General features: G+C 36.3%; 5 protein-coding genes across 5 annotated transcripts; 4 read left to right on the top strand and 1 right to left on the bottom strand.

Annotated features, from left to right (window-relative positions):
- Positions 1–1,061: 1,061 nt before the first annotated feature.
- On the top strand, positions 1,062–37,103 carry LOC121380023 (guanine nucleotide-binding protein subunit alpha-12-like). The gene is made up of 3 exons (XM_041508740.1): positions 1,062–1,523; positions 32,830–32,880; positions 35,535–37,103. The coding sequence occupies exons 1-3, from the start codon at positions 1,062–1,064 to the stop codon at positions 36,102–36,104; spliced, it is 1,083 nt and encodes a 360-aa protein (XP_041364674.1). The 3' UTR covers positions 36,105–37,103.
- Positions 37,104–48,539: 11,436 nt separating this feature from the next.
- LOC121378880 (histone acetyltransferase KAT2A-like) lies at positions 48,540–67,244 on the bottom strand. The gene is made up of 17 exons (XM_041507236.1): positions 67,066–67,244; positions 66,238–66,361; positions 65,158–65,303; positions 64,554–64,643; positions 64,183–64,364; positions 63,272–63,463; positions 60,343–60,446; positions 56,886–57,023; positions 56,232–56,386; positions 55,640–55,848; positions 54,983–55,109; positions 53,950–54,060; positions 53,281–53,424; positions 52,250–52,404; positions 50,561–50,627; positions 50,170–50,254; positions 48,540–49,362 (listed from the first exon to the last, which is right to left on the bottom strand). The coding sequence occupies exons 1-17, from the start codon at positions 67,228–67,230 to the stop codon at positions 49,169–49,171; spliced, it is 2,388 nt and encodes a 795-aa protein (XP_041363170.1). The 5' UTR covers positions 67,231–67,244; the 3' UTR covers positions 48,540–49,168.
- Positions 67,245–67,651: 407 nt separating this feature from the next.
- LOC121380206 (coiled-coil domain-containing protein 137-like) lies at positions 67,652–74,962 on the top strand. Its single transcript, XM_041509020.1, has 7 exons — positions 67,652–67,817; positions 70,555–70,673; positions 71,302–71,456; positions 71,743–71,810; positions 72,525–72,610; positions 73,649–73,737; positions 74,735–74,962. The coding sequence occupies exons 1-7, from the start codon at positions 67,702–67,704 to the stop codon at positions 74,945–74,947; spliced, it is 846 nt and encodes a 281-aa protein (XP_041364954.1). The 5' UTR covers positions 67,652–67,701; the 3' UTR covers positions 74,948–74,962.
- Positions 74,963–79,844: 4,882 nt separating this feature from the next.
- LOC121379648 lies at positions 79,845–81,722 on the top strand. Its single transcript, XM_041508296.1, has 3 exons — positions 79,845–80,262; positions 80,612–80,863; positions 81,470–81,722. Exons 1-3 carry the CDS (start codon positions 80,252–80,254, stop codon positions 81,720–81,722), a joined length of 516 nt encoding a protein of 171 aa, XP_041364230.1. The 5' UTR covers positions 79,845–80,251.
- Positions 81,723–97,813: 16,091 nt separating this feature from the next.
- Positions 97,814–102,745, top strand: LOC121379647 (fibrinogen-like protein 1). Its single transcript, XM_041508294.1, has 2 exons — positions 97,814–97,817; positions 102,321–102,745. Exons 1-2 carry the CDS (start codon positions 97,814–97,816, stop codon positions 102,743–102,745), a joined length of 429 nt encoding a protein of 142 aa, XP_041364228.1.
- The last annotated feature ends 8,719 nt before the right edge of the window (positions 102,746–111,464 follow it).

Below are 111,464 nucleotides of genomic sequence, written 5' to 3'. Positions count from 1 at the left end.
TTTTATTTAACGACGCACTCAACACATTTTATTTACGGTTATATGGCGTCAGACATATGGTTAAGGACCACACAGATTTTTTTTAGAGGAAACCCGCTGTCGCCACATAGGCTACTCTTTTACGACAGGCAGCAAGGGATCTTTTATTTGCGCTTCCCACAGGCAGGATAGCACAAACCATGGCCTTTGCTGAACCAGTTATGGATCACTGGTCGGTGCAAGTGGTTTACACCTACCCATTGAGCCTTGCGGAGCACTCACTCAGGGTTTGGAGTCGGTATCTGGATTAAAAATTCCATGCCTCGACTGGGATCCGAACCCAGTACCTACCAGCCTGTAGACCGATGGCCTGCCACGACGCCACCGAGGCCGGTCTCATTTTAATAAGTGGTAATAGCGGAATTTCACTGTGATATTGATAAATAAAATAACACCAAAGTTGTAGAGGTCCATTTTTAATTTCGTCACAATTATTTACGGACAGTAAAGTCTGGGGCGAGTTGATTTTGGGGCGAGTTGATCAGCATTCCTCTCCCCAAACCCCAGATCAGCATTCCTCTCCCCAAACCCCAGATCAGCATTCCTCTCCCCAAACCCCAGATCAGACAAAAGTTCAAAACGTCTCACGTTTATGCATACTGTAGTTGTTTATATCCCACCTATTTTGAGAACCATATTGGACTTTAAAAAAACTTAGATCCCATCTGCATGAATGAATATATTCATAATGCGCCCTGAAAGCATTAATAGAATATAAATAAATAGTAAATAAATAAATAAAATATATGGTAGGATTAGGAGAATAAAACGAATTCCGTTTGTAGTTGATTTATAGAATCCATAAATAACCGTACAGATGAACCTCCCAAACGGACATTTACACAAATTACTTGGATCTGAACAGCATAAATATTTAAAACTTTATTTCCCTAAATGGATTCACATCGAATCGCATTAAATTATTATTCAAACCTAAAATTAACTTATGATAAAAAGTAAAATATTTTTGGGGAAACCGGAAGTTTGTCTTGTGACGTCATGGGCGGGGTAAAACACCCAAGATGGCGGAGGTGATCATGTCATGTTGTGTCAGCGATCACGAAAAATCTCAGCGAGCCCATAGTCGGCAAATTGACAAAAAGTTATACAAAGACAAACTGACATTTAGTCGGACGGTTAGATTGTTACTGTTAGGAGCTGGGGAAAGCGGTAAGAGCACTTTTTTGAAACAAATGAGGATTATCCATGGCCAGGAATTCGACGATGAACAGTTGAGAGAGTTTAGAGCGTGTATTTATAGCAATATCGTGAAAGGCATGCGAGTGTTGATAGACGCCAGGAATAAACTCGGCATTCCACTCACTGATGAATCACTTGCTAAATATGAAATATTTGTGTTCAGTTTTGATGGAAATCAAAAATTGGATGAACAACAGTTTTCACTTTATATTGAGCCAATGAGAAAACTGTGGAAGGATGGTGGAATTCGAAGTGCTTTTGATCGCAGAAGAGAGTTTCAGTTGGTAAGTTAGTGATTGATGCTGTTTAAAGGGCAAGACCACTTTTTTTTTTTTTACAAATGTTTTTAAGGATTAGTTAATTTCAGCAAGAAAATAATTTACAGGTACGTAACTTGTCATTTTGCCCTTATTACAAGACTTGAACTTCACATTAAGATATAAATTGTTGGAGGTCGGGAACGTCTCACATTGACAACAATTGCAGACTATATACCTGGTGTATATTACCTGGTGTATATTACCTGCTAGTATTTAACATAAATTTGTACTTTTGAAATATGCAAAATAACCTTTCAGTGAAGAAAACACTGCTGTAGGCAGGCTCAAAATTGCCATCTGTGGGTTGTTTCACCCGTGGCAATGTTTTAAAAAATTGCCATTGGCAACAAATTCTTAACTTAGAGCCCTGTTATTACTAGCCTGAGTACTCTGACTGTAAGAGAGCTAGACGGACATTTGGATATAAATACGCTCTCATTACAGTCAGAGACCAAGCTGTGTATTTTTTTGGCAATTCCTGACAACCAAAACGTTGGCAAAGATTTCTGCTCTAATGTCACAACAATCCTATGTTTGATGTTAAATACTTTTACATCGATCATTTTCGAATTAAATGATTAAAAAAAATCCACATATTAATCACTAATACACACACTACAGAAAGAAACCCGACACCACCCACATTCAGCTAAGCTTTGGCAAACTCCGGACAGCAGAATTCTAAGTTCGCCGACCTATATCGTGACGTTGCATCAGATGATCGCCCACTCAGCCATTCCGTCTACTAAGTGGAATCGCCCAGTGGGTGATCACGTGATCTACGTCACAAAATAGGTCTCCGAGCTTTGTAATTCTTGCGACGGAGTGTCACGAAGCGTAGCTGAATGTGGGTGCTGTCGGGTTTCTTTCTGTAGTGTGTGTATTAGTAGTTTTTATTCTGTTAACATAAATAAGACCTATTCGTTGATTTGTCCTTTGTCCATTGCTTTTTAGAGTTCACTCATTGCCGGCAATAACAAACTCTTCAACCTACATGTGTATCACAGAGGTTGGTGTAATATGTGGAATAAAGGTTTACAATAAATTTGTAAAAACATTGACACCCTTAGAAAGTGTAGATAACTATAATTATCAACAAGCACTTCTGTTCCTGGGAATTTATATTATATATATATGTATGTATACATGTATGTATGCCTCAAATGTCACGATGGTCCCGAGTGTAGTGAAGTTGTGTTCTGTTTTTGACATTTTGCAATACTTCTGTCTCGTATATAAATAATTGAAGTGGATGGATTAATGTTATTTAGTGATAAACCCATATAGGCAACATTTCTGAGCACTGTTAATTTGAACGTACATGTATGTTCAGAATTATGAAGGTATGGTAAATACGTCATCTTATACAAGATTAGCAAACTGTGCGTAACGTGCAGTAATTATCATTTAAACACAGGCAAACTTATGCATTATGCTAATGATGTATTGAGAATATTTATTTTTTTAGTACTAGTCAAACATTTTTGTTTAGTAAATATTTTGAACAGAAAAACTCAACATATAAATTGTAATAAATGGGACTCAATGGCGAATATATTCTGGATGCGAACTGATTTTAGGGTGAAATAAGACAGATTCAATGAAAGCGAAATACATGGACCATAAGTGTCCCTATTAGCAGGGCTAGCTCTGACACTCACCAAATTCACCCATTGCAAATTTCAAAAAGAAATAGCAAATTTTATTTTAATTTTGGGAAATAATTTGACATAATAATTTGTTGAAAAATCACCAAGTTTCTGCAATTTTTTTTAATTTAATAGATAATTTGGCTAAATTTTCTGCTCTCCCAGAGCTAGCCCTACATTAGGTGGTTATGGGTTTGAAATATCTTCAAATTGGACATTGCATGTTATACACTTTGCCAAATATTAAACTGCAGTTCTGTTTCTATCCTCTGTCTAAAAATTAGAAAAAATTATCCCATTACTTTGCAAGATTTTAAGATATGTACATTTTACCCACCGTCACCACTGGCAGAAACCCTGCTTAGCACTGTGTTGTATGTAGTGCTTAAATCAACATTGAGTTAATTACGTTTATTCTAATTTCTATACAATAATTTTATTTCTATGTTTAACTAGCAAACATTGTCTGGTTAAAGCCAGCAGTGTTGAAGTACATAAAAATACTAACGACTAATAATTAACCCATTGTCATGGACAGATAGGATCTAAAAAGTAGTAAATTAATGTGTATCAAATGGACAAATGGCTGTTAAAAAATGCTGGTTAAAATTATGTAACTCTTAATAGCTGACAAATTTTGTCAGTTGCCCCCACCCACCTGCTACCAATTCGATCGGGCTGCTGGTGCTCCCTTGCACCTGCCAGTGCAGGCGGTCCCTCCTTTCCCCTCCCCCCACCTTTCCTGTCATGGACGGAAGAGCCGGCCAAGGCTGGCTCTTGTGCCCACGATGGGCGTGCGCTACAACAGCTTGTTCTGAATGTGCATGTAAAACCCTATGACCTGACCTGACCTGTCAGTTGCGCTTCCGTATATGCTGAGGCTTGCTGCTTGTTTCTTTTGATGTCGAGTATCAAAAAGCCCCATCTGTATAAAGTTATATAATTCTGAATCTTGATAAAAAAATAAATGGATCTTGACCGCATATGTACACAGTAAGAAGGTGTAGACATAAATGAACACAACTTGTGATTGGTTGAATAAATTATGTTACTGTCAGCAGCTTTAAGTTTTGATACCTGTCTCTTTCAATTTCGACAGTGAGCGCATATTCTTAGTTTGGTAAGACATCTCCTTTGAAGGGGAACTAAACTCAGATATGAGCATTATGTGTTGGAAAGATGACACATACTGGCACTTTAAGAAATGAAAAATGCCTAATTTTAGAGTTAATAAAAAAAATTGTAATTATTCCTACTAACTGGGGGCAGCCATTTTCTTTTGTTTTCGTTGTGTCTGGTACCCTAGCTTGGGACAAAGTGACGTCAGCTCATACAAACTCCTGTATGCACAGTATAAACAAATGCAGTAATGTACGACAAGGCGCTTCGCTTTCATCAACCTGACTTGTAAAACAACATAAATGACTTGATAATATAATAAACTATTTAACTAAATATATTTCAATTTGCATTAATAGAATGGATTGGGGTTATAGTATTTTTCTCTCTTAAAAATTCCAAAGAAAAAAAGCATACTATTAGGCCTGTTGGTAGGGTACGTTGGAGAAAACAACCACTTTACGATACCCAAGTGATTATATTCTTTTCATTGGGACTACATAATAGATCAGTTCTGTGATTTTAGATGGGAAAGTCTACTTAACGATAATCAATAGTTTTACAGAATGATTTACAGTAATAAAGCATGATGGCTGATAATGTCCATTACCATTTTAGGGATGGCAGGTATTTCCCAATACCGTATTTTCCCATGTATTATGCGCACCGGTGTATAATGCGCACCCCCACTTTGAACGTTTATTCCAAGAAAAAAAACATAAACCACAATATAATGCGCACCGTTTTTTTAAACCACAAAATCGACAGTGAATGCAAGATGTACCGTTTTCCCCGTCACCAAAATTAACAAAAGGCGAAAGAAGCGGTATATTCAAGAAACAAAACTTAAGTTAGGTATTTGAGTACATAGACCTACATGTTACATTAAATAAAGGCTAGTACTTGCGTACTTACATGTCACAGACTCACACGTGCATAAATCAAAACAGTTATATACCCCATACACTGTAAATTACTAATAAATATATGAAAACAAAAATATAGCATATTACATTTCATTCTCATGGCTAACGTGAATGCGCGAGATTTCTAATTTTATAATAGTGTGGTATATTTCCGGTTTGCCGGAAATGGTCGAATTAAATCTTTTGGAAATTAAAAATATTTACGGTCCAGTTTTGTCATTTTTGTGTACGTTTTGGCGAGGTATGGATACTTTTGTAGATTTATTTTGCATTTATTACAACCATCACAAGTGAAAAGCGATTTTTAAGAGGGTTTTGATGTTTCGTTGTAATGAACACTGTCAATAACCTGTAAAGTACCGTAAACTACCGATTTTTCATGGGTAATCGCTGGACATTTTTAAAAGACATTTTTTCTATTGCTATGTATAGTGCGCACCCCCATTTTTAACCTGTATTTTCTGGGGGAAAAAGTGCGCATAATACACAGGAAAATACGGTATTCTGTAATGTTAATAATACCACCGGTATCACAGATGGAGGCCACTGAAATGTATAGACCAATTAACAAAGAAAGCACTCCGTTTATCATTTCAGTACGTAGGTAAATGCATGGACAAAACATGATACAGTTATTTCAACACTTTGACAATGGTGATTTATTTGGTATTGTAAAATAATGTATACTTATTGCTGGCTTACTGGGATGGATATTATTACAGAACATTGAGCAGAAATCAGATATGTTTGTTTCTTCAGTTCTAAGACTAATTCCTGACTTGACAGGTTAAATATTACGTAACCACTGACTTGCCAAAGGGCGTATTCACTGGGATAGTAGTATTTGTACAAAATGGCTGCGCCCGTCATATGTAATAGCCATCACATTTAACCGATTTATTAATTAAATATAATAATATACTTGTTGATATTAAGCAATAATGTGCATTGTATATCTTTGAATATGCATACCAGTACAAAAGCCTTGCTCGAGCATTCCTTTAATTGTAGTTTTGGAATGTTTCAAGATACACTGTAACTTAGATGCACATTTACATGTAGTTGCCATGGTTGTTACATTCTTGTAAACGAAATGAAGTCAGTGCTACATACTGTACATGTACTATACCATCAAGTGATGCAGTGGTTTTGGTTATCTAAATATGTAAACAATTTTATCTCAGCATTTCTTATGTAATGCATATACATGTAGGTGTACATGTACATATATATATATATATATATCTATATCTATATATATACACATATATACACACACACACACACACACACATATATATATACACATATATATATACACACACACACATATACACACACACACATATATACATACATATACATATACATATACATATACATACACACTGGGTACAAATGAGTGTTATTGCAGTAAATACATGTATGTAAGAACAGGACTCACACGGATATAATTTTGTTTTAACCAGTTATCAAAAATGTAGAAAGTTAAAGTTTGTTTTTGTTTAATGTCAATGACACAGTAGATTATCGGCTATTGGATGTCAAACATTTAATAATTTTGACTTATAGTCTTAGAGAGGAAACCTGCTTGATTTTTCCATTAAATAGCAAGAGATCTTTTATATGCACCATCCCACAGACAGGATCATGGTGCACTGGCTGGAACAAGAAATGGGGCCCACTGCCAGGAATTGATCCTAGACCAAGTGCGCATCAGGCAAGAGTCCTACCTAAAAATGAAGAGTATTTCTTTGAATTTTGTTTAAAACTTACTTACTTGAACAAATTTTTATTAGCCAAATATTAAAATTTGTTGTCACTTTGTATAAAAATTAGCAATTTAACCCTGACTCAAAACTTAAAAAGGAAATGTTTTATTTAACGACACATTCAACACATTTTATTTACGATTATATGGCGTCAAACATATGGTTAAGGACCACACTGATATTGAGAGAGGAAACCTTGTCGCTAATTCATGGGCTACTCTTTTTGATTAGTAGCAAGGGATCTTTTATATGCACCACCCCACAGGATAGTACATACCACAGACTTTGTTAGACCAGTTGTGAAATACTGGCTGGAGCGAGAAATGCCAGTTATTTCTGAACAAAATATTAATTATTAAAGGATGTTATTTTTGAAACTCAGCTGAAAAGTGTGATGAGTGGTAGCTCTAGCCCTGACCTACTTAGCTAAAAGTACCGTAATTCACACCTAAGACTATGTGTTCCTAATGTGCAATGTGGCATAATAAACCATTTGTATACATCAAAATTGTAAGAAATTAGCTCATTATCTGAAAATTGGTCTTCACATCCTTTCCTACCATAAATAAAAAATAAAAAGCAAGAGATTTCTAAAGGCGGGATCTCCTGTTATATCTAGAATAGAGGAGCAATATTATTACCCACTAATGTATCATGGAATTTACACCCTCAAAGTAAAGCAGAGTAAAACATTTTTTGTCTGTAAATGTGAACATTGTGTTTCTTTGGTTTGCTAAAGTCCTAGTGAAAACTAAGATTAATGTTTATTTGTATGATATAAGAAAATGAAATTCAAAAGTTAGACATGGGTGATGAGGATTTTCCATTTATATTAATTCCTACCATCATGCCTTGCTACCTTCAACTACAGAATACAGTAAACGAATTCATTTAAAGGAATGCTAAAGCAAGGCTTTTGGACTGGTGTGCACATTCAATGATACATAATGCACATTATTGCTTAATATCAACAAGTATAATCGTATAGTTAATTAATAAAACGGTTAAAATTGACGGCTATTATATATAACGGGAGCAGCCATTTTGTACCATTCCAGTGAATACGCCCTCTGGCGAGCTGGTGGTTACGTAATACCTAACGTGTCACGTCAGGAATTAGTCTTCGAACTGAAGAAACAATAATATTCATCCCAGTAACACAGCAATGTGTATATGTGGTTTATTTTTCAAGACAAAATAAACCACCATTGTCAAAATGTTGAAATAACTGTATTATATTTTGTATATAAATTAACCCACGTACTGAAATAATAGTCGGAGTGTTTTCATGCTTAATTGGTCTTTTCTTTCCGTGGCCTGTACCTGTGGTTCTTGATTGGCAGGTGTATATTTAGACGGTCCCTAGACACTGTGTCTAGACACACTAAAAAGACGTGCCTCTTTTATGAAGATCACAGGGTATTGTGTGATAACCTCAAATCGTAATGGACTTTACCAGCTTCATTACTGTAAGTAATTCTGTAAAACCCTCGATTAAGTAGACTTTCCCATCTAAAATCACAAAACTGACCAATTACGTAGTCCCAGAGAAAAGAAAATTATTACTTAGGTATCGTGAGTGGTCGTTTTTACTTGAACGTATCCTACCAAAAGGCCTAATAATATGCTTTTTTTTCTTCTTTGGATTTAATTTTTTTTTTTAAATACTATAACTCCATTTCATTATATTGATGCAAATTGAAATATATTTAGTTAAATAGTTTATTATACTATCAAGTCATTTACGTTGTTTTACAAGTCAGGTTGGTGAAAGCGAAGTGCCTTGTCGTAAATTAGAGCATTTGTTTACACTGTGCATAATAGAGAAGCTGGACCTGAGCTGACGTCACTTCGCCCCAAGCTATACCACCGGACATCACAAAAACTAAACAAAATGGCTGCCCCCAGTTAGCAGGAATAATCACGTTGTTTTATTAATTCTAAAATTACGTGTTTTTCATTTGTTAAAATGTCAGTATGTCTTGGTGGTCCGGGTATGCATCTTTCCAACACATAAGGCTCTTGTTGGAGTTTAGTCTACCGTTAATGTTTACCCAGTTATGGTGTATTGCCCAGACTGGTATTTTGTATTATTTTATGTCTAGAGCTACATGTGAGAAACCTGAAAATAGTATCAGTCTAGCTGGAACACACACTACATAGGAAGCTGAGCAAAACTGGGGCACCTACATGTATTTCAAATATTGACTCGGCTAATTCACTGAAGCCTGTAAAGGTCTTTGAGCCCAGATATATGTTTTTATCTAGCTGTCTTTCTGATAAGTTAAGAAATGTAGCAAGGTGGCAGATGTCCAGTGCTGTGTTTTAAGAACATACACATATATCATATCTGTTTATAGCGAAGACCAGGTCTTTAATACTAAGTATCTAACTGTGTACGCACATGTATGTTAATAAATATAATGTGAATGTACACATGCAGATGTAGTGGGAGATAATTAATACATGAACGTCACACCAACATGTACATAACTGCAGTCATGTTGTGATATTTTTTATTTATGATAGTATTCAGGGGTGTGATCTAGCCTGGTTGGTATCTAGAGCACTCATCTGAGATACTTGGGACTAGTTGGGTCATAGGATCAAATTCTCTCTGTGGAACCATTCTCTGGTTGTTTTTTTCCCTATCTAAACCAGTGCCCTACGATTGGTATCTTTTATAAAAAAAAATGTAAAATAGATTATTAACCCCAGAAACATATGGTAGTGTCAGGGTTGGGGGTCCTGATATCACTACCTTACAGTTGTGCTAATATAAACAAAATATGAATATATATGGTTCATTACAACAGTATAATTAAACACGGATACATTATGTAATATATGGGATTAACAGTGAAGTTAGAAGTAAAAAAAGGAAAAGGTTTAGATGGGGGAAAAAAGGAAAGAATGAATGCTAAGCAGGGCTTTTAGATTATGGTTGCCCCACTCCCATGGCTAGTGATATTCAGTGTTGGGCTAGTAAATAATTGCTATAACTAGCTCGACGGCTAGTGGAAAAAAACCTCTTGTCAAATGCTGCATTTACATATTTTGTAAATATGAATATCCTGCCCCCTCTTTTCCACCCCAATCTAAGGATTTTTAAGTTCAATCTTCCTCTTTAGGTGACATATCTGATTATTACTATTAATAAAATTGTATTTATTTAAAGTAGGGCTAGTGAATTTTTAATCATGGCTAGTACATTTTTAAAATCACTGATCCCATGGCTAGTGAATTTTTAATCATGGCTAGTACATTTTTAAAATCACTGATCCCATGGCTAGTGGATTTTTATAAAATTCTAGAAGCCCTGGTTAAGATGCAATTTTGAAATAGAAAATATTAAAGTTTGTATTGTAATAAATACCTCTAGAACAATATTTTGCTATGTCTTGTTTCCAGGAATATTAACCAAGGTGCCCAATATTCTTCATAATCTTTAAACTGACAATTTTTGTAAAATAAACTTTTTTCATTTTGTATTCTATTTGTATAATGTTTAAAAGAGCATATATATGTTAGGTTTCTGTTTCTGCATTTTACTTCTGTATATATATGCCGGCCTCGGTGGCGTCGTGGTTAGGCAATCGATCTACAGGCTGGTAGGTACTGGGTTTGTATCCCAGTCGAGGCATGGTTTTTTTTTAATCCAGATACCGACTGCAGACCCCGAGTAAGTGCTCTGCAAGGCTCAATGGGTAGGTGTAAACCACTTGCACCGACCAGTGATCCATAACTGGTTCAACAAAGGCCATGGTTTGTGCTATCCTGCTTGTGGGAAGCACAAATAAAAGATCCCTTGCTGCCTGTCATAAAAGAGTAGCCTATGTGGCAACAGCAGGTTTCCTCTAAAAACAGTGTCAGAATGACCATATGTTTGACATCCAATGTGCTCTAGTGGCGTTGTTAAATAAAACAACCTTTTTTTTCTTCTGTATATATAATTTGTGTATTAAAGGCTTTTAGTATAATGTATATATGCTGCTATCTCTGTAATGGTTTTCTCTAAGACTATCATGTCAGTCATCTGGTAGCCGATGATTAATAAATCAATGTTCTCTGGTAGTGCCATTAAAGAAACCAAACTTTTTAACAATATTAATTTAAAATAACAATCAACCTCTATGAAGGTCAGTTTTTGATGACTAGGCCAAAGGCCATAATTCATATTTATTTGCCTTTGTAACTGACATAATGATGGAGCCACATGGTAAATCATAAAATTTTGTTAAGAAATTTTCCATTAGCCTGAAGAACTAGCAACTAGTAGATTCATTAGTGCAGGGTCGGGATGTAGCCCAGTGATGCGCGCCGCTGTCAGTCTGGGATCAATCCTCGTCGATGGGCCTAGGCTATTTCTCATTCCAGCTAATGCACCATAACTGGTATATCAAAGGCTGTGGTATGTGCTATCCTGTCAGTGAATTGTGCATGTATAAAAGATCCCTTGCTACTAACTGAAAAATGTAGTGGGTTTCCTCTAAGACTATATGTCAAAATAACCAGATATTTAACATCCAGTGGCCGAAGGTTAATAAATCAATGTGCTCTAGTGGTGTTGAAACAAACTTGATCATTAATGCAAGCATTAAGTTCTTACCCTGTTTTAAAGGTATTAAAGGGCACAAAGATAAATAAAAAAAATATATTATTGACAATTAGTGTGTTATCCCTTTCAAATAACATAAATTTATTGAAATATTATTGCAAAGTGGTGGAAAAGCTAGTGACTGATTGGAAATGCATTTTGGCAGCAAACAAAAATCACTGGCAACATATACTCAAAATTAATTAAGGATCATTAATTGACATTGTCATTAGATATTTTTGGTGTCTTCAAATATGGTAAAGAAAAACCCATCCCAGCTTCTTCCATTGTAAAGTGTCGACATTGTGGAATATTCTGAAACTTTAAGAGAGAACAAAATGACAAATATTGTTATCAACCCTTGTGTAACAAATCCTAGCCAAATGCTTATAATGTTCTGTTTGCCAGATTTGTGCATGTATTGTGGGTCAAATATCACTAAAATAATGATTAGAAGTCATATATCATTATATGTGATCAAAACTTGCTATTTTTGTAATTTGACACTAACAAAAAATTACTAAAAGTCCTTAATTATTTTTGTTGAGTATAGAGTTTTAGCAATTAACTTGGATGTTTTTGTATTGCCTAGCAATTAATACACAATGCGTGGACTTAATAACACTGTCAAGTACACATTCAGTTAATGTACAGCACAACTGTTACTAAAATTTTACATGGGCATTTAAAAAAACCCAACCTCAACAAACAAACAAACAAACAAACAAACAAAAACCTAAAAAGAATCACTGCATGTTAAATGGACAGGGCTTCAAATTGCTGTATGCCCAGTGTAATGAGGTACATTTAGTCTTAACAGCTAATGTATGTGTTACTGTGATTGCTACTGGGAATTCTGACGCCTGCACTTGAGAAATATCTGAAATTATTAATGAAATAACATTGATATGAATCACTACTGTTAGCAATCTTGTTTTTTTCTTGAAAAAGTTTTATGCACGAATACCTTATGTCTCAATAGTAAAGAACATCATAACTTGGCACAGATGCAAGTTAGTAAAGTTTCATGGGGTTTTATTAAAAAAAAATTATTAGTGTTTTTTTTGTTCAATAATAACAATGAACTTTCTTCTTCTTTTTAATTTTTATTTCAGAACTTATTTAATATTCTGACACAGTTTAAATTAAGGGCATTAAATCCAGTGGTATAAAAGTGCTCACCTGATGTGCGGTCAGTCTAGGATCTATCCCCGTCAGTGGACCCATGGGACTATTTCTCATTCCTCGAGTGGTATATCAAAGGCCATGGTATGTAATAACAGTGAGATGGTGCATATAAAAGATCGCAAGCTACTAATAGAAAAATGTAGCATGTTTCCTCTCTAAGACTATATGTCAAAGTTACCAAATGTTTGACATCCAATAGCCGATGATAAAAACAAAATTATATCACAACAGTTGTTTCTAGATCTGAATGTTTCGAGAATAAAGGTGAATTGATGAATGTTATATAATATTAAGTAGAACATTTTGTGTTTCCAATCCAGAGGCATATTTAACTGGGTTGGGGTTTTAACAAACCCTCCCCCACTGATGCTAATACAATTGTTACAGTGCAATATTAGGCTATTTATATAGGTGTCCAGGAAAAATGTAGATAAATGAGTTTGCTAGGTTCATGTTTAAAACCCCACACCTAGTTCCCGACCACACTAGAGCCCTGCAGTCAAATATTAAATCAACTTCTCATCGAGTGAGGTACACAAATTCATTTCTCTTTGCACCAGTATGACTTCTTATGAACTGATAATAGACTTCCGTCAAGATTACATTTAACAGAAAACAGGAAATATCTTCTTGGGCAACCTTTAAAATCATTCTGATTAAGCTTGGCTATTTTATGTTTTTTTAAAATTCTTTAATACACAAGTGGGGAAAAAAAAAGTATACGGTCCCCGAATTAATGTAGATTTTTTTTTTTGGTTTTTTTAAACCAGCTTTTAATCTTAAAAACAAAGTTTGTTTTGTTTCACGACACCACTAGAGCGCATTGATTTATTAATCATCAGCTATTGGATGTCAAACATTTGGCAATTTAGTCTAAGAGAGGAAATCCGCTACATTTTTCCATTAGTAGCAAGGGACCTTTTATATGCACCATCCCACAGACAGGATAGCACATACCACAGCCGTTGATATACCAGTCCTGCACTGGCTGGAATGAGAAATAGCCCACCAATGAGGATCGATCCCAAACCGACTGTGTACCAAGCGAGCGCTTTATCACTGGGCTGCATCCCGTCCCTCTTAAAAAAAAACTTTATTACTAGCTAAAACTTTTCTGTGATAAGAAATCATTTAAACAAGTCTTCGAGTCTTGATGTCTTTAATCTGTTCTGTGTATATATATATATATGAGAGTAGAAAGAAGAGATAAACGGCTGTGTGACTCTGTGCAGGCTTGTATGACCTGAGATGACCTGAGATGACCTGAACCTGGTTACATATGGCAGATTGCAGAGAGCTGACAACTTAATGACTCTGTTCTCTGATAGGGTCATAATCTTTGTGCTGGCCATTCATCATAACTAAATCTAGTCTGTCCTGAACTTGCTTTATTTTCAAAACAGTGTTTATTTGTGCATATATTTTATTATCTGTTCCCTGTAAATTAATACTTGTGTTTAGTATATGTATATTTTTTACATAATATGTTCTAGAGGTTGAAAGTAGTATAGAGTGCAGTAAAAAAAAAGAAAAAAAAAGGAAAAAAGTTTAGCACCCACAAAAAAAGAGTTTAAATAAAATATAAAACCTTCTTTTTTTTTGTAGATCTCTGTACTGCCTATGTACATGTAGGTTACTTCACTAAATATCAGTTTTATTAGAAAATATTAAAGAAATTCTATCTAGGCACTAGCTTATGAGCGTACAATGTGATTTTTTAAGTGGCACATGCTCAATTCATTCAACCTGGTGTGCTGATTATGGAGTGCATGTTATGTCAAGTGTCAAATTTCTGCATAATGAGAAAACTTTTATTTTCATAACACTCGTCAAATTATCAATTTTTTTTACTTATGATATGTTAAATTAAAACTTACATGTTATTAGTGCTCAGACATAACTGTTGCTTCCAAAAATGAGCAGCGTGTTTTCAAATAAAAACATTTGTCAGAATTTTGATACTGGTGGGAATTCTTAAACCCATTTAATGTGTGAATGAAAAGTTAGGATTTGGGGGAAAAAACGTTAAGTTGCAGAATGCTGCCACTTTTTTTACTTGAACAAATTTAAAAGGAAAGATATTATTTCAGTTTTGTCTCAGTAATTTCAATGTTTTATCTCAAATACTTTAATTTTTTTTCTATTTATTTTTCATTTAATTTCTTTTTTTTAAATCTATTTAAAATATAAATTTTATGTTACTTTTATTTTACTAATTTTTTTCCTTATTTTACTTTTTGTCCCCTTCAAATTTCAGTTTTAATTTGTATCTCAATAATTAAATTTTCTTTGCGTGTATACATTTTACGGCAGTCTGATTGGTCCAGAAGTGCTTACTTTTTTTCGTTCATATCTCGATGAACCCCCAAAAATTAAGCCACACCTACTACACTCCCCCCCCCCCCCCATGGACTCGCACTACTTTTGTGCAAAAAGCCGGATTATTCTGGCAATCATATTTAGATATTTTGAAGAAAACACACGTGAAAGCTACAAAAAATGTATACGATAGATTAATGGAAAATGCTATAGCAGAGTAGACGTGGATCTATACACATTGATTAAAAAAAAAAAAAAAAAAACCTCTTCGCTAGTCATGACATGAGACTTGGTCGTTGGCCAAAGAAATCATGTAGGAAACTTCACGCCTGTAACTTACTTGTAAGCGATGTTCAACAGCTGTTGGCGAAAATTAAATGGTTCCACCGACAGCATAAATGTTAGACATGTTCCCTTCATTCACTTTTATAAAATATAAACTAAACACGAATAGGAGAATTCCTTCCAATATAGGCCTAACTAAATGATCCGTAAAAATGCACAGCAGCTAGAGGAAATGACGTCATTTACAAAAAATCACTTGATTCAAATAATAGTGAATGAACATTCGCATTCTTACGCGACATAAGTATCAATGAAGTTTACACGAACAATACTACAGGCATATTTAAAGCTAAACAAAATAAATTCAGTTATGTATTGTTAAAGTATGCATATAAATTTAATTATAAGATTTGACCGCAATTATTTTTTGGTTCATGCAAGTATGAACCGAAAAAACTATGTGTACACTTTCGTATGACACGCTACGCGGGATCATACAGTGTGCAAATCGTTTTTTCGGTTCATACTAGCATGAACCAAAAAATAATTACGGTCAATTCTTAAATATTTCTAAAAAAAATTGATAATATATATATTTTTAATACATTTTTTATTTCATTTATTAATAAATTTTGTGGTTTTGTTATTTCCTTTTTTCAAATATAGAAAGGAAAGGCATACTGTAAATCATGAAATTAATGCGAGCAAAATATTAATGCTAAAATGTGTCTAATGTATCGGTGCAATAATTACTTAATGTATTTTTAAGCTATGACTAGATAAATGAAAAAAAAATCAACCAAACAGATGTGTCTTTTGATATACAATTTGTGGTTATGACAGGAAGTAACAGAGTCCATTGAGGGCAATCGATGCTATGACCTGTCATACCTCAGGCGAGTGCTCAACCACTGAGCTACATGTGACTCCTTTTACAAATACCCCACTCCCCCAGAAATAACAGAGAGAGAGAGAGAGAGAGAGAGAGAGAGAGAGAGAGAGAGAGAGAGAGAGAGAGAGAGAGAGAGAGAGAGAGAGAGAGAGAGAGAGAGAGAGAGAGAGAGAAAAAAAAGAGAGGGAGAAGGGGAGAGAAACTATTTTTAGAACAAGTAAGAAAAATTCAAATGGTGAAAAATATGCTTAGCGTGCTTGATTTTAAAACCACATTTAGTTAAATTGTTGTGAAACGTTTTTGGGTGTTTTTTTCTGCAACAGACGACAAACCAAATTGCCAAAAGCTTGTTTTTGTTTTATGTAAAACTTTTTTCACTCACTGCTGTGTGTGTTCTGCTTTAAAGTGTTGTCTGTCACAAAAATGTGTTGCAGCATTTGTCTTTTATAGAATACAGTGATCTGCCTGTAATTTAGATTTGAAATATTAACACGTAATGTTGTTATTTATGTCATAGTGCAGCCATAAGTATGTGATGGGGAAATGTAGATAAAATTCAGTCTTGACATGTGGGGGATTTACTAGCTTTGTTGGAATTAAGTATTTTCTTTCAATTTGCAAGAGGGTAATTCCAGAGTTTGTGAAGTAAGTTTAAAAAAATACAGTTTCATGTTTCAAAATTCTCCAGCACCGTACACTGAACTTTGTTCTGTGTTAGTCATGGGAACATCGATGTAATGGGTTTATGTCTGTATATGTATAAAGAGATGGAATGAAGGAAGGTTTTATTTTACGATGCACTCAGTACATTATAATTATGGTTATATGGCATTGAACATATCTTTATGGTTCACACAAATAATGAGGGAGGAAATTCCCTGCCACAACATGATGTGCTACTCTTTCCGATTAGCAGCAAAGGATCTTTTATATGCAGCATTCCACAGATGGGATAATACATACCACCACAACCTTTTTTTACACCAGTTGTGGAGCACTGGCAGGAACAAGAAATGGTCCAATGGCAGGGATCGCTCTTAGACCGACTGTGCATCCAGCAAGTGCTATACCACTGGGCTACATTTTGTCCCACCCATATAAAGGAGTAAGTGGGTGGTTCAGTTCAACTTAAAGCTTTATTCACTTTTTTAACTCTGGATTTGGATACCATATACCGTATTGTTCCTATTTGTAGCGCCCCCTCTAATATAAGCGCCCCCTATGATCACGAGAAATGTATCATGAAACGGTACCAGTAAAATAGTCAAACTGGCTTACCTGACTGCCGACGTGCAATGATTATAATCGGTACACAAATAAATCCAAGCAGGTGAAACACTACGACACTAGTATGGGCGAACAGTATGTCACACATGTCGTCTATCAAATGTATGTCGCTGTTATCTCCACGCAGAATGAACGCATGACACTCCGTTAACGCTGTTCAAAACCGGAAGTACAAACATACCGGTAGGTATTTACACCGACACCGTAACACCGTTTAAAAAATGGGTAAATGATAACTTTAACTAAACTGCAAACTGCAAACTGGAGTCAAATGTCAACAATTTAACTTTCAGCAAGAAAACGTCACTGGTGGAGTGACTCGGCGGCAAAGCTTTTGATGTCTCAGCGAGCCAGACGCATTGACATTTTGATGAGGATTTTTCACACGTATTATGAAACGTGTTCTAGTACTCTAATTAATGCGCCCCCTTAGTGTTTTGCATCGCGCCCGGGCGCTACAAATAGGAACAATACGGTAGTCATGTTATTAAGAATAAAACACAGGAACAAAAGGTAAACATAATTAACATACCGTACCGTAAGACATAAGGCCGGTTTAATTTTAGTGATTGATGTAAGACATTTCTGCTGTTTCACTGTGGTGGTTTAAAAGTTGGTGGATCGGAGAATCAAGGAAAGATTTGCTTGCATATGTACATGTATATCATGTACATATAGATGTTTCATGTTTCTAAATTCTCTAACATTGAACGCTAGTTGCTGATGTATTGTTACTTTTACATTAATTAGCAGTGGACAACCATACCATGTGGTTGTGTTTTGAGGTATAAATTTGTTTCTATTTACAGAGCTTTAGATCTCACTAATTTGGACGCAACAGGGTTTTTTTTTATCAGTTCTTAGCACAGTGAGGTCGTTTTAGCCCAGTAATGTTATTAACAGATGCTAAAGAGTTGTGGATATTTAAAAATGCATTTGAAGTAAGTTTAATCTAATTAAGGCTTAACATTTCAGTGGTTTTGAGGTCAGCATGTTTGTACTTATTTTGGGCGTGATTATTTCAGGCACCCGTTTAACAGCTTGTCTTTCCAATCTAAAGCCTTGGTTTCTGATTGGTTGTGTCAAATTCACTACTTGTATCGATGTTTATAGTATTCAGAACACCTTCAGTTTTGAATAGAAATCTACAATTCTACATTCATGAGTGGCTGTTAAATACTATTAATCTTGTATGTTGTTTGAAAACAAATGTAGCAGGTAAAAGTGCGATGGATTTGTTTTTAAACAATGAGTTTAAAAATAAGTAGTAAATAAAGAGTGTTTTAACAAAACTGGGTTAATGGGTTTATAGTTCAAACAATTATAACTCTACCATATTTATCCTATAACTTATCCAAAATACCCATGTCATAAACCCATTTTGATATTTTGGTGTTTTAACCCGTGACATATTGTTTACAAGCCAGTGAGACCTCTATGTGTAACATTTGATAATATTTAGTTAAAGTACATGAAATCAAACAACATTTGTGCTAGTTGTGATAACATCAAATTACCTATGAATGCGACTTTAGAACTGTGATTTACTAAATTAAAATATTCTGTTAGAGATGTTCTGGAATAAATAGAATTAGCTATTTTACTAGTTAATCAGTATTTGACTTGACAGAGCTTCGACAAATACAAAATTTCTGCGATTTCCTCAATTCTGATTGGACGATATCAAAGAAAAACTGAATGTTATCCTTCAATAAACCTCAGAAAATGATGTCATTGTGCCATTTGGATGTCATTACGTAAAACAGGTCATAGAAAGGATGCTAGAAGCTGATATATGTGTATTTTGACTAAATATGGTGTGTCCAGGTACATGTGCATACATTTTAGAAGAGGGTGAAGAGCTAAACTGTGGCTAGCGAAGTTTATGATAATGGCGGGTTAAAACATGCTTCCCTGGAAAAAGTATTTATAAAAAGAGAACATTTGCTTGATCAAGGGGAGGGTTCAATCGCTGAAACCCACTCTCTGCATGCATACACTCCTGAGTTTGTAATTATATAAGAACTGTTTGTCATTTTTCTAATGAATTTATCGATGTACAACTCACAAACTGCATAAAATTGCATAGCGTAGTGACAGATTTAAAAATAAAAACCAAAGAAAATTACGTCAAATGGGACGTCATTACGTAAAACAGATTAGGGGAAGAATGTTAGAAACTGGTTTATGAATTATGTGTAATTTTAACTAAATAAGTTGTGCTGTTTGTAATTATAAGAATTGTATGTCATTTTATTGTGAATTTATCGATGTATAACGGTCACAAATTTAAAAGAAAATTGTGTCACCACTATACAATTTTATACAATTTGTCGATAAATCACAACAAAGTACACACAATTCTTATATAAATCACTTGTGATGAATCCTCTACGTGTATGCAAGGGTGGCTACATTCTCATGGCTTAATTATCACCCACGGAGACAATTGTCACAACCCACTATGTTTTGAAAAGGGAATTTAAATTTAAACATCAGCTTGTGAGTAATAAACTATGTGTACCTGGTATTTTAGTTTTGAAATTATTCAGTTTCATAACCTTTCATCTCCAGGAAGGCAGTGGACTTTGCCAGTTAACTATTTACAGTTGTGTACTAAATTACCAGCTATTCAGTCACACAGCTTGGAACACTGCCACTAATATTTTTAATGATATAAACTGTACTTGGGCACTTCTTTATTCTGCAGTACTACTATGTGTAAACTGTCGCACACTGAAGTGGCTTGGTGAAGATTAGTTTGTACACACACATACAGATGTACATAATATACACTGTGTGTATTTATTTTCTGGCGTTGGGCCAAGTACGGTAGCGACAATTGTCACAACCCAGAAATGAATTCTGTGTAGTAAAGCATCTGAGAGCACTCATACTCGAGTGTCACAGTATATCTGTAGTTTTATATGGACACTTAGTTCAGCCCAGCACCCTGGATGTGGCCCATTACACCAGCCACTGTCCATGTCAACAAGTCAGTGAAGCATTCCCCAGGTGCTGGGTGGTGTTGTTATATCCCACTGGGTCCGCGACTCATTTGCCTGAAAACATTCAATGAGGCAGAGCCATCCGACAGGTTTTGTAAAGTCAACAGCAAAACATATTGGCTATCTGCAGCTACCTGTACATTAGTACAGAGTTTGAGGGCAGATTTATTGGATTACATGTACATATCCGGCATGCCATATATAACTGTAAATAAAAATGTGTTGAGTTGGTCGGTACATAAAAACATTTCTTTCTGTCTTTTCTGAACTACATTTACGTAACGTAAATGCGAAGATAATGGAAAGAAATGGAATATTTGTTAAACAATACTCGTTGAGATTAAAACTGAAATTGGTGTGGATAGGTGGGATCTTGCTGGGATGGATGGGATCTTGCTGGTGTGGATAGGTGGGATCTTGCTGGTGTGGATGGGTGGGATCTTGCTGGTGTGGATGGGTGGGATCTTGCTGGTGGATGGGTGGGATCTTGCTGGTGGATGGATGGGATCTTGCTGGTGTGGATGGGTGGGATCTTGCTGGTGTGGATGGGTGGGATCTTGCTGGTGTGGATGGATGGGATCTTGCTGGTGGATGGATGGGATCTTGCTGGTGTGGATGGGTGGGATCTTGCTGGTGGATGGATGGGATCTTGCTGGTGTGGATGGATGGGATCTTGCTGGTGTGGATGGGTGGGATCTTGCTGGTGTGGATGGGTGGGATCTTGCTGGTGTGGATGGGTGGGATCTTGCTGGTGTGGATGGATGGGATCTTGCTGGTGTGGATGGGTGGGATCTTGCTGGTGGATGGATGGGATCTTGCTGGTGTGGATGGATGGGATCTTGCTGGTGTGGATGGATGGGATCTTGCTGGTGTGGATGGGTGGGATCTTGCTGGTGTGGATGGGTGGGATCTTGCTGGTGGCTGGTGTGGATGGATGGGATCTTGCTGGTGTGGATGGGTGGGATCTTGCTGGTGTGGATGGATGGGATCTAGCTGGTGTGTATGGATGGGATCTTGCTGGTGTGGATGGATGGGATCTTGCTGGTGTGGATGGATGGGATCTTGCTGGTGGATGGATGGGATCTTGCTGGTGCACATTGTGTATTAAGAGAGTGGGATTTTTATTTTTTTGGGCAGGACGTAGCCCAGTGGTAAAGCATTCGCTTGATGCACAGTCGGTCTAGGATCGATCCCCGTCGGTGGGCCCATTGGGCTATTTCTTGTCCTAGCAAGTGCACCACGACTGGTATACAAAAGGCTGTGGTATGTGCTATACTGTCTATGGGATGTTGCATATCAAAGATCCCTTGCTGCTAATCGAAAAGAGTAGACCATGAAGTGGCAACAGCGGGTTTCCTTTCTCAATAACTGTGTGGTCCTTAACCATATGTCCGACACCATATAACCATAAATAAAATGTGTTAAGTCAGGGTTGAAAATTAACATGAAAAACCAAGGTCGACAGCAGGGCCAGTTGAAGAAAAATCTTACTGGCCCTTCTCAAAATCAACTAGCCCTCCAATTATCACATTGGAATTTAAGTGCACAGGTAAAATTAAAACTATAGTGTTTTGGGTTTTTTTGTTGAATAATAACCGTTTGCGTTATAGAAACTGATGAATTGACATTTAAATTCATAATGAATAAAGTAAAAATTGATATAAAAAACATGTTGTTAACAGTTAAGTTTTAAACCCATACCAACTCAAATAAAAAAAAAATGAATTGAAAAAGAAATCCAGTATAAATAAACGTTTCTTTACAAAGTACCATTAAATTAAACATATTAAATCTCATTTTAAATACAGGGTAAAAGATAATGTAGTAGAAACAGACTAAATATAGAACTGTGCATGCTTTAGTAAACTAGTCTGGGAGTGGCAGTCCTCTTTGTGGTGATGCAAGAGGGATGGAATAAACTTTGTGGTGATACAAGAGGGGTAGAATTCCCAGCAAATGATTTCCTCGGGAGTTGCTGTTCTCCTAAATAGAGATTCATGGAATCATCCATTGAATTTTATCTTTATTCATTATGTTGGCGATAGAACATGTTCTGTCTTCTGCTGCCAGATATGTAGTTTGCGCCAACATAGATGCAGTGTCTTTTGTCACATACGATTCAGTAACAGTGTGTTTCTTTTTTTAATTAGTACCATACTCTGTTAGTCAGTCTCTTCTGGGACTTGGCTAAAATTTCTGTAATTGCTTTGTAACTTTGAATCCTTTCAATGGATAAATCAGATGAGTCTTGCAATCCTACAAATCATGTTACCAAACTGAAGATCAAGGTTACTTGTTACCTGGTTAAAAGTTTTTCTGAATTGCATTTAACTTCTTTTCAGACATGGCTTTCATGTAGTTGTTATGAATGTCCAGTAAGCGATAGTCTTTCAGCTGCATACCCTTTAGGCGCATTAATCATTAGGCCAGGGTATAGTCATTTGTAACCTGGTTAATTTTTTTCGCTTCCAAATTGCTATTCTTTACAAGGGTGGCTTTCAATGACAGTATGGCAGAATTTAGCTCAGTCGGTTGAGTGTTTGCTTCAGGTACTTGCGTCCCAGGATCGAACCACCTCGGTGGGTCCATTCAACTGACTGGGTTTTTTCTTGTTTCACCCAATGCACCACAACTGGTCAAAGGCCGTGGTATGTGCTTTCCTGTCTGTGGGAAAGTGCGTATAAAAGATCCCTTGCTGTATTAAGAAGAATGTAGCGGGTTTCCTCTGATGACTACATGTCAGAATTACCAAATGTTTAAACTAGCTTAACTAAATTGGTTTAACTAAACCAGTTTAAAATGTAAGTGTGAACATGATCTTTTTACCATATGTGGTTCAATTAAACAGGTATGGCTAAAACAGTTTAAATATAAGTGTGAATGCAAACTGTTTAGTTAAACTAGTACGGTATAAGCAGTAAGTGCATTAGAACTGGCCTAACAGACTCTCAGTCCATTGCTGTTTTGATGTCTTGTGCAAGTGCGGATAGCTACACTTCCGTTGTATACCAGTATAGCAATTACATGCTCATCAGTTCCATCCAAAAGTGTTTTAGCTAAATCAATATAGTTAAACCAATTTAACCTATGTAATTGTGAACACAGTGAAATGAGTATACAATTTTAGTACATAACCATTTAGTCTTACTATATAGTAATAAAGACTATTCTGACCATGCAGTAAAATATTTTATTTTATTGAACACAACTGTGATAAAAAAATAGTGTATGCGTTGTAGCCTACTATGTGTTTACTTGAATGACGTCATGTCCCTAGCGCACAAAATTTATACCACTTGACCAATATAACATTCTTGCACACTATATATATATTAGTGCAATAAATAACATGGCAAAACAACTGGTATGTGGTTCTGTCTATATATTTTATTTTAGTCATGTGTTGGTGATATATTAGTGTTACAATCACTGGAGACTACTTCAGATGCAGTATCTTGTTTACAGACTGGATTCAGTATAAATGTAGAAATAACGTATATACGTGATTAATCTTACATGTACGCAATCTTACTGATAGCAACGGTGCATATTTACATACTTTTAAAGATAAGATTGAGCATAGCTGACAGAAGAAGAAGAAGAGTTCAAAGAACAGAAAAAAACCCAAATCTGGGGAGGTGGGCTGAAGTTAGTGCAATTGGGTGAAAAAAGCTAATAATATACTGGGACTGAATCCACATGTTTGTCATTCATCAGTTAAGAACATTGACCTGTTGATGATTTGCCAACACTGTACTGAATGGAGACGCTAGATTACCGGTCCATCCGAAAGGGACTTTAAGTTTCATCTCCATCTGTGTGTGTGTTCGTCCATCCATCCATCCCACATATAGTTTTCCGGATGTTTTTTTTCACAATGCTTTGAGATATTGAGCTGGAATTTTGTGTATAGCTTTACCATGTACTGCACGGAAATATGTTTTCCCCGACTTATTTTTTTTTACAGTGCATGTAGATATTGAGATGAAATTTTGTATATATGGTTTTAATCATGTACTGTTACAGATCAAGTGTAACTTTTGTGGTGATTTAACCATTTTTTTTACATTTATCATCCTTGAACTTTGGAAATATGGACATTTGTTGGGCCTGGTAGGGGACATGTATTGCTTTAGCAATACTCTCCAGTAGTATGCACCATGCACAAATTAAAAGTAAAATAAAATTGTTACTGCATTGTGCCAAATTAAAATTGAGTGAATGTGACATTCAATATTAGGCAAAAGTTTAACTGTTATTGGCATGTATTTGTTTTTGTTCTGACAAGGTATACTAAAGTTACTTGGCCATGCCTCTCCCAATCACACCTCTTTCCCCGTCCCCTACCATCTTTTTTATTTTTCTATTGCCCCACATCACTACTCAGGGGTGGAACCTAGCCCGGTGGTAAAGCGATCGCTTGATGCACGGTCTGTCTGGGATCGATCCCCATGGTATGTACTATTCTGTCTGGGATGGTGCACATAAAAGATCCCTTGCTGCTAATCGAAAAGAGTAGCCCATGAAACGAACTAACAACCAATGCAAGTTTATATTACTATAATTACAAACTTTCCGCATTTACTCTATTCTGATTGGTCTAGGATCGATCCCCGTCGGTGCTCATGGGCTGTTTCTCGTTCCAGCCAGTGCTCCACAACTGGTGTAACAAAGGCCATGATATGTACTATCCTGTCTGTGGGATGGTACATATAAAAGATCCCTTGCTGCTAATCAAAAAGAGTAACCCATGAAGTGGTGACAGTGGGTTTCCTCTCTCAATATACCGTAAATAAAATGTGTTCAGTGCATCGTTAAATAAAACATTTCCATATCACTACTCAGTGTGGTTGCCCCCCCCCCCCCAGCCCCCTCCCGCACCCAATATAAATTCCTGGCAATTCCAGTGTTGAGCAGTTGTATCTGAGAAGAAACTGACAAAAGACTAAGAATAGATAAAAATTAAAGTCATGTTATCATAACCGGAGTGCATTTTAACACAAACACATTTATTTCTGTTCTGTCTGTGACTGTTGACATAAGTTATTTGCTTTCAACAAGTCTAGACATTTGTCAGCTGTGCTAAACATTTACACAATTATAAAAACAAACAGCTGTACAGTTGTCTCTACAACAACTGGTGAAAGTGTTTTTTAATAATTTTGAAAACATTAAAAAAAAATTAAATAATTTTTTTTTTTTTAAATGGCTTGTTTAAAAAATAAAAATTTAAATATTCAGGCATTATACAGGATTTCTTTGCCATGGTTCTGTTGAAAATATTAATGTGATTGGGAATTGTTTCAGGTCATTCAATGCAGTTCACCATTAAATGTTTGCTTGGTAATAATACTAATGTACTGGATAATTTATAAATAACATAATTTTTATTATGATGCCTATTGATTGTAGAATTTTCACTGTGATATATAATTTACTTTTAAAATGGTACATGAGACTTAATATGAAAAAATGTTTCATCATTGAGACTATAAACAATATACAACACTGGTTTGATGAAAATTGTTAATATCTGACAGTATCCTTTATATTGATTCCATCCTTGCTTTTTCGGCAAGTGTTTAGCCTACATCCTCAAACCCTGGATGTTACCTCCTGTTAAAGTATATATATATATATATATTGATTCCGGTTTTAGCTTATTTGGTAAGCATGTCCCTTGCTAATCTAACCTACGCAAACATACAAAGGAAATGTTTTTTATTTAAGGACGCACTCAACACATTTTAGTTACGGTTATATGGCGTCAGACATATAGTTAAGGACCACACAGTTATATAGAAAGAGGAAACCAGCTGTTGCCACTTCATGGGCTACTCTTTTTGATTAGCAGCAAGGGATCTTTTGTATGCACCATCCCACAGATGTGATAGTACATACCACAGCCTTTGTAACACCAGTTGTGGAGCACTGGCTGGAACAAGAAATAGCCCAATGGGTCCACCGACGGGGATCGATCCCAGATCGACCACGCATCAAGCGAACACTTTACCACTGGGCTATGTCCCATCCCTCACACCATACAAAGTCATGTATGCTATATGATAATTTCTGTAATAAAATGAATGCAGTTTTTTTTTAAAGTCAATAGCATTTATGATGTCGCATGGTGAGAATCTTAAAGGGACATTCCTGAGTTTGCTGCATTATAAGATGTTTCCAACTAATAAAATATTTCTATGATTAAACTTACATATTAAATATATTTTCTTGTTTAGAATATCAGTGTCTGTATATTCAATGTGTTTCTGGTCGTCTTAATATTTGTAAGAAGCCCAAACTGGATTTTATCTTCAAATAATTTCGTACGTACGAAAAAATCTTTTTTTTAGGAAATAAAATGAAATTTAACCTAGTACAAATATTAGAACGATCAGAAATGTGTTTAATATACAGCCACTAATATTTTATGCAGAAAAATATATTTGATATGTAATTACAGTTGTCAAAAAGTCTCTGTTAGTCGATAACATCTTAAAGATTGCAGCAAACTCGGGAATGTCCCTTTAAACAAAGAAGGTTGGCTTTTTAAATTTTCATTTTGCAATTTCTTGAGAAGCTATACATTTGTATTTAATTCCATTGGAAACTTAATATTTTTGTGAAGGATAAAAGCACTCTAGATTAAACAATGTGTTGTATGTGTTATACACTGTTAGGCAAGATCACAGGTGAAAGATTAGTGGTTACAAATGTACCAATTAGTTATATTTGCACATGTTCATGTACATTATAATGTATATACACCAAGAACACTAAAGATTAGGTTTGACTTGTACCAAATTCCCATTGGTGAAGATGTTGATGTTTCCCAATAAAACTGATAAAAGTCTTATAAAGATAGCAGGACCTTGTAGTTAACCTTCTTCCCCAAAAGTAGGATATCGCTGGCCCTCAATTAGTCTTGTGGCTGCATTATATTATAGAATGTTTGTGCACCTCTGACCCACAAATGCCTGATGTGCCACAGTGCAACATATAAAAAAAAACCCTGTAAGAACTGAATTTATATTTATTTCTGCTTAAAACACATCTGCAACAAACAACTATATAAACATGGAACTAATACATGTGTATAATTTATACAGATGTACCATGCTCCCAAAGTGCAGTGCCTAAAACACTAAAATGCACTGCTATGCTGGACAGATTGAAATTCCTACACGTACATATGTGTATTTGCACAGAAAAAGTGTGATCTATTTTTGAAGATTGCAGATGTGGAACACTAGTTTACTGCACAAATTACTTGAGCAGTGTCAGTGAATTTTTTTAAAGTTTAAATAATTTGTAGCTGTTTAAATATAGTCTCTACTTGCCAAGATCAAGGCATTAGTTTGTTATGTTTTAGTTGGCTGCCATACAGTTTTTTTAATAGAAAAATTTAATGTTTCCCAAAATGTAGATTTATATTTAATTTCTATTGAAGAAACGTGACATTTTACTCTTTAATGCTCAACACTTTAATGCAGAACCTTGATTTATTAATTACTTAAGAGGAGTAGTTTAATTCTTAAGTTCTGTATTCTTGGTTTCCACAGTAAAAAGTAATAATAACAAGACTTTTTTTTAAAACAATTTCTGATTGCTTCTCCTATTTTGATCTGCACTGCTGACATCATCTTTGTACTTATCTGATGCTGCACTTCGCAAGGATCCTTTTGTGCTCAGGTCCAGTTGACTACCATACACATACATTTTTGTATCATTTCATAAATACAACCTCAATGGATGCTGGCATCTTTGTCACTTTGTAGCCCAGTGGTAAAGTGCTTGCTTGGTGTGTGATCAGTTTGGAATCAATCCCCATTGGGCTATTTATCATTCCAGCCAGTGCACCATGACTGGTATATCAAAGGCTGTGATATTTGCTATCCTGTCTGGGATGGTGCATATAAATTATGTTTTTTCTTTTTCTTTTTAATGCTAGATTCAACAGTCCCTCAGTAGGACAGGGAACTTCAACAAGTGGTTCATCTTCTGGCATATTTTACTGTTTAATTTTCTGTTATGTGTATCGATTCATTTATAATTAAGTGGTGGAATTTAGGGAAGAAGGAAGAATGAAATGACATATAAAATTAATACTCGAAACATAAGTTAAAAAGGAGTCAAAAAAAGGAGAAAACCCCCAAGAAAGTGCACCTAGGACACCAAAATATGCTTGAGATAAGCCTCGTAATCAAGATTAGCATGCTCGAGATAACAGTGTTTAATTTCATAACATTGCATAAGAAAATTGCCGAGACCGGCACTGAACCTCGAGATATGTTGGGTACTCGAGTTTACAGAGGTCGAGATAACGAAGCTTGACTGTGTATATGTGTGTGTGTATATATATATATATATATATATATATATTTTGTACCCCCAAAATGGTTTTTAATACAATTTTCATACTGATTATTAGTCCTCTACTGGTTCAACCAGAAACGACTACAGGTTTTGTCTCCAATTTTCTGTCTGTTTATCCATCTGTCCGTCCGTCCGTCCATCTGATCATTCCACAAAGTTATAGGTATATACATGTATTAGTTATATTTGTTATTTATTGATGTATATACATGTACATGTACACATAGCAGAGTATATGCAGATAAAAGAAATTCTTAAATCACCTAAATTTTTATTTGACTAATAAAAAATGGGGGCAGGAGGTGGGGCATAAAAATCTAGGATTTATTTTAGTATGATATTATTGGTTGTAGACTATCATTGAGTAGATTTCTTTTGTGTCCCAATACCTAAGCTTTACCTTGGCCACCCGATGTTGACTTGTGTAATATTATTAATGCTGTTCACACAGCCACAAAGCAATAACAATTTTTAGAGCCTGTTTGACAACTTGGTCTCTGCTTACACACAGCCTGTAGTAGGGTGCTAATGGAGAATTTATCACTTTGATTGGAGGATTCAATGCTACATCATGACGTGACACAGTTTGAACTATAAAGGCCAACTTTACGAGAATATATTGTAGTCACGTGTAACTTTCCTAAACAGCTGTTTCTATTTAAAATTTAGTAATATAAACTTGCATTGATTGTTAGTTCGTTCCAACCAGTGCACCACAACTATTCAAAGGCTGTGGTATGTGCTTTCCTGTCTGTGTGAAAGTGCATATAAAAGATCCCTTGCTGCATTAGGAAAAATGTAGCAGGTTTCCTCTGATGACTACAGGTCAGAAATACCAAATGTTTGACATCCAATAGCTGATGATTAATCAGTCAGTGTGCTCTAGTGGCGTCGTTAAACAAAACAAACTCTTTTTCTTCTTTTTTGGGGGTTGTTAGTACCATTCATAAATTACATCAGTTTTATATATGATTTGTATTAAAAAATATACAGATATACATGCACACACACTCATCCCTGCCCCCACCCAGCCCATATAAAAATACAATTAATACATTAACCTACATCCGTTATGCATCAAACCCAGACTAAACAATTTGCTGTGCGCTGTATTTGTAAACATTTCACTCAGCAGTTTTATAGCTTTGTACACCGTGCATTTAGCAGTTTCCTGGGACCTTCCACATTTTCAACCTGCGTCAGATGATTAATGCATTGTACTAATTTCCGAACAGCTAGATTTAATAGCAGTTAATAAAATTAATAATCCGTGCAGCACAACAAACAACATAATCTGTCACACAAATTACGTGTACATGATAAGTATTCTTTGTTCTGTTGGCTTAAAGTGACTGGTGACCCGGGTTTATGACCGGTGGGGTCTCGGGATCATCAGCTATCTAGTGGTACAAAGCTCCAGCATAGCTCAGTAAATTTTAAAATAATTGTTGATTTATGGTGGACACCTTCAGCAGACATGTATGGTGTGAGCATGCCAATATTTTAAGGGTATAAGTGACATGTTACCAGCTTCGGTGGTGTTGTGGTTAAGCCATCGGACATAAGGCTGGTAGGTACCGGGTTCGCAGCCCAGTACCGGCTCCCACCATGAGCAAGTAATAATGACTAAAAGACCATTACACCCTGTTCTCTATCACTAACCACTAACAGCTAACCCACTGTCCTGGACAGACAACCCAGATAACTGAAGTGTGTGCCCAGGATAGTGTGCTTGAACCGTAATTGAATATAAGCATGAAAATAAGTTCCAATGAAATGAATGGTCTGAAAGGAATGGTTTCTGTTTTTGTTAGCAGACATGAGCGAAAGTACATTGATCAGAATAGGAACAAGATGATTGACATGGTCACATTTCAACATGCCTGGTTTCTTTCTTCTTTTAAAATTAATTTTTTTTTATAGATACTAGTATAAATATTGCCACATGGTTATGTTGCTGATTATGTTCATACCAGTATTGAAAAATTTAGCTTAAATCAGTAGGAATATTTACAATGGGCTGGCATTAAGAGTATTAAACAGATACTCAGATTATTATTAATATTAAAATTGAATCAAAATATTTAGAAAAAATAATTCTGAATACATTCTAATTGGGCTTAATATGCATGTTTTCAGGGGTAACTTTTAATGATTTTTGAAGATTGTCAACCAAGAAATCTCATTGATTTTACCCATCAAAATATTACGTTGCCACAATTTACTTCTAGGTGGGAAGTAGCCCAGTGGTAAAGTGCTCGCCTGATTCTTGGTTGGTTTAGGATCGATCCTAGTCTGTGGGCATATTGGGCTATTTCTCGTTCCAGCCAGTGCATCACGACTGGTATATCAAAGGCAATGGTATGTGTTATCCTGTCTGTGGGATAGTGCATATAAAAAATCCCTTTCTACTGATGGAAAAATATAGTGGGTTTCCTCTCTAAAACTATATGTAAAAAATTACCAAATGTTTGACTTCCAATAGCTGATAATTAATAAATCAATGTGCTTTAGTGGTGTTGTTAAACAAAACAAACAAACAATTACTTCTTATGAAAAGAAAAATGAAAAAGCAATACTATAATAATATTCAATGCTGTGTAGTTACCTTTACCGATTGAAATAGTTAGCAAAACATAGTTAAAAAGTTGCATTGCATTACACTGCAGGAAGGAAGGAAATGGCGCACTCAACACATTTGATTTACGGTTATATGGCGTCGGACATATGGTTACGGACCACACAGATATTGAGGGAGGAAACCTGCTGTCGCCACTTCATGGGCTACTCTTTTTGATTGGCAGCAAGGGATTTTTTATATGCACCATCCCATACACAGGATAGCACATACCACGGCCTTTGATATACCAGTCGTAGCGCAATGGGCCCACTGACAGGGATCGATCCCAAACCGACCGCACATCAAGGGAGCGCTGTACCACTGGGCTACATCTCGCCCTATGCATTGCACTGTGTAACATTTTTCTGTGTTTGACAAAGTCTGATTTATCAGTTGTCTTTTGAGATACTAAGTCATGAACTTAGGTTGCCTTACACATTTGGTGTATCAAAGGCCGTGTTATATGCTGTTCTCTTCTGCAATCGAAAATTAAATCTGGAACAGAAAACAACACAACTATTTTATGGTATTGGTTATCACCAATTTTACCAACTGATTTAGAACAAAGTAGGTATAATTTCAAATAAAAATAGTGGATCCTCAAGACTTCTTGGGGAAAAAAAATAAAGTAAGTAAACATTAGTGGGCTGTATAGAGATGCAGTTAAAATTTAACCCTGTCGGTGAACCCATTGGGCTATTTCTCATTCCAGCCAGTGCACCACTACTGGTATATCAGAGTTGTGGTATGTGCTATCCTGTCTAGAATGGTGCATATAATAAATCCCTTGCTACTAATTAAAAATGTAGCTGGTTTCCTTTTTATGACACTGCCAAAATGACCATATGTTTGACATCCAATACATCAATGTGCTCTAATAGTGTAATTAAAAACAAAACAAACTTTTACCTAGCGTTTGATTGTCACAGAATGGCAAACGTTATTAACGTAGCATAGCATACTTCTGACATTGGTTGGTTTGCAACATTTTAAACTCTTCAAGACAATTGTTTTGAATTTTTGTAATCACATGATAGAGAAGTTTTCTACAAAGCCTGCAGGAGGGCTGGTGTCGGTGAAGATCCCAGTGATATTTCACTGTGGAATTGTTACAACCAAACATAATATATAACTCTTTTTGTTGTTGTTGTTGTTGTTGTTGATATTATGATAACTACAACTTACAACTTACTCATTCATACAAAAATTCACATTACTCTTTTTTATTTTAGGGAGATTCTTTGAAGTACTTCCTTGACAACCTGGACAGGATTGGTCATAAGGTATGTTTAATGTATATCTAGGCTCAACCAATGGAACAACAGGTAACACAACAGACAAGGAACATTGATCAAATGACCTCTTATAAATGAGAAGCAATGATCTTCATGTATTAAATAGGAAAACCAGTGTCACATGACAATAATTTTGTAATATCAAAGTTAATAGGGTTGGGATTGTAGTAAAAATTTGCAGTGCTTATGGTTAAAAAAAACTATTATGGTAAATAATGAACTGATCTCCTGAAATTATGTAGGAGAGTGCTTGCTCGCAGTGTCAGATTGTCAGTAATGTTGCTTTTAAAATATAAATCAGCAATATCGGCATGTGATGAGGTGAGCAATTTTTCGCCAATGCGAAAATTGTTTTGTGCGTATCAAACCATAAGGACTGAATGTGTAAATTATTAATACATTTAGTTTGTTACCATAAGCTGATCGTAGCAGGATGTAGCCCAGTGGTACAGCGTTTGCTTGATGTACAGTTGGTCTGGGATCGATCCCAGTTGGTGTTCCCATTGGGCTATTTCCCGCTCCAGCCAGTGCACCACGACTGGTATATCAAAGGCCGTGGTATGTGTTATCCTGTCTGTGGGATGGTGCATATAAAAGAACCCTAGCTGCTAATCAAAAAGAGTAGCCTATGAAGTGGCAACAGCGGGTTTCCTCTCTCAATATCTGTATGATCCTTAACCACATGTCCGATGCCATATAACCGTAAATAAAATGTGTTGAGTGCGTTGTTAAATAAAGCATTTCCTTCCTTCTTACATATTCTCAAAAACCAGATTTTAAGCAAATTTTAACATCTTTTTCGACTAAAAGATATTTACAACCCTTTGCACTCGTAGCTGACTTAGCATTTCCTTCCTTCCTTCCATGAGCTGATCAGTAATGAGTTGTTTAGATCTGTTAATTATTGTGTAGAGAACATAAAAATGTAAACTGCTTCAGGTCAGGTTTTTGTGTAAATGGAAAACTAGTTAAAATACAAGTATGAATCTTACAGTACTTTTATATATATTTTTTATATCAGACTTTATTATAAAAACAATTACAAACAGTTTCAGAATGTAGATAAAACAAAAAACCCCACCCACACCCCACCCACAAAAACATTGCTTATCTCATAGACTTGACAAATGGGCAATGGTGCAATGACTATATTTTTTTTTATGGCTTCCTTTTGATACTTTTCTTTTCTTTGACTTTTTATATGCCTGTCTATGATGGGTCGTATTATGATATAGTGTTGTCTGTCCGTCCGTATGTTAACGTTTTTTTGTCCAGACCATATCTTGCATACAGGACCATCAAACCCCACATGTAAGAACAACTTGGGATGGCGGTACTATTACTAGGTCACTGTGACCTACTTTTCACAATCTACTGCACATAATGGTAAATCCTTGTCCAGATCATATCTTGCATACTGATGCATACACAACCATGAAACCTCACATGTAAGAGCAACTTGGGATGGTGGTACTATTACTAGGTCACTGTGACCTACTTTTCACAATCTACTGCACATAACGGTAAATCCATGTCCAGATCATATCTTGCATACAGATGCATACACAACCATGAAACCTCCCATGTAGGAACAACTTGGGATGGTGATATTTCACATTCAATTACTAAGTCACTGTGATATATCTTCATTATCAGACAGCACCTTCTCCAATGGATACAGTATCATCAGTAGGATGGTCCAAAACAAACTGTTCATCCATCCCATCGCAAACATTTCACATAATTAGAAATGAATCATACCTGTAACATTCATTAATATCTATGGTTTTCCATCAGACTCCTGATGGACGTATCATGTACCTCACCAGTACTCTTGTTAAAAAATGATATGGGTTATTTCATATCCTGCTGTATACAAGAAGGTAAGGAAGGAAATGTTTTATTTAATGACGTACTCAACACATTTTAATTACAGTTATATGGCGTTGGATGCTGTATACACGCATGTACATGTATGTGTAGCTCAGTCAGGTTTCCTATGTTATTTTATGCTATACGTATAAGTATATAAGAACTAGATCGTTATCAGTCACTGGATAAGATGAAATGCAATATGAATTAAAGTAATAAAGAGATAACATTTGGAAGGGAGGTAACTCCTTATTGTATAGGTTTGGAGTCAATTTTCAAAGAGAAAAGATTGTTTTGTTTAACTACACCACTAGAGCATGTATTAAACATCAGCTATTGGATGTTAAACATTTGGTAATTTTGACATAATATAGTCTTAGAGAGAAAACCCACTACATTTTTTCATTAGTAGCAATAAGTTTTATATGCACCATCCCACAGATAGGATAGCACATACCATGGCCTTTGATATACCAGTTGTGGTGCACTGGAACGAGAAAAGCCCAATGGGCCCACCAACAGGGCTCGATCCCAAACTGATGGCACATCAAGCAAGCACTTTACGACAGGGCTATGTCCAGCTCTCTGGAAGATGTGCTGTGAACAATGCTTGATGACGTATGTTAATCAGAACACCACCAAGTTATTGTGCTATGTATTTATAGTGAATCGGAAATACTATAGACAACAGTTTCAGAATAACTGTAGACAAAATATTGTTCTTCCACATTGTTAAAAGATATTTATCATCACTCCCATGTTTTTTTCAGAACTACATTCCACTGAAACTCGACATCCTTCATGCCCGCAGAGCAACCAAAGGCATTAATGAGCACCAGATCTACATCAAAGGCATCCCTTTTCTCTTCATCGATGTTGGAGGTCAGAGGTCACAGCGCCAAAAGTGGTTTCAGTGCTTCGAAGGAATCACGTCCATCTTGTTTTTGGCATCATCGAGTGAATTCGACCAGGTGCTCATGGAAGACCGCAAGACCAACAGACTTTGTGAATCATGCAATATATTTGAGACCATCATTAACAATAAATCCTTCAGTAATGTGTCCATCATCCTCTTCCTGAACAAAATGGACTTGTTGGAAGAGAAGGTCAAACGTGTGAGCATAAAGGATTACATGCCAGACTTCACTGGCGACCCTCACAAGATAGAGGATGTAAAAGCGTTTTTGTTACAATGTTTTGACTCCCGCCGCAGGGAACGCACGAAACCACTCTTCCACCATTTTACAACAGCCATTGACACTGAAAACATCAAACTTGTCTTTCAGGATGTTAAGGACACGATACTCCATGAAAATCTACGATCATTGATGCTTCAGTGATGGGGACCTATCATCATGTCAGTGTTGTGTGGACTCAGTTGGTTTTTAAGTGGCATGAAAGACATTTGGAATGTATTACAGTTTTATTTGGTTTGAGAATCAGTGTACTTTCTCTTCGAGATTTACAGCAAGACGTTTTTGTTTTAATACTACAGAACTCTCAACCACTTGCGGGTTGGATGAACGTATGCTAAACAGTGCAGCATATTTTAATGCCATAAAATCTGTTTTTAGAGTGATGTGATGTAATTACTACTTAAGAACTTTTAACTCGGCATTGAAACCATCCCAAAATTGTTATATTTCACCTCGGTAGTCATTTAGTTTAGAAAAGACAGCATTACATAGTGACTCAGTGTCAGATCATTAACATGCTACAACAGAAGGATATCATTTGTAAATACAGGACACAAGCAGCAGGTTTAGTTGAAGAATGGTGGTTGTATCTTAGAAAAAAACCTTACAGTGTTGCTTGTATAATGCAGACAACAAAGTATCATCATACGAGTGCAAAGAAACGTATTAACGATATATACAGACTTGTAAGAACTGATTATTTTATTGGACAAAAGATCATTCTTAAGACTGATTATTCTTTGTAAAGTATAGTTATTTACAAATTATTATTTCCCCTCTTCAGCTGCTGGACAGTGTTTTATAATACTTTTATTATTCTTAGCTAGTGACTTTACTTCACTACATACTGTTTCCTCTAACAATAACGGCCAGTAACATTATAAGCAGCATCCTTGTGATGTGAATACCACAGAACTCATTAAAAAAATTTTTTTTTTAATTTGCAAACGTCAAAAAGTTTGCTTTTCTTCCTAACAGTGATAGAGGAATTAGTGTTTTAGTTTTACATTCATTTGTAAATTACCAAAATGAATGCGGTGAAATTTATTTACATTTTTTTACTTCAAAGTTTTGCATAAAATATTTCTCAGTTTTATGTTATATATTTGGAATTATTATTATTAATAAAAGTCTTCTTTTTTTTGGGTTGACTTTAGATTTCTTAAATTCACATTTAAATATAAAATAAAATTTGCCAATAGTTTTTTAAATTCACCATTGGCAAATTTGACAAGTGCCAGAGCTAGTCCTGATGACTAGATGTTAAGTCAGTTTCTTCCATTTTCCCTTGTTATCAGACATATGACGTTACACTGTTACCTTTGAGCTTCCCTATTATCTTTAGCTTATTTATTTGTAGGTACCATAGTATTATTTATTGTTGCTAAACTTTAAACAATATGATTTTCTTGCTTGTCTTAGATTAGATTAACTTTAAACTATAGGTTATTGTCTGCAAGGGAAACTCTAGTACTTTAGGTAAATGTTACAATAGTTTGATTTGGTTGGCCATTGTCTATAAATAGAGGATAAGTTATCAGTTATTATCAAATTTATGTCCCTAGTAAAATAATTTTCACATGTCACGAGCTTTAGCAAGTGACAAATGAAAATTATATCATGAGGGACATGAATTTGTTAATAACTGGTACCTAGTTTAACATTCTATTTATTACCTCAACGTTTTTTCTCTAAAACCTATTATTGTTATTCATATGACTACATTTATATAGAAATGATGTAAAGAACTTTAAACATTTGAATATTGCTATAACTTTGTATTTTATTCATGATTGCAAATATTTTCAAAAATCTTAGTTCTGTTTATTCTGTTAAAAATATCTGTAATGGATTGTATTAAAATAGCCTTTTATTACATACAAATTTACCAATAAAAACTGGGAAGTGAAAATTCAAACTCTTTAAACTATATGACGTCATTTGTATGTTTGCCATATCGTAATGCCGTCATATTTAGTATCAGCAAAGTTATTAGTTTATAAACACCAAATTGGCCAATAATATTATATGTTACACCAATGTATGATAATTGTGATTTTCAATTTCCAGGTTATGAGTGCCCGCTGAGGTAATAAAATTGTTTTAGCGCTAATGAAGTCCAACTACAATACTTCGTCAACTTCTTACTTGTCATGTAATCTATGAAATTGCCATTGTGTGTCCTTCATTTTTATAGAATTAACTCAGGTTTCACTTCACATACTTTTCAATGGATTTTATTTCTTATTTCATCTATTTCTTACATAATTTGTGCCAAGATTGTTTCCTTGAGCATGTACATAATCTTGTGTTTTAACAACATGCAATGTTTCTCATTAAGAAGAGGTGTGTTTTAGCCAAAACAAAACTATGGAACGTATACAGTTTACATGTAAATAGATGGATTAATGAATGTGTGGCTGGATGTTCGTGTATATATGGATGGATGGATACATGTATATAGGAGTGGATGCGTGAATTGCTCATTGTAAATGACATTCTCACACACCACCTGCTGTTGAAGGCTCAAACTATTTTTATTTTTTTTGAGGATTTAATGTTTTTGTTCAATCCAATCTGATACATAGTGTTTGTTTTTTTCTTTTCTACATTATTTTTTTTATTTAGATTTGCTCATGTAGGATTGCTCTAGCTCACTTAGATGTCAAATATAATAGATAAAAGTCTTTAAAAAAAACAGCCTCAAATGAATTTTCTGAACATCTTGCTGAGTTGGTTTGTTTTAAAACCACAATTGTATAGATTTGTGACCATAATACTAAAATAAGGTGAAACAGAAGCTGCAAGTCCTGTTATTTAAGGTCGACGACAGTCACTTTTCGCACCCTGGGTTTGGTTTCATACACAATAACTAAAACATATCCAAAGGTAATTTCTTTATATAATATATTTCTTTCATCTTTTAAAACTTAAAATTAATATTTTGTCCGGAATTTGGAAAAATAAAAAGATATCGACCTGTAAACAGCGTTGTCTGCTTGTTATAGAATTTTATGATGGGTCAAGGTTTGTAGACAAGTTTTTATTTTAATGTGGTAAATCATTGTAATAATGTAGCTAATTTTGAATTTGAATGATGTCAATATTCCAATAACGTCACTTTGTATCTCCTTACAATAACCATAAACTGAGTACATGATGTTTCTGTTTTAAGAATGCTGAACAAATTCCAATGCAATATTGATATTGAATTTTTTTTTTTTGAACGTTACTAATACACCTGAATGTGTTCGAAGAAAATCTTGTGATTGAAAAATTGTACCGTTTACGTATGGAATTCAAGTGAAATTACAGTAGAACGTTATATTTATTGTGTACGAAGCCAAAACAAGGGTGCAAAGAGAGACTGTCGTCGACCTTAATGATTAGTACAAGACTGAATAGTCATACTTGTTAGAACATCAAAAAATGTTTTGCACTAACATTATTGTGTCAATCCTTCAAATTATATGATTGCAGTAAATAATAAAAAGCATTAATTCAAGTAAAAAAAAAAAGGAAAGGAAAAAAAGAACATTTCGACAGTGTCCCAATATATATTTAAGGATTGTCTGTTATTTCTTTTATGTTCATCGGAGTATGAAAAAGAACATTTCAACAGTGTCCCAATATATATTTAAAGATTGTCTGTTATTTCTTTTACGTTCATCGGAGTATGAAAAAGAACATTTTGACAGTGTCCCAATATATATTTAAAGATTGTCTGTTATTTCTTTTACGTTCATCGGAGTATGAAAAAGAACATTTCGACAGTGTCCCAATATATATTTAAAGATTGTTATTTCTTTTACGTTCATCGGGGTATGAAAAAGAACATTTCGACAGTGTCCCAATATATATTTAAAGATTGTCTGTTATTTCTTTTACGTTCATCGGGGTATGAAAAAGAACATTTCGACAGTGTCCCAATATATATTTAAAGATTGTCTGTTATTTCTTTTACGTTCATCGGAGTATGAAAAAGAACATTTCGACAGTGTCCCAATATATATTTAAAGATTGTCTGTTATTTCTTTTACGTTCATCGGGGTATGAAAAAGAACATTTCGACAGTGTCCCAATATATATTTAAAGATTGTCTGTTATTTCTTTTACGTTCATCGGGGTATGAAAAAAATAAAATCATCCGCAAACTGAATTGGTGAAGCCGTTCTCACATAAGTTTGCGGATGATTTTTGTTTGTTCATACCCCGATGAACGTAAAAGAAATAACAGACAATATTTATAATTAAATTTGAAACATACTTATTAATAATAACATTAAAAGTTCATATTTTATTTGGAATTATTTTTTTGGTTAAAACAATAACACTCAGTAAGACAAATTACCAATATAAAATGACGTCATCAGGTATGACGTTCCCTGACGACATAATTTTTACATTCATCGAGATATGAACAAACTCCTGTTGCTATGTCTGGACCAATGGGATGACATTATATTGTAATAAATGTAACAGAAATTTAATTATTGTAAATTAAAACTATCATTATTTAGTGTTTCAGGTTGTGCATATTAATTATATATATGATGGATCTTGCCGAATCATATTGTGCTGAAAATATACTGCTGAATATATGTTAATAATCTGTTGTTCTCTGGTAATTGATTAACAAGGGAGATTAATCAACTAAGTGTGAAACAATGTTTGATTGACAGTAGACATATATATATATATATATATATATATATATATATATACATACACACACTCTGGAATGAGCAGAAAAACATTTGAGGCCAAATTTATGAAAGTGATTATCTCACATTTATTCTAGAAGATGCGTTAAGTTTAAATGCAGTCAAAAAGGATCTGCCTTTATTGTAAATATAGAGAATAACTGGTTAATGTTGTCGGATATCTGCTGTATCCTGTGTAGGTAAGAATGTAAAATTCCGAGAGGCTCTGCTGAGCAGAATTTCTCATTCGGCCCGAACAGGATAAAGCAGATATCTGATGTCATTAACTAAAGTACTAATAAAAATTATACCTAGGTGATTTTCCAGTCTTATATATTAGTTATGAAAATCCCTGGAATTAAAACCATAAAAAATGTGTCAGTATTATCATGACCTGTTACGGTATTAAAACAGCCGGTAGAAAAAATGACAATAAATGACCTGTTATAGATAGAAATATGAGATTTATTTACAATTTTACTGCAAAACATATGTAATTTGGAACAGACTATAACTCCCAGGTTTATATTGATTACACTTGACAGGTGAAATCACAACTACTAAGCTAAGCAGAGAGGTGGTCTCAGGTGTGTTCAATATCAAACTTGGTGTTATAGTCTATTTCATATTACATATGTTTTGCAGTAAAATCGTAAATAAATCTGATATTTCTATCTGTAACAGGTCATTTATTGTCATTTTAGGTACCAGTTGTTTGAATACCATAACAGGTCATGATAATACTGATACATTTTTATGGTTTTTATTCCAGAGATTTTCATAAATAATATATAAGACTGGAAAATCACCTGGGTATAATTTTGATTAGTACTTTAGTTATTATCTTTATCCTGCAGACCATAAAAATTAAGAGGAAAAGCTATTGTTTCTGTTATTTCAGTCCCATTGTACAATGACCTAGAGGTCAAATGAGCAATTTTGTAATGTAGGGTATGAGTGACGTCAAAAATGATATCCTGCTAGTAACAGGATATGACTTTGCTTTATCTGTCATCATATTCTGTCAATAGAAACAGTGGTTGCAGGATAAAATTAAATATACATTTGACTTGGCAAAAATACCTTTTGTAAATTTGGATCTTAATGTTTATAAATGATCTGCTTCTCATTTTCACATCTCTGTTTTAGCAGATTATTTTAGATACTAGTAATATATAAGAAAAAATTTCTCAGTCCGCCTGAAATAAGAAATGTCTTCACTCTGTTCCACCACCCATAATAATCTACAAGAATGTCTTTTACTTTAACAAAAGAAAAAAAAAGGTTAATAAAAATATCAGTTCCATAATATAACAATCTACAACAGTTCATTGTGTCATAAAATACTTCAAAAATCATAAGCAACATTTGGTTTTGTAAGACAAGCTATAGGCCTAGTGCATCTTTTTATTTTAATAATGATATTTAAGTTTGCTGAATTTGCAAATCTTTGTTTATTGTATATTTTGCTTTTATTGCCGATTATATTTGTAGATCTATGCCTTAGCTGCTGATATTATTTTGTGTGCTTACAAACGTAGTTTACATAGTGATGTGTGATACAATAACCATTCTAATTGATTATTCTGTTTGTGTCTTGTATATTTTTGTATCATTTGTACATAGCAATTCATACTGTAACCAAAACAATGTGCCCGTTAGGAGAAAAAGAGTAATCATTGTAATCATTAAACTTCGCTTATTAAAACTGGTGATGAAAATTGGAGAGAAAAACACACAAACCAACAGCTACATGTAGACAATTAAAACAAAGTCTCCGGCTTCACCCTGTCCATTGCCAAATTAGCCAATTTATATACAAAGTGGCTACAAGTTTAGTTTTTGGCTAATAAAATCATCTTTAAATCAAACACTTTAGAATAATTTTCGAGGAAATACTTTACATAAATCTGAAAATTGGCTAAACCAAAATTTGTTTGTGTGTGAGCCCTGAAGTATTATATGCGCCAATGCATGTAATGTAAAATACGTCTTTTAAGGGCCATTAGCGGTAACCAATGTTTTTATGACTTTACAAACCACATGAAGAAGTTGGGGGATTAATGCCAGTATACATTTTAAAATACCATGACCTACTTTTCACGGATTGCATGTACTGCACATATTTTCTTGTCCAGGCTATATCTTCCTTATAAGGATCATCAAACCTTAAATGCAAGTACTACTTGGGATGGCAATGTCCATAACTAAGTCACTGTGACCTGCTCGTCATGGATTACTGCACATTAAAGGAAGTTCTGTCTTGGCCATATATTCCTTATCAATTCAAATAGGGTCATCAAACATTGTATGCAAGTATAACTTTGGATAGTGTTCTGTTACATACCACAACTAGGTCACTAAGACCCAATTTCCATGGATTACTACACATTAAAAGAAATCCTTGTGTAAGCTCTATCTTCTCTGGCAATTCATATACGATCATCAAAAATTGCACAAAGTACAAATTTGGATGGCCATCTACATGTATGTGTTGCGTACCATAACTAGGTCACCGTGACCTATTTTTCACATATTACTGTATTAATGTTTGTGCTTCTCCATCAAACTGGCTATGATGTATCTCACTGGTACTCTAGTTTAAAATTGTTATTTTTATTCATACTGCAGAGCTATAAATAAAATGTCACTGAACTTAATTGGAAATATTGGCCAACTTCTCATATTTTAATAAATTATGTAAAGTTGGGGAAGGGGAATTTCATATTTGAGGTGGGGTAATGGACAATATATTATACTTCTTTCAGTTTTATATCAGTTCCAAACTTGTACACTAAAATGTTATTGCTAGATATGTTTTTATTCTGTATAGTATTTAAATTAATGAATTCTCTAAGATAAAATAATTCTCATCTCATTTTCAAGTGTAAGCATTCAATGAGATTAAATTAACATGAACCTTTGTATTGTATATATACATGTAGTATTCTACGTTTTATGTAGGCACTATAACCGTAAAACTTCATCAAGATTCATGTTTAAAAACTTCATCTAGACTTGTCTAAAAGTCTACACCAATGTATATAAAACTGTTTTACTTGTGTCTGAGACAGTATATTCTACTTTATAGTTCTTATAAGCTCATAGACTCATAACCAAAATAATAACTTTATATAAGCCTTTTTAGGTTTATCACTTTAAAAACAAACATTCTTTACATTTTTAAAATATTAAAAAGAAAGACTATTTAACATGTACAAGTTTATCAATATATTTAAGATTATTTGGGTGCAAACATACCCATTACTGTTCATGCTGCTCTTTTCATTTTGTGATATTTTAGAATTGTTTACATTAAATTATAGTAGATGACTGAACTATGATTGTGAAAGCTATATTCAGTACTACATTTAAAAACAAAAACATTTTGTATAACTTCATATACTAGTAGTTATGTATAATGACATGGTTTGATACACTATTTTTATATAATATGTAAATGATATTTAGTCACAACTACTTGTAAGATGGTGCATTATGTAATAACCCAGGACTATTTTAACTACAACAACCATAGTCAACGTTTAACTCTGAATGGCCTTTTCTTCTTTTTTAATCAAATTTATAGCAAGATGCAACATTATGTAATCTTATTTTTAATAGATAAATCATGATAATTTTTTAAAATTAAAAACAATATTATTTTTACAGTATTATATACAAAAATTGGAAATTGGGAAAAGTTAAATATTTCACATTGCTTTCATCACAGTTTACCTAACTGTACAGTAGCATCCCACTGTATTCATCAGTGGAGGCATTTCTCTCAACTGTTTATAAAATATCCATCTTCATGTAGAAGATGTTGAAGAAAATCATGCTGGGTATAGATGTGATGAAAGCAATGAAATATTATGTGTCACACTACACAGGTTTAAATTAGAAATTGTTTTCTTTGCTTTTTTGTTGTTGTTAAGTTGGGGTTGCAGTTATAAAATATGTTAAAAGAATTCAATTGTATAAACTTTTTTTTGCTTGAATCATGTCGGAAAATCTACATTTTACACCGTTTTATAAAATTTACTTGACTGTAGCTAAAATATTCAGTGTCAGAACTTTAAATTCCATTGTTTGAAGTAAATACAAAATTATGTCTTCAGCGTTAACTACAATATACACAACGGTAGTCAATATTTTAAATTTCTGTTGGTTAATATTTTTATTTCTGTTTATTCAGTTCAAGTGTCACTCAAAGAATTATGATAAAAAAATACCCTAAAAATATTTGGGCATTTATTAATCTGTAAGAGTGATGTATTCGCCACATATTCAGTGTATTTTTGCATGCATGGAAGAATAGCTTTTGTGCCATATTTTTACAGCACACACTTTTCAATCTCGCTGCATGCAAGACGGACATATGTAGATTAGCTTTAGTCTTACGAACTTGTATGTATATTATTTTTGTATGTTAAACAGTCATAGAATGACAGACAATAAAACATTCAACTTTTGAGATTTCTGTTAATAGTTTTTATTATTAATAGAAGGGATGTTTCCATCCTGTGTGACTGGGTACTTTTTAAAACTTTTAATTACAAGCCAACATTTGGACACAGGAACTTATTAAAGTTCAAGATTAGAACATAGATGTACAATGTACAACGACATATAAAACAATTATGATTATTCTTGGAAGTGACTCTGTCTGTAACTAGACTGTATGGTACTGTTGGTGAATAGATATTGGCCTGCAAAGTTAGTGTAATTCTATGCTTCCATGAATCCAAATTCAATGCCTGGATATATGTTATAGCTACTAATACCCAAGCCACATTTTAGAAAAAATATGTCGATGTATCTATTATTATTTTAAACATGTTTATATATGACATGTCACTGACATACTGTATTGTAATAAAGTATCCACATAAGATGGGATTTATAGGATCAAACCTCGGCAGACCCACAGGGTCCACACACCCCCCCCACCCCAACCAGTTCCTCATAACTGGTATATCAAAAGCTGTGGTATATGCTGTCCTGTCTGTGAGAAAGTACATCCCTTTAATGAAATATGAACAAATGTGGTTTTCCTCCGAAGATATCATGTCAGAATTACCAAATTAATTGATGTGCTTTAGTAATATCATTAAAGAAAACCACAACTTGATCAGTTAAAAGCAGGCATCACGTTTTTTTACATTAATTTTTGCTTTTGTCTAGTAGACAAACATGTACATGACTATAGGGAGTGGGATGTAGCCCAGTGGTAAAGCGCTCAGTTTAGGATCAATCCTCATCGGTGGCCCTATTGAGCTATTTTTCGTTCCAACCAGTGATCCACAACTGGTGAAACAAAGGCCGTGGTATGTGCTATCCTGTCTGTGGGATGGTGCATATAAAAGATCCCTGCTAATCGAAAAGAGTAGCTCATGAAGTGGTGACAGCGGGTTTCTTCTCTATATCTATGAGGTCCTTAACCATATATCTGACGCCATATAACCGTAAATAACGTGCGGAGTGCATTGTTAAATAAAACATTTCCCGATTTCCTGTACAAGACTATAGGCCTCAGGATTTCACATTTTATGGAAAGCATTTCAGTTCTGTGTCCTGTGAACATCATAACCCATCAGAAACTGTTTAAAGTAATCACTGTAATGGTGGATTATTATACGATGACAAGTAACGGTCTTTTGGTTCCATGATTTTGCCAACCTGGTACCAACACAAACTACAAATTCTGTGAAATCCAGAGGCCTGTGACTGTGACCTTACGTATTTTATTAACATTTACTTGGCATACTTTGCCATTAAAGGGACAGACCCCTAGTTTTTAAACACTACAGCATATTTTTTACTATTAGAGCCATTTATGATCACTGAAATCAAACATTACTTATATTTTATTTTTTAGATTATCCATTTCCATAGAACCGAAGTGTTTCTGGTCATCCTGGTGTTTGTAGTATCAAAAATAGCATTTTTCATATTTTTAAAAATGCATGTGCGTCTGAGAAGTAGAGGTTTATTAATTAGAGTTCTAGTCTATTTTTAAGGATATGTCCTGTTATAACGTCACAGACTCTTCTTACACTCTACTGTAACTTTATCCAAATGAGTTACAGGTTTGTAAATTAACTAAACTTAGTGTCCATTTATTACAGGTTAAAACTAGGGTATGCACCTTTAACAACACTGTCATGCATCCAAGCCAAGTACTATTATTAAGGCCTCATGATTTATGACACCAGTTTGGCAAAGAATAACTTGCAACAATATGGAAAATTAACCCAGATATGAAATTAAGCATTGTGGTGCTCAAAAGCAAATGAACAGACAACAACAGAACAAAACAGTTATATCCAGATTTTATCTGTAGATTAAATCACTTACACATAATTTGTAGAAAAAGCACCATAAATTAATATTCCACCGATATCTTACATACATGAACTTCTTTATCATATATTCTGTGACTTTTTGTTTGATCTAATTTCTTCATTTGGGGTAGGGGTAAGGAATACTGTAATACCATCTATATTACTATTAAATGACACTTTTTCATACATGACAATTGCTAACATACATGTTCACCAAGTGTTTATATGAAGTGCTAAAACAAATGAATTTCCACTGGACATCTCACATTTGTTTCCTACTGAACAATATTATATACAAATGGACAACCAAATGTGTAGTAATTGCAATCTATTCACCAGTGTAACATTCACACACCATATTGCCCTTGGTAATGACTGTCAAATAATCCTGCAGACTAGTTGTGACTAGAACTGACAACAATTTCGTAATTTTCTTATTTTGCAAAGAAAACCCCCAAACCTATCCAACATATTTTAATAAAAACAGCCTAAACCCAATGACCCAATTGGTGTTGACCAGTGTGGATCAAGGACCACATAATGATATATATACATGCAAGAAAATATTCCTGTGCACAAATACATTTTATCATGAAAACAATTTGAATTTTCCTTCAACTGTTAAATATATACCTTGTACAATACAGAAGTTTAAAAAAACGTGATCACATCTGGGCTTGTGCTTATAAAATGTTTAAGTCTAGACTCCAATCTTTTATGACATCACATGCATGCAGTTTGTATGAATTGTCGTTATGTCAAAAGTGTCAAGATGTTTGCTAAGACTTGAATAGAGACCTTAAAAAACATTTTATATGTTTGGGTCCTGAGCTCTGAGTCCATGACACAAACATATATACAGGATGCACACCAATCTGCTTTCACTATTGTAGCACCAAGACAGCTAGTTATCTTCCAGAATATCTGCCCATTAGCTGTCCAAACTGAATGGCTCATCTTTTCTCATGCTGGAAAACCTAATTTGATCATCCAAAATTTCTCTGGCCCATTAGCTGTCCAAACTGAATGGCTCATCTTTTTTATAGCTGAAAAACCTAATTCTATCATCCAGAACTTCTCTGGCCCATTAGCTGTCCAAACTGAATGGCTCATCTTTTTTATAGCTAAAAAACCTAATTCTATCATCCAAAACTTCTCTGGCCCATTAGCTGTTCAAACTGAATGGCTCATCTTTTCTCATGCTGAAAAACCTAATTCTATCATCCAGAACTTCTCTGGCCCATTAGCTGTCCAAACTGAATGGCTCATCTTTTTTAATGCTGAAAAACCTAATTCTATCATCCAAAACTTCTCTGGCCCATTAGCTGTCCAAACTGAATGGCTCATCTTTTTTAATGCTGAAAAACCTAATTCTATCATCCAAAACTTCTCTGGCCCATTAGCTGTCCAAACTGAATGACTCATCTTTTCTCATGCTGAAAAAACCTTTCTATCATCCAAAACTTCTCTGGCCCATTAAAACTGAATGATCATCTATCATGCTGAAAAACCTAATTCTATCATTCTCTGGCCCATTAGCTGTCCAAACTGAATGGCTCATCTTTTTTAATGCTGAAAAACCTAATTCTATCATCCAAAACTTCTCTGGCCCATTAGCTGTCCAAACTGAATGGCTCATCTTTTTTAATGCTGAAAAACCTAATTCTATCATCCAAAACTTCTCTGGCCCTTTAGCTGTCCAAACTGAATGACTCATCTTTTCTCATGCTGAAAAACCTAATTCTATCATCCAGAAATTCTCTGGCCCATTAGCTGTCCAAACTGAATGGCTCATCTTTTCTCATGCTGGAAAACCTAATTTGATCATCCAAAATTTCTCTGGCCCATTAGCTGTCCTAACTGAATGGCTTATCTTTTCTCATGCTGGAAAACCTAATTCTATCCTCCAAACCTTCTCTGGCCCATTAGCTGTCCACACTGAATTTCTCATCTTCGTCTCATGATGGCAAAGCTATATTCTACAACTAAAACAATCTCTGGCCCATTAGCTGAATGGCTCATCTGGTCTCATGCCGGAAAAGCAATATGCTTTAAGTTCTCAACACTTCTTTGACATAGTATTGCCAGTTAGCCTGTCATGGCTATCGGTAATCTTTATCGGCTAAAGAGCCAACTGTCCATATAACACTTCAACCTTTCATTTGTCAACTAGTCCCATTTCTTTGAGTTTTGTATTGAAGACCTTTTCGAAAGAATTAGCACACTTGTAGTATTCAGTGTCCGGGTCATTGTATGACCGACAGTTTGTGAAAATTCGGTTCATGTCTGCGATAAACAATCGTTTATGGCAGTAATACCTGTTCTTCAGTCTCTCTCCCATTGTCTTGAGATCTGAAGAAAATAAAAAGTTTAATATGTCAGAACTTTATAGCCTAGACAAAGAAAGAAAGAAAGAAATGTTTTATTTAACGACGCACTCAACACATTTTTTATTTACGGTTATATTGCATCAGACATATGGTTAAGGACCACACAGATTTTGAGAGGAAACCCGCTGTCACCACTACATGGGCTACTCTTTCCGATTAGCAGCAAGGGATCTTTTATTTATGCTTCCCACAGGCAGGAACCAGTTATGGATCACTGGTCAGTGCAAGTGCTTTACACCTATCCATTGAGCCTAGCAGCGCACTAACTCAGAGTTTGAAATCGGTATCTGGATTAAAAATTCCATGCCTCGACTGGGATCGACTGGGATCCGAACCCAGTACCTACCAGCCTGTAGACCGATGGCCTAACCATGACGCCGGTTTATAGCCTAGACAAGTGCATACGTTTCACAAATTAACAAGAATTGTGTGGAAATAACTGCTTAATATAAAACTTTATATTTAAAACAAATTAAAATAATAATAATAAAAGTTATTAGTAAAGCTGATGACATTGGGCAAGTAATTCATTGTATAAAAATATTGATGAGACTTATTTTGATTACTTTTTTCATTTGTTTTTAATGATCATTTTTTAAAAATAAGAGATAAATTAAACAGTTGATGCTTTCACAACCAGAAAAGTAACACACATGTGAAAAATCATCTGCCCAGCAAGAGTTCTTAAAGCATCACAGCTAGAGAGTACATGGCAACATCTACTTAAAAACTATCACCAAAAACATTACAAACTCTGAAGAGACATTACCCATTGGAAATTTGATGTGATCATAGTAGTCTGGTGCCTCAGATTTGTCGACGGGTCTTTGGAATGGCCAAGCACTTTGATGATTCTGCACAGTATGAAACACAAACATGGAAGAACTATTAAATTCTGTTAAGCTCAAGTTTTTATGAAAAGTGTAAGTACAATAAATCAGATTTCTACATGTACACAAGATACATGGAAGAAGTTAAATTTAGCATACCGTTAACCTACTCGAGCAGTTACACCTATTTAACAGTCATCTTCACATTCTTCTAAATTATCTTCAGCAGCCACTATCTTCAGCGGCCACTTCTATTGCTCCCTGGGCTGGCTGGTGATACATGTGATAAACTAGATATCTTATGTACAGAGCACTTTGATGTGTACCAACCTTAACTTGCTGAAGAATGGTCTTCAAGGTGTTATATAATTGGTCAGGATCTTGAAACGCCTCCTTGCTAAAAATACAACAACCCCGGATATTTATTGTGTTCAAAGTAAATAATACAATAATATCGCCGCTTGAAAGAACCATTAATACCTATAAGAATTGTTTCTCATTTTTTAGGAATTTATCGATGTAGCGATTTTATACTACATTTGTGACTTTTATACATCGATAAATTCTTAAAAAATTAGAAACAATTCTTATAATTACAAACAGTACAAGAAGTGTACCTTAAAACACTCAAAAATAATTTCTTTCGTTCTTCTTGGTCTTCCGTGATGATGTATTTTTATGAGGTTTATGGAAGGATAACGCTTGGTTTTTTTAGTGACATCAGCCAATCAGAATACAGTAAATCATATAAATTCGGAAAGTTTGTAATTATATAACCATAACTAGTTCATAACACATATATATGTAGTTATTAATTATAATTTTCAGACAATTAAATTATCTGATTTTGGAGTAATTTGAACATAAATCAGTCTTTAATAATAAACACCATCTACATTAATAAACCAATACAAGTAATTATCTATGCTCTCTCATCAAACTGTATCTGCCTGAAGCAGTACCGAAATGGTTTCTATTTAAAGTGGCATTGTTTATGTTCCACATTGATAAAATTTAGACAAGTGTTCGCTATACAAGGCCCTGTTCCATAAAAGAATCATAGCTAAAATTAATTGTAGTGACTTAAGGCAAGTTTTACGGCTGGTACACACAAACTTTACATTCATCCACAAAGTAACATTACGGTAGTCATAAGTGCCCCTTTAACGATTAAAATCTTGTTTGCGAATTAGTTAAATAACAAATTGGTTACAGACCATTCAGAACATCTTGGATGTATTCACTGCTATAGGACATCCATGAAGTAACTGTCAGTTTATTTGCCAAGCGATAATTACTGAATGCATAAGACATGAGAGTTATCTCCCATATTTTCGTATGAATATCGTATGGCCTAAAATGTTTTTCATTGAACGCCAAGTTTCATAAAAAGTATTTGGTGGATATTAAATCCATTTTTATAAAAAGAGTTATTATCATTCTTAGAAAATGTTACAAATTATCATCTAACTGCCATTTGACATCTATATTGGTGGTTTACAACTGCCTCATACCAATTGTAAAATTTCACCATAATTTACGACGACAGTAAGCAATGCCACATTGTGGAACAGGCTGGCGATTGTAGAAAAATTAAGGTCATGATGGTAGGTATTAATGGCTATAGTAGTCTTAAGATCGGTTCTTGGAATGAGAACCATTGTTCTGTTCGCTCATTGGTTATACAACATTTAGTGAACCACCAATAAGTTACACTATAACTGTAAACATTCTGAAAGTCACTTAACCACAGAATCTTTTCATCAATGATTTGCATTAAATATTTTAATTTTATATATTTTTTTGCTTTAACTTACCGTATCACATGGAAATGTTGTCCTTAAAATTTTAATTCAATACATGCTTGAGATAACTGATTAGGTTATGCAAATATAATTCACATAACCAAACACTAGGTAAAAATCCCATGAACTGACTTCTGGTTACCTAAGATTTAGATATATATAATATTTTGAAATATTGTTCCCTGATACACACATATTATTCACAATTTTCAACCTTTTTTCTTTCTCTGGGCTTGGTTTCCACCCTGCTTCTGTGACTCCAGGAATACTTTCAACTGGTATTTGTCGCACACCATCTTTGAAACAAGATAAGCCTGGGTAGACTTTTTGCAGCTGTTCCTGTTTCCTCTTTATTAACTCCTTGATAATCTGAAAACACAAAGCAAGAACTGAAACCTAAAAATGTGTACCTTTGGGAAAATAAATACCTTCTGATTTAAAGGCATACTGTCACAGATTTAAGGACCTTATTTCTCTAAAAATGGATAATAAATAAAAATTACATTAATTGTTGGAAACCAAATCTAGCTATCGCATCACCTTAACTGAACCATGATGGAGTGAAATCCATGTCATCCCTCTGGGAAATTTTAGTTTTTGAATTATGGACCACTGCCATAATTCATTTATTTTTATAAAATGTCATTAATAAATGGAGTATGATGGTTATGAAGATGGTTGAATAAAGTACATTTAGGGACAAATCAAACTATTTTTTGTTCAGGTAATACTTTGTTAAACCATTAAATAGGTCAGTGGTCTGTAACAATATGCCTTTAAGAACTCAATAACCTAATATTTTGTATCAGTAAAAAACAACAACTCTGAATTGTAAACACTGAAAGGTATCCAACAACCAATTTAATATTTGTACTAAGGCATTGTTAAATATTCATATGGGGACAACATTTCAAAATACCATATAACAAACTTAAAAGTCGGTTCACAAGAGTTCTGATTTTCAATCTGACTACTGATATAATAACTTTAATGTTAGAACATAATGGTGCACCATGTAACCAATTGGAGGTGTGCATAATTTAAAAATTGTGTAACCAACATGCAAACAGAAAAACAGTTCTCATGAAATGCTGTGCCCTTTATCCATGTATTGTTCTAATAACATAGTATGAACATTTTTCATTGACCAACCTAATGTCATACAAACATTTATGACTGCACTTAAATAAACAGAACTACAGGTATGGATCTAGTTATGTGTATAAAATTTTAAAATGCACATACCTGTTTCTGTTTGCCAATGATTTGAGAGAACTCTGTGTATTTTATCCGTGGGTTCAGCTCGCAGCCCATTAATGTTGCACCTTCATAGTCTTTGATATAACCGAGGTAGGCTGACTTGGGTAGTTTGATTTCCTTTGAAAAACCCTACAGTACACAAAGATAATATTGTAGAAAGAAAATCAGTATTAAGCTACTAAATACATTGCACCACATATTTTTCAACATTACACAATACCACAATACACACCAAACACTAAAAGAATTACACTGATCACATTTAGACATCTGAACTTCTATTTACAAGACTACAGCTAGTTAATCAAATAACTTTCCTTCAGCAAATTATTGAAAAACAAGAATTGTGTGGAATTAAATGTCTCGCAAACCATAAACATTTTGGGTGTGCTGTGATGAACATCCATAGGTGCAACTATAAACCAAGTTTCATCGACCTAAGACTTGTAGTTTGTGAGAACTGATCTAAATGTTAAGAAATGCCTCAGTGCTCTGTCAGGTACATATTATCCTACTTTCAAAGTAAATATTCCAAAATACATGAACTTCTGCAATTAGAAAGATTAGTCACAAACATATCCTTGCAGTGTTGTGTGTAATTTGTTTAACTGTTATCAACATGATTTGTCACTCATCTCTTTTGTTGACAGTCACCTGTTTCTTGAAGTATCCAATGGCGTACTCATCAGCAAATGTGAGGAAGTGAAATATGCTATGTCTTATGTGGTAATCTTTGAGGTGGTTCATCATGTGAGTCCCATAACCCTAAAACAAACAAACAAACAAACAGTCAAATGGTGATGTGTGTGCAGCCAATAAACTGGGTGAACTAATATAGCACACAATAATTATGCTGCACAATATAATACTGTTAACCTAACATCTACTGGTTTGCCATCTACATGTAATTACCAGTAGTTTGTATTGTATACAGTTTCTGATAAACGTTCTCATCAGTGTTTTTACTACATACAATTTCTGATACACTAATCACATTAGTTTGTACTGTATAGAGTTTCTGATACTCTAATATCAAGGATCGAACTTAACGATGGCACCGACGGCAATTGCCGTCATTGAGATATAAGGGATGTGATAAGGCATTTTAAAATAAAAGCTGAACTGATTTTTAAAAGTTGAAACCTCTGTACCATACCTGTATAAAGGTCATTTTTTAGCATTTCATATCAAATCCAGTGAAAATTATTTTACACAAAAAAGCTGAAATCAGATAAAAAGCTGAAAAATCACATCCCTGGATATAAATCGCTCAATTATGGTAAAAAGTTTACGTCTGGTGTACATTATCTGCCAGTATATACCATTAGTGCATTTAAAATATGTCTGCATACAGCAAAATAACCTTTCAGATGTTTTTATTTGTTGCAAAAATAATTTTTACAAAAATTGCCATGGGTAGGCTTTAAATTGCCATTGGTGAGCCATTTCACCGAAGAAAATTTAGTTTTTACACTGCCGTGGGAGAGAAATTCTTACATTCGAGCCCTATAATATCATTAGTTTGTTCTATAAACATTTTCTGATAAACTGATCACATTAGTTTGTACTATACATAGTTTCTGATATATTGATATAATTAGTTTGTACTGTATACAGTTTCTGATGCACCAGTTTCATGAGTTTGTATTGTGTACAGTTTCTGGATAATAACATGAACAGTACCAACCTTGACTTGTTCATTTGACGTCACAGCACAGAATACAATTTCAGTGAACCCTTGAGTTGGAAACATCCTAAAGCAAATCCCACCAATCACTTTCTTGTCTTTAACTAATGACAGACATTTGTGCTTCCTGAAAATCGAGTAACATATTAATTACATCAACTAGGTAATAAACTCACAGTATTAACAGAGAAATACACTAGAAATGATCCAGTCCTGGTCACCAGTACACTCTGTTGTTGTGGCATTCCGTTAACAGGCTATGAATAATGTGGGAACATACCGTGATAGCTTTGATTTGAATACAAATATATCAATTTTAATAATTTATTACTCGGGAAACATTTCATATTTAGTACTAATGTACAAGCAACATATATTCACACAGTTTAACCTTTACTCTTTTTATACAGTAATTAAAATAATTTAAAAAAAATTTGTTCATAAAGTAAATAACATAATTAAGATTTTCTTTTCTTCCAGCAATATCTTTGTACCAGGTTGAAGAGACATAATCAGTGTCTCATTTTGTTGAGATAAGACATTTTAGTATTAGCTTAAAGTTAGGATAAAGGAGTGCTAGCTTCGGGTCAGCAGCTAGTGAGTGCCGGAACCAGCCCTGATAAAGTGTAGTCCCTGTTCAAAGAGCAGCCAACTCACGGATCGAAGACTAGTCTGGTGATGTACTCCTTCGGCATCCTGGGTAGCTGATGTGAGAAGACATTCTGGATACCAATGAGCCACATGTAGAGTTGTCGGGATGGCTTCTCTCGCAGGGAGTTGGAGATGACGTGGAACTCTATCACACCTTTCAACTCCTCCTGTCGAGCTGCCTCGTCCCGCGCCCCAGGGTGAGAATACAGTGATACCTGCAGTAAGCAATATAACGAAGTAAGCATGTGATAACACAGATATATACACGGTGTAAAATTACAACAAACAGGGTTCCAAATTACATTTCAAATTTACTACAGAAAATTCATATTAAAAAATTTAAAACTATTGTTTCTCTACTTAAGATTTTTATCTGTCACTGTGGCAATGGTTTTATTAGTAGGTGGTAGGTGGCAATATTTGGTGGCTATTGCTGCTACCACTGCCAAATAGTTTTCATGCTCACATTATACATGTCACTGTATTATGTAGATATAGTTGCCTATTATTCTGGAATGGCCTCCTATTTTCAGTGTAATACTAGTGTGTAACAGTCCATGTGGATTTACTTTTTAAAAAAATAAGAAAGTCTTATTACCTCTGGACCAACCATAGCACTCGGGTCTAACACTGTCATTGTGGAGACAATCTCAGTGACAAAATCAGCAGTAACATCTCCTTCAACTTTCTTCCTTTTGATGTCTTCAAGGAATATTCCTTCTTCTACCTTCCTTTTCTCACCAGTACTAGCAGCTGCAACAGAGATTAAATTTTCACTCACCACTTAAAGTTAGGACTCCAGTTATCATTATGAAAAACAAAATCGGCATGAAACGTCAAAAATAATGAAAATGTCACAAATGTTTCTTTTACTTTAAAAAAGAAGAGAATTACCAAAAAATAATCATATCACAAGACATTAATAGGAAGGAAATATTTTATTTAACGACGCACTCAACAAATTTTATTTACAGTTATCGAGAGTCAAACCCGCTGTCGCCACTGCATGGGCTACTCTTTTTGATTAGCAGCAAGGGATCTTCTATATGCACCATCAAAAAGACAAGATAGTACATACCACGGCCTTTGTTACACCAGTTGTGGAGCACTGGCTTGAACAAGAAATAGTCCATTGACGGGGATCGATCCTAGACCGACCGCGCATCAAGCGAACACTCTACCTCTGGGCTACATCTCGCCCCTCAAGACATTAATAGTGACGGAGTACTCGATAATATACTCAAATAGTTACCAAGCTCTGAAGACTTGGACGGCCTCCTGGTAGGGAATCCTGGACTGATATTGATGGACGTGAAGCCATCACCAGACGAAGCTGAAGACGGGGTCAAGGTCATGAACCGGTTCAATCCACTCATGCCTGGAGCAGATCCTGAAAGTTAACATATTCAAATAAGTGAACAAGGAAGATATTAAAAAACATGTTTAGTGTTAAAGTCATATACTCTAGTTTATGAGGTACACACCATTTTGTATGGCACACAATTAATTTTAAAACACTAGAAATACCATGACAACCAAAAGCACATTTTATTTGCCAAAATTTATAATGTAAGCAAAAAAAAATAATGTGTAAGATTATGTCAAAAAAGTATTTCAAAAAACATTTTAATTGTGACATCTCAAAGTTGCAAATTATTATTACCATTTGCTTTGAAATGGAAGCATTACATTTTTATCTATAAACCCATAACAAATTACAAACTAAGTAATTTAATTTACTAGTAGAAACGTTTTCATTAGAAAATCTTTAGTGGACGACCAGTACTGGTGAGAATTTCTTCTGTTATTCCTTTATGACTAAGTGTTTAATTATTACTCATCTCCACTTTTCAATAAACAAAATGTACAAAGTTAATACCAGTATTCTGCATGATGAATCATCTGGCTTTCTAACACGTTTATGTAACATCATAAAGTAGTCTACTTAAAACATAATATTATTTTATTTAAAACAATTACCTAGCACCAAATAATAAAATGTTATTCTATTTATTTCAGTTACTACATGTATAGTAATGATAATAAATTAATGCATATCGACAGTATAAAGTTTAAAATGTATTGAGAACCTTGTGTTGGTGAAATGGGAATGTTGGCACTACATATATAGTAATGATAATAAATTAATGCATATCGACAGCATAAAGTTTAAAATGTATTGAGAACCTTGTGTTGGTGACATGGGAATGCTGGCACTACATCTATAATAATGATAATAAATTAATGCATATTGACAGTATAAAGTTTAAAATGTATTGAGAACCTTGTGTTGGTGACATGGGAATGTTGGCACTACATGTATAATAATGATAATAAATTAATGCATATCGACAGTATAAAGTTTAAAACGTATTGAGAACCTTGTGTTGGTGACATGGGAATGTTGGCACTACATATATAGTAATGATAATAAATGAATGCATATCGACAGTATAAAGTTTAAAATGTATTGAGAACCGTGTGTTGGTGACATGGGAATGTTGGCACTACATATATAGTAATGATAATAAATGAATGCATATCGACAGCATAAAGTTTAAAATGTATTGAGAACCTTGTGTTGGTGACATGGGAATGTTGGCACTACATATATAGTAATGATAATAAATGAATGCATATCGACAGCATAAAGTTTAAAATGTATTGAGAACCGTGTGTTGGTGACATGGGAATGTTGGCACTACATATATAGTAATGATAATAAATTAATGCATATCGACAGCATAAAGTTTAAAATGTATTGAGAACCTTGTGTTGGTGACATGGGAATGTTGGCACTACATGTATAATAATGATAATAAATTAATGCATATCGACAGCATAAAGTTTAAAACGTATTGAGAACCTTGTGTTGGTGACATGGGAATGTTGGCACTACATATATAGTAATGATAATAAATTAATGCATATCGACAGTATAAAGTTTAAAATGTATTGAGAACCTTGTGTTGGTGACATGGGAATGTTGGCACTACATATATAGTAATGATAATAAATGAATGCATATCGACAGTATAAAGTTTAAAATGTATTGAGAACCGTGTGTTGGTGACATGGGAATGTTGGCACTACATATATAGTAATGATAATAAATGAATGCATATCGACAGCATAAAGTTTAAAATGTATTGAGAACCTTGTGTTGGTGACATGGGAATGTTGGCACTACATATATAGTAATGATAATAAATTAATGCATATCGACAGCATAAAGTTTAAAATGTATTGAGAACCGTGTGTTGGTGAAATGGGAATGTTGGCACTACATATATAGTAATGATAATAAATTAATGCATATCGACAGCATAAAGTTTAAAATGTATTGAGAACCTTGTGTTGGTGACATGGGAATGTTGGCACTACATGTATAATAATGATAATAAATTAATGCATATCGACAGTATAAAGTTTAAAACGTATTGAGAACCTTGTGTTGGTGACATGGGAATGTTGGCACTACATATATAGTAATGATAATAAATTAATGCATATCGACAGTATAAAGTTTAAAATGTATTGAGAACCGTGTGTTGGTGAAATGGGAATGTTGGCACTACATATATAGTAATGATAATAAAATAATGCATATCGACAGCATAAAGTTTAAAATGTATTGAGAACCGTGTGTTGGTGACATGGGAATGTTGGCACTACATATATAGTAATGATAATAAATTAATGCATATCGACAGTATAAAGTTTAAAATGTATTGAGAACCTTGTGTTTGTGACATGGGAATGTTGGCACTACATATATAGTAATGATAATAAATTAATGCATATCGACAGTATAAAGTTTAAAATGTATTGAGAACCGTGTGTTGGTGACATGGGAATGTTGGCACTACATATATAGTAATGATAATAAATTAATGCATATCGACAGCATAAAGTTTAAAATGTATTGAGAACCGTGTGTTGGTGACATGGGAATGTTGGCACTACATATATAGTAATGATAATAAATGAATGCATATCGACAGCATAAAGTTTAAAATGTATTGAGAACCGTGTGTTGGTGACATGGGAATGTTGGCACTACATATATAGTAATGATAATAAATTAATGCATATCGACAGCATAAAGTTTAAAATGTATTGAGAACCGTGTGTTGGTGAAATGGGAATGTTGGCACTACATATATAGTAATGATAATAAATTAATGCATATCGACAGTATAAAGTTTAAAATGTATTGAGAACCGTGTGTTGGTGAAATGGGAATGTTGGCACTACATATATAATAATGATAATAAATTAATGCATATCGACAGTATAAAGTTTAAAATGTATTGAGAACCGTGTGTTGGTGAAATGGGAATGTTGGCACTACATATATAATAATGATAATAAATTAATGCATATCGACAGTATAAAGTTTAAAACGTATTGAGAACCTTGTGTTGGTGACATGGGAATGTTGGCACTACATATATAATAATGATAATAAATTAATGCATATCGACAGTATAAAGTTTAAAATGTATTGAGAACCGTGTGTTGGTGACATGGGAATGTTGGCACTACATATATAATAATGATAATAAATTAATGCATATTGACAGTATAAAGTTTAAAATGTATTGAGAACCGTGTGTTGGTGACATGGGAATGTTGGCACTACATATATAGTAATGATAATAAATTAATGCATATCGACAGTATAAAGTTTAAAATGTATTGAGAACCTTGTGTTGGTGACATGGGAATGTTGGCTGGATTCTGAGAAAATTCTGGGTCCCATATTGGAGAGCTGGTACCATAAACTTCCTCTTCTAACATCGATAAAAACCTGTATGCAACAAAACAAGTAATTAAGGCTTGTTTGTAACTAGTTTTTCATTCATGCACGTATGAATAATACTAATAATAATAATACTACTACTACTAATACTACTAATAAAAATAATAATAGTAATAATAAAAAAACATTATGTATAAGTCACACAAATGTGTACACAGCATTTTGTTTCTGTTCATACTTGCAAGAACTAAATGATATGGTCAATCATTATAATTATTTCAGTTATAAAAATTTACAATACACTTGTAATATTGTTTTTGTGGACTTAACAAGACTTGTGTGATATAGGAATGCAAAGTCACTGACAATTTTAGGTAATCATGAGACCAACCATCAATGTAATTTTTTTTTAGTCTTGGTTATATTTATGTGTAAATGTAAAGCTCTACGCAGAGATATTTGGTTATGTCAAAAAGAACTGCCTCTACTGATGTTTCAAACATGCAGACAAATGAGCAGAATGTGTTTGACACAGGGCTTCTAGATTATGGTAGACCCACTCTAGTGATATTCAATAACTACTATCGCCATGCCCGATGGCTAGTGAAACAAAAAGTTGCCAAATGCTGTATTTAAGTCTGTTTTGTAAATATGATTATCTCGCCTTCATGTAAAATTCTTTAATCTCATTGGTTGTTTGCCGTTGGACAAATCCCTTATCCCCCTGTGGGCGGAGCCAAATTCTCTTATACCCCGTCTGTAATTTCCAACAGTTTCCAGCCGCCCCAGTTAATTCTAAAGCAATAATTAGATTATAAATAACATTGATAATCAATCAAGTATACATAATTAATTTTATTTTTACTATAAAATACACTATTTCAATATTTTTAAAAGCTGCAATGTTGAACTCGGCCACCTAATTACGGTCGTGGTGTTATTGTATTAATGCGCGATTAGCAACAGTTGTTTTTTTGTTTTTAATATTTTTATTTTTTTACTACATACATTTCTGATAAAAAAAAGTGTTTTTTAATTATTTTTTTATTAATATCTGTTTCAGACAATTTCGTATTACAAACATTTGAAGTTAAAAACTCGTTTATCGATGGAACTATTTTTCGTCACTGGCAAGTGGTTTCGTTCGCGTCCGCGTGGTACGGCTTCGTTAATAAATTGTTAAAATTATTGTCTGGCGTTATTTTGATTATTTAGCTATATGGTTTAACATGTCGGCAAGATAAATTCGTTGTAGAAGCATCTCTCGGGGTATATGGCGTTTTATGTACCCTCTGTGTGTTCTTTTACCCCCTCGCCTTCGGCTCGGGGTAAAAGAACACACAGAGGGTACATAAAAAGCCATATACCCCTCGTGATGCTTCTACAACTTATAATATCCTGCCCACCCACCCCCCTAAATCTAAGGGTTTTTAAACTCCATCTCTTTCTTTAGGTGACATATCTGATTACTCCTATTAGTAAAATTGTATTTACTTAAAGTAGGGCTAGTGGATTTTTAATCATGGGTAGTACATTTTTGAAATCACTGATCCCATGGCCATTGTAGAAGCCCTGTTGATATATCAAGAGCTGAGTGAACCATGTCATGTTCACCAACAGCTGTCAAGCAAGTCCTTGAAAGTAATAAATGTCAAATTCATGGACATTTCCAGGTATCTGAGAATTGAAAATGTGCGTAAACCATTTATTGGTTATGCAAAAACAAATTCAGGTAACCCATTTAGTTTTTACATAACCCATCATAATCAGGTAAACGATGTCATAAATTCAATGCGTGAATAGAAAATGTGTTACACAAGCTATACTTATGCGAGCGACAACCGAGAGAAACTATCACTCTAGCCATCTTCAGAAGCCTGATTTCTGCATACTGATAACTAATTCCTAATAATAATTTCTTGTTTTTCGCAAGAGATGATAGTGATTTCCCTAGAAATTTGGCAAGGCATGGTAGACCAAACACTTTTGGGGCATTTTCACCATTTTCGGGGCACTTGTTTTTCATTAAAAATACACAAAAATTAATTGAAATAACCATTAATGTAATTTATGTGCTTGCTTTAATAAATGAATGGCAAAAGATCTAAAAGGCATATTTGATTAATTAATAATACCTTTTTGGGTGTTTTATAAAGGCAATTTTAGAATTAATTAGTGAAAAAAGGCTTGTTTAATCTCAGGGCAGCATGGTGCTGATTAAGGCAAGATGGTGTTAGACTACCGAGGCATGGTGCTGCACCGTGCTAAAACAAGATGGTGTTAGACTACCGAGGCATGGTGCTGCACCGTGCTAAAACAAGATGGTGCTAGACTACCGAGGCATGGTGCTGCACCGTGCTAAAACAAGATGGTGCTAGACTACCGAGGCATGGTGCTGCACCGTGCTAAAACAAGATGGTGCTAGACTACCGAGGCATGGGCTGCTGCTAAAACAAGATGGTGCTAACTACCGAGGATGGTGCTGCACCGTGCTAAAACGAGGCATACCGAGGTGCACCGTGCACCGTGCTAGACTAATGGTGCTGCACCGTGCTAAAACAAGATGGTGCTAGACTACCGAGGCATGGTGCTGCACCGTGCTAAAACAAGATGGTGCTAGACTACCGAGGCATGGTGCTGCACCGTGCTAAAACAAGATGGTGCTAGACTACCGAGGCATGGTGCTGCACCGTGCTAAAACAAGATGGTGCTAGACTACCGAGGCATGGTGCTGCACCGTGCTAAAACAAGATGGTGTTAGACTACCGAGGCATGGTGCTGCACCATGCTAAAACAAGCTAGGAAAAACACTAGATGATTGTGCATTAAGACAATTATTTGCCACAAAAACACAAACACCAGTCAAAGTAAACCTTGGGAAATGAGTGAGAACAAGTGTTCGTTTGTCCGGAGGCATCTTCTCCTTCTCGGCTCGGAACTTGTCGAGGAGTTGTTTCCTCATAGTTTGAAACACAGAGCGCAGCAGTGTCCGTCCGAATATCAATGTGGTCTCGTATCTTGGCAGACTATCACAGAAAGCGGGTACGTGACAGTAACACAACCACCTTCAATAAAAAAAAAAAACCCCAGACTTGTAAACCAGTAGATAAGAAAATCAGTGGCACTATATCATTTAGTATAATGAAACAGGTATTCTGGGAGTACTGCTAAAGCAAAACATGGCCCTTACCGGGTTCAATAAATGTTCATATTGCCTAAGTTCAAGGGTCAAAAGTCAGTGAAAAATAGGTAAATTGCAATGTAAGTCAAACTTGATCTGTAACAGAACATGATAAAGCTATACACAAAATGGTAGCTCCGTATCTTGTGGCATTGCAAAAACAAAGTATGGAAAACAAAATTTCATATCTTCTAAGTTCAAAGACCATAACCATGAAAGTCAAACCTGATGTACAACAGTACATGATTAAGCTATACACAAACTGTCTTAATGCATTGTAAAAAACCCCACATCTGGTAAACTATATGTGGGACAGACAGACAGACAGATGCACAGAGATGAAACCTATAGGTTGCATTGGTAAGGGATTAATAAATTTTAAAACTAAATTCAATATTCTTATCACTAAAAACACATAACATGATAATGTCAAATGACATTTACATGTTTGAGTAAATGTCTATTATATTTATAAATATACTGACAAATGAGTAACAACAAATACTTGCTAAGGTGATGGAATAAGAGTTATAGCACAAACTGTGATGACACACATGGTCTCTCAGCTATATGGCACCCAGTTGGTAAGATGGCAGAACATACCGCGTGTAATTCACCTTGTAAGCATTCATGTCATCCGTGCCGGTGTGCTGTGCTCGACTGGCCGGTGTTTCCAGTTTCCAGTGATTCAGACAGTGAAGAAACATTTTGGCCAAATCATACATTGTCTGCCACTCCTTCTGATGCAGGTGACCAAATTTGTACATGACAAAGTTAGTCACACCCTGAAATGAGTAAACACATCTATCGTCATGTAATAATTAAATCCAAACCAATCATTAAGACAAAATAACAATTATTTATACCAACATTCAAAGGACCAACAATTACTAAGTATCAACTAAACGTTAGGGTGGGTTTCAATAGTGTTGGACTTTCTCTAGACCACTATTATGATGATAACAACAACAAACCTTGGCTATGCTTGGCTTTTCAAAAGGCGGGTTTCCCAGAGGACCCTCAATGTTAGGGATGCTCATGTTGAGAATACACTTCCGTAAAAGCTGTTAAAAAGAAAATAGGAAATTAATTATCCACACTAAGTACTATAAATTATATACCACTGTACGATTCTCAAAACAAGCCACAGTTGTGTCAAAGAAAAACAAACATACAGTTACACATACCACTGTTACAAAAGGGCACCTATATGGTATTACATCTGGCCCTGCAGTGGTCAAGTGTAAAGCAGGTTATATATCTGATAACATATAGATATTAACCTAAAAGTAAATCACTTGATATTAAAATAAGAAAATTGATAATATGTAATAAAATCTCAAGACATTATAAAATCTATATATATTAACAATGGATAAACCTAGGGCTCTTCTTTAAACCTAAAACAGGGCAGAAATTTCGACAAATTATCTATTAAAACTTAAAAAATTGCAAAAACCCAGTTATTTTGTAACAAAATATCAATTGTTACATGAGCTAGATCTGCTAAAATGACATTTGTTTGTACAGTATTTAGACATGGGATTGTATCCATGTTAGAAGTAACGTGATTCGTACCCTGAACAGGTAGAAGTAGACTTGCTTGGTCTCAGCATCCTCCTCACGGTGCACACACAGAAAGAGATTCTCAACATCCACCACGATGCGCAGCAACCGGTTCAGCTCCTCCTCATCCGTGCTCTCCAGATGGGACACATGTGTACCTACAAATAACAATCCAGATGTATGACTTAAATGTTTAAATGTTTTATTTAATGATGCACTCAACACATTTTATTTACGGTTATATGGCGTGAAACATATGGTTACGAACCACACAGATATTGAGAGAGGAAACCTGCTGTCGCCACTTCATGGGCTACTCTTTTCGATTAGCAGCAAGGGATGATCTATATGCACCATCCAAATGGGATGATCCCATAGACAGGATAGGACATACCACGGCCTGAGATGTACCAGTCGTGGTGCACTGGCTGGAGCGAGAAATAGCCCAATGGGCCCACTGACGGGGATCAATCCCAAAACGACCGCGCATCAAGTGAGCGCTTTACCACTAGGCTACGTCTCGCCCCTACAAATAAAAATCCATATGTATGAGTGCTTACATATAACAATAAATAACATTACGGCTGAATCAGTAAAGTAGGGTAGGATTTTTAAATTTGTTGTTTAAATTAAAACTAAAACAATTACATGTACCACATACTTCGATCACATTGTTGATAACAAGGCATGACAAAAAGCACATTCTTAACAAAAGAAAATGCCTACATGTATCTGAAGCTTTTGCCACTGACAAATACTGATATACATTTAAAAAAACAAACAAAAAAATTATAAATTAATTTCTCATCCTAGAATAACACTGAAATCATTTGGTAAATGTTGTGCTACATTTTATATGGATATCTATGCCACATACTGTTCAGTTAGCATTAACAGGAATTTTCTTGAAGATTCTTTTTTGAAAAAATATCATTCTCGGATATGAAATCTAAAAATATCTGGATCAATAATAATAATAATAATAAAAATATATAGCTTTTGCTTATTTCATCTTATTATTCTTAAACAAAAATATTAAACCACTATACATGTAATTTGATATCCCCCCAAAAAAGCTGAATATATTAATACCAAGAGCATGTGAACAGCTACGACATGGATCTGTGAGACTTGCTAGAGGCTGAGAAACATCGACACGAGGAGGTGCTGGTGGGGGGTTTGGATTCTTCCACCCATTGCACTTGCAGCCCTCAAACTGAAACACACAAAACAAGAAACATGACTAATAATGCAACAAACATTACAATTAATCAAGATAAATTAGATTTCAGTAATACCAGAAAACACCAATTATTACTTACATTTTAATATATAACGACACATTAAGTATTGGTTTTAAAATACTTCATACTATTGTGGTTCTAATGAAAAAATTAATTTGTTTTGCTTATGTTTCATTGGCAAATGTAGTAGTATTTGATATTACAAGTTGAATCAAACGTATAAAGTGAAACTTTTCCAAAATGAGTGTGGGCAGTACTTGCTCTGGGCCAATTTATGAGTTAAAACTTAAAAAATTGCACACACATGGTTACTTTCTAAACATTATAACAATTTTTAAATGGAATTAATTAACAAAATTCAATTTTAAATATTTAAAATTTGTAATTGGTGAATTTGGCAAGTGCCCTGGTGGAAATTGTCTGACAAGAAAAAGTTTCAAACTAATAATTTTAAGTAATGTTGACAACTTGATAGCATTATTTTAGACACTGCTATGAATGATGCTATCCAGATTAAAAAGTACATATTGTTCCGATGCATGGGATGAACTCATGCACTAGTACTGTTATCACATATATACACATCAAACACGATAGGGATGGAGGGAACTAGCTACATCACACCAAATTTCAATCATTCAATGTGCAAAACAATCATAGAATGATAGATTCTCACTTTGCAAGATGAATACACAGCTAATTTCTCTAATTTTTTGTTTCTTGGAAAGCTTTTGACTAGCAACTTCTTTTGGGCTATTCTTTGAAAATTATTTGGCCTTGTCATTTCTCCAGTATTAGATTGAGTAGTTGGTTGTTTATTCGATGAAATATCTTCTTCCATTCCAACTTCTTCGTTGGAAGCCATTCTTCTTCTTTTGCTGTAATTTCCTTCTTCAACACAAGATCCTGTTACATAGCGTTGACTAATTATGACCCAATTCGATTTATGTAGACTGTAAATACTAGCCATATAAGTAAATAATTAATGTTTAAAGGTTATGAATTGAAAATGAATTATTAATATTATATTATAACGTGGCTAAATATAAGGTTGGTTAAGATGGTTTTAATATATACATTATTTGTTCAAAGTGTCATTAATTAATTGCATTATTATTATTATTATTATTATTATTATTATTATTATATTTTTATAATTTCGATAGTGTACTGTAATTTTCTCACAGGGCAACAAATACATCCCCACCCCCGCAAAAAAAAGGAGAAAAAAAAGGCGGTGCACAGTAAACTTTGACGGAAATGAGAAGACAAAACTAAAAATAACGTGGTTTGTTTTGGTTCAGAAATAAAAATGAAAGATAAAATTAGTAAAGAAAAGGTTCCAAAAATCGGCAAACCACAGAGAAGTAAAAAACACAAGAAACTAAAATCTGACGATCCCTTCTATTTTGGTGATCGTAAAAACAGGTATAATATCCGTATATATATAACAGGGGTCGAAATTGGCGGAAAGTCCTTCCGGACAATCGGTTCATAATTATCTTGGCAGTTCTAACTCTAAGCAAAACATTCAGCCGGCTCGAATAAAAACCTGTCAGATTAAACATAATTACTAGTATATTAAATATAAATAAAATAATAATACAATAAACCAAAGGTCGACTTATTATGTCTAATAATGAATGTTCAAACTTTTGTTTTGAATTTACTCTCCCCTTCCCTCCCCCAAAACAACAACCCACATATGACGTGATAACAAAAGTAACTTATTTATAATATCTTATAATTATCAAAACATTAAGTCTAATCTTATAGCTTAGTTAACGTCTATGATTTTTGTCTAAAGTAAACTTCTGATGAGGCTTTCCAGACGGTTCGTCCACTGGACAATTCGTCCACAGACGATTCGTCCATCGGACGGTTCGTCCACGGACGATTCGTCCACGGACGATTCGTCCACTCACGTCGGACAATTCGTCCACTCGATGACTGCATTTTTTTCAAACATATTAATAGTTATTTCTTTGACATTGTAATCATTTCTCAACATTATTTTGTGGTATACTATAACCAAAAAAGTAAAATAGAGTTAAAATTCAACATTAATATCCAGTTTTTATTAACTGTTTGTATTCATTATCATGCGGATGATTCGTCCACTCGCTCGTACATTATCTCACATGTCACGATGAGGTAAATAGGTAATGCAAGCCTCCGCGTCGTAAGACTTTATTACCATGCCATGTTCTCCTTCAATGGCGTAAATTCTACCCTCCCTCGTCACATGTTATTCCCATATGCCTAATAACCTTGAAATAAAATAAAACCTCGTTGTCTTCAATTCCAATTTAATTAAATGTTGTTTTAGACGCTACTGGATCCAACTTGGTGAAACAAGCTTAAGCTAATTACTTCACAATATCACAGAGGACAGGGCCCCGTTTTACGAAGATATCTTTGCGCTAAGATCACCTTAAATGCATTATGTAGCTATGCACTTAAGGTGATCTTAACGCTAAGATCGCTTCGTAAAATGGAGCCCTGTACACTTAATTGGTAAAGCAAACAGAAACCAAACAAGTTGAAAGGGAAGGGCTAAAGATTATCTTTACTGGGCATATTGTACTAAAAACATCCTACGACATGTAGCGTGAAAGGCGTACATTATAGAAACAAACAATAACCGAATAAATAGAAATGCCAAAGAATTATGTCTGCAGAGCATTATTACAAAAACATCTACCAAGTGTAATCTAATGCAATATAATTTATTTTCACCTTTGTAAATTTATGACAGCAACAAAAAAAATACGGGGTAAAATATATCTAATAATTTATTTAGCCCCCATGTACATGTAGTATACATTATTTAGTCCGTGGACGAAATGTACTGGGGAAATAAAAACCCAGTGGATGAATCGTCCGGAACTGATTTTTTGTAGTGGACGAATCGTCTCGAGTTCCTCAGTGGACGAATTTTCAGTGGACGAATCGACTGCATCCCCTGATGAGGCATTTATTTTAGTTACTGTATTTATTATAAAGTTTTAATAAAGGCCTAATTTCACAGGAGTGGCAATGGAAAGCGGCAAATGCATAGTGATGTTGCACAATTTTTATAATTACACAGAAAACGGCACAGATATATATATTTTTTTTTTATCTTGTGAATATTTTATTAATATGTACATGTATCTGAAGACTATTACATGACCAGAAATCTAATGGAAATTTCTGTTGGGTTTACTTGATAGAAAGCTGCACCAAATAAAGAGATAGGGATTGTACATTTGGCTGAAGAAATGTTTTCCCGTTGAGATGGCCTACACCTTGAAATATAATGAATAAAAAAAATTCATTGTATACATTTGATATTCACTCGATTTTTTTAGGTACTTCAAAATTCGGAGGGGGTGTGCACCTCCAGTTCCCTTCACCACTAGACCTACACACACACTTATACCATATATCAACAAAAAACCCCAAAACATCTCTAGTATTCCATAGGCTGAAATATTAATTTTGCTGCGCAACATTTTGCAATTTGAGTTCTATCCCATATGGTTTGCCATTGTACTTGTATGTATTGAAAAGCACTGGTTCATCGACAAACAAATTGACCTACAACACTTTCTTGCATGTCAAAATCATATGAAGTGTTTGTAATTGGAACACCGTGGATATTTTTATGATGTTGAATTGACACTTCAGCTGGACATTCAGAACACATTGGCTCATAACCTTCTTGTATTCAATACAAGTTTGGGAGATATTAAGTACTTGTCAGAGGTATGATAGGTTGAACTTGCAGGACTGATTGCCTTAGTAGATGCTGTTTTAATTGTTCCAATGGGTACTTGACAACTGGAACAACAAATGCCATGGTATATTGGAAAATGCTTATGAACGATCCCTTGCTGGGTTTTTTGCAAGGAATATTGTAGTCTGTATGGTGGCAGTAAGTTGCCCCTTTCGACCAAGTATTTATCCAAGCATATGATAGACACCAAACAGCCATAGTACAACATGTGTTCAGGTGTTAACAAACAAATATTCCTTTCCTTTCGGTATGTACACATGAATTCACTGAACAATTTATTTCTCTTGCAGATCTATGCATTTTTTATCATTTGACCTATGAGTTTACACAGATTTATTGTTGGTTGTGATTTAATTTAAATGACTTTTATTTCATCATTTGTAGACGGACTGAAGGTCTAAATCAAAAACCGAAAACTGATGAGCAAGAAATTCCGAAGAAGGTCCGAATGATGATGGCAGGCAAAGGCCCATATGTGATGCCTGATAAACAAAAGAAAAAGGGTAAATTGTAACAACAATGTCAATGTTAAAGTGGAATTACGAAATGCTCTTCTCCTAATTTCATTTCATTTCAACTTATTTTCGTGCTTATATCCAATTAAGGTTCAAGCATGCTGTCCTGGGCACTCACCTCAGCTATCTGGGCTGTCTGTCCAGGACAGTGGGTTAGTTGTTAGTTGGTTAATGGTTAATGAGAGAGAAGAGGGTGTAGTAGCCGTACAAATGAAGTACCCATTGAGCCCTTAAGAACTCGCTCGTGGTTGGAGAATTAATTCACCAATTGCGAATTTTAAAAGCAATTGGCAAGTTTTATTTTAATTTAAAAAAAAATGTACATGTAATAATTGACTTTTTGTTACAGAATATATCAGCATTTCTACTATTTTAATTAGGTGAAATTTTCTTTTCACCGAGAGGCCATGATAGGAGTTGGTTCTGTGTTTTCGTAAATTATTCAGTTTGTTGTAATATTTTAGCCATTAGTAGATTAGGCCTAAAAAGTTTGATAGGTTTTGGGATTTTTGTCCCCACCCCCACCAATGTGAAGTTCTTTTTTCATGTACAGATGGAATTTTAGTTGTGAGAATAGTTCATTTTATATTATTGCAGACTTTATTTCAATTTTCAGAACGTTTTCAGGTGGAAAGAGGGGTGTCTAGACCTATGAAACCTGTTCCCCGATTTATACAAAAGAAGAATGAGAACGAAGAAGCCTTTCTTTACCGTGTTGACAGAACAACTGCCAATGTAGTGGCTAGATCACAAATGGAGCAAAAATTTGAGGTAGACATTGAACCCTCTCATATGATCCATTATCAGAGTGGGTTTTTTCCCCTGCCCACAACTTGTATATCAAAGGCTGTGGTAGATGCTATCCTTTATATATGAAAGTGCATGTAAAAGAATCCATGCTTCTAATGGAAAAATATAGTGTGTTTTCTTTAAAACGGTTTGTTTGAATTATGCAATGTTTGACATCCAGTCAGTGATGAATAAATCAATGTGCTCTAGTGGTGTTATTATTATTATTTTTTTATCAATTCTTTCTGATAATTTTCATATATTTCAGGTTGATCTTGATGAAGCAGCTGATGGTACAACTATCGTCACCAAGAAAAAAGGACTCAGAAAAAAAGAGTTAGCCTTTTTGTGATTTTTAAAAACATATTTTGTGTATGCTAGTACTTATTGCCAACTTAATATTAATAAATTAAATCCATTACCCAATTATGAAAGTAAAGAAGGAAGGAAGGAATACTTAATTTATTGATGCTATGAATTGAAAGCATTATTTGAGTATACATGTATATCTTTAAATATTTAGTTCACTTGATGAACATGAATTATTATTTTTTAAATGGCATCAACTTTGCATTTAGCTTTAGTATTAAGTTTTCGTGTTAAAGGCTTCACAAACTATGAGTCCTAGGTCACTGAAACTTGCTTTGTAGGCTAGTTGCATCGATGAATGTTCATCTCATTGTGTTTAAATTAAATTACAAAAAATAAAATAAAAAAATTGTACGAACAAAATTAATCCATCTCAAGTTATTTCTGTATTCACCGAATTGGTTTATAGTATGCAAGACATTTCATTCTACAGGATTCTTGTTATTTGTACACTGCACATGTACAAGTACAAGTATACTACACATCAGTAATAGTAATGATAATGATGATGTAATCAGGCCACATAACATGAAATTGTTGGCCAACTGCTTATATTAATGCTGGACCAATATTATACAACATATATTCATGTTTGCAATACCTGAGAGATCTATATTCTTTTCAGTCATGTTTTGGTGTACCTAGTAATTAGTTTTCATAAAATTTAAAAAACATTTCCAGGAAATTAAAAGAAAGAAAGTTGAGAAAGGCTAAACAAAAACAAGAAAAGAAAGAAGAAAAGAAAAAGGATTTCAATGCATTTCAAGGTACTTTTTTCTATTTCTAAAGATCCCAAGTTTTAAGCAAACATTTTTATTACTAATTTCAAAAAGACATTGGTGATAATGTCAGATGAAACAGGTAAACCATTGGATGGGAAAGATGAGAAAAGATGTCTGGTTTCTTGTGATAGCCCTTTACAACTTCTTAACACTTTCCGATACATTTTTCAATTACATTTTTACAGCAATATTTATATTAATTTAATTTCTTATAACTGGTATCATGGTAAAGCATCTGCTTAAATTAAAATTTATTGTAAAACCAATTCCTGCACTGAAACGATTAATATTCTAAACCAGTTTAAGTAGTTCTTTATTTACATGTATATGTCAAAGGTTATGCCATCCCACCTGTGGGGAAAGTGCATATAACATTGCAGAAAACAGCACCGTATGTGGCTGGTTTAGGTTTCTTCTCTCATTGTAACCTACTGATCTGTGTCCTAGACATGCAGCTTCGGCTTTAGTTCTATGCCCAGGACACAATGTTTGAACAATAGTTTGATGTAAACACCTTAGTTGACTTATTATACATTATCGTCCAAATTGGAATGGATTACTGCCAGTGACAAAATACTGATGGCTAAACTCAGTTACTTTAAAGCTATTGTTGATACTATTTTAATAATTGTGACTTGTTTTGTATTTTCAAGATGTTCGAAATTGGGAGCCAAGATAAAATTGAAAGCAAGCTCCAAAATTCTTTTTATAATCAGTTGTAATGATTTTATAAAATAAATAGAATGCATTTCTAGCTCTGGCACACACAAAATTATGCGCCAATTGCACATTTTTAAAGAAGTTGGCAAATTTTATTTTAATTTGGCAAAATAATTTCATGTAATAGTTGACATTTTTTATAAAATAACTGTTGATTTCTGCAATTTTTGAAGTTTAATAGACAATTTTGTGAAATGTTTTGCTCACCCAGAGCTAGCCCTGAGAATGTGTATTTTATTTTAGTTAAAAGACAGAAGTAAACAGTTATTGTTTGATATAACACTGTGATTTTGTTTTCCTCAGACCATGTGATGTTTGGTGAAACAGTCCATGCACCGCCCAGTCTGACCGCAAGACCGAGGAAATCAAAGAACGATGATAGCATGTCAAAGGTAGGAATGTTTTTGTGACACCTGTGAGATATGTCGTTCTGTATGATTTACTTTGTCTTGTATCTCGGTGGGTTTACATAATTGTATAAATAATAATATACTTACCTTTCTGACACCCAATAGCCGATGTGTATTTTTGTGCGGGATGTCGTTAAACATTCATTCATTCGTTGTTTTGTATCTATTGTCTGGAGTAACTCTTTGGTTACTGCACCATAAATGAAATTTTGTAGAATAGGTTCTTGGCATTTTGTTTGCCTTCAGACAAGGAATATCTCTGTTGGTTTGGAGATGAAGGTCAGTGGTCATTCTGCAGATGACTTCGTCATTCTGAAGATGACCTTGTTTGTGCCTAATAATACAACTTTCATTTGGCACGTGTGTTCTCCTTGGAATGGGGAGTAAGCAGGCATGGATTTAAGAATGTTTTTCAGAGGGTGTTCAAAACTACTTACTGTAAAATACTTTTATTTTCAAGTGGAATTTATTTTCACATTTGAATAACATTTGTGAAAATAAATTCCACATGGAATTAAAGGTTGTTCACAGAGTTGTGGCTCTTGATCATAGGAGATATGGAAATTTGTTGGGCCCGGTAGAGGACATGTATTGCTTTAGCAGTACTCTTAGAATGTTTGTTAGTTTACTAATTATATTCCAACATCATTTGAAATGATAACCGGCCTGGGTGGCTTAGTGGTTAAGCCATCAGGCTACAGGCTGGTAGGTACAGGGTACCGGCTCCAACCCAGAGCGAGTTCTTAAGGACTCAGTAAGTAGGTGTAAGCCAAGGCCACTACACCCTCTGCCTCTCACTAACCAGTAACCAACTAACAACTAACCCACTGTCCTGGACAGACAGCCCAGATAGCTGAGGTGTGTTCCTAGGACAGCATGCTTGAACCGTAATTGGATATAAGCACAAAAATAAGTTGAATTGAAATAAATGAAATGATATGCTAAAAATGTATCTTGTATATATATATATTTATTTCAGCCTGGAAAGAAGACATTATTGTTGAAGCAGATAATTCAGGAGAATTCTGCACATAATTTGGGTTCTTCCGAAGCACCAGGAAAGAGGGAAATTGGACAAACTGTGAAAAGAAAGCATTTATCTTTGTGTCAACAAGTTAAGCTGGATCACGAAAGGACACGTGTTATTGATCTATACAGACAGTTAAAAAGCAAGCAACAGAAACTGCAATAAATTAAATAATGTTCATATAGTTGTTGTGCTTTGTCGTTGGTAAAGCATTGACAAGAAAAAGCAACTTGCATATTTTAACTTATTGGAAAAAGAAAAGAAAGGAGTATTAGTGTGACAACATGTAAACACATGGTAAGTTCTGGTTTGGTGTCTGACATACATGGATATTGTGAAATACAGGATATCTGTTGCTTCCACATAGGCTGTCTGTACCAATATTGCAGCAAGGAATCTTTGATATACACTTTCCCACAGGCCAGACAGTTGATACCATGGCATTTGATATATCCATCATGGAGCACTATTTGGGATGTTTTTGTTTTTTGTTTTTCTTGTTCCAACCAGTGCATCACAACTGGTCAAAGGCCATGGTTAGTACTTTCTTGTCTGTTGGAAAATGAATATAAAGGATCTCTTGCTATATTAGAAAAAATGTAGCAGGTTTCCTCTGATGACTATGATTAATTAATCAATGTGCTCTAGTGGTATTGTTAAACAAAACAAACTATTTGAGATAGAACACACACTGCCTCTCAAGTCCATCGAGGGCAATTGATTCTGTGATTAATTGCACCCCCACGTAATGGAAGTACATGGTTACCTGAGGAGAGTACTGGGACATCACACACCACCCCCCCCCCCCTCCACTCGAAATTAAATTTGCTGATAAATAATATGTTAGTTTGTAAAGACTAACATTTAAAAATTTCAAGTTTGATGAAAAAGTGTTGTGTGTACAACCATGCCTATGTGAACATTTCTCCATTGCATTTTTTTTACAGCAGTAATTTTTTTATGGTTTTACAGCAGTCTTTTCCATTGTTTTCCAGTACCCCTTGCAATGAACAGTAAGACCCAGAGGCCCCCAGTCGTTTATGAACAATAAGGGAGGAAGGAAGTTTTATTTAACGACGCACTCAACACCTTTTATTTACGGTTATATGGCGTCTGACATATGGTTAAGGACCACACAGATATTGAGAGAGGAAACCTGCTGTCACCACTTCATGGGCTATTCTTTTTGATTTACATTTAGTATCTTGGAAAAATGTCTTAACTACACCCAATTGGGGAGCTCCAACAATTAAAAATGGATGCTTCCTCAGTGTTACTGCTCCAATTTGAAGACTTGTTTTAATGAATAATCTTTTTTGGGTGTTCATTTGGTGCCCATGCCCTATGAGTATGATATGACCGTCATTTACGTTTTGGTTAAGCAAAGAAGCATGAGATAAATTTCTATTTTTGGTCAATATGGTTGAAATATATTCAGTGAATACAGCATTTTTACACAACATCCAGTTATTTTAAAATGTATCTAACGAGCAAAACCGAATTTGGTACGTTTTTAAACAACAAGTTGTGAGATAAATGGTATCTAACGGACACGAATGTATTATTCTATTTCTTACGTATCCTCAAAAACCAGGTTTTGAGCAAATTTTAACAGCCGTTGCATTTGTAGCTGACTTATGCGTTACAGACACATGAATGTCAGGTTAATTATACGTCACAGTCTAATCGATTTCCATCGTGTAGTTTTTTATTGGATGTATGGCATTAATGACCTGGTCATCACCTAGGAACAGCCAGTCGTATGTCTTGAAATTGTTAACACACGTACGTTCTCACCAACGGGTGTGTAAGAAATCAAAATATGACATGCCTCTAGAACGTAAAGTTGGACTAGCATACATCGATGTTGATGATTTCGATTTTTAAAAAACATTTTGAAAAAAATTGCTATTTTAAAAATAAAATGTAAATTGTTATTGAGAAAAGAACTATTTTGTGTTGGTGTATAGATATTGTAGGTGACAAGGCATTCAACATTTGTGCATCTTGTACTCTGCAAAATGGTAAGGTTGTGAAATGAAATGGTCTATTTTATTGATTTGGTGTCGTATTATGTAGGATTGCAGACAGACAGACAGACAGACAGACAGACAACTTGTTTATTAAAGTCTCACCTTAGTTAAAACATAAAACATCACTTGTCACAGAGATTCTATAATACCCGTAACTGAATAAAACACGATTGTCCAAATATCTCTCCTAACTGTATATCTATAACAGGCAGTTATACCCGCGTTGGCTCGTCTAGGTATGATCAGAGATACGATCTTATATAAAGTATATATTATTATAGCATGTTTAGTTCACTAGAAAACACAACAAAAACACAATACACTTTGGAATCTGTATTAACCTACGCTGACAAATGTACTGCCGCAGTAGTTAATTAATAACAACAATAATAACAACCCAGAACTGATCACTTAATTAGTTAATCTCTAGGTGTCTAGTTTACACAATATGCTAATCACTTCACCGTGACACAACACCCACACGTGTGATAATTGAGAGACGCAAACACACACACGTACGATAATGAAGAAACGCTTCCAGGGGAACTTAATTAATAAAGGAATTACAACTCTATTCCTAACTGGTTAATTTTTAATTAACCCTAACTACTCATTCAATAACCTTGTAATACAGAATTAATACTGGTACCTATCACAATAAAGACAATAACCTACAGTTTACCTAGGTCCTCTAGGATGACTGGCTAAGCTTTATATAATTATTTAGGACAGTGAGCCTACAGATTACTGCGTCAGATGACCGGCAGCACTGTGTAAATAATATTGGTATAATACAGTATTAAAATATTTAAAGTCACATCAATCACATCAAGGTTATACACAGAGCAGAAAATATATATTTACCAAAGTCCCGTCTGAACTAATATAGATCGTTCAGTGGACGGACAGCGATCCCCTGGAGCCTTCCTATCGTTCTCGATATCTCTAAAATCCTAGCTATTTATTCAAAACTCTCAGAGACAGCGAATATCGCGTGGGGGTACAAGGCGGTACCTCACGTATCATGTGGATTTTCCACAGCCACCATGCCGGCATATTTTTCTCTGATCGTCAGACTGGCTGTCGCCAACCGCGAGCAATCCCCTGGCCATAAACAGCACTACCGGAGATATTACGTAACTACTAGCCACATGGCCTCCACACCTGCGCTGGGTGTGTATTAGACGACCGTCGCGCAAAGGTATCACGTAACAAGTTGCCCATCTGGGCTTAAGTGCAATTTGGAACTGCACACGGCCCTCTAAAACAATTAATATCGCCACAGGCGAAAAGAAATTAAGAGCATGTACCGTCACATCACTAAAATTTTAAATAACACTTAACCACTCCATATGGAGTTGTGAGAGACTATAAAATATTAATAATCGATACAGATCATATATATATATATATATAATTTATCAAACTAAAAACCCCAAATGCAGTTAATAATACAATATCATACAATTAACTTGCCATCGACGTCCCAAACTGCCTTCACCTAACGACAAAAACACTAATGCGATATTTACGAAAATACTATTCTACATTTTTCAGCTACGAAACATGAAACAAAATGGATTGCAATCAGTTGAGTGCGTCGTTAAATAAAACATTTCTTTCTTTCTTTCGGATTGCAATCAGTTAACAATAAAAACTCAACAATGTGGACGTAAAACAAATCCATTCTAGTAAACAAAAGTGAAGCACCCTCCAGTAAACAGGAAAGTGTGCAACGTTTCTGCGTTCAGGCACATGCATTTGCAAAAAGTATCGTTCGTTATTTTCCATTTTTGAGGCCTAGGCCTGGAAAAAATATATGTTTCTTAACTATTCCCATTGACGGACACTTTGTTTAAGTAAAGAATACATAACGAAGAGGGCCGGTCAGAGGCCGGTAGGCCGATGACTGGACCTCGTGCACAAATATTGTAGTCTCTGAGTAGTTTATTTCACTTAAACCTAAATATAGAAATACCGGCTATTCAAACATATAGCTAACTTATTGGCATGCTCGGTTTGAAATGCATTTTTCTACATGTCGGCTTAATTCATGACATGCACGTGAAATCTTGTCATGCACACGTTAACGTTTTCCTCACGTGACTGCTTATTGGAGACAAAAGACAGTCTTTTAAAAGTAAAAGGTGATTTTGATATCGAATTAACTAATACTAATGATTCGGATGAAGAACTTTTGAAAGCCACGCAACAAATATTAAATGATGACCAAACTAATTCTGTACACGCCAATAATAACGATTCCGATGAAGAACTTTTGAAAGCCACGCAACAAATAGAGAACAATGTTGCCAATGGGCGTTTCGGCAAACCATTAACTGAAAAAGAGTATTACGATTTAGAAAACTCGGGTAAAAACAAAAACACCGAAAAGAAGGGTCAATGGGAGGTTAGAATTTTCGACTCGTGGCATCGTGAAAGGTGTGTTCCGATTTTGGAAAAAGTCTTCTGAATCTGCCCGTTACGGATTTGAATAGAGAGCTATGTTTTTTTGTAACAGAAATTTAGAAACCAAAAAGGCAAAGAATATCATGGTAACACTATTCATGAAATACTCATGTCACTACAGCGCTTTTTGAGACAAAATGGCAGGGATGTCAACTTCAATAGTGATTTCGAATTCAGTGGTTTACGAAATATTTCGGACGCAAAAATGAAGTTTTTAGCAAAGGAAGGAATAGGCATTCAAAGAAAAAACCCGGCGTCGTGGCAGGCCATCAGTCTACAGCTGGTAGGTACTGGGTTCGGATCCCAGTCGAGGCATGGGATTTTTAATCCAGATACCGACTCCAAACCCTGAGTGAGTGCTCCGCAAGGCTCAATGGGTAGGTGTAAACCACTTGCACCGACTGGTTCAACAAAGGCCATGGTTTGTGCTATCCTGCCTGTGGGAAGCGCAAATAAAAGATCCCTTGCTGCCAATCGGAAGAGTAGCCCATGTAGTGGCGACAGCGGGTTTCCTCTCAAAATCTGTGTGGTCCTTAACCATATGTCTGACGCCATATAACCGTAAATAAAAAAAATGTGCTGAGTGCGTCGTTAAATAAAACATTTCTTTCTTTCTTTCAAAGAAAAAAAGCGGACGTGATTTCTTGTGAACAAGAGGACTTGCTGTGGCAAAAGGGAATTTTGTGGGAAGATACACCTCAGAAATTATTAGACACCGTTTTTTACTTAAATGGCATTAATTTCTGTCTTCAAGGATGGGAGGAGCATCGTGCTTTAAAAGTTGGAACGTTTTCCAATTTTAAGATAGTTTCCAAGAATGGGGAGCGATATCTTGTATACAATGAGGGCGTCACCAAAACTAATGCAGGCGGTTTGAAGCACAAGAACTTGACACCGAAATCAATCACGATTGGATCGAACAACGAAGACCCGACACGATGTCCCGTTAAGACTCCACGAAAAATATATGTCGTTACGGTGAGTACAAACTTAAAGGTATGTTACATGTTTGCGTCTCAAAATGTAGGGGCGGGATTTAGCTCCGTCGGTTGTGCGCTCGCTTGGAGAGCTTCCGTCGCAGGATCGAACCTCCTCGGTGGATGTCAAACATTGGGCTCTTTTCCGTTCCAACCAGTGCTACACGACTGGTATATCAAAGACTGTGCTATGTACTGTCCTGTCTATGGGAAACTGCATATAAAAGAACCGTTGCTGCTTTTCGGTAAGAGTAGCCCATGTGGGGGCAGCGGGTTTCCTCTCTTAATCTAAATGGTCCAAAAATTCATAAAGCTTATATGTAATGTTACTACGAGATTAATCTTTACAGGCCCCATAACTGCGAAGATTTCTATCTGAGACCACTTAAATATACCAAACAAGGTTTATGGTACTGTTCTGTTCCCGTTGGGCGACACCTTCTATCAGGAGTTGTCAGGCGACTCTGTGAGAATGCCGGATTCAATGGGTTCTACACCAATTGCTCCCTTCGTGCCACGACGGCCACCCGGTTGTATGAATGTGGCATTGATGAGCAACTGATAGCTGAACGGACTGGTCATAGGTCTTCGGCTATTCGAGGGTAAGTATCATTGATGTCCTCAGCTAAAGGGTCTTATAACAGTTTTCGGTTGTAATGGAGCCTTTCGGATATTATAATTATAGAACGTACATGTATATATCAAGTTAGGAATTTTCTGCTAACTACGCAATTGCAAAATATCGATAATTCAAAGTTTGTCTTGTAGAAAGTAATTTATTTAGTTTTTTTTAGTTTTTTTTTACCGACACAAATTTGGATTTATTTGTAACTACATGTACATGTACATGTATATATATTTTGTATAATTATAATGGTCGAAAGTAACCATTACAAGGACCGAAAACTACGTCATAAGGCCCTGTAACAATTTAATGTCCGACTTCTTACACTCGGTAAATGTTCGTTATGGATTTTATAGACCAGTCGTGTGAAGGGATATTTGCAATGGTGAAGAAAAAATGCCCCCAAAAAACGAATGGAATGTTTTCCAAGAATATGATATGTAACATGAATTGTCTCATCTTAAAACATACTGCAGCGCTATGCATTCAATCACCCACCCCTCTCCCCTTAGAAATCGCATATCGGAGTATATGTTCAATATAGCATAGAAGAAAATTACATGTTTCTAATCCTCGTTTGCAGGTACAAAAGGACGAGCGACGATTTGCTCAAAATGGTAGATGACGTGGTACAACGAAAAGTTTCCGCGACCACCAACAATTTGAAGCCACCCCCTTACAGCACTCCTCTTCGTCAACAGGCCGGTCGATTCGATAATGCAACAGTAGTGTCAACAGATGCACCCAACGCCGTGCAACAAAGTTGTGTTCAATTCGTGGTTGAGCGTAATGGTACAAAAGTGACTGTAAACTGGATAAAAATGCTATTAAAATAACATTTTTGAAATTAAATTTTGTTTGTAATGTTTCGCCTCTTGCTGACCTCATTGAGAGCTGGGCGCCAATAAGTAAAAGTAGGACGCCAGTGCACATAAAATATTGGACGATTCTGACACTTATTGGAGTCCAATTTGCACATATTGGTAGTTGTTTCAGGTTTAATTCAGAAATCCTGGTCGGAGTACAAGTCTGGATTCGGCAACTTGGCGTCTCCGGGCGACTTTTGGCTGGTCAATAAAAAAATCCATTACATCACTACGAGCAGACGACAGAAATTGCTGGTCCAGACGTTTGTCGGACTTTACTGGAGACAGAACTACCACCTCGGCTTCACGGTCGGGAGCGAGTCGGAAAATTTCAGGATGAACTTCGAGAGAGAGAGAGAGGGGAAATGAAAGAGAGTCAGAGACAGTGGCAGAAATGCAGAGAGAAGGCGATAGAAAGGGTGACAAAAACCGGCAGAGAAAGATGGAGACAGAAAAAAGAGTGAGAAAGACAGACCGCGCGAGAGAGAGAGAGAGAGAGAGAGAGAGAGAGAGAGAGAGAGAAAGAGTGGGAGAAATGAGATAAAAAGGGAGACAGAGACCGATAGAGACAGAAAAAAGAGAGACAGGCAGTGAGTGAGAAAGACAGACCGTGAGTGAGACAGGATGAGAGAGACAGTAATAGAGATGCAGACCGAGAGAGGGGAGAGGCAGAGAGAGAGAGAGAGAGAGAGAGAGAGAGAGAGAGAGAGAGAGAGAGAGAGAGAGAGAGAGAGAGAGAGGGGGGCAAAGCTGTTCTGGGCTCCGTCCCACGAAGCTACCTTAGTGCATACGGTAACTATGGACTTAAGGTGATCTTAGGGCTAAGATCGCCTTGTGAAACGGGGGCCCAGGTCTACAGATCCCTTGTTTTAATGGAACTCGTACAAATAAACGAAGATTACTACATCTTAAAATTTATTTTTGTGTGTTCCTTTGAATTAACTATTTTATCCGTGTTACTCATTTCAAAAAATAAAAGACAACCGTGTATTTCTTACTTAATCTATTATTCATTAAATGTTTAACGTGATTACCAAATTAACTACTATTTTATATTCTTTGATGACAAAATTGGTTAAAATCTCAAGGAATATTTACAAAAACTAATTACCCAATTATCCTTTCGATCCTAACCTAAACGATTCGGCCAGTACATTCTTTACAGTGGAGGAAGAAAACGTTTGTTTTGTTAACGACACCACTAGAGCATAAAATTGATTTATTAATTATCGGCTATTGGATGTCAAACATTTGGTATGACAGTGTGTGTGTGTGTGTGTGTGTGTTTGTGTGAATACAGACACGCGCGCGCGCGCGCACACACACACACACACACACACACACACACACACTGTACATAAATACACACGCATGCATATACACACATATACACACACATTTGGAAGCAATATTTAATCATGTGTCCAAACATTATGATTATAGGCCTACACCTCATAATTTTTGTATCCTAAAATGTGTAGTATCGAACCATTTTGTCGCCGGCGACAAAATGGTTTTAATGGCGACAAAATGGTGTGGCAGGTGTGACCATTTTGTCGCCGGCGACAACTTTTATTGTCACTCGCTATTAAAGGTCGTGACAACTGAAATTTATTTCACTCAGGATATAAACATGATACGAAATAGAAGATACATTTTATTACATCTGAAAGGACATACGGCTTGTAGGTACCGAGTTCGCAGCCCGGTACCGGCTCCCACCCAGAGCGAAGTTTAACAACTCAATGGGTAGATTCGCAGCCCGGTACCGGCTCCCACACACAGCGAGTTTTAACAACTCAATGGGTAGATTCGCAGCCCGGTACCGGCTCCCACACAGAGCGAGTTTTAACAACTCAATGGGTAGATTCGCAGCCCGGTACCGGCTCCCACACAGAGCGAGTTTTAACAACTCAATGGGTAGATTCGCAGCCCGGTACCGGCTCCCACACACAGCGAGTTTTAACAACTTAATGGGTAGATTCGCAGCCCCGTACCGGCTCCCACACAGAGCGAGTTTTAACAACTAAGCGAGATTTAACAACTCAATGGGTAGATTCGCAGCCCGGTACCGGCTCCCACCCAGAGCGAGTTTTAACAACTCAGCGAGATTTAACAACTCAGTGGGTAGATTCCCAGCCCGGTACCGGTTCCCACACAGAGCGAGTTTTAACAACTCAATGGGTAGATTCGCAGCCCGGTACCGGCTCCCACACAGAGCGAGTTTTAACAACTCAATGGGTAGATTCGCAGCCCGGTACCGGCTCCCACACAGAGCGAGTTTTAACAACTCAATGGGTAGATTCGCAGCCCGGTACCGGCTCCCACACAGAGCGAGTTTTAACAACTCAATGGGTAGATTCGCAGCCCGGTACCGGCTCCCACACACAGCGAGTTTTAACAACTTAATGGGTAGATTCGCAGCCCCGTACCGGCTCCCACACAGAGCGAGTTTTAACAACTAAGCGAGATTTAACAACTCAATGGGTAGATTCGCAGCCCGGTACCGGCTCCCACCCAGAGCGAGTTTTAACAACTCAGCGAGATTTAACAACTCAGTGGGTAGATTCCCAGCCCGGTACCGGCTCCCACACAGAGCGAGTTTTAACAACTCAATGGGTAGATTCGCAGCCCGGTACCGGCTCCCACACAGAGCGAGTTTTAACAACCCAATGGGTAGATTCGCAGCCCGGTACCGGCTCCCACACAGAGCGAAGTTTAACAACTCAATGGGTAGATTCGCAGCCCGGTACCGGCTCCCACACAGAGCGAGTTTTAACAACTCAATGGGTAGATTCGCAGCCCGGTACCGGCTCCCACACACAGCGAGTTTTAACAACTTAATGGGTAGATTCGCAGCCCCGTACCGGCTCCCACACAGAGCGAGTTTTAACAACTAAGCGAGATTTAACAACTCAATGGGTAGATTCGCAGCCCGGTACCGGCTCCCACCCAGAGCGAGTTTTAACAACTCAGCGAGATTTAACAACTCAGTGGGTAGATTCCCAGCCCGGTACCGGCTCCCACACAGAGCGAGTTTTAACAACTCAATGGGTAGATTCGCAGCCCGGTACCGGCTCCCACACAGAGCGAGTTTTAACAACCCAATGGGTAGATTCGCAGCCCGGTACCGGCTCCCACACAGAGTGAAGTTTAACAACTCAATGGGTATATTCGCAGCCCGGTACCGGCTCCCACACAGAGCCAGTTTTAACAACTCAATGGGTAGATTCGCAGCCCGGTACCGGCTCCCACACAGAGCGAAGTTTAACAACTAAATGGGTAGATTCGCAGCCTGGTACCGGCTCCCACAAAGAGCCAGTTTTAACAACTCAATGGGTAGATTCGCAGCCCGGTACCGGCTCCCACACAGAGCGAGCCTTTAACAACTCAGCGAGTTTTAACAACTCAATGGGTAGATTCGCAGCCCGGTACCGGCTCCCACACAGAGCGAGTTTTAACAACTCGGCGAGTTTTAACGACTCGATGGGTAGATTCGCAGCCCGGTACCGGCTCCCACCCAGAGCGAGTTTTAACAACCCAATGGGTAGATTCGCAGCCCGGTACCGGCTCCCACACAGAGCGAAGTTTAACAACTCAATGGGTATATTCGCAGCCCGGTACCGGCTCCCACACAGAGCCAGTTTTAACAACTCAATGGGTAGATTCGCAGCCCGGTACCGGCTCCCACACAGAGCGAAGTTTAACAACTCAATGGGTAGATTCGCAGCCTGGTACCGGCTCCCACAAAGAGCCAGTTTTACCAACTCAATGGGTAGATTCGCAGCCCGGTACCGGCTCCCATACAGAGCGAGCTTTAACAACTCAGCGAGTTTTACCAACTCAATGGGTAGATTCGCAGCCCGGTACCGGCTCCCACACAGAGCGAGTTTTAACAACTCAGCGAGTTTTAACAACTCAATGGGTAGATTCGCAGCCCGGTACCGGCTCCCATACAGAGCGAGATTTAACCACTCAATGGGACGGACAGCCCATATACCTGAGGTGTGTGCCCCACTGCCCAGGACAGATAGCTTGAACCTTAATTAGATATAAACACGAAAATAACTATACATTAATAAATAAGTGTTGGCCTCCCCCCCCCCCCATCCCACAATGATACGCCCGCCGTGTAGACAGCCAGGACTCATTAGCCGAGGCCGCTGCGTATATAGCCACTACTGTGTCGAGTGATAAAGATGCCGACGTGCATTTAGGTTGTATTTCTAGAATTAGTCTTTGTACGCATTATTTAGCACGGTGTGTCGTCTGGAACTGAACGAAAAAAACAGAAGAAATAATAATAATAATAAAATCCTTACGAAGTGCGGCATCGTGTAACTACAAAGAAGGCTTGTTGGCAGTGCAGACCAAAAGAGGAGAAGCTACCCAAACGATCGGAAACTGTGTTAAAAGGCCTTAAAGGGACAGTCCCTAAGTTCGCTGCAATTTTAAAGATGTTATCGACTAACATGACATATCAAATATATTTTTCTGCATACAATATTAGTGGCTGTACATTAAATGATCTTTCTAATATTTGTACTAGGTTAAAATTCATTTTATTTTCTAAAATATTACTTTGTTTCGTACGTACCAAATTATTTGAAGACAAAATCAAGTTTGGGTTTGTTACAAATATTAAGATGACCAGAAACACATTGAATATACAGACACTGATATTCTAAACAAGAAAATATATTTAATGCGTATTTTTAGACGTTAAAAGATTTTATTAGTCGGAGACATCTTACAATGCAGAAAACTCAGGACAGTCCCTTTAAATATTATATTATAAATATCGAATTTATACATTTGTTCATCTATAAAAGATACTTTCTTGAATTTGTCACTCATGTTATTTGTATATACAATAACGTTATAAAAATGCTAATAGATTTTTCAATTATTCATTAGAATTGTTTGGGTGTCATTAAATTGCCAATAAACATTTTATTTTTCTATTGAAAATCTAATTTTCTATTTAGTTATTGGTTTCCGGCAATCGTTCAAAATCTGATTATCGAGTTCATTAGTATTAATGCGTGTATATAAACAAATCATCTACCGCGAAAGAAACATAATAGACCTATCTTCCACTGAGTTACGCTGACAATATCACACATTTGTGAATGGGATACTGCACGGCAGTTTACGCTCATTGATTATTCAATAGGTCTTATTGTTCCTCAGAAAATAGCTTCGACTGAATACGATAAATTAGTGATGACGTCTATTTCCGATTAAATACCATAAAGTACTCGGGCTTTTTTTTTTTTTTTGGTTACAATAAAGGAACCAAATCATGATTCAGCATGTTATGCAACCCATGCAATTAAAACGACTACAGAGAAAAAAAATTACCGTGGAAAAATAGTATCCACGGCATTTTCCTCGGCAATTTGACCGTTAACATGTTTGCAATACTGAGGCCAATTTCACTAAACATAACAGCGCATAAATCAGGGCAGTAGCTGGGGGGGGGGGGGGGGGCAACTGGGGAAACAATTATAGAAACTTAAAGAAAAATTCTCTTCTTAAATGGACATTCCTGAGTTTGCTGCATTGTAAGATGATTCCGACTACTAAAATATTTATACGATTAAATTTACATATTAAATATATTTTCTGGTTTAGAATATCAGTGAATGTATATTCAATGTGTTTCTGGTCGTCTCAATATTTGTAAAAAGACCAAACTGGATTTTGTCTTCAAATAATTATATTTTTTAAAATAAAATAACATTTAACCTAGTACAAATATTAGAACGATCAGAAACACGTTTAATATACAGCCGCTAATATTGTATGCAGAAAAATATATTCGAGATGTAATTACAATCGCTAAAAAGTCTTTTGATAGTCAATAACATCTTAAAAAGTGCAGCAAACTCAGGAATGTCCCTTTAACCGTTTAAGGAGTTTTAGACTATTAACTACTCAGTTGCTCTCTCTCCCCCCCCCCCCCCCCCCACCCTTCCAACAAAAATTCGTAGCTACGGCCCTGTAAGTTTACGTCTGCGACTAGCAGTTATACCGGGCATTCACTTACAAGTGCTTGGCATCTATTTTACAAGTAAAGTTACACCATTACCGAAGATGGAGCATTTTAATGACAAAAGAAAATGAAATATGTGTACTTAAAACTATATTTGTTGTACTGTGATAGTAATAAGAATTGTGTTTTAGTCGTAGATTTACACTTACCTTACGTTCAAAACTAGGTTTACGATGTTTTGTGAAATTGGGCCCAGCAGTGTAAGTAAATTTGAATGATGAGTTTGTTATTTGTTTTGTTTGCCAATATGCTGTAAGATTAATTTATACCAGTGGCGGTATTCGTTGATTGAAAGTGACGTTAGTCAACACGCGAATGACACGTGGACGTTCAAGAACAGTGGAGTTGCAAGGAAATGACAATTTATCATATAGATCTACAGAATAATCAGTCCGCAGTGATTTGCCAGTTTAATCTTTATATTGTAATTATATTACATCAAAGTGTCAGAATATATTTAATGCGATATAGAAATTAATTCTGTTATGAAATTTGTCACCAATATCGAATGCACCCCTTTCAAACACAAGTACAATGTAAATTGTTTTTTGTTTTTTTGTTTTTTTGGTGGTGGGGGGGGGGGGGGGGGTATTAGGCCACTCGACACCAGACAACGGTAGCATATTGTGTCAATTGTGACGGAGACATTTTTATTAAACTATCGGAACCATCTCTGTATATATGTATATCTACAAATATCTCATCATCAGGCTTATAGGAGTGTATGTTGAACATTTTACTGAAAATAAAACCGTAATGCACCATAGCCACGGTTCAACAATGTAAGCTGCCCCCCCCCCCCCCCTCCCCCCATGCAAGCCAGTGGTCCCTGCAGGTTGTATAGTACCAAAGAAGAGAGTTCCGTGTCAAAGTTCGAGGTGCACCCAATAACTTCCGGCTGGGTCAAAGTTCAGGTGCACCCAATAAGGTGCTCTCTACAAACGACACCCGACGGCTACAACTGTATGGTGGTCATGGTCGATTACTTCACTAAGTGGATTGAAGCGAAACCTCTGCAGAACAAAACGGCGAAGAGCGTTGCAGTCTTCATCTATGAGAATATATGTCGACATGGTGTACCCAGAGTCCAGATTAATGACCAAGGCAGAGAGTTCGTCAACAAGGTCTCAGAACTGCATGCATTAACTGGTGTACAGCAAAGGATCACCAGTGCCTATCATCCCCAGGCGAATGGACTTGTAGAGAGAAACAACAGGACCATTCAGACATCGCTACTGAAGGTGGTAGAAGGAAGGAACGAAGAGTGGCCGAAGGCTTTACCTGGCGTCCTGTTCGCCTTCAACATAAGTCGTCAGAAGTCTACAGGGTTTAGTGCCTTCTATCTGATGTATGGTCGGAATGCAGTCCTCCCCGTGGACATTGTAGGTGACACCCAAGACGAAGAGATGGAGGAACCCGCCGAGGATTATGAATCAACGTCTCTGCAAGCTTGCCCCCAGTCGATTAGTCACGTTCAGGATATTGTTTACCCAACAGCCTCGGACAATATCACCACGGCACAGGACCGCCAACAGCGCGACTACCAGAAAGGCCATTCAACGAAGACCTCATTTACGCAAGGAGACCTCGTCCTGTTGTGGAATTCCAGACGTGCAGACCGCAAGGGTGGCAAGAGCGTGGATCCGTGGAATGGACCGTACATCGTAACAAAGAGTGTCGGTCAAGGCCTGTACGAAGTCAGACAAACAGACAGTTCTAAGGTCTTGAAGTCGAAGGTTAACGGCACCAACATGAATGTATACAAGCCGAGGGTTTCAGCATCTAGTACGCCACCAAAACCCCCCAAAAAGACAACAGAATCCACCAATGTACAAGTCACACGATGTGAAGAAAATCCCATCTCATTCGTCCCGACTGATGCTCCTTGGCGGAAGTTCGCGTGTCAAAAGCTGGACATTGCGCAACCGAAGGGAAGGTTGCCAAAGCGATCACCCCCCGGATCTCTAAAGAAACTACCAGCGAAAATTGATACTATAGTAGGGGACGGCCACTGCCTGTTTCGGGCCATCTCCAAAGAAGTAAGCGGAACTGAAAAGCACCATAGGACAATCCGCTCACAAGTCGTTCAAGTTCTCGGTGATGAACGCTATAGTAAGCACTTCCAGGATTACTCTGGCCACCCGGATATGACAGCATACTTGTTGGCGAGTGATATGGACAATAATGCAGTTTGGGCCACAGACATTGAGATTGTTGCCGTGGCTTCCATGTTAAATACACCAGTAGTCATACACACGGAAGATCGCCAAGGCCAGCGACGCTGGATGCGGTACGAACCCTTGTGCGTTGTACCACCCCTCATGGACTTTTAACTGTATGATATACCTCACAAATTACAATGAACACTTTAATCGTGTAATGTAGTCATATATGAATCTGAAATGTATGCTTTCTGACATGTTGACCTCATTGTCTATTTTCCATTACCTGTGTTCGTGAAAACATGGAAAATAACCCCACAAGTTAGTCTGTGTTAAGGCTAAAGTTAGTCTGTGTTATGGAAAATCTGCTCTCGTGAACCAACTTACATCCATGAGGACATAATATAAAGCAAGTCGATTCAGGCGTCATTCCTTATATTGACAGTCACACGTAACAACACAAACTGTTTTTCACCAAGTTTAATAATCTGCAAAAAAACTATCCTCGGAAGATAACTATGTCAACGTATAAATTGAGTTACAATGTAAACAATAAAAATGTCCTCCTTTGCTTATTATAAGTAACAGCTGGTATTTAATTGACAAACTAGTATTTATTTTGTTTACTTGAAACTGCTTACATTTGTCTAAGCGGTGTACTCAAATATGCAGTTACTTATTCCTAATAACTCACTAGTTACCACTATTTTAAGACTTGAAGACGCTACTATTAGAAGGACGTGTATTAAATAGTTAAACTTGTAATTTAGATAGGGTAGTGATTTGAGCCTGGATGGGGAGTGAAATGAGCCTAGAAGAACATAAAAGTATTAAAAGATAATTAGTCCTTAAAAAAATACTATCCCTTTCATCCACAGCAGGCATGCAATCAGTAAAATAGTTATCAAATAATACAAATAAAGTGTCATAATGCAAGTGTATTCCTTTCCTTTATTCATTAATTGTAATGCCGATGTCATTCTAGATAATAGTGCACATACTTTAAATTAAATGGCCGTGTATTAAATAGCTATACTCGTAATTTAGAGAGGGGAGTGATTTGAGCCTGGAGGGGAGTGATTTGAGCCTAGGCTCATATCACTCTAGAGTGAAATCCGAGGGGACTGGTTTGAGCCTACTACACCGGCATAGTAAGGGTGCTGGAAACCTTCCGAGCAATCTGCAACAGAATTAAAAATTTAAAGTTAAAAGTCTTTTTTTTTCTTTTTCTTTGTGTAATGACACCACTAGAGCACATTAATTAATTAATTAATTATCGACTATTGGATGTCAAACATTTGGTAATTCTGACACGTATTCATCAGTTAAAGTTAGTTTGTTTTGTTTAACGACACCACTAGAGCACATTAATTAATTAATCATAGGCTATAGGATTTCAAACATTTGGTAATTCTGACACGTATTCGTCAGTTAAAGTTAAAGTTTGTTTTGTTTAACGACACCACTAGAGCACATTAATTAATTAATCATAGGCTATAAGATTTCAAACATTTGGTAATTCTGACACGTATTCATCAGTTAAAGTTAAAGTTTGTTTTGTTTAACGACACCACTAGAGCACATTAATTAATTAATCATAGGCTATAGAATTTCAAACATTTGGTAATTCTGACACGTAGTCATCAGAGGAAACCAGCTACACTTTCTCTAATGCAGGGAGGGATCTTTTATATGCACTTTTCCAGACAAGAAAGCACATACCACGGCCTTTGGCCAGTTGTGACGCACTGATAGCGAGAAAAATCCCAATCAATTGAATGGATCCACCGAGGTGGTTCGATCCTGCGACGCAAGCACCTCAAGCGAGTACTCAACCGACTGAACTAAATTAGCTACTATTATGCGACGTATTCACGTAGTGTCTGTGTTGTTTCTTGGTTGCTAGACGGCAAAAAGAACAATCATATAGCCTCTGTGATTTTTCCCTTGTTTTCCTGGCTTTATTGAGCAGTTATTTGGCTGGTCAAATTGTCTTTAGTCTGACATCAGTTTATCTGGATTGTGTGTGGAATAAGAGTTCTCTGGTTTTGAAACAGGTGGAGGAAAATTTGCTTTTAGATTATTTGCGAAATAGCTAGCAAAAATTGGTTGTTTTGACTCGAAGGGTCGGTTATTATTTTTGTTTTTTGTTGAGTCATGCAACAGATTCACCGATTAAAAAACAACGCTAGTTTGTTTCGCTAAATGACACCATTAGAGCACATTAATTAATTAATCATTGACCACTGGATATAAAACATTCAACAATTGTTACATTTTTAAGAGGAATCCACCTGCATTTTTCATTAGCAGCAAGAAGGGATCTTTTTCATGCACTTTTCCGACAAACAAGACAACACATAGCACGATATTTGTTATACTAGTTATATATATATATAATTTTGACAGTGTATTATATTGTTAAACAATATATTGTTCTATAGGCTGGCGCACTAGTAGAAATTCTGGCGGGCTAATAAGCGTCCATCCGTTTTATCTACAGAAATCTTTCAAGAAAGAAGACAACGATGACGTCACTGGCAATCTTGCTGACGAGTATGCTCTGTCTTAAAGGCACGTCTTCTGCTACGATGTCCATGTTTTCTAGAAAAGACCCGTGTTCCAGTCCACCCGTGTCCGGCAGGATGAACGTGTCGTGTATTGGTAGCTGTAGCGTTCTGTGTCTGTCGTCTGCCCAGTGCGAGGCCTTCAGCTACTCCATACAAGATGGCGAATGTCTGCTGCATGAGACGCCATTCGTTGATGTCGGGTGCCACCAGACGAATAAACATTTCAACAAGGTACGCAACTCTAAAACAACAATTGATATAATTAGACAACACTGGCCTACGGTGCTATCGTGGTTAGGTCATTGGACATAAGACCGGTAGGTACTGGGTTCGCATCCCGGTACCTTCTCCTAGCCAATGCGGGTAGGTGTAATTCCACTACATCGACTCCTCTCTCACTAACTACTAGACAGACAGCCCAGATAGCTGAGATGTGTGCCCAAGACAGCATGCTTGAACCTTAATTGGATATAAGTACGAAAATAAGTATAAATGAATGAATAATTAGACAACGAAAGTTAAATTTAAATTTAATGAGCCCAGGAATTTTGATTTAAAGCTAATTTTCAGATATGTGGGATATTTCTTTGAAAATTAATAAAAAGTGGCTACTTTAAACAAACGTTTTGTAAGCCAACTACTAAATATTGCAGCCATTTTTTAAAATAAAAATTAGCAATTGGTTAATTTGGCTATGTGAAGGGTGAGTCCTGAAGAACACCACTATACAGTATATTGATCTATTATTAATCGTCAAACATTTGGTACCAAAAGGACAGCACATACCATGGTATTTGATATACCAATCGTGGCGCACTGGCTGAAACATACCACTTGACCACTACACGGTCTCGTGGTATATATTCTTGCGCAAAATAAACTCATGCAATAAAAAAGAATCGAAAACAACATATGCGAAGTTCTGAATATTTACAGGTGCACGACCCATGTTTACATGGCGGCCATTACGATCTCAAAATTCACATGTGCCATTGTTCCAACAGCTATGTGGGAAAGAGATGTGAACGACTGATGCAAGGTAAACACATTTATTACCCATATAAAAAATATTTTGGTACATATAGAGAATAATACATGGGTGGCCGTTAGATACCATTTATTGTTTTAAAATGTATCTAACGAGCGAAACCGAGTTTGGTACGTTTTTAAACAACTAGTTGTGATATAAATGGTATCTAACGGACACGAATGTATTATTCTATTTCTTACATATACTCAAAAACCAGGTTTTAAGCAAATTTTAACATCTTTTTCGACAAAATATTATTTACAGCCGTTGCATTTGTAGCTGACTTACGCGTTACATACACATGAATGTCAGGTTAACTATACGTCACAGTCTAATCAATTTCCATCGTGTAGTTTTTTTTATTGGATGTATGGCATTGATGACCTGGTCATCACCTAGGAACAGCCAGTCGTATGTCTTGAAATTGTTAACACACGTACATTCTCACCAACGGGAGTGTAAGAAATCAAATATGACATGCCTCTAGAACGTAAAGTTGGACTAACATGCATCGATGTTGATGATTTCGATTTTTAGAAAACATTTTGAAAACAATTGCTATTTTAAAAATAAAATGTAAATTGTTATTAAGAAAAGAACTACTTTGTGTTGGTGTGTAGATATTGTAGGTGACAAGGCATTCAACATTTGTGCATCTTGTACTCTGCAAAACGGTACGGTTGTGAAATGAAATGGTCCATTTTATTGATTTTTGGTGTCATATTATGTAGGATTGCAGACAGACAGACAGACAGACAGACAGACAACTTGTTTATTAAAGTCTCACCTCAGTTAAAACATAAAACATCACTAAACACCATACAATTTAAAATAGCACTTAGCCACTCCATATGGAGTTATGAGAGACTATAAAATATTAATAATCGACACAGATAATATATATATATATATATTACATAGAAATACATTTAAAAGATTTAACATGAAATAAAATATATAAAAGATTTATCAAACTAAAAACCCCAAATGCAGTTAATAATACAATACCAAACAATTAATTTACATCGACGTCCCAAACTGCGTTCAGCTAACGACAAAACACGAGTACAATATTTACGAAAAAACTATTCTACATTTTTCAGCTACGAAATGTGAAACAAAATGGATTGCAATCACCGCACACCCTAGTTCCATCCAGCGAAAATAAATTATAATTTAGTTAATCTACAAACCTGTAACACACTTAGATCACGTTTTTATCAAATGGAGTGAAAAAGCAGGTTTTATATCGATAAATACCATGGGAATACCCATGTCCCAATTGCTTGAAATAATTTTGAAAGTTAGTATTCTGATGTCACCGGTAGAAGCACAACAATGCCTACGTCACGACAAATTTCACAGACTTGGGGTGCGTTCGTTTCACCTCTCCTGGACATGTTCCAACTGTTCTGTCCTGGTTGTATCCCCTCTCCAGATATCGTAAGACTTAGCAAAAGTATTGGTTTTAAGGGTTTGTAACGTTTTGTATTGAGACACTTACTTGTCTGAACTTTATTGTTACTGAAAATGTTCACGAACTGTGAAGAAAAATCTCACAAATGAACAACAACAAATCGGATGTTGATTGCGCGAACCGTGCACGAGAAAACAAACCGAACCAAAATGATAACGGTCACGTGATATACCAACGTCTGTGACATTAAAAATAGATTGGACCTCGCTTGCTTAACGGTTTTTTCTCGACAACACGTTTTGTGAAAAAATGTAAAAAATGCATTTCGTGGTTTTACAAACATCAGGATTACCAAAAAGCACTTCAGGTGAATGGAAATGTGTATTCTAAATAATAAAATGTAAGTGAAGTGCAATTTTATTTGTGAAAAATGGGGTTTAATAGCGAAAAACAACGCCGTAATGGTTAACAAATAAACGTAACTAGGGTGTGTCCCTTTAAAAGGACAGGCCCTAGTTTTTAAACACTACAGCATATGTTTCACTATTAGAGCCGTTTATGATCACTGAAATAAAACATTAGTTATATTTTATTCTTTAGATTATCCATTTCCGTAGAACCGAAGTGTTTCTGGTCATCCTGGTGTTTTTAATAACAAAAAATGCATTTTTCATATTTTTAAAAACGCACGTGCTTCTGAGAAGTAGCGGTTTATTGGTTTGAGTTCTAATCTATTTTAAAGGATATTTCCCATTTTAACGTCACGGACTCTTCTTTCACTCTATTGTAATTTTATCCAAATGAGTTGCAGGTTTGTAAATGAACTAAACTTAGTGTCTATTTTTTACGGGTTAAAACTAGGGTCTCCGCCTTTAACATAAAAACTCAACAATGTGGACGCAAAACAAATCCATTCTAGTAAACAAAAGTGAAGCACCCTCCAGTAAACAGGAAAGTGTGCAATGTTTTTGCGTTCAGGCACATGCATTTGCACAAAGTATCGTACCGCGCACGTGCATGGAAACAATATATGTTTCTTAACTATGTCCATTGACGAACACTTTGTTTAAAAAAAATCTAAAAGGAAAAATTCAGTTTGTCAAGCATTCTAGTCCGGTCCGCGTTTTACCAACACCCATCACTAACACTTAATGTCAATACGGATAGGCAGTGAATAGACTGTAATATATACTTACACACAATGAAAACGCAAAACAGATATTTTTCAATATTTTGTTGTGATTAATGAAAAATATATTTATTGGACTTAAAATAACAATAATATGAGAGGAAGCCATTGATTGGTACTTTTGTCTGGGTTTTAATCCTGGTTTTGTTCTCGTTACACATACAATAGCAGAAACACACACAAAAAAATGGTGTGAAATGCGTTCACTACATGCTCAATCATGCTGCATGCAATGCACGTGAAATGCCAGTATGTGGACACTTAAAAGTCACGTAACGGTGTCATATTCCTCGTCACATTAAGAATTCCACAACTCAGAGAAGAACAAAGGGAGCGAACGTTGGGCATGGTTCAAGGGGGGACTTCGCAAAGCCAAGTTGCTAGGACCTTCAGAGTCCATCCATTAACTATTGGACGACTTGTTGAACGTCATCAACAGACCGGGACTGTCCGTGTTCGACCTCGACCTGGTGAACGTCCCGTTACGACCCCACGCCAAGATCGGCAGAATTTGACGTTATTCTAAGACCAGTTCTCCAGCCATTTTTTCGCCGTCACCGAAGACCAGGAGGTCCCCTTCTGTTTTAACAAGACAATGCCCGTCCACATACTGCAATGATTACCCAGGCATTCTTGCAACAAGCGGGTATCACCGTTATGAACTGGCCCGCCATTTTACCGGATTTGAACCCAATTGAACACATGTGGGATGAGTTAGGACGTCGTGTACGTCACCGCCAGCCACCACCGCGTAACGTCGCTGAGCTTGCACAGGCGTTGCAGGCGTTGCAGGAGGAGTGAAGGAACATTCCTGTGGCTTATTTGAGATATTTGTGCCAATCCTTTCCCCGTCGTCTTCACGCATGCTCACGGGCCAATGGTGGACACACCAGATACTGACCGTGATAATGGGGGGTTGAACTTTTCGATTACGAATGCAACTCGATTACTGATGATAACTGGCCATGTTTCCATGTGAATGAATCTCATGAATACCAGTCATTAATGTCATATTACATTATCCATAAATTCATTAATAGTTTGTCGTTATTTGCAATGAAACGTTGTTTTTGCGTATTCATTTGTGTCAGTATGTATATATATATATATATATATATATATATATATATATATATATATATATATATATATATATATATATATGAATGATATATGTGATATGGGGCACAAGGCAAGTATACAAGGAGGTGGGGGAAAAAAGAGGTGTGGTGGGGGAGGATATGGTATGGCTGGAAATGCCGTATTTGAACATCTGATATACATTTTCTCAGAGCCAAAAACCAACAAAATAGTAGAACCGTATTCACAAAAAGAAAAAAAGAAAAAGGTCTAGTACTCAGGAAGTTATTTCAGCAGCAATAAGTGCACAGGTGTCAGTTATAAATTATGTTAAAACGTATGATCAGAATACGAAAACATATAGCACCAACGCTTGGACCCCCATAAACAGATAGAGAAATATGTTAAATGATGGGGAGGTGAGAGTGTGGCTTTAAGACGGTAGTTGTGTTTGTGTTTTACATTAGTAAAATATGTTAAATGATGGGGAGGTGAGATTGTGGCTTTAAGACGGTAGTTGTGTTTGTGTTTTACATTAGTAAAACATGTTAAATGATGGGTAGGTGAGATTGTGGCTTTAAGACGGTAGTTGTGTTTGTGTTTTACATTAGTAAAATATGTTAAAAGAGGGGGAGGTGAGATTTTGGCTTTAAGACGGTAGTTGTGTTTGTGTTTTACATTAGTAAAATATGTTAAAAGAGGGGGAGGTGAGATTGTGGCTTTAAGACGGTAGTTGTGTTTGTGTTTTACATTAGTAAAATATGTTAAAAGATGGGGAGGTGAGATTGTGGCTTTAAGACGGTAGTTGTGTTTGTGTTTTACGTTAGTAAAATATGTTAAATGATGGGGAGATGGGATTGTGGCTTTAATATGGTAGTTGTGTTTGTTGTTTTACATTAGTAAAGTATATTAAATGATGTGAGGTGAGATTGTGGCTTTAAGACTGTAGTTATGTTTGTGTTTTACATTAATAAAATATGTGATGAGATCATTTTGTATTGAGGACCCTCACTCAAAATATACGACAATATAGGTAATATTAAACCAAATAACATCCGGCTGGGTCAAACCTTTGAGCAGTCAATACCACAAGCCCTGTCATTGGTGATAAATGGTGTGATAAAATGTTGGTTCATCTTGCAATTTCATTTGAACTAGTGTCAGTGTACCAACTACCAGTGTGCTTGAAACATGTGCGGAGACAACTGCAATTTCGTTTGAACTAGTGTCCGTGTACAAACTACCAGTGTGCTTGAAACATGTGCGGAGACAATTGCAATTTCATTTGAACTAGTGTCAGTGTACCAACTACCAGTGTGCTTGAAACATGTACGGAGACAATTGCAATTTCATTTGAACTAGTGTCAGTGTACCAACTACCAGTGTGCTTGAAACGTGTGCGGAGACAATTGCAATTTCATTTGAACTAGTGTCAATGTACCAACTACCAGTGTGCTTGAAACATGTGCGGAGACAATTGCAATTTCATTTGAACTAGTGTCCGTGTACCAACTACCAGTGTGCTTGAAACATGTGCGGAGACAATTGCAATTTCATTTGAACTAGTGTCAGTGTACCAACTACCAGTGTGCTTGAAACATGTGCGGAGACAATTGCAATTTCATTTGAACTAGTGTCAGTGTACCAACTACCAGTGTGCTTGAAACGTGTGCGGAGACAATTGCAATTTCATTTGAACTAGTGTCAGTGTACCAACTACCAGTGTGCTTGAAACGTGTGCGGAGACAATTGCAATTTCATTTGAACTAGTGTCAGTGTACCAACTACCAGTGTGCTTGAAACGTGTGCGGAGACAATTGCAATTTCATTTGAACTAGTGTCAGTGTACCAACTACCAGTGTGCTTGAAACGTGTGCGGAGACAATTGCAATTTCATTTGAACTAGTGTCAGTGTACCAACTACCAGTGTGCTTGAAACGTGTGCGGAGACAATTGCAATTTCATTTGAACTAGTGTCAGTGTACCAACTACCAGTGTGCTTGAAACGTGTGCGGAGACAATTGCAATTTCATTTGAACTAGTGTCAGTGTACCAACTACCAGTGTGCTTGAAACGTGTGCGGAGACAATTGCAATTTCATTTGAACTAGTGTCAGTGTACCAACTACCAGTGTGCTTGAAACGTGTGCGGAGACAATTGCAATTTCATTTGAACTAGTGTCAGTGTACCAACTACCAGTGTGCTTGAAACGTGTGCGGAGACAATTGCAATTTCATTTGAACTAGTGTCAGTGTACCAACTACCAGTGTGCTTGAAACGTGTGCGGAGACAATTGCAATTTCATTTGAACTAGTGTCAGTGTACCAACTACCAGTGTGCTTGAAACGTGTGCGGAGACAATTGCAATTTCATTTGAACTAGTGTCAGTGTACCAACTACCAGTGTGCTTGAAACGTGTGCGGAGACAATTGCAATTTCATTTGAACTAGTGTCAGTGTACCAACTACCAGTGTGCTTGAAACGTGTGCGGAGACAATTGCAATTTCATTTGAACTAGTGTCAGTGTACCAACTACCAGTGTGCTTGAAACGTGTGCGGAGACAATTGCAATTTCATTTGAACTAGTGTCAGTGTACCAACTACCAGTGTGCTTGAAACGTGTGCGGAGACAATTGCAATTTCATTTGAACTAGTGTCAGTGTACCAACTACCAGTGTGCTTGAAACGTGTGCGGAGACAATTGCAATTTCATTTGAACTAGTGTCAGTGTACCAACTACCAGTGTGCTTGAAACGTGTGCGGAGACAATTGCAATTTCATTTGAACTAGTGTCAGTGTACCAACTACCAGTGTGCTTGAAACGTGTGCGGAGACAATTGCAATTTCATTTGAACTAGTGTCAGTGTACCAACTACCAGTGTGCTTGAAACGTGTGCGGAGACAATTGCAATTTCATTTGAACTAGTGTCAGTGTACCAACTACCAGTGTGCTTGAAACGTGTGCGGAGACAATTGCAATTTCATTTGAACTAGTGTCAGTGTACCAACTACCAGTGTGCTTGAAACGTGTGCGGAGACAATTGCAATTTCATTTGAACTAGTGTCAGTGTACCAACTACCAGTGTGCTTGAAACGTGTGCGGAGACAATTGCAATTTCATTTGAACTAGTGTCAGTGTACCAACTACCAGTGTGCTTGAAACGTGTGCGGAGACAATTGCAATTTCATTTGAACTAGTGTCAGTGTACCAACTACCATTGTGCTTGAAACGTGTGCGGAGACAATTGCAATTTCGTTTGAACTAGTGTCAGTGTACCAACTACCAGTGTGCTTGAAACGTGTGCGGAGACAATTGCAATTTCATTTGAACTAGTGTCAGTGTACCAACTACCAGTGTGCTTGAAACATGTGCGGAGACAATTGCAATTTCATTTGAACTAGTGTCAGTGTACCAACTACCAGTGTGCTTGAAACATGTGCGGAGACAATTGCAATTTCATTTGAACTAGTGTCAGTGTACCAACTACCAGTGTGCTTGGAACATGTGCGGAGACAATTGCAATTTCATTTGAACTAGTGTCAGTGTACCAACTACCAGTGTGCTTGAAACGTGTGCGGGGTCAATTGCAATTTCATTTGAACTAGTGTCAGTGTACCAACTATCAGTGTGCTTGAAACATGTGCGGAGTCCTACTAAAAATAGCATGACAATTTTGGTGCGAAACTAGGGTAGTATAGATGTTATCCATTATGTCTGAAATTAGCAGCTTAATCCCCCAATGTTTTCTGATGTACTTTAAAGGGGCATTCCTGAGTTTGCTGCATTGTAAGATGTTTCCGACTAATAAAATATTTCTACGATTAAACTTGCATATTAAATATATTTTCTAATTTAGAATATCAGTGTCTGTATATTCAATGTGTTTCTGGTCGTCTTAATATTTATAAGAAGCCCAAACTGGGTTTTGTCTTCGAATAATTTCGTACGTACAAAAAAACAATATTTTAGGAAATAATTTGAAATTTAACCTAGTACAAATATTAGAACGATCAGAAACACGTTTAATATACAGCCACTAATATTTTATGCAGAAAAATGTATTTGATATGTAATTACAATCGTTAAAAAGTGCAGCAAACTCAGGAATGTCCCTTTAAGGGTGAAAAGTGGTAGTATTTATATCCATGGTGCATACGTCGATTCATACGCATGTAGGAGTTTTAGACACATAAGTTAGCAGGAAACATCTTGGGGTTTTTTCTTTATCAATTCTAAAATAACGCGTTTTCATTAATTTTGTTAATTCTGTCGGTTTGTGGTCTGGCTCACATTGGACTTGACCGTGCCTTTAAGACTGCATGTAGTCGAGTTTGTATTTTACAGTAGGAAAAGACTGAGAGTGAGATACGCACCAGATGCGTGTGCAGAGGATCGAAAGCCCCCGCTGCTCAAATGTTTTTGAAGACTCGGTCCCCTCGCTATAAACGTCGCTCGCTACAGTCTAGACCCACCCTGGAGCTAAAATTCCTCAACACATTACACATCTTAATTTTCACCGGCGTAGGAAGGTTCCAAAACGTGTGTGTGTGTGTGTTGGGGGTGGGGTGGGGGTGGGGGGCGGGGTTTGGGCGCAAACACATAAATAAACGAAAACATAGATTTAAAAAACCCCAAAAAACAACATCGCTGCTGCTACCCCCCCCCCCCCACCCCGCTTCCTACGCCAGTGAAATGTTTGTTGCGGGGCGGGGACGTAGCCCAGTGGTAAAGCGCTCCCCTGATAGGCCTATGCAGTCGGTCTAGCATCGACCCCATCGGTAGGCCCATTGGGTTATTTCTCGTCCCAGACAGTGCACTACAACTAGTATATGAAATACCGTAGCATGTGCTGTCCTGTCTGTAGAATGGTCCATATAAAAGATCCCTTGCTACTAATGAAGAAATGTTGCGGGTTTCCTCCCTCAGAATTGCCAAATGTTTAACACCCAATAGCCGATGATCAATAAATCAATGTGCTGAAGTGGTGTCATTGAACAACAACAACAACAACAACAAAAAACCAAAAGACTTTTAATTTTAACTTTTTTAATTCTGTTGTAGATTGCTCGGAAGGTTTCCAATACTCATACTATGCCGGAAAGAAGGCTATTTTCCAGATCAAACCGATTCGATCGCCCTACCCATTCAATGTCTTCTGTGACATGAGATACGGTGGGAGAACGGTCATCCAGAGCCGCTTCAAGAAAAAAAACTTATTTCAGAAATCCTGGTCGGAGTACAAGTCTGGATTCGGCAACTTGGCGTCTCCGGGCGACTTTTGGCTGGGCAATGAAAAAATCCATTACATCACTACGAGCAGACGACAGAAATTGCTGGTCCAGACGTTTGTCGGACTTTACTGGAGACAGATCTACCACCTCGACTTCACGGTCGGGAGCGAGTCGGAAAATTTCAGGATGAACTTCGACTCTACCAAGGTCACGGCCACCTCCGGACGGAGAATCGAACGTCGATTGTGCCGGTGAGCGCAATTCCGGGTTTTGGTTCAGCGGTCCACGTTGCGGCGAGTGCAACCCCAATGGTTTCTTCATAAAGTCGGGTACAGCAGATGGAGTTGCAGATGCTTTCTGGAGACCGACTCTCGGGAACTCACGGATTTCGAAGTTATTTATGAGTTTGGCTAGCTCAGAGAAGTAAAATTAAGCAGACATTTAATAGCCAAAGCACGCAGTCGATGCATTTTTTTTATAGTTTTCGACAGAGAGAGAGAGAGAGAGAGAGAGAGAGAGAGAGAGAGAGAGAGAGAGAGAGAGAGAGAGAGAGAGAGAGAGAGAGAGAGAGAGAGAGAGAGAGAGAGAGAGAGAGAGAGAGAGAGACAGAGACAGAGACAGTAGCAGAAATGCAGAGAGAAAGCGGTAGAAAGTGTGGCAGAGAAAAATAGAGACAGAAAAAAGAGAAACAAAGTGAGAAAGACAGACCGCGAGTGAGACAGGATCACACACACACACACACACACACACACACACACACACACACACACACACACACGAGAGAGAGAGAGAGAGAGAGAGAGAGAGACGGTAAGATAGAGACTGGGTGGGGCGGGCTAAGGGAGAGAGAAAAGGGGAGAGAGAGGCATGCAGACAGTGAGAGAGAGAGAGAAAGAGAGAGAGAGAGAGAGAGAGAGAGAGAGAGAGACTGGGAGAGGCAGGCTAAGGGAGAAAGAAAAGGAGCGAGAGGCATGCAGACAGTGGTAGAGAGAGAGAGAGAGAGAGAGAGAGAGAGAATGAGAGAGACGGTAAGATAGAGACTGGGAGAGGCAGCCTAAGGGAGAGAGAAAAAACACACACACACACACACACAGAGAGAGAGAGAGAGAGAGAGAGAGAGAGAGAGAGAGACGGTAAGATAGAGACTGGGTGGGGCGGGCTAAGGGAGAGAGAAAAGGGGAGAGAGAGGCATGCAGACAGTGAGAGAGAGAGAGAAAGAGAGAGAGAGAGAGAGAGAGAGAGAGAGAGAGAGAGAGACTGGGAGAGGCAGGCTAAGGGAGAAAGAAAAGGAGCGAGAGGCATGCAGACAGTAATAGAGAGAGAGAGAGAGAGAGAGAGAGAGAGAGTGAGTGAGAGAGAGACAGAGATAGTGACACAGAGAGAAAGAGAGAAGAGATAGAAACAGTGGGAGAAGTAAAGTAAAGTTTGTTTTATTTAACGACGCCACTAGAGCACATTGATTTTTTATCTTATCATCGGCTATTGGACGTCAAACATATAGTCATTCTGACACTGTTTTTTAGAGGAAACCCGCTGTCGCCACATAGGCTACTCTTTTACGACAGGCAGCAAGGGATCTTTTATTTGCGCTACCCACAGGCAGGATAGTACAAACCATGGCCTTTGTTGAACCAGTTATGGACCACTGGTCGGTGCAAGTGGTTTACACCTACCCATTGAGCCTTGCGGAGCACTCACTCAGGGTTTGGAGTCGGTATCTGGATTAAAAATCCCATGCCTCGACTGAGATCCGAACCCAGTACCTACCAGCCTGTAGACCGATGGCCTAACCACGACGCCACCGAGGCCGGTCAGTGGGAGAAATGCAGAGATATAGAGATAAAAGTGCGACAGAGACCGATAGAGACAGAAAAAAGAGAGACAGGCAGTGAGAAAGACAGACCGTGAGACAGGATGAGAGAGACAGTAACAGAGATGCAGACTGAGAGAGAGAGAGAGAGAGAGAGAGAGAGAGAGAGAGAGAGAGAGAGAGAGAGAGAGAGAGAGAGAGAGAGAGAGAGAGAGAGAGAGAGGGGCAAAGCTGTTCAGGCCTACAGGCCCCTGGTTTTAATGGAACTCGTACAAATAAACGAAGATTACTACGTCTTAAAATTCGGTTTTATTTTTATGTGTTATGTGATAACTATTTTATCCGTGCTACTATTTTTAAACAATAAAAGACAACCGTGTATTTCTTACTTAATCTATTATTCATTAAATGTTTAACGTGATTACCAAATTAACTATTGTGTTATATTCTTCATTTTCAAGGAATATTTACAAAAACTAATTACCCCAAATGACCGGGTCCTTTCGATCCTAACCTAGACGATTCGGCCAGTATATTCTTTGCAGTGGAGGAAGAAAACGTTTGTTTTGTTAACGACACCACTAGAGCATAAAATTGATTTATTAATTATTGGCTATTGGATGTCAAACATTTGGTATGACAGTGTGTGTGTGTGTGTGTGTATGTGTGTGTGTGTGTGTGTGTGTGTGTGTGAATACAGGCGCGCGCACACACACACACACACACATACATACGGTACATAGATACACACACATACATATACACACATATACATAGAAACACAGACACGCATACGCATATGACACCTCAGTAAATGTGATCTACGACACTTTGGTGTTTAATAATTTCGATATATTAGAAGTGAGCGCGGATGAAATGAAAGGCAAGTCCACCGAGGTTCGATCCTGCGAACCATGCACCTGAGGCAAGCGCTCTACTGACTGGGCTAAATACCACCCCATAAAGGACAGAGAGACATAAACACAGTCCATTATATATATATATATATATATATATATATATATATATATATATATATATATATATATATATATATATATATATGGTATAACTCAACCAGGACCAGTGTGGCCAATTTTAAATAAACCAATCATAGATGATATTATATCAAACATCATTAGTAATGACACGTTTTATAAACTGATTCCCTTACATTCAGCATGCCATTTGCAATAAAATAATACTTAAACAACACAAAAATCAAACCAACACACGCACACAAACATTACACTCTTCACACATGATTAAATATTGCTTCCAAACATTATGATTATAGGCCTACACCTCATAATTTGTGTATCCTAAAATGTGTAGTATCGAACCATTTTGTCGCTGGCGACAACTTTTAATGTCACTCGCTATTAAAGCTCATGACAACTGAAATTTATTTCACTCGGGATATAAACATGATACGAAATAGAAGATACATTTTATTACATCTGAAAGGACATAAGGCTGGTAGGTACGTACCGGCTCCCACCCAGAGCGAAGTTTAACAACTCAATGGGTAGATTCGCAGCCCGGTACCGGCTCCCACCCAGAGCGAAGTTTAACAACTCAGTTGGTAGATTCGCAGCCCGGTACCGGCTCCCACCCAGAGCGAAATTTAACAACTCAATTGGTAGATTCGCAGCCCGGTACCGGCTCCCACCCAGAGCGAAGTTTAACAACTCAATTGGTAGATTCGCAGCCCGGTACCGGCTCCCACACAGAGCCAGTTTTAACAACTCAATGGGTAGATTCGCAGCCCGGTACCGGCTCCCAACAAGAGCGAAGTTTAACAACTCAGTTGGTAGATTCGCAGCCCGGTACCGGCTCCCACCCAGAGCGAAATTTAACAACTCAATTGGTAGATTCGCAGCCCGGTACCGGCTCCCACCCAGAGCGAAGTTTAACAACTCAATTGGTAGATTCGCAGCCCGGTACCGGCTCCCACACAGAGCCAGTTTTAACAACTCAGTGGGTAGATTCGCAGCCCGGTACCGGCTCCCACACAGAGCCAGTTTTAACAACTCAATTGGTAGATTCGCAGCCCGGTACCGGCTCCCACACAGAGCGAGTTTTAACAACTCAATGGGTAGATTCGCAGCCTGGTACCGGCTCCCACACAGAGCCAGTTTTAACAACTCAATGGGTAGATTCGCAGCCTGGTACCGGCTCCCACACAGAGCCAGTTTTAACAACTCAATTGGTAGATTCGCAGCCCGGTACCGGCTCCCACACAGAGCGAGTTTTAACGACCCAATGGGACGGACAGCTCATATAGCTGAGGTGTGTGCCGCAGTGCCCAGGATATATAACTTAATTGAATATAAACACGAAAATAACTATAAATTAATAAATAAGTAACGGCCTTATACTTAACTCCCCTCTCCCACAATGATACGACGCCGTGTAGACAGCCAGCCTTCATTAGCCTTGGCCGCCGTGTATATAGCCACTTCTGTGTAAGTAATAAAGATGGCGGCGTCCATTTAGGTTGTATTTCTGGAATTCTTCTTTATACGCAATATTTAGCACGATGTGTCGTCTAGATCTGAACGAAAAAAAAAATCCTTACGAAGTGCAGCATCGGGTAACTATACTCTGTCAAGAAAGAAACGCATAGGTGATAGGGAAAGAAGAAAAGTGTTTGATTTTACAAAATATCGTTTCTGAATGACCGTGTTTGTTAATGTTCCTGGAATGGTACAGCATGCCCAGATGCACCCTAAAACAAATTTAACGCACGTTGTGTCACGTTGTGCGACAATTTCAGGAAATCAGCGTGAAATGGTCAAATGTTGGTTAATGCACGTGAAACTCGGGGGGGGGAAGATTGGGATAGTGATGGGTATTGAAAGCTGTAATGCTCGCAACGATGCCTCATTTCCATTTCGACGTAGACGAATTACAAGATGTCAAGACTAAGCCTGCCGAATCGAAACATTGCAATAGGCCGCCTCCAGTTAGGTGAATCGCAGTCAGCAGTCGCACGCCACATGAACGTCTATCAGAGCACCATTTCACGTCTCTGGGACAGTTACCAGCAGTTTCAATCAGCTGAAGACTGGCATAGAAGTGGAAGACCTCGCATAACAACTGCAACACAAGATCGCTACATCCGGGTTCTGCACTTGCGTCACCGAACTGCCACAGCAACGAACATTGCTGGACGCATACCTGGTTTGAGAAAGGTGTCTGCACAAACCATTCGGAACCGACTCCGAGAAGCTGGTTTACGGGCTAGGAGACCGTATGTTGGCCCCGTCTGAACTAAACTGAACTTTATTTACACTGTGGTCGTAATTCAACGGCATATGAGGTACATTGTAAAATATAATTAAATAAATAAATGACAAGATGGCACATTCGTCATAATAATGTACATCAGATAAAACAAGTGTATATCTATGGATTCATACTTGCATTTGAAGACATACATTGCATATACAAATAAAATGAAATTGTAAAAACAGATTTCAGCCCTGGGACTTAAGAATATGCATAATTTGTTTACAGAAAACTGCTAGCTTTCTGAGAAAACCATTTTTTTTACTGTCAAATAGCATTCTAAATTTATAAACATTTGGTCTAGACTGGCAACACTTTGGCAGAAGTCTTGTTCTTTCATCTTTAAAAAACAGGACAACACATTATATAATGAAATTCATCACCAATTTCGTTATTTGTACACAGAAAGCATGTTCTATTTGTTAAAGTTCTTTTTTTCCATCTGCCTTTTTCAATGGGAAGATAATGATTTGAGAGTCGAAAATATAATAGTGGTAACCAATATTTTTTCTCTAAATTGGTTAAATATGTCTCGAACACAATATTTGATTTAAACAGTCTGTAACAAGATGCTTTAGATGAATTAACAATTTCATTGTTCCATGTTTGTAAGAACTGATCCTGTAATCTTAAAAGAATTCTTTGTTTTAATAGATTTACATCTGGTAGCTGGTTACACTGTTCAGTCCATATATTACTATATCCAACGTCATCCAAAACAGATTTGATAAACTTTAACCATTTATGATCACATATTCCATTTTTATAATCATTCAGCAATAATTCATATATCAAGAATGATAACTTTGTGCGTTTTCCAGTTTTTAGTTTAAACCCAAAAGTGATCATTCTTAATTTGACATCAAGGGAGACTGGGTAACGCCCCAGTTCTCCATATAACATATTAACAGGCGTTGACGTCTTAACTGACAAGAGAAACTTCATGAATTTATTTTATAACGATTCTAAATAAGACAGCAACATCGACATTTACGTGTTAGCTGGTGCACGAATGTACAGGGGTGGAACTTGAAAAACTGGCGGCGAGTATGGTTCAGCGATTAGTCACGTTTCCTTCTACAGCGACGTGATGGACGACAACGTGTTTAAAGACGCCGCAATGAACGTTTTGCCAACATCTGCGTCACCCAAGTTGACAGATTCGGTGGAGGGAGTGTCATGATGTGGAGAGCCATCTCATACACCGGCAGAAGTAAACTTGTGTTCGTACAAGGCAAACTAACAGCTGTACGCTACCGGGATGGAATTCTTCGGCGTCACATGCTTCCCATTTTGGATCGACAGAGAGAACTCTTTCAGTAGGACTTATATGGCACGTGTAACAATGTACAAAATGAGAACATTAATGTGCTGTCATGGCCATCAAGATCGCCAGATCTCAAATCCATTGAACATCTATGGGACGAACTGGACAGAGGTGTACGCCAGCGTGACCCAGAACCTCAGACGCTTCCGCAACTGTCACATGCACTGCAGGAAGAATGGGCTAGGATTCCACGTGCCCGGATTCAGAGACTTATTCAGTCTATGCCAAGGAGATGTCGCGCACTGATTGCTGCTGCTGGTGACCACACAAAGTACTGATTTCAGCGCCCTCGTGCCTCCATTGCCATCAGTCCATAGCAAGAACATTGTCACATACTCATGTCAAATTTGACTGTGATACGATCAGAAATAACGAAATTATGCCACTTTGTATTGAAGAGATAATTCCATGACTATTTCGCCTATGCGTTTCTTTTTTGACAGAGTATACAAAGAAGGCTGTTGGCAGTGCAGACCAAAAGAGGAGAAGTTACCCGAACGATCAGAAACTGTGTTAAAAGGCCTTAAAGGGACAGTCCTAAGTTCGCTGCTATTTTTAAGATGTTATCGACTAACAGAGACTTTTTAACGACTGTAATTATATATCAAATATATTTTTCTGCATACAATATTAGTGGCTGTATATTAAACGCGTTTCTGATCGTTCTAATATTTGTATTATGTCAAATTTAATTTTATTTCCTAAAATATTATCTTTTCGAACGTACCAAATTATTTGAAGACAAAATCAAGTTTGGGTTTGTTACAAATATTAAGATGACCAGAAACACATTGAATACACAGACACTGATATTATAAACAAGAAAATATATTTAATGCGTATTTTTAGACGTTAAAAGATTTTATTAGTCGGAGACATCTTACAGTGCAGAAAACTCAGGACAGTCCCTTTAAATATTATATTATAAATATCGAATTTATACATTTGTTCATCTATAAAAGATACTTTCTTGTATTTGTCACTCCTGTTATTTGTATATACAATAACATGTTATAAAAAAGTTAATAGATTTTTCAGTTATTCATTAGAATTGTTTGGGTGTCATTAAATTGTCAATAAACATTTTATTTTTCTATTAAAAATCTAATTTTCTATTTAGTTATTTGTTTCCGGCAATCGTTCAAAATCTGGTTATCGAGTTCATTTTTTTAAAAAGTATTAATGCGTGTATATAAACAAATCATCTACCGCGAAAGAAACATAATAGACCTATCTTCCACTGTGTTACGCTGACAATACCACACATTTGTGAATGGAATACTGCACGGTAGTTTACGCTCATTAGTTATTCAATTGGACGTAATGTTCCTCAGAAAATAGCTCGACTGAATACGATAAATTAGTGATGACGTCTATTTCCGATTAAATACCATATAGTACTGTGGGTTTTTTTGTTGTTGTTTTCTTGTTACAATAAAGGAACCAAATCATGATTCAGCATGTTATGCAACCCATGCAATTAAGAAAATTACCACGGCAAAAACATTACCGTGGAAAATGAGTGTCCACGGCATTTTCCACGACAATTTGACCGTTAACATGTTTGCAACTCTGGGGCCAATTTCACTAAACATAACAGACCATAAGTCAGGGCCGTAACTAGCGGATGGGGGGGGGGGGGGGGGAAGGAGCAGGGTGGCAACTGGGGAAAAATTATAGAAAATTCTCTTGTTAACCGTTTAAGGAATCTTAGACTATTAACTACTCAGTTGCCCCCCCCCCCCCCCCCCCCCCCCCCCCCGTCTCAGCGACTAGCAGTAATACCGGGCATACATACAAGTGTTTGGCGTCTATTGTAGAAGTAAAATTACGTCAGATGGAAGATGGAGCATTTTAATGACAAAAGAAAATGTTCTATTTAATGATGAAGTGTTGACCAGTTGCAGTTGATTGCAAACTTGGAAACACAAAGGATGTTGTTTTAGGAAGAAATGTCGGTGGCCACCAAATGTTGGGTCCCTATATGAAAATGCATATTGCGCTTTGCTGAACAGTCTTCAATAGTAGATTGCCAGTAAGAAAAATGTGCTTGCAAATGGTAATCCCATGGTAAAGTTGCATTTTAACGAAGTTTTCAAATTTCGTTCACTGATAAATCATGCACATACATGAAATGTATAATGATTCCACTTTCTGAAATAAACATAGTGTTCAGTTCATTTTTAAAATGGCTTACTAATAGAATATTGACAAACCATATGCATCACCAAAACGTTTTATGGTTTTGTAGGGATAGCATCTCGTCAGTCACATGTTTTTGTCCCATCAGTTGCACTAGAAAATTAAGCAGTATTAAAAGTGAAAGAGATATTTCTCTCAAAACTGATCTTAATGCAGAATTGCAATATGTAGCTAGTAAAAGGGTTGTATACAAACCTATTTTTTTCAAGCTGAGATAGTGATTACAACTTCAGTACACTCTGTCAAAAGACGTGGCCCGTAAACGTCCCATATGTCTTCCTGAGAAGACAAATCAAGTTACCATAAGGTTTTATAATTTGCAGAAAGATGAATACTTCCCA

Source organism: Gigantopelta aegis, chromosome 8 (assembly GCF_016097555.1).
Source record: "Gigantopelta aegis isolate Gae_Host chromosome 8, Gae_host_genome, whole genome shotgun sequence".
NCBI lineage: Eukaryota > Metazoa > Mollusca > Gastropoda > Neomphalida > Peltospiridae > Gigantopelta > Gigantopelta aegis.
This window is presented reverse-complemented; position numbering and strand designations above follow the sequence as displayed.

Bases quoted from the DNA above. Each gene is read 5' to 3' on its own strand.
- LOC121380023 (XM_041508740.1), top strand. From the start codon at position 1,062: ATGGCGGAGGTGATCATGTCATGTTGTGTCAGCGATCACGAAAAATCT. The intron at 1,524-32,829 runs GTAAGTTAGTGA...TTTTTATTTTAG, and splicing joins GCAGAAGAGAGTTTCAGTTG to GGAGATTCTTTGAAGTACTT. The intron at 32,881-35,534 runs GTATGTTTAATG...TGTTTTTTTCAG, and splicing joins TGGACAGGATTGGTCATAAG to AACTACATTCCACTGAAACT.
- LOC121378880 (XM_041507236.1), bottom strand. From the start codon at position 67,230: ATGGAAGAAGATATTTCATCGAATAAACAACCAACTACTCAATCTAAT. The intron at 57,024-60,342 runs GTTCTCAATACA...GTTAACTTTCAG, and splicing joins TCCCATGTCACCAACACAAG to GATCTGCTCCAGGCATGAGT. The intron at 50,628-52,249 runs GTTGAAAATTGT...TTGTATTTTTAG, and splicing joins AGCCCAGAGAAAGAAAAAAG to CAAGGAGGCGTTTCAAGATC.
- LOC121380206 (XM_041509020.1), top strand. From the start codon at position 67,702: ATGAAAGATAAAATTAGTAAAGAAAAGGTTCCAAAAATCGGCAAACCA. The intron at 67,818-70,554 runs GTATAATATCCG...CATCATTTGTAG, and splicing joins TTTGGTGATCGTAAAAACAG to ACGGACTGAAGGTCTAAATC. The intron at 72,611-73,648 runs GTACTTTTTTCT...TGTTTTCCTCAG, and splicing joins GGATTTCAATGCATTTCAAG to ACCATGTGATGTTTGGTGAA.
- LOC121379648 (XM_041508296.1), top strand. The intron at 80,864-81,469 runs GTAAGTATCATT...CCTCGTTTGCAG, and splicing joins AGGTCTTCGGCTATTCGAGG to GTACAAAAGGACGAGCGACG.